The sequence below is a fragment of the Parambassis ranga genome, chromosome 7 (assembly GCF_900634625.1).
Source record: "Parambassis ranga chromosome 7, fParRan2.1, whole genome shotgun sequence".
Taxonomy (NCBI): Eukaryota; Metazoa; Chordata; class Actinopteri; family Ambassidae; genus Parambassis; species Parambassis ranga.
Genome location: NC_041028.1, coordinates 1,786,707 through 1,910,710, shown reverse-complemented (window position 1 = coordinate 1,910,710; position 124,004 = coordinate 1,786,707). Strand labels below are relative to the sequence as shown.

The 124,004-nt window shown below is 47.5% G+C and overlaps 2 protein-coding genes across 2 annotated transcripts in view; both read left to right on the top strand.

Annotated features, from left to right (window-relative positions):
• The first annotated feature begins 17,628 nt into the window (after positions 1-17,628).
• LOC114438525 (nucleolar protein 4-like) lies at positions 17,629-114,551 on the top strand. Its single transcript, XM_028409956.1, has 11 exons — positions 17,629-18,477; positions 36,816-36,968; positions 38,696-38,807; positions 42,751-42,857; positions 69,815-69,968; positions 105,551-106,032; positions 108,646-108,837; positions 109,009-109,197; positions 111,180-111,293; positions 111,399-111,630; positions 112,370-114,551. The coding sequence occupies exons 1-11, from the start codon at positions 18,043-18,045 to the stop codon at positions 112,615-112,617; spliced, it is 2,418 nt and encodes an 805-aa protein (XP_028265757.1). The 5' UTR covers positions 17,629-18,042; the 3' UTR covers positions 112,618-114,551.
• A 5,935-nt stretch (positions 114,552-120,486) lies between these two features.
• LOC114439101 (tyrosine-protein kinase SRK3-like) overlaps positions 120,487-124,004 on the top strand; it is an 18,039-nt gene continuing 14,521 nt past the window's right edge. The window contains exon 1 of the mRNA XM_028410858.1: positions 120,487-121,379. Coding sequence (XP_028266659.1) covers positions 120,994-121,379 — 386 coding nt within the window. The 5' untranslated portion in view covers positions 120,487-120,993. The remainder of the gene's footprint in view (positions 121,380-124,004) is intronic.

The window sequence follows — 124,004 nt, the reverse complement described above, 5'->3', positions numbered from 1 at the left end:
AGGAAAATTAACCAGACGTCTTCAAGGCACCATGTCAGTATTTAACAGTATTTAAATGAGCGCCAACAACCAATAGCTAATTAAAAATAATGTTTATGTGGCAGGAAGGTTGATTTCTCAGTCAGTCAACAGACGGAGCTAGCAGCTAGCTATAGCAGTGTAACAGTATTTTTTGGTCTTGTTTGTTTTTAGTTTTATTATTTGAATGTGTTCATTTGAAGACATTATTTGTATTTTTGTATTTCATTAATATATTACACTGGATTATTATTTAATTATTATTTTTTGAAGATGTTTATTTTGTGCGTGTGAACATTGGTTCCGTGTTGGTTGTTGTAGGACGGGGGAACGTTTAGGTGAAGGACGGAGAAAGTGACGGGAGCGCTAAGCGCGGGTTGTTGTTGCTGTTTATGCCTTTTACATTACGTTTTATTCAGCTACTTTGCAGCTAAATTTATCTGTATGGATCCTTTAGTATTTACTTTGTAGTGTTAGGCCGATGCCGGGATAATTTACAAAGAGCAAAGTAGCTAATATAATAGCCTGATGAATTCTACACTGTTAGCCACTTAAGCTAATTAAGCAGGGCTAATGTTGGCTCGTTCTCATTTTGAGTGATGACGTGTACGGACAAATTAGGTTACGTCATTAGGCCAGTTAGCTGTAGCTACTCTTTATTTGGTTATGTTAATCCTGCAGTGTTAAAATGAATTAATGTACAAATCAAAAGCTTGATATTTTAGCATTAATATAATGTTTCATGCTATTATTCACTTAAAACAGTGTTTAGCTAGCACGCTAGCTTTAGCTTGTGATCCAGTGGCTGTTAAAATTGGGTTTTCTATATAAACAAGTAGGTTTCAAGTGAAACTAAATAAGATTTATAGTAGATGTACACTCAGTATTTTATAAGTGAAGCGTGAAAATTAGGTTACCAAATTTAAGAGAGTTAGCTTTAGCTACTCTCTGTTGCAGGGTCCTAATCAAAGTCAGCGCAAAGGCCACGATAAGCAACGAAGAATGCAAGGTAAAGTCACATTATATAAAGTTATGTTGGCTACATTTGTACTAATATGTGGAGCCACAAGAGGGCCAGATCATCTGTTCTTCAAAGATGTTTTTATTTTTTAATTTAGGATGTGTTGGAGATGAATCCTTCCCTAATAAGCCTGCTGCAGTGCGTTAAGCAGACTCACTTCAAACACTGCAGCTTCATGACGTTCACTTTCTGTATGAAGTGGGTGGACAGAACACCAGCCGTCCCGTCAGTGTGGTGTGCCATTTGTCATAATCAGAGTCTTCCTTGTGGTGTTCCATTATCAGTGACTGTAACCCCCAGACTTATCTCCATCAGCAGCCCCCCCCCCCCCCCCCAGGAAATCTTACATCCTGCCATGTATATAAGCTGTGCAGCCCACACATCCTTCCTCCCATCGCTGGTGAGTTTTAAACGTCCAAGAAGTCTGAAAATGAACACTTTGGAACGTTTGACACTTTTGATGATGTGTGTTTGTGTGTTTGTTTTCGTCTCTGGGCCCCAGTGTGTCATTGTTTTGCCAGCTGTCCCTCTTCATCTGAGCCTCACAGTTTGCTTAGATTTGTTAAAAGTGTTTGTGCACTCTGATCTCCTCGTACATGTGTTTTGTTGTGTTGTCCGTGATGGTCACTTAAACACGTGGAACACATGGTTTACTGTTTCCTCATCCGGCTGTGAATGGACACAGGGCTCTGTCGTCTTCCTGGATCGTGCCCTGTTTATCTGTTGGTTACCTTTAAGCAGCATTTAAAGCACATGCAGGAACTCTGTTTTTGTCAGCAGGTACACACAAACGTGTCAAATTTCCCACCAGCAATTAGATCAGGTTTCCTTCTCTCCTGTTAGCCTGGAGGGCTGGAATCACTCTGACATTAATTCAGTCTTCAGTAAAACTCAAACACAGCCACCCGGTAAAATTTGGCAGGAAAGATTTTACTCTGTTGTGTAATTCTCCACTTTGCCTTCACATTCCTTTACTTTGTCCTCCTCTCCCTCCTCCTCCTCCTCCTCCTCCCCCTCTTCATCGTGTGACCTGACATGTTGCTGCATGTATCCACACGAGGAAAGTGCAAAGACGTGCCGTTCTTCTCTCAATGTGTTTTTGTTATTGTTGTTTGGAAAATACTTTTAACCCTTTGTTTCACTGCTTCTGTGTTTTTAAGGGCTTACAATGTGCCGCCATCAATGTGATGCAATCAAGTCTGGGTGAAGAGGAGGATGAAGCTGAATACAAAGTATAGGACCCCCCCCCCTTGAATCTAGACATTGAAGATAGTGATGAGGAGGAGGAGGAGGGATGATGCTGAAGATAAGGTGCGACGATATGACATGAAGGTTGTATTAATTAATACAAACTCCTTCATGTGGAGCTGTTGCCTGGAGAAGTTGTGATGGGTTGTTTACATCAATAATCATAGATTTCAAAGGGCAAACAGGGGAAGTCACATGATCCTCTGTTACTGCACAATGTATGAGCTGCAAGCCACCATGACTGAATCAGAAATATAGATGTCCTTTTCACGGTCAGAAGGTGTCAGAAAAAAAAGCATCAAGGAACAGATTATTATGTGAAGGGAAGCTGGTGGACCTGTGAACAGTCAGAACACTGACACTGACAGCTGACAGCAGGGTTTACATTCAGAGAGCTCCTGTTATCAGCTGATACAGAGTGAGCGAGCTGGGAGAGAAGGCCCGGGCAGCCACTGACATCTCCGTCCAGCTGTGAGTGTTTGGGCCAGTTCAGGGTGAGAAGGGTTCACCTTCAGCTCAGGCTTTTCTGATAACTAGCTCTGCGGTTCATGCAGGTTGCTACTGTGTAAAGGCCACATGCTGGAGAGCTGGGAAAGTTATGATGAGATAAACCCAGATATCCTGAATTTAAGAAGCTACAGCTTTACACACATGGGAGAAACAGGAAATCTGTGTCTAATTTGAAAGAAAGCTCATATTTTTACATATTTGATTCATGACGCAATTTATTTTCAGATTTAAATATGGTCTGATGTGACAGTGTTTATGTGTAGTGGTGCGTTGCTGTAAGGTTGTGTTATAGTTTGTGTTATAGTTTGTGTTGTTGGTTGTGTTATAAGTTGTGTTATAGTTTGTGTTACAGTTTGTGTTATAGGTTGTGTTATAGTTTGTGTTATAGTTTGTGTTATAGTTTGTGTTATAGGTTGTGTTATAAGTTGTGTTATAGTTTGTGTTGTAGGTTGTGTTATAGTTTGTGTTGTTGGTTGTGTTATAGTTTGTGTTGTAGGTTGTGTTATAGGTTGTGTTGTAGGTTGTGTTATAGTTTGTGTTATAGCTTGTGTTGTTGGTTGTGTTATAAGTTGTGTTATAGTTTGTGTTGTAGGTTGTGTTATAGTTTGTGTTACAGTTTGTGTTATAGGTTGTGTTATAGTTTGTGTTATAGTTTGTGTTACAGTTTGTGTTACAGTTTGTGTTACAGTTTGTGTTATAGGTTGTGTTATAGGTTGTGTTATAGTTTGTGTTATAGGTTGTGTTATAGTTTGTGTTGTAGGTTGTGTTATAGTTTGTGTTGTTGGTTGTGTTATAGTTTGTGTTGTTGGTTGTGTTATAGGTTGTGTTATAGGTTGTGTTATAGGTTGTGTTATAGGTTGTGTTATAGGTTGTGTTGTAGGTTGTGTTATAGTTTGTGTTATAGTTTGTGTTGTTGGTTGTGTTATAGTTTGTGTTGTTGGTTGTGTTATAGGTTGTGTTATAGGTTGTGTATAGTGTTATGTGTTGTGTTACACAGGCTGAAGCCGTGTTGGGATGCTCAGCTGTGAGGCTGCTTGTCTCAGACTACATTCAGTTACATGTTAGTGCCGGGTTCGTCTTCAGAGACCAGCCTGTGCTGGCGGCCTGTGGCCCGTGGTGGGCTGGAACATGTTACACATCATTACTGTGTTGATATGCACATGTCACAGTGTGTGCTTTTATGTGGTTTATAGCATGAAGTATGCTGACACCCAGGTAACTGTAACACCTTAAATCTTTAAGCTGCTCCAGGAGCCTCCTGACAGTTCTCTGTCACACTGCCAAGAAGCAGCAGAAACATACACTGTAAAAAAAAAAAAGGTTTGAGCAAGACGTCAAAGCAACTTCATTTACTTTAACTTAACAAAGTGCGACTGCAGAAATGAATACACGTTAGGTAGTCCTTAGAATTTGGATGGTGTCTCTGTGGCCTTTATAATGGGAAGACATTTGTGTCATAGTTAAATAAATAAATGTTTATTTAACTAAAGCAGCTTTCTGTATTCATGGCCTTTATAAGAAGAATATAAGAAGTGATACTATATGTTTTAAGGATATTGATTTGCACCATCAGTGAGGAGGTTTTTAGGGTGTGTGTGTGTTTGTGTTAACATCAGGACCGTCTGGGTGGGTGTGTTAACACCCCCCCACCATAGGGTTGTATGATCCTACTCTTTTTTTAGACATCGCCACAAAAAGGCTCTGTTTGAATTTCTCACATCATGAGTGATTTGAGCAACAAAAGACAAAAGCGATTTTACAGCTTTAGTGGTTCTTGGTGTGAATGCACGGTCACTGATGGTGCAGATCTTCAGTTCAGCAGCCCGTCCCCAACTGAGGACGCCACCTTCACTGATGGTGCCACTCCTCCACTCAGTTACTCAGGGGCTTAAAGGTCGGGTAGGAGATTTTGAAAACTCATTGAGTCAGCCAGATTTGGAAAGCGCAGGGTCCACCCGGAGGATTGGCTGATGTTTCTAGTGTTTTATAGCTTCAGATGATTCATATTCTTCGTTTTAATGACTAATTGGTTGCTATCGGACTGTAAAGAGAAGTTACACTAATTTAACAAAAACAGCATCAGAGTGAGACCTCCTACCTTTAACCTGAACATGTGAGATTCAAATTCCATGTTCCTTTAACATGATGAGGTTGTTTTGACTGATGTGACAGTTCAACTCAGAGGAACTCTTCAAGTTCAAGTTGGGCTTATTCACATTTTAAAGGCAGCTGTTACATTTGAACCATGTTCATGATTTTTGCAGTGTAGCTGGGAGCATCTGTCCTCCTTCAAGGAGGGTGATCTGAAAAGATTTTCAATTCAACCTGTGTGTGTTTCCTCAGCGGGGAATAACCACAGGCTTTACAAGGAAGCAAGCTGAAATAAAATATAAAGAGATGGTGTGTGTCTGCGTGCATATGTGTGTGCGTGTGTGTGTGCGTTCTACCGTTGGACCTGCAGAGGGAAGAGGAAGTATGGAAACTAACTCCAATAGCTCACAGCTGTCAGACGATACAAGTGTGTTCTTGTTTTTGTGTGTTGTCTGACAGTTCTAGTAATGTAAAAAAAAAAAAGCAGGGTCTGTATTTACTGTGCCCCCAAGCAGCGCGTGCACAGGATGCACACGCTCACATGTAGAATACAAAAAAAACAAACAAATTTACAAATTACAGCGAACAAATGCACAGATTTACAAGAAAACAACAGAAATTTCTATGAAAAATGACAAACCTTTGAGGAAAATGTTTATTTTTTTGTTTCCTGAAACCACTCGGCCATGAGTTTGCCTCCTTTGAGTAGCACTTAAAGACATTTGTGTGTGTGTTTTTACGTAAACCAGGTGCAAAGAGCTGGAACCCAGAGCTGGAGCAGAAGCAGTCATGTGCCTCCTGTCTGTAGAGTTCATCAGAGGTCATGTGTCTGTGGGTCAAAGGGTTAAAATTGGGCCTGCAGGTAAAAAGAGGATTGTGTGCGGGCATGTTTTGCAGAGGTATGAGCTGAGGTGTGAGGGGTGATGGATCACTCTGTGGTCGTAGGTGGAAGCAGATACATGCACGTGCAGCTCCAGTCGGCTTGAAGCCGATCATTTGTATTCCGTCCTCCAGCGTAATGAAGACTGCAGAGCGAGCGTGGAAGACGAGCCAGGACCCCGAAGGCCGCCTGGCACACAGCTGGGTATTTCCAACATGTCGGTACAGTTACTCCCATCAGACTCCGAATGGAGGTTTAAAAAAAACAATTACAAAGATTTGATCTGCTGTTTATGTTGATTTATGTGTAATTGATCTCCGCTGTGCCTGAACTTATCTCATCATCAGTCGGTGGTACTTAGCTGCACGATAAGTGTCATACAGTGAGTGACTGAGTGTGAGATTTATCTGGCAGCGCTGTGTCAGATCTTAGATGTTATTTTAAGTCATAACTTTTTGTTTTCTACATGCAGACTTTTCTTTAAATGATAAAGAGCAGAGGTTGAAGCGGCTCGAGCCGGGCTGCAAGTCCTGACGGAGGACTTCAAGGGTTAAATGTTTGTGGAGTGTATATGATCAGTTATGCAGCACCAGAGTCTGATCCATTATTTAAAACGTTTTATTTTCCAGTTTGTCATAAGAGCAGAGCATGTAATGTAGTGATGTGGAGCACCCCCTGTGGCGAAGCAGAGGAACTGCACCTGCCTGTACAGGGTAAGCGGTAGGAAGTGACAATAAAGTGTGTGTGTGTGTGTGTTGATAAGCAGAGCCTTGTCTGGACTCAGTCAGTTGTTCCTTGTGAATTTACTGAGGTTGCGGTTTCTCTCATTGCTGATTGTAATTAATGTCTTCCTGCCCCCAACTGTGAGAAAACAGACTCTTATGCAAGCTGACACACAGAGAGACTCAGAATGTGTGTGTGTGTTTGGAGGACCAGGAGGCCTCTCCAGCTGTGGTCCAGGCTGGACAGGGAAGTCGTTATCTGGACCCGGCACACTGCCTCAGCCCCGGAGGAAGCAGCTCCAGCCTGAGCGCTTTATCCCAGCTATCTACGGGTGAGAGGCAGTGCACGTCCTGGACAGGTCACATGTCCATCGCTGGGCAACACAGACACAGACAGACAAGCAGTCACACTCACACCTTAGAGTCATCAACAACTGATTCATGATGAGGTTAGTATTGACCACATGGCAGGTGCAGATGGATGTAACGAGGCGTCTGAAAAGGCTTTAAGACCATCTGAGTGCAGAGAGGGGGTTATCACTGATTGACTGGTTGTCATGTCAGTAGCTGGGATGGATCAGGATGTGTGTCCTCTGGCTTGATGTTAGAAGCAGGAAGGAGCTGAATGAGCAGACTCTGATGTGTAGATGACTGTCTTACATGAAGACCGGTCTTACAGACAGATAGCTCACCGCCTGCGGGTTCTGGCAGTAGAGTGTCAGAACCTGTTACCTGGGAAACCTTTAGTCCGGTCATTCATGTGAGTGTTTGTTTGACACGTCGCTGCTGCAGACTCTGTCCACCCGTTCATGAAAGCAGATTCCCTGAGAGAGCTTCCAGTGTTTGTCTACAAGAGGCTCCACCATATTGTTCTGTGGTTTTAATAACACACACACACACACACACACACACCATCACGTCTGAGGTACCTTCCTAACCCCCCCCCCCTCTCCATTTTGTTGCTGCTTTCTGTTACTTAGCTACCATGGATTCTTGGGCGGATGGAGTTACCCTGGCAACCATTCCCATCCCATTGTGTGGCGATCCAGCCATGGTGGGCCTGTCCCAAGGATACACACACACACAAACACACACACACCCAAGAACACACACAAAGGCACACAGGGATAACGGTATCCCAAGGCAGCCTCTCCTCCTCCTCCTCCTCCTCCTCCTCCACCACCACTCTCCAGTGCAACACACCTTCTCAAAACACACTTACACACACACACACACACACACTTACACATATACACACACATATATACACACACATATTTAGAGCTCCAGGTTGTTATTTTTTGACCATGAAGCCTGCAGCCCTCTCTTCACATAGAGACATAATGCTCACACACAGTGTGTGTGTGAATGTGTGTGTATGAGAGAAAATAACACCCCATTAGACATTTACCCTTAGTTTCTTTTAAAGTGTTGCATTCATGCTCTTCCATCTTCCTTTGACTGTTTTTCTGTTAAAATCGGTTAATTGTAACCCATACATAAGAAACGCCACCGTGATGTGTGTGTGTGTGTGTGTGAGAGAGAGAGTGTGTGTAGCCCTGCTAACAAAATGTGAACAACACAATGGAGCCAAACAGAGTCGGAATATAATGTGACTGAAAGCTTCGGTCAGGTGGAAGCTCTGTGATGGAATGTTTTACTCCAGATCATAAACCCCATACAGGCAAAAACACTAAAACAAACACATCACATGACACTGATCCGTTTTTCAATTCGGCCACAGCCTGCCTCCTGCCACTAGAGGGCGCTGTTGATTAAAGAGAAACCTTCAAATATAACGACAAGAGGAACAAAGACTTTCAGAGATACATAAAACAAACCTTCAAAGAGTTAAACAACAACACGAGTCGCATGTCGTGAGTTTAAAACAAACCTGAATGCACCCACTGAAATTTAATTAACAGCAGAAAGCGAAGAAAGATGATAAAACACAGATCAAACGACAGCCGCCTGCATCATTGTTTTAAATTTTACTATTCACACTCAAAATTAAACAAGGTGATGCTTCATGATCTGAACATAAACTAATATAACTCTAAGCTAACGTTCTGATTATTTCATGATAAAGTCAGTAAATGACATTTAAAGATGTAATAATGCACATTTCTTAATCTTACCACTTATGTCACCATCACTGTTTATCTTCTGTAATTAAAGACTTATTAGTAAAAATAATCAGTTTCAGTTGGATTAGTTTTCTTATCTTTTGTCTTTCTGCTGCATTCATGGCACATTTTGTGTGTCTGTGATAGAAGCAGGTGATTCAGACCCGAGGCGGAGCCGCTGGGAGCTTTGAGGTTGTACTGGGGGGCTGTGTGTGCGCCGCTCAGCTGCTCTTTATGTGTACAAATTGTACGTTATACCACCGTTCATGTGAGAATAAAAACACTCAAAGTATAACATGATTTCAGTGAGGGCTGTGCTCCTGTAACTCCTCGGAGGCCGGCTCCTCTCGGAGGATTCCGGGTTCTTTATATTTTCTAAAATGCGTGTGGGCTGTGCAGGTAATCTACACCGAGGAGCACAAAACACAGAAACATGTGCAGCACAGGGCTTATCTGAACCCAGGCAGACGGCTGTGCCCCGTCTCTGAGGAGAGCCACTCAGTTTATATATAATATAATATAATATAAATCATGTTTGTCCATTTTTATGAATGTTTTTAAGAGTTATTAAACCAAGAAAACTAACCTAGCTGCTGTTTCCTGCTTTCATTTCAGTTTGTTTTGATTTTTTTACAGGCTGATTTATTGAATCAAAGAAAAAACATAATTGGAAGATTTAATTAATCCAGTTTTAACCTTATGGAGGGGGAAATATTCAGAGTGTGTGTGTGTGTGTGTGTGTCCTCTCAGGCTGATTTAATATTAACATTTCAATATGTTTGAAATGTCATTTCCATATAAATCCATTACTTTTCTAGTCGACTGGTCAAGTCCTTTTTTACTGACTAATTAACACCTCTTGTCCACTCTCTGTTTTGATGCGTGTCATTTTAATTAAAATCCATTCATCTCTGTGTTTTGCATATTACAGTGTGACCCCGTCACCCTCCTCTTCTCTTCACAAAGCCTGAAAACAACCAATCGGAGCGAGCGCGGCAGCTACCTGCTTCAGTAAAGCGCAGCATGGTGAGTTTTGAGTTTTGTTTAACTCGGGCGGTGCTTTTTATAAATCGGTGTTCCCACACATCCCGGACATGTCTGTGAAGGTTTGAACCATTTCCTGAGCTGCATATTGATAACTCAGAGGTCAGATCCTCTGCATGCAGATGTCACAGATCAGCTGCTGTTTACTCACAATGACCTTTGACCTCAGTCCTCACACAACCAGGACTGCCCACACTACGATCCCTGTGTGTGTGTGTGTGTGTATCTAACATGAATACAAATGTGGCAGAGACAGTTGTATGTCATCATTTGTGTGCCTCCATTTCCACCTCCTGATATCAAGAAAAAAAATCATTTTATACAAATGATTTATTTGGTCTTCAAATGAATCCCTAAAAACAAAAGAACAGGCATGTGAGTGAAAACCCTGATAAAAACAACAAAATTAACACTATCACGAATTTGTCCTTTAAAATGTGAATATTTTGTGTGTGTGTCTGTGTGTGTGTGGGTCAGCAACATAGCTATATACACTCGGCCTCGGCCTCTCTCTGCTCGGATCTCCTCTCCTCCATGCTTTATCCAGGAAAAAAAGCCTCCTCACCCTGACCCAGCTATGGCCGAGTACCACCCCCATCCACACACACACACAGATGCCTCCAGACATGCATGCACACACACACACACACACACACACAGGGCTAAGCAGCCATGCCTAAATGAACATTCACCCTGCACAGGGATGCATGTGTTCACTCTTGTGCACATAAACATATGTACATGTATGCATGAGCTACAGCATGAGCAGCATAACATACATACCTGCACACATGTAAATGCTAATAGCACACACACACACACACACAACTGAGGACTATCAGTGAGACCCACCTTAACACACACAAATATGGACATGAACACACACACACACACACACACACAGGACCCTGCCTGCCTCGCCTGCTCGGCTGGCTGGATCTTTCGGTTGCCATGGTGCCAGTCAGCTGGAGGGAGTGTGAGTGGGCGTCGAGGACGAGGTCTGCTGCTGACTCCTGGCTGGGACACGCACACACACTTACACAAACACAGACAGAGTAGAAAGACACACACAGAAACCACATACATGCAGATATGCACAAAAAACTCAGAGCAGCAGCTCACATGAGCTGTGGCATATATGAACAAACATGGCTGTATCAGCCACACACACACACACACACACACACACACACACACAGGGATGTGCAAACATGTTCACTCATTAAGCCACAAGTGAATGCATTTGCACACACACAGACACACAACAGGGAGGAAAAGCTGCCTTTGTTTTTAGGACACTTCTACCTGAGACATCCTTCATGTGTTTAAATTATGAATGGGTGGCTGTGTGAACATATTTTACGCCTTTACTTGGATATTTAGTACCAACCCAAAAGCCGGAAGAAGCAAAGATCAGATGAGTGTCAGCTTTATCACATGCATCTCTCAGAATACTGATCAGAATCTCTTTGGTCTGTGCAGCTGATGCGTACAGAGAAACAGGAAAGCCACAAATATTTCTGATCGTTTGCAATCCGCACCCTTGGTGATAAATACAGGAGTTCATTTTGAATGTGACTTCATTACTCCTGAGGCAGGCTCAAACCTAAAACCAGGTCATTACATCCTGTAGAAAACACACTGGGCTGCTAGAATACAGTCACATGTTACGCTTTCATTTTCCCACTGATAGAACCAAAGAAGTCGTTCTGTCCTCAGTCCCTGCAGACCTCAACATTAATATGGAGCAGAAATGGACATGCTCACAGTGTTGACTTCGCTTCTTACTTCCACAACCGACCTGATTTAAGCGGACTCTTTGGAAGTCTTTGAAACAGACACTGTGGAGGACCCCTCCACCTAATCCTTTCTGATTTGTTGAACTGTTCCTGTGATGGTTGAGTGAGGAGGTGTAGTTGGTCCTGATGCCTCGGTGATGCTAGCATGTTTGTTCCTTTGTGAAGCCATCACTTCAGATGAAAACAAACAGCACTGTGTCGTGTTGCCTCTGAGTGGCAGACAGAAGGAAACTGTAGGTTTCGTTGCGCTCTCTCCGACCTCATCCTGGTTTGGGACAGTTCCTGCCCCGCGTCATGGCAACTGTTGGGCCTCAGCAAACCGACAGTGGAGATTTCACCACATGTAGGCTGCGTGACTGTCAAACAGCAGAAGAGAAAGAGGAACGGATAGAATAAGAGGACAGTTTCACAGAGAAGGAAATCTGAGAGGTGTGGGCACGGCCGGCGGTCCCGCCCTGATGGACTAAGACCGGACGGACCGACACAGTTCACAGGTGTAACTGTGTCTGTCTCTCTCTCTGTGGGAGAGTCATTAACGCTGAATGATTAAACTCTGTCCTTTCTTTGTTTGTATTCAGTATAATTCTAAAACTACAGTTGGTTTCCCAGCAGCTGCGTGCGATGGGGCCCAGACGCTGGCCTCCCGGACCCTGGCACGCAGAGGGGGGAAGGGGGGAGCAGGAGGAGAAACTAGAGTGTTTTGAAACACACTTTCACTTCCCATAGTGGGAGGTTATTTTCATCCTCTCGGTTGAGTTTCTCTTTTTTTTTCTCCTCCGTTGCCTTATTCCTGCGGGGAAAGCCAGGGGCCTCCAGATAAGACACAAACATAACGGCCTACTTTGGACTCGACTCAACATCACACAGCTCTGTCTGTCCTCTGTCCATCCTGCCACCTGCTTTTCAGAATGAAGTCTTTAGTATTCAAGTGACACAATTATTATTTTTTTTTTTTTTTTATGACAAAAAAGTCTAAATTATATATCGGATAACTACTTGAACATAAAGCAACTGATGTCAGGTCACACAGGTGTTCTAGGGGTTGCAGTTTGTATGCTTCTGCAGATCCATACGTTTGTACTTGTTGTGCGTCAGGTCAGTGTCCATCACTGTCCAGTCTGTGAGGGCTCTAAATGTCTACAAATGCTCATTGTATTGCTTTACCTATAGCTTGAAGCCTGGGGGATGGAGTTGTGGAAGGATTTCACACACCTCTGTGTCATGGAGTGAACTGTGCAGCTGTTCTGAAAGGAAACAAAGGTCTCAGACCACCTGGATGGTGAAGGCGGAGCGGCAGTATGGAGTCTCTCATGGGACAGTTTGAGCCTGACATCCCAGCAGAGCTGCACTCATGAAGCACTTGCAGCAAACGGCAGCAGGGTGTTCAAATAGGATGGTGATGTCTTGTTTGCTTGTTTGTTGTGTGTTTAATTATATCAGTGTTCAGGTTGTTATTTTCTCAAAATGTGTGTTTTGTCTCCATGACCGAGCTGTAGCCTGCTGCTCCCATTGTCTCCATATAGCACTCCTCTGGAGACCAACAGCCTGTTGTGTCGCCACTCCTCTCACTGTGCGTGTGTGTGTCTCAGACACCACATGTTCTCAAAGGAGCAACTGTTACAGCTCTCACACAGCGGCCCACCTTTACAAACATGAGCATAGAAAAACACACACATTAGATAAACACCTTTAAATTTTATTCAGATCAGCTCCTCTGATATTAATATGAATTATAATTTGGCCATTTTCTTTTTTTATTTTAAATATTAAACCATCAACGTTAATGCAGAAATGGTTCTGTGATGTCATCTACAGGCTCAGATGGATGGCATCATGGCTTCGCCTGAGGCCACCTAACTCCAGGTTTATCCAGATAAGGGCAAAGGCATGAAGCACAGGTAGAGCTGAGAGGGGTAGGCGGAAGGTAGCAGACTCTTTCTGGCTGCATCTGACTGGACAAACAGCTTCACAGCCGGCTGTCTGGCAGGATGACTGAGAGCCCTCATTGACAGTGAGAGACGGCACCCACCTGTCAATCAAAGCTGCCAGGCATTTATTATAACGTAAACAATCATGACTTACCAACAGAGACCAAAACAGTTCTTGTTCTTGTTCCAGGCTGTAAACGTGTTAATTTCTGCTGTAGTGTTGGACATTTGAATGTAAAGGTTTATGGGGATTGGCTCAGTTTTGCAGCCACCCTCACGTGGCCATTGAAGGAACTGCAGGCTTTGAGAACTTGGTCTAAACTCAGCAGGGTCTCACATTGGTGGTTTAAAGTAACTTAAACCTCCATTTTGTATTATTTTGTTTTCTCTTACGTTCAGAGCCCTGAGTGGACCCCAGTCTTCTGTGGTCCAGCTTATTGAACACGGACGCATCAGTGGCGATGCCGAGGGATCCATACAGAGCGACTGCAGCTGTAAGAGCAGATCCTCCCACACACGGTGCAGACAGACCTCAGTATGACTGATGACGGGGTGACGGCGGCTCAGGTGGTGGAGCGCGGGGAATGGCTCGTCCGGTAATTGTAGGTTGTCGGTGGGTCGGCATGTTTCAGAGCATGACGCTGGCTCTCTAATGTTTTATTCTCCTTCACCACATGCAGACTTAAACACACACATCAATGCTTTTTATACACAGAACTCATCTTCAGCTGACTCATCGCCATCATTTAACCGTTTGATGGAGCGCCAGATAATAGAATTTCTCAGACTATTAAACCTGGCCTTTGGTCCTTTAAATTGCCACCAAGCTCTGCACATAAAGAGCCGACAGACACAACTGCAATCCTGCAGAATCGTGTGGACAATCAGGCAGCTTAACAAAAACAAAGCTGTGTGTGATCACGGAGGCGTCAAAACTCATAAAAATGATCCATTTGTTTTTTGGTCTCCACCTTCACTGTAGGCACATTTAGTCATGTTCATATTTATACACTGAACTGTAGACCAGAACTAGAACCACACTGCAGGCTTTGTTTTTAACACAAGTCCCTGCTTTGGAGCAGCTTTAGTCGGACACACGGTGTTTCTTCAGGATGTACACACAGATACATGAACACCTGCAGGAGGAAGTGATGTGAACTGTCAGGCTGGGCGGTGATCCTCTTCTGAGCTGCTGGGGGAATGTTTCACTGTGGTGTGGTGGCAGCTTCCTTATTCTGATGTGTGTGTGTGTGTGTGTGTAAAAACTGTAAATCAACTATTGTTTGGTGATCTTCTGACTTTTAAAGTAAAAGCTGTCAACAAAACTAAAAAGAGGGAAAACAGAATCTGGTTTGTTGTGCAGTAAAATGTTTCTTTAAGTCTTTCACAGCAGCTGTTACAGAGAAACATAGAGGAGCAGGAACAGAAGCTTTCAGCCTGTGCTGCCCTCTGTGTTCAGATCGTGGCGCTGAGCAGATCCTGAGTGTGGAGCGGTTCACCACAAACGTGTGTTTTTAAAATCACTTTGACACAAACAGGAAGCCCCCTGAGAGCTGGTCTGTCTGTCTGTCCTCACCTGGTCTGTCTGTGTGTCCTCACCTGGTCTGTCTGTCTGTCCTCACCTGGTCTGTCTGTCTGTCCTCACATGGTCTGTCTGTATGTCCTCACATGGTCTGTCTGTATGTCCTCACCTGGTCTGTCTGTCTGTCCTCACCTGGTCTGTCTGTCTGTCCTCACCAGGTCTGTGTCTGTCCTCACCTTGTCTGTCTGTCTGTCCTTACCTGGTCTGTCTGTATGTCCTCACCTGGTCTGTCTGTCTGTCCTCACATGGTCTGTCTTTATGTCCTCACCTGGTAGGTCTGTCTGTCCTCACATGGTCTGTCTGTATGTCCTCACCTGGTCTGTCTGCCTGTCCTCACCTGGTCTGTCTGTATGTCCTCACCTGGTCTGTCTGTCTGTCCTCACATGGTCTGTCTGTATGTCCTCACCTGGTCTGTCTGTCTGTCCTCACCAGGTCTGTGTCTGTCCTCACCTTGTCTGTCTGTCTGTCCTCACCTGGTCTGTCTGTCTGTCCTCACCTGGTGTGTCTGTCTGTCCTCACCTGGTTTATCTGTCCTCACCTAGTCTGTCTGTGTGTCCTCACCTGGTCTGTCTGTCTGTCCTCACCTGGTCTGTCTTTATGTCCTCACCTGGTCTGTCTGTATGTCCTCACCTGGTCTGTCTGTATGTCCTCACCTGGTCTGTCTGTCTGTCCTCACCAGGTCTGTGTCTGTCCTCACCTTGTCTGTCTGTCTGTCCTTACCTGGTCTGTCTGTATGTCCTCACCTGGTCTGTCTGTCTGTCCTCACATGGTCTGTCTTTATGTCCTCACCTGGTAGGTCTGTCTGTCCTCACATGGTCTGTCTGTATGTCCTCACCTGGTCTGTCTGCCTGTCCTCACCTGGTCTGTCTGTATGTCCTCACCTGGTCTGTCTGTCTGTCCTCACATGGTCTGTCTGTATGTCCTCACCTGGTCTGTCTGTCTGTCCTCACCAGGTCTGTGTCTGTCCTCACCTTGTCTGTCTGTCTGTCCTCACCTGGTCTGTCTGTCTGTCCTCACCTGGTGTGTCTGTCTGTCCTCACCTGGTCTATCTGTCCTCACCTAGTCTGTCTGTGTGTCCTCACCTGGTCTGTCTGTCTGTCCTCACCTGGTCTGTCTTTATGTCCTCACCTGGTCTGTCTGTATGTCCTCACCTGGTCTGTCTGTATGTCCTCACCTGGTCTGTCTGTATGTCCTCACCAGGTCTGTGTCTGTCCTCACCTTGTCTGTCTTTATGTCCTCACCTGGTCTGTCTGTCCTCACCTTGTCTGTCTTTATGTCCTCACCTGGTCTGTCTGTATGTCCTCACCTGGTCTGTCTGTATGTCCTCACCTGGTCTGTCTGTATGTCCTCACCAGGTCTGTGTCTGTCCTCACCGGGTCTGTCCTCACCTTGTCTGTCTTTATGTCCTCACCTGGTCTGTCTGTCCTCACCGGGTCTGTCTTCACCTGGTCTCCACCAGGACACTGTGTGTTTTCATTAGCAGCAGCTGTGTGATTAAACACAGTAAAGAAAGTGAGTTTATTTATTAGATGGAAGCAGGAGAACAGATGTTCACAGTGCAGCTGAGATCAAGATGAATGTTTAAGAGATTTATGGAATGAGTTTGAGACACCGTAAACATTACTTCAGATTACAATAATTATTTATTACATTCTGACTAATAGAAGTGGAAAGACCTACTGCAGGCCGCTCTCTTCCAACAGTAATACTGTTTTAAATATTCTTTTTAGATGACACATTTTTTTCACTCCTCATTGAGCATCTCCTCAGACTCACACTATAAAAACCTTTAACAACAGGTCAAGAAACAATTCAGATTTGAAATGATTAAAAAAAACACTTATAGAACAGAAAACGTTTTCCACTTTTTCTATATCATGCATCCTTGTGTATTTTTGCATTATCCAGACAATCCAATAACATTTAACAAAAACTAATTCTCTGAATTTGAACCCATCATCAGATTCAGCTGAAAATCATTTTTGTGGTAAAGTGGGAAATATCATGTGACAGATAATCGATTCATCGCTGCGGGGAGGTGTGTTGTCTCCCTCTGAGGACAGATTGGTGCGTGTCTCCTGTCGACCCTGCTGACATCCACGGGACCGCTCCACACAGCCGCGCGCTGCCTCTGTGTGTTGACACTTCCTGCTTCTGGAGCTCGAGCTGCAGCGTGCGTGTCCCGTTGACTCAGCGCGGGCTGGCACGCCTGCAGGTGTGTGTGTGTGTGTGTGTGTGTGTGTGTGTGTGTGTGTGTGTGTGTGTGTGTGTGTGCACGCGCAGCAAGGAGGCACGAGGCGCTGCGCTCTCAGGATTCAAACAGGTGTCCGCGCGCCTCCCATCAGCCTGAGGAACAGACGCGGGTTCGCGCGCGTGTTTCGGGCCGTGTCAGATCCACGCCGGAGCAAATCTTTGAATATCTCGTGTTTTCCACAGACTCACGCGCGTCTCCACCAGAAGAGGAAGAGGGCGGCGGCAGCGGAGAGGAGGCGGTGACCGACATCCCCCACGGGACAGGCCGAGCGACCCACGCTGCTAACAGGTGTGTCTGAGGAGGGGACTTCGCTCCAATCTGCACCGCCCGTCCGGCCGGTGCGTCCCTCCTCCTCCTCCTCCTCCTCCTCCTCTCGTCCTCAGTCCCCAGTCCCTGTCCCCTCTCCTGGCTCATTGTCGCCGCTGATCTTTCATCCAGACCCGGGCTGCTGGAGTTGGACTCGACCGTTCGGACATCGTTCGTTTCCTCTTTTCGCCGCTGTCCGTCGGTGCGTAACGGCGGAGAGGAGGCGGCGAACAAACGGCTCGTTTAAAAGCGGATGGCACTTCGTGGCAGGGTCGGCGCCTCCTGAGCAGCGTGGACATTTTAAAGGGCTGGACGGGTCGTTCCGCGGCTTGAGGAGACATCAGAGGATTCGGTTCATTTCTTTTTTTGTCACCTGAGGGTTTGGACTCATTTCGGCCCCTGGTGAACCGGCAGGTAGACTCTGATTCTCCTGTGGACTCGGCGACGTTCGCTTCGCCCAACCGAACCCAATTTAAACAAAGTGCGTCCGTCCGAAGTGCAGCTTGTTTTATCATGACCACCAGGAAAGCCAGCAGCAGCAGCAGCAGCGTGGGGGACGCCGTGACCACGTCCACCACCAACAGCCACCACCAGCACCAGACCCAGCAGCGGAGCAGGAGTCCAGGCAGCTACAGCGGCGGGGTTCCGGCGGCGGCGGCGGGCGGAGCGGCGGAGATGTTCGGTGAATTTCAGGACTGGTGCCTGCGGACGTATGGAGACTCTGGGAAGACCAAGACCGTGACCCGGCGCAAGTACAATAAAATCCTGCAGACCCTGCTGCAGGGCGACGAGGAGAACAGCAACGGCGTGTTCCTGCACGAGAAGAGCAGCATCAACGCCAAATTCAAATTCTGGGTCAAGTCCAAAGGCTTCCAGGTGGGCACGCTGCAGGACGGCAAGAACGGCTCCGCGGACAGACCGGTGCTGTACGTCCCCATCAAGGCGACGGTTAGTGCACCTTCCTCTTTCACTCTGTGTGTGTGTGTGTGTGTGTGTGTGTGTCCTGTTTTCATGATTTGCCTAAAGAACACGCGTGTGTGTGTTTGTGTGTGTGTGTGAAGCTGCGACACAACTTTGCTTGGCTGAGAGCCACCTGTTCCATCACAGCCTGTGAGCGGCGCGTCCCGGCTGATCCGGACTCAGACAGACGGGTCAGTCCGGAGCGTGACGGCCGCCATGGCTGCGTTCAGTTCATGTATTTATTCTGCAGCTTATAATAAATGATGAAAGGGGTCAAAGACAGCTCAGGTGCCGAAGCAGAGTGTTGTATCACAGCTGACATGAAACCCAGAGGAGGAAACTCTGGATGTCTGGAAGTGACTGAAACTGCAGCTCAAAAGTCAAATGATTCAACACAACTACATGAAATACAGAACCTGCTCCATCCGTCCTGTGAGGGGACTCTACTGTAGATTGAAGTTTACATTTAAAACACCTGCATCACTCTTAAAAAAACCCAAATTTCCACAGTCCTTCCACAGCCACAGCACAGGCCTCCTGCTGTGTGGAAACTGAACATCAGCTGCTTTGGACCTGAATCATCTGGTGATGATGAGAAAGTGTACTGAGCCAAACACAGGACGTAAAAGCTGTGAGTCGAGGCATTGGATTGTGGGTAAATTTGAGTGAATGACAGACAAATATGGCTTCATTTATAAAGTGGTACGTCGCCATGGCGATAACCGGTCCGCTGTGGGTTAACCTCCACGGGGGAAACTCTCTTCCGTGTCCTAGGAACTTACTGTAGTCCACAGCACGGGATCTTCTTCCTGTATTGACATTGTTTGTTCCCATGGTAACACAGCTGGCCAATCAACAGAGCCGGGGCTCTCACCTGGTGTGAGGGTCTTTGGTTTGTTTGGATTTTTCAGTGTGAAAAAGGAAGAATCAGAAGGTCCTCTTAGCAGCAGTGTAGCACCATCTCAGTCTATAATCTGTCACGTAGTCTGCATCAATCAATCAATCAATCCAACATAATCAATAGATTATTCAGTAATGAGGATGATTGTCAGATGTGGTACTAGTTGGCGTCACGACAGATAGGAGCATGATCATGGATGATTATAATGTCCAGGTTGTCTTTCATTTTATGCATCAGTGGCTGTGTGATCAATATCATTGATTGATTGACTGACTGGTAAATTCCAGATTGACACAACTCTAAGCATTCATTCGTGTGATTGGTCAGAGTCATCTATGTCTTTCTGTAGCTGGTTAGAGAGTGTGTCTGTGTGTGTGTCTGTGTGTGTGTGTGTGTCTGTGTGTGTGTGTGTGTGTGTCTGTGTGTGTGTGTGTCTGTGTGTGTGTGTGTGCACAGCACGTGTTGACAGTGGAGTGTGTGACACAGGTATGAATGAAGGCACAGTGCAGCTCGGATGGCGGAGGCTCCGTCTGAACGACGTCAGGCTGTAATCGGGTTGTTGATGCAGGGTCTCTGGAGAGCAGGGTTTGAGGTGCTTGTTGGCATGGTTACCACTCAGCTCCCTGTCCCATATGATTTCATATTCTGATTAGTATCAGGAGTGTTATAGATGGGACTGGGAATCCTCGGTGTGTGGAGTCTGTGTCTGAGGGTTCAGCTCTTCAGACAGAGGTCCCTCCTGTGAACCTGCTCTGTGTCTGCGTGCAGGTTCTTCTTTTTTTTACGTATCTGCACCTAAAATCTCCAGAAATCAGTTTTCGCCTGGTGACAAAATGATGTTTTTTTATAGCCTGCAGGTCTGGAGCTGGGATGTGGATGGACGTGGATTTAGAAAAACCTTTGTCATGTCAGGTCTTTGACCTGGTGAAGTAGGTTTGAGCTTGACTCACAGACGTTAAAAACAACAAGCGTGTGTGGCCTGACAACAGCGGCTCCCCGTCGTAATGATGCTAAGCCTTCATGATGGATGATGATACCGTTCATCAGCCCAGCACTTGACTCCCTCTGACTGCATCACTGTGAGATGCTTGGTCAGCTCCAGCAGCAGTCTGATGGCCTTCACGTTGCAGATTTGACATAATTACTGGTGTCTCAATCACTTAGAGCAACAGGCGGGTGGCGAGTCGGATCAAGAGCCTCCTGATTACATGACTGCCTGCCCACCTCAGCTCCTCTGGATCTCCATGTCTCTTCCTGTATGTGAGAGGTTTTGAGGCAGAACATCTCCTAAAAGCCCTACTGATGGGCCGCAGTGGTGAGAAAGGAGACACCACTGTTTGGAAGTCAGTTGTGGTTGTGCTCTGGTCAGCAGTTGATCTGTGTTGGTTGTAAGTTCACTGATTTGGAGAGTACAGTAGAGATTGACAGGAAAGAGAGCAGGACCAGGACCAGGAGTCAAACCTGAAGTGTTATATTACTTCCTCCAATCAATAGGGAAGGATCAGATCTAAATCTCTAAATCCTCATAACTGAGTGTGTGTGTGTGTGTGTGTGTGTGTGTGTGTGTGTGTGTGTGTGTGCATCAACAGGTGCTGCAGCCTCCTGCCTGTCTCTGTCTCTGGATGCTGCTATAATTAGCTCGATGTTAGATATTAAAACACCCGTGTGTGTGTGTGGTGATGTTTATTTACAACCTGCAGCAGAACCAGGAATAAAATAAATACAATCTAATGGACTCCACTCGAGCACAGGAGCAGTATTACAGCGGACGTTATGTGAGTCCCTGCAGGTCCACACACTATGTCTCATGTGCTGTGTTTATCAGGAGCAGGAGAGAGCAGCAGCGTGTGGTTTATTTGTCGGGTCTGCCCGTGCAGGCCTGTGTTTGTGTCAGCGCCTACCTGTAGAGTGAGGATGTGTGGAACAAACGCCGGATCTTAACGCTGCCATTATGGCTCAAATCAGCACCCCGCCTTCATTCTGTCTGCGCCGTGCTGAGAGGGGTATGACCTGACTGCAGCAACAGCTGATCAGACAGCCAGCGTGTTAGTACACAGATACTGTGTGTGTGTGTGTCTGAGAGACAGAGATGATGAGAGAGCTGCTCAGCTGAGTCTCTGCAGTTTGTGGGTTTGATGTGGCTGGAATGAACATCAGCACCTTTAAATCCTGAAAGAATGGCATGCCCCCCCCCCCCCAGGTAAAGGAGGAGAGTCTGTGCTAGTTGGAGGAGTTTAAGCATCCTGAGGTCTTGTTCCAGAGTGATGGGAATGAGACGGGGGGATGCTGTAGGCTGGGTGTTAGGGTTAGCATCACGATGGGGAGCCACCGTTGTGAAGCCCCAAAAGTGTTTAATATTGCAGATGCATGTTTTTTTGTAATCAGATCTTTATCTAACCACTGACCCCGTTTTTAAGCCCCCGTTCAAAGCAGAGGTGTTGCTCTCCACACTCAGAGGAGCCTGCTGAGGTGGTTGAGGCAGCTGTTAATGATGCTCGGTGCTTCCCTTTAGACCAGGGATGTCAAAGTCAGATACACAGGGCCAAAAAAACAAATTGGCTATAAGCCGAGGGCCGGACTGATTCAATGTTTATCAAAACATATTGAAATAATTGCACGTAGCCTATTGAACCAAGACCTAACACAGTGTATTATTTAATGATTAAATGAATAATCGGGAAAACATTTTTCAGCAGGCACACAGACAAGAACAAACTGCCTTCAAAGAAAAATCACGTCCTGTACGTTCTTCTTCTGTAGCCTTTGTTCTGTGTCCATATTCTTGTCTTTGTGTGTTTCTTAGACGTTTCATGGTGCCTTCTTAAATTGTATTCTTTCATTACAGCCACACAGAAGACACACAGTTTGCCATTTACCTCAGTGAACATGTACTCTGCCTCCCACCGAGCTTGAAACCCCCTGTTCTCAGCATCCACCTTCCGTTCAGCCATTTTTTGGGGAGGAGGTAGCTGAAAGTTGACATCTGCTCTGACTGCTAATGAATGATGACGCCGAAGTCCGCTTGCTGCGCTGCAGTGAGTTCGCGGGTTACCGTTGCATTGTGGGAAATGTAGTATTGGTGCGTGCAAAACACCAGCGGGCGGCTACGGCCTGCGGGCCGGTTCTAATACTAATCAAATATCATCCCGGGGGCCATAGATAATTCCGGCCCGCGGGCCTTGACTTTGACATATGTGCTTTAGACCATGTTCAGACTTGTGTAATCAATCCAGCCAGAGCAGGTTTCAGGCCGTATCCTGCTCCAGCCGGATTGATTTTTGTCAATCTGGACCGATTTCAATCTACACCCACCTCTCAGTGGATTCTATCCCACTCCAGCTGGCTTGACTTTTCCCCAGTCTGAACGGGGTCTTAGAGAACCTGAGGCTGAGTCGGGTCTTGCTGGAGGGATCACATCTCCTGGCTGGCGGTGGATCCTCCAGGAGGAGCTGAGCCAGAGACTGGGAGACTCCCCTTGCTGCTGCTGTGACCCTGATGGACGAATGAATGGATGAATAAGGTTTAGTGTGTTACATGTGGGACTTTGTAGTTATAAAAGGATCAAAATATGAATTAAACTGAGTCTGAAAAAGTCAAATATGAAGGTGCGTCGACGCCTGGTAGAAATAAGTATCTTTAAATTAATTTAACTTTTTAATTAGCTTAATTAGCGGTGCAGCCTCCCGCCATGCTAATGGGTGTCTTTGGTTTGAAACTTGCCCTGAGGTGCACGTACGGGCCTTATTAAGGCTCAACACTGTGTGTGTGTGTGTGAGACAGTTAATCTGTGGAATACTGGTTTGACTTTACTGAGCTCAGACATTAAGATGGAATTTAATCCTAATGTTTGTGTCGTTTCTGCAGTCAGACACACACACAGGATAGTGACGTAAAACATGCACACACACAACACAAACACACTCAGGGCCTTTGTCTTGTTACAGCCGAGGTGCTCCGGGACCGACCCGGCTCTCCACACTGACGCTGCTGGACGTGGTAAACAAATCAGCCTGGGCCTCCTGCTGTTGTAAAGGAGTGTTCCACTGTAGGCTGTACAGTGGGTTGTGTGTATATTGACTCACTGAAGACAGTACTTTTAATGAGAGAGTGTCATGTAAACAGCACATACCCGAACCCAGAGAGGAGGTCACTGCCTGTGTAAACACCATCAGACTGATGCGTAACACAGTGGAAGCAGGCGGTCTTTACTCATCAATGTTAATAAGAATGAAGCACAGTGTCGGGGCGCCAGGCTCTCAACATGGCGTCCTCCTCCGGCTCGGCCCCCGTTTCTGAGCTGCTCGCACAGGGACGCTGCTACCTGTTGGAGTAATTACAGTAATGTCTGGAGATTAATGAGGCAATCTAAGCTCACGCAGCGCTTCACAACAGCAGACACACACACACACACACAGTCACACACGGAGTTAAAGGAGGAAACACTGAGCGGTTTGTTGGGTCTAATAATAGTGTCTATCTAGACTCTGGTGTCAAGTACATGTGATGACTACTTCCTCCCCTCGTCACTGTCTGCATACAGGGCAGCGTGTCTGTGGGAGTTCACATGGCTCCGCCTGTCCGACCCACATCTGGTCAGCACGTTTACACACACACACACTAATACGGGTCATCGTATCACTCTTTGTGCAGTTTAGTGTTGCTCGACCTGCACATCAGAGATGACTGATAATGACAGAGGAATCCCAACGTGAGCATCACCTGCCGTGGTTCACCGTGGCTTCAGCCATATATTCAAAGTGTGTGTGGACCCGTTTCCAGCTGCTGTTCCTGGTTCTTCTGCACAGTGTGCAGTGCAGCTGATGAGCCCTGTAGAAATAAAGGAGGAGGATGCACCGCAGTGCAGCTAATTAAGCATGTACACTGTTATTGTTCTCACTTTTTGTTGGAAGTCACAGTCTGCTGCTACAAAATGAACCTGAGCGATAAACGTGCCTCGGCGTGCCGACAACAGGCTGCTTTGCATGTGCACAGCATCTCTTTGTGTTTCTGTTAATTAGCCTGACTCTTCCGTTCTGTGTGTTTTTACACACTGCATGGATGTTGTGTTTCAGAGATGATTAGACCCTCCAGAACCTGTGACCTGGCCGCTCGCTGGTAGTCGAACATGTCCCTCTGCTGCCCTTTTGATTTGTTTTGCAGCGTGAGCACAAAGCCCAAATGTGAAGCGTGATATCCTGGGATGGGGGCTGCAGGGATGCTCAGATGGAGCTGGAACCCGGAGCTGTGGTAACTTGGAAATGACTGCCATAAAGCTGCTGCTCTGTGCTCTTATCAGCACTGTAGTGGGATGGGGAATGTTTAGGAAAACAGATGGATGAATGAAACCTGTGTGTGTCTGTGTGTGTCTTAGCAGCAACACAGACTATTTGTCCCGATGTAGAATTGTGAGGAGGAGCCTGCTGACACACACACACACAGTGAGTGCTGTCGGGTGCATCTGGGGTTCTGATAGTGTGCTGTGTGTCTGCTGCTGGAGAAGGGGCAGCTTTAATTGGGGGGGGTCCCCTCTATCAGGCCTCAGTGATCTCAAAGAGCCCCTTATTCAGTCATTATAAGAACTCTAAATTGACAGCTTGGTTGGACTGTGTGGTGTGTGTGTGTGTGTGTGTGTGTGTGTGTCCGTCCTACCCTCCCTTTGACCCTAACAATATCACAGCCTGTGTGTGAGTAAGCAGTCTGCCAGAGGTTACATGAGGGCCAGCTCTTGGGTGAAGCACCGGGCACGCTGCAGGAAAACAACAGACACACAAAAATCAGCTGTGTGAGGACAGTCTGAGTTCCCGCTGACAGCCGAGCGCTGGCCTGCCTAGGCAACCCTTTGTCAGGTTTCTTATGACCTGTGTTTGGGTGTCAGCGGCCTTTGAGCAAAGCACAAAAACTGCTGTGTTTCATCTACACACAACGTCTGCTAATAATCATCAGATTAGTCCAGAGGAGCTGCTCGGTTCATGGTTGGATACCAAACTTCAGTACCAGTACGGCCAGTACCATGGTACTGATCCATCCATCTGATCATGTGGATCGATGAGTCTCGGCCATCCATTACTCCGTCGCTGCTTCACCTCTTTCTTCCTCGGACCACCTCTGATCGGCTGCAGACCAGGAGGATGCAGCTTTGGAGGTGGTCCCACTGACAGGCGCCATGGCAACCAGATAATCAGTGTGATTCACCCATCAGTGGTCAGAGTGTCGAGAGTGTGTCCCCACAACATTAGTAGTAATACAGGACACACACACACACACACACACCTAGCCTTTGTTTGGTGGATCAGTGCAAGTGTCAGATGTCTTGGAGCACAATGGAAGGTAAACCCCCACAGTTTGAGAGCTGCTCAGGGACAGAAGGGGGACAGAGAGTGTGTGTCTGGACCTCTTGCTGAGCAGCTGTATGTTGTTGGTTGGTGGTGTAATTATGTTAGTGATGGGGGTTCAGAGCATGGGGGGTTGTTAGATGGGGATAGGATGAGGCTGGAGACTCCATTAAAGGGTCATACCACCAATAACTCAGACGTCTCTGTTTTGGCTCATTGGGGAGTGTTTGCAGTGTGATGGTCACTCAGTGAGGAGGTAATCAGATGTTCAGACGGTGGAGACCTGGAGCTCTTCGGCTCATGTTGATGTTCTGAGCCGCCTCCATATTTGCTGTAGTAGCCTGATTCTCTACACACTGTTGTTGTTGTTGTTGTTGTGGGTGCATGCGGGTTAAAGCAGACTGGAGGCTGTGGACTTGTTGTTTGGATCCTTACCTAATCGGTGGCAGTGGGAGGCTCAGAGTGCAGAATGAAAGCTGTAATACTCCAGAAAATGTCTCTGTGGGACAGTCGGCGTCTTAATGCAGAAGACAAATATTTCTACAACAATGGAAGATTGATCCCTTTTGATTAAATCCTGCACTAAAACAGGAGTAAAGGCACATATTTATAGCACATTCTATCTTTGACATTTACCTTCATACCTGCAGTGTGCACAGAAAGACGTGTGTGCATGTATCGTCGGATCTAAACTAATCAAAGTGAAATAAGTGTCAGGGGCGGACACTTATTAAACACACTCAAACCGTCACCACCTCCGCCTCACTGACGGGATTTGTGAGGCGCTGACATCAGTGACACCTGCACACTCTCCTCTCTGTGTCGAACTCCAGCGAAAGAACAGAAAAGTTTACACAAGACAGAAAAAACAAAGTTTCCTTTTCTTTTTTTTTAATTGGCTGGATGAGAGATAAACAGAATGTGATTACTTCTCCTACAGATCGTGCTCAACATCTTAATTGGCTCGTCTGAATTTAGATGGTTGCCATGCCTTCAGAGATTTAGCAGAAAACACAAGCTGCACTGTAAACACAGAGTCTGTTTCAAATAATGAACTCTGCACCTGATGTGTGCCCTGAACTAACAAAGGAAACGTACTCCCACAACTTCTCACTTTGTTCCTTGGACTTTTTTATTTGAAGCCTGACAGAGTTAAAACTGATAAACAACATTAAAACAGACTTTATGGAAACATCTCTTAGTGTTAAAGGACAGAAATTAGTTCCACATTTATTTTTTAGTGTGGATGCACAATATCATCACAATAATATGTTATCCTGCAGATGAAATAGCAGCTGTTGGCCGATGCTAACTGCTAACATAACTGCTGCCTGCTAGCATAGCTGCTCAGTCGTGAAATTTAAATACCAGATTGAATAATTCCACTACAGGAAAAGCTGCATGTGTGATGCATATAGACCCTGTTTACACTGAGGACATCAACGCGGCTAGAGCGGGATTCGGGCCGTATCTGGATATAGATTAAGATTAAGATTAAGAAACCTTTATTAGTCCCACAATGGGGAAATTGCATTTTTGCAACGGCATACAGACAGCAAGGGATAAGTTAAGAAAAAGATATATATCTGGATACATCTCGATCCACCTCTGCAGCCGGATTGGTTTACATCTGGCTCAGGCCTGAACGCAAATGCGGCTAGTGAATCCTGCTAGCGACACGATACTTTTGGGTTCACGGGGACAGTGTCCGGGTCGTGTACAAAAGCCGCATGTAAACAACCGGCGAACTACAACAGCTTTGCCCCGAGTTTATTTTCCACAGGGCTACAAAGGAATAAACTGCTTTTAGAACAAAAAAAACAAAAGACCCGAGCGACACGGGACAAAAAAAAAACGCATGTGCACACGCGGTCCTCCAAACCGCTAGGTTTGGTTTTAACCTGGATTGAGCGTGTGTGATAGCCAGATTTGAAAATAGGTGTGAACGTATCCAGCTTAAAGGCTATCCAGATACAATCCTGCTCTAGCTGGGTCGACCTTCTCCAGTGTGAACGGGGCCTTAGGTGGATAAAGTATGTAAATATATCAGCTAACATATATTCTAACTAACTCATACTGTACAGCAGGTTTGATTACTTCAGTGATTATGTGCCATGTTTTTGTGTAACTGCTCTTCAGACTGAGGTGGAAACAGTCCAGTGCTCACTGTGTGAATGCTTGGCCTCCTGAATGTGTTGGTAAATTGTATTTGGGTCAGAGATGCAGACAGTACAGCTCAGCTGCTCAGAGAACACCGCTGGATCCTCCGTCAGTTACCTTGAGCTGGTATCTGTGAGAGGGTTTTTTTTTTTAGACGGCCCTCGGCTCAACTCCCCCTTGGTGTTCCTCCTCCTGTTGCCATGGAGAACGGCTCCTTTGGCCACAGCGATGGTGAAAAGAAATTAACACCCGTCTTAATTAGACTGCAAGGCTTCAATTTCCACCTTGGTCCCTCCTCCTCCTCCTCCGCTGACCTTCTCCTCCCTCTCATCACTCCCCTCTCCCACCTGAAAAGCAGGCTGGCATACTAACACCAGCCACTAGGCATAATTAATGAGAGCAGCCAGTCACAGTTGGCCCTCAGTTCCAACCTGATGCTTAGAGAGTCTGACAGGATATTTTTGGCCATTTGGAGAGCAGTTGTGCATGATGATAAGCAGGTGTTACCATCATTTAAAGATACACGCCTTGCTGCCTGTTCTTCTTCAGACCTGCTTTAATATGTCAGATCAGAGCCTACTTCAGATTTGCAGGAGCATCTTCATGATGTTCGTCCTTTAATGGTGATTTTAAACAAACACAATGTCTGCCCTCCCTCCATGCAGCCTGCTCACAAAGAGCTCCCTGTTTGCACTTTGACATTTTCCAGCCTAATGTGGGACTGTGAGGGCTGATTATATGAGTACAGACGTCAGTGTGAGGAAGAGGAGGCTCTGTGCACGCACTGCCTCCCAGCGGAGCAGAGCTGCTGGTCCTGGGCAGGGACAGCTGCTGGAGTCTCTGTCTGCAGCGTCCACAGACATCTGACAGGGAAGCTTTGGTCCACACCTGGACAGAGGAGAGCTGGATCCAGACTCCATGATCCCCAGACAGACGCAGCACAGACTGGGAGCCACAGACTCTGACAGGTTTTTGTCTGAGGGTTTGTGGGTTTTGAGTTCATCCTCAGATCTTTGTGTTTGTGAAAGTGGAAAATTCAAGGTTCTTGTCACATGGTGTGATAAAGAATGAACCCTGCTCGCTATGAGACTTCAGGTGGTTTTCCTGACGTTCGCCTCATGTCGTGTGTGTGACGCTGCACCTGTGGGGGACCCCGCTGATGAAGTATGCCAAATATAATCCATGCTGTAATTCCAGAAGCTGAGTGTGTGCTTGTGACCAGGCTGGATGTGTGAGTGATGGTGGGTCATCTGCTGCGGAGTTACAGACTGAACGTTCAGTGTAAGAAAAAAACCGCCACCTGTCGATGTGTCAGAGCGTCTGATTGGCTGTGAGGGTTTTGTTTGTGTTGTCATGTTTGTGGTTCCAGCTCCTGAGTGGCAGCTGTGGTTTCAGTCTGCTCTCAGTCTGTGTTTGCTGACAGGATGCTCTGATAAAATCAGCTGCTGATAGCGGAGCAGGCCGAGTTTAAAAAGCAGCGTGGACTGAACTTCACAGGCTGCAGCTCGTCCTGATGCTCACAGCCTTCTTCTGCATTATTCTGTTCAAACAGGGATGTATCTCTCCTCGCTGTTTGAATCGTGTAGAGAACAATATGACTTACAGGTTGAACCTGACACCAGATGGACCTGATGGACACTTCTGTGCAGTGAAATGAGTTTCCTCTTGTTGTTTTTTTTGCTGTTGACACTGCCGTGAACCGAGGAGTGAAAGCATGCGGTGTTAGTGGCCTGTTGCTGCCAAAGATACTAACACTCTATCCAGCTTAGCATTGGCCTTTGTGTTAATGTTGCTCATGCTCCGTAGCTGCTACCTAGCTTCCAAACATCCCCCAGCATGTAAAACACTTTAATGTTGTGACGTTTCTCACACAGTGAAGCACCGTCAGAGAGGCCTGCTTCCTCACTAATCATGCTATACGTCCTTTATATGTCTAAATGAGACAGCTGAAGACGCCATATTGGAAATGTGGAGATTTGTTTACATAGAAGCAGCTACTGCTGATGTAATGTAAGAGATTTCTCCTCAGTTCCAAGCAGCAAGGAGCCACCTGAACACAAAAAGAGAACTGGTGCTGAGCCCTATTCAATCAAAAGGCCGCGCCCTCCTCCTGTACCACAACCAAGGTGGTGGTACAGGTGGTGGTGGTGGTGCTGCTGCTTCTGCAAAGCAATAATCCGCTGCTGGAAGTGGAAGGAATGTGATGTGTGTCTGGTTTGATGGTCGACCTGCAGAACAGTTCGCCGTCTTTGTTTCAAAAAAGGACGAGCCGCTCGTCCTGATGGTTCACACACAGGAGGAGGAGGCGGAGGAGGAGGCGGAGGAGGAGGAGGAGGAGGAAGCAGGGGGAGATGTTCTTGTGGGACAATAGGCTTCTCATTATCAAGTCTCTCCTCCTCCAGCTTGTTCCACCACCTCTGAAACACACACCCCTCCTCCCTCCAGCATCCCTCCTCTTCCCTCCTCTTCCCTCCTCGCTGTCTCCCCACAGACCCTCAGCTCCCCCTCCTCCGCCCTCATCAGTCCTGCACCCCCCCAATCCTTCCTCCTCTTCACACAGTGCCCCTCTCTCTGCCCTGCTGCCAACACTGCTGCATAATTAGATCAGTGTATGTCAGGTGTGTGTGTGTGTGTGTGTGTGTGCGCTTATGTCTACAACAATTACCATCACTCATTTCACTGTTATTATCACAACAGTAATTTATAACGATTCATCATTACACAGGATTATGTGTGAACTTCTTAACATCGTATTTGTTCATAATTGGAAAAAAAACATGCAACATGTGCCTAATGAGTAATACTTGGCTTTAAATAACAGTCTGTCTGTCTTCATGCTGCTTGTGTCTTCCGTCACTACATGTTGACGTGTCCTCTCTGTGGACGGACCGTACAGAGTACCACTGTATAAATGGGTTCCTGGTTGGGTTTCAGTGGGTTTTCAGAGATGCTGTCCGGCCGACACATTTATCTGAATCGGCTTAATAACCTGGTTCACCGTGACACAGTCAGTGTCCCCTGTTTCATCTGAAGAGCGACACTCTCTCTCACTTTAATCTGAATCAGACTTTTGTCCTGACCTGTGAGAGGAAGAGGAGGAAGAGGAGGAAGAGACGAAGAGAGATGAAAGGAAGGATGCACTGTGGGCAGTAGAAGGAGAGGAAGGCCGAGTATAGAGGTGGAGGATGTGCAGCGTCAGGACAGGAGTGTTTGAACTGCAGCAGGAAACCCGAGAGAGAGAGATGAAGAAAGAAGAGATGGAGTAAGGCAGGATGGAAGTGGATGGATGAAGGAGAGGTGGCGTTTGAGACTCCGTTATGAAGGTATTGAGGAGTGAATGTTGAAGCCTCAGACTGTCGGTTCACTCCTCACCTCAGACTGACACCAGCCCTGTGTTCATTTCCTCTGGTGCTCGTGTCTCTGGATGTGTGAGCAAACTGCGATCTTGAAGAAAGAAAACAAAAGGTTGTTGGCACCATATTCACATCAGATTGAGCCTCATCTGTTCTTCAGGGCCCTGTTTTTACTCCACATTTGATTCTGTTTCTGCAGCAGCGATGATAGTCAAAATGGTGCGTGAGGTGTCGGTCTGAGGGCGTAAAGGAGGCGAGGAGAGGAGATCTGCTCCTGCTGCTTGTAGTCGTGTAGTCGGCTCCTCAGTGAGCAGAGGCCATGGTGTCGATGTGGAGCTGGTGTTTTCAGCGTAAAAATGAAATGGAGGATATGACCGAGGGGTGGGAGGTAAATAATGAACAACACAGGACCCAGTGTCGAACCTTGAGGAACACCTGACCTGTGTGGGGACAGTGACCAGCCTATAATAATATAATATATTATGTTATTGTATGTGTCTAAAACCTGGCACATGATTTCATAGTGTTGTTTTGGCTTCAGCTTTGTTTCCTTTGTGTGTTTCCTGACTGAGAGGAACATGGCAGATGACTAGAACCATGAAAAATAAACTTCGTGCCAGCTTCACGTGGGTGTGTGTAGCAGCAGGTGATTGTCTGCAGGGTAATTAATGAGCAGACAGTGCTGGTGTTATTTGTATGTATGTTACAGAGCAGCAGGACTTTGTTCTGTTTACTTCCACACAGAAAAAGCAGAGCTCTGCTCATTTGTACTGAAGGCAGCTCACGTTCACACCCCCATCCAAATCATAACCGCAGCCACAGAGGTGGGTGGAGCATGATGGTGTCACAAATACCCGCCTGACTGTGAGACTGGAAGTTTTGCTTCATGTCTGGTCTGAATAGTCCGTCCCCAGCTGCAGCTCTGCGCCTTTATGTTTGTTGAAGCCAGAAGAACCGGGCAGAGCACAGTCACTCCTCCTCCTCTCTTCTTCCTCTCCTCTTCCTCTCCTCTTCCTCCTGCTGATGTCTGATTCCTCTGACCTGTCTGCTGATCATATGAGCAACAGTAGTTACCAGAGGACTTCACATGAAGCTGTGAAGATGATCCGGGCTGGAAGAGGAGTGTGGGCCGGTGAGAAATGAGAAAAAGTAAAAAAAGACAAAAACACTTCTTCTTATTCTTTTGGGAAATTTAAGAAAAAAGTTTCTCGTTCTGCAAAAAATGTGTAATATTCCTAGAAAACGAATGAACAAGAGCGAAGTGTGAGCAGCAGCTCTGTGGTCCGCCAGGTGAGCTGTTCTGGATCTGGCTGCTTGAATACATTTCTCATTTTTACACATTCTGATCAGAACGAATGATTGAATGATGATTTGTTAAATTCCTCTCTGACAGTAAACGCCACGGAGTCAGTGACGGTCCAGCACTGTGTTTGTTCTGCGTCTGTATCAGGTCACCGAGGAACAGCTCCTGACATCACTCTGTCGTCGTTGACGTTGTTTATCGTGTGTTATTGCTGTTCCTGATATGACACCTTCATTAAATATTAATCCTGACTTGTTGGTCTTCCTGCGCTGCCGCCTGCTGTGTGATTGTGTTGTTGAAGTGGGAACTGAAGCGTTTTTCCCCCTGCATTACATTAGGGTGCTGTTAGCAGGGTGTGTGTGTTTGCAACAGATGTGAGGCAGGTTGGCTGCTCTAACACACTTCATCCCACTAGGTGTGTGTCTGTGTGTGTGTGTTGGATGAAGAGCAGGGGTGGTTATGGTGGTGGTGATAGAGGGGATGTGGAGGGGGCATTTAGCCTTCATTGAATGGACAACGTGTGTATCCTAGCAACAGGCTGGTTTGGAAATGGGATGGAGAGAGGGAACAGAGGGAGAGAGCCCAACAAAAAGAGGGGAAATGAGAGAGAGAGAGAGAGAGAGAGCACGGCTGCTAATAGGGTGTGGATGAAGGTGGATGAAGGTGCAGCAGGTCAGCGTGCAGAGATGGAGAGTGAGATGGAAAGGTGAGGCCAATGTTGTGGAAACAGAATCAATACATATGAGGAGGAGACAGGAAGAAGGACCATTGTCACATGATGCGTTCAAGGACCATGTGTGGATTCTGTCTGTTGTTGCAGCCTCCTGCTGTGATGGGTGGTGTAACACGGTTTTTTCTCAGTGTTTGCTGTCACACTTCAGACACACTCACTTTGACACGAGCAAATTTGGATGTGAGGGAAATACCTCGCTGCGTTTAAAATGTGGCAGGAGACCTAAAAGTGGGTCATGGGTCTGCTGCTGGTGAGCAGAGAAACTGATGTGTTTTAATGAGCCTGACCCCCCCAGAGAGAGAAGCCTGGTGTCTCACTGGGTCTCTATTCAAAAAAAAGAGCCTAAAAATAGTTGTGTTTCTGTGGACGGCTCTTTGTCATGGACAGGACCGTGTGTGTGTGTGTGTGTGTGTGTGTTTACAGGCCGCAGATGCACTCTGTGTTTGTGTGTCTACTCGAGTGTGTCCAGCAGACGGGCAGCTCTGCCCTCACACCTCTCTCTCTCTCTCTCTCCTGTCTGACTTTGACCCTTCTGCTCGGCCAGTAGGAAGAGTGGGGGGTTGTTGTTTGTGTGTCCGTGCGTGCTGTGCTGTCCTGTCTACTGTGCCTTAAGGTGTCCCCTGAACACACACACACACACACACACACACACACACACACACTCCCCCCACCCCATGGCCCACATAGATGAGTGTGTGTTTGCATCCTGTCACATAGGCTACAGTCCCGGGCCAGTGATGTGCCCTGCAACCGCAGAGAGGAGCGGTGGGGGAGGTCCACTGTGTCTGTGTGTCATGTTCATTTGTATCTTCGTGCATGTGTGTAATTGAATCCATTTGTGCGCATGTTTTTTTTTCTTGCATGTGGAGGTTTGTTTGATGCATTATGTGTAAATATGTCAAATTAAGGCGACCTGCTCGGCCCTGGTTTAATGTGAAGTGGTTCAAAGTTGGACTGAGGCAGATAGGAAATATGATTGGTGTGTGTGTGTCTGTGTGTGTGTGTCTGTGTGTGTGTTGGCTTTGCGTCACATTCAGTCCTGGTATCAGGGACAACGAGCATGGCAGCAGACAGTGGAGGACAAACATGTCCTCTTGTTCAGTCTCTCGGTTCTTTGTGTGTCTGTGTGTGTGTCCTGGAGCTGTGGTGTATGGTGGCCTGGCCCTTATGTGTCGGGGAGATGGACAAGGACACTGCTGGCCTGGCACGCTGTAAACACACATCAGAGAGAAAACACATGAGCACGTTTGAGGTCCGGCCTGAGCGGGAGGACACACTGTGAGTGTGAATGATAACACAGGCGCAGATCTGAGGTCAGTCTGCAACAGATGAAAAACAGTTTGTTGATGTCGTTGTAAAATTTAGTGCGGGTCTGTGTGTGTGTGTGTGCTTTGAGCCTCTTATTAATGGCTGCATTTGTCACTGGAGCTTTTATTCACATGTCTCTCGGAGCATGTCTTCAGTTGGACGGAGTCTCTCCGAACAGCGTCTGCGTCTCTGCTGCGAGCAGAGTGCTTCACAGACGGCTCTGTTTTCTGCCTCTGACGGGTCGTCCTGCCTTCAGCGTAGCAGGACGACCGCAGGCTGTACTTCAGGCTGGGAAAAAAAAATGCCACTTCCTGTTCATGTTAGAATATTCACTTATGTTTTTATTTTTTTTTTAGGCCCCTCACACCCTCACACGTACCACCACAAACAGTTCATACTGCAGCTCGTGGGTCGGGCTCAGACACGTGCATTCACAGCGTACGGACATTTGATGAAACTTTCCTTTCTGCTTGTGCCGGTTTGGGGTTACCATGGTAACGAGGCCCACCCAATAAACAACATCTATGACATGCAGGGGATGTCCTTGCTTATGAAAACATCGTACATCCACACACTGTGAATAATATGGACCGTCCTGTCATGATGCGACAGAAACACATGATGAAAATGTGATTTTTCATTTTCATCCACGCTCCTCTGTCCCACTTCCTCCTCCTCACTGTCAGTCAATACCCAGCCTCCGATCTTTCTTTCTCCTCCTCATTCACACCCCCCCCCCTCCTCTCCTCCTCCCCGTCCTCCCCCTCCCCCTGCTCCACTCTCTGCCTGGCAGTTGTAATGGCACTGGGAATGGGTGGTGGTGGTGGTGGTGGTGGTGGGGCACAGTGGAAACATCCCCTCTGTGATAAGCTGCAGCTGGTTACCGTAGCAACGCTTATTACCTGCACCCTGAGATGGGCGGGGGTGAGAGAGAGAAAGACAGAGAGCGAGGTAATAGGTCAAGAGATAGTGTCCTGATTGTGTGTGTGTGTGTGTGTGTAATGGCTTTAGTTCATTGACTCTTCATTAGATGCTCTACCTCTGGTAAAGGCTGTGCAGGGAACACACACACACACACACACACACACACACACACACACACACACACACACACACACACACACACACACACACACACGCCTTCCCCCACGCCCATAACCACCCCCCCCTACACACACACACACACACACTGCTGCCTGCCCCCTCACACACACCTGTCACACACACACACTGTCAGGTAGACAGGTGTTCTGCTGTCTGCTGGATATTTAACACACATCAGAAACATAACAGGCTGTGACGTGTGATGGTGGAGGGAAATATTCTTTCAGGCAGCCGGACTTTCAGGCTCTTTGTGTTTTCAGCCTGTGTGTGTGTCTGTGTGTGTGTGTGGGTGTGTGTTTTGTATTGACAGTGGATCAGAGGCTTGTAAAGACATAAACCTGCAGATAACGATCTCCTTTTATCCACAAACACCAAACACGTTGTGGGATTTTCTGTGAGCATCTCTGGTTGTTTAGGAGCCTGTCAGTCAAAGTGGCCACGCCCCTAATTAATAAAACTATGAGTCAGTACAGCTGAAGTCAAAACACTGACCTGTAGAAGGCTCCGTTTTTATCTGGATGCCAAACACTGCTAACAGGGTGAGAAAACATGTGACTCTAAACACAGGCAGAGGGATGCAGCACAAACTCTTTGTTTTCCAGAGGCGAATCTCCCACTCCCACAGCCTTATGGGAAAACAGGGAGGTTCCCAAGACTTCCTGGTATTCCCAGTGTGTGTGTGTGTGTGTGTGTGAAGGGGCTGATCACTCTGTCCTGCTTGGTTAAAGTACAGCAGGTGTATAAATCTTTTGTCTCATTGGCTGCTGTTCATTTAATTACACACACCGTGAGTTTATTTCACACCATTAAACAGCAGAAGGAAATTGACATGTTGGCAGCGCTGAAACGTTTTATTAAATACCAGCAGCAGCAGCCAGGTGAGGAGAAAATGGAAACACATGGAAACGTCCACCGGCTTTCATCTCTTATTCTGTTACAGTTTTATTGTCTGTCTGTGTTATTATTTATTTCCTCTGATGTGCCACAGATGGATTCAAATATGCCATAACTGCAGCCTTGTTCATTTATAATCACAAACGCCTGTAAATGTGTCAGTAGTTGCAAAAAAGGGAGCTGCTGTCCACGGTGGAGGTCTGCAGTCATTTAACATGTCTGTCCTCTCCCCGTCCAGTGTGTGGATGGTGTGTCCGGGAACGACTCGTCCCTGAAGCGTGTGGCGGTGGTGGAGGATTTCTTCGACATCATCTACGCCATGCATGTGGAGATCAGCGCCGACCCGGGCAAAGTGCCGAAACACGCCGGCCAGAAGAAGACCTACAAAGCTGTGAGTCTGGCTGCCGTCCCCTCTGTCCCCTCTGTCCCTCCTGTCCCCTCTGTCCCCTCTGTCCCTTCCGTCTCCTCCGTCCCCTCTGTCCCCTCCGTCCCCTCTGTCCCCTCCGTCTCCGTCCCCTCCGTCTCCTCCGTCTCCTCCGTCCCCACTGTCCCCTCCGTCCTCTCTGGCCCCTCCGTCCCCTCTGTCCTCTCTGTCCCCTCCGTCCCCTCTGTCCCCTCCGTCTCCTCCGTCCCCACTTTCCCCTCCGTCCCCTCCGTCCTCTCTGTCCCCTCCGTCCTCTCTGTCCCCTCCGTCCTCTCTGTCCCCTCCGTCCCCTCCGTCCTCTCTGTCCTCTCCGTCCTCTCTGTCCCCTCCGTCCCCTCCGTCCCCTCTGTTCCCTCCGTCCTCTCTGGCCCCTCCGTCCCCTCCGTCCCCTCTGTCCCCTCTGTCCCCTCTGTCCCCTCTGTCCCCTCTGTCTCCTCCGTCCCTCCTGTCCCCTCTGTCCCCTCTGCTCCTGCAGCCTGTCTTCTCTCTTTAAGAACCGTCCTGTTGCTCAACATGCCGTCCCGTCCCCCCTCTGTCTCTCTCTTCCTCTTTAAGCGTCGGTTTCAGTTTCGGATCAGAAATGCGACCTGGCAGATACTTCCCCTCAAAAACCTACCTGCTGCTGCTGGAAGTCAAGAAAAGCTCAGTTCATCATTTGTTGAGAAAAAAATCAAAGCATTGGTCCAAACCTGCTGTTTGAACGGAATAAAGGCAGCAAATTAATTTAAAAACATGTTCTTTAGTTTTTTAAACCAAATCCAGCCTGAACTGAGTGAATACACCCGCTGTGCTGTCTCAGCTGCTGACACTGCCCCCTCCTGGTCGAATCATGGCAGTGCTGCTTCCACAGATCCCAACATGCTCTCTTTATCCTCCTCCTCCTCCTCCTCCTCCTCCTCCTCCTCCTCCTTCTTCTTCTTCTTCTTTTTGTGTTGAATCTTCTGCAGATCCTTCCACACACAGCTCACAGTGAATACAAGTGCCACCAGAGGCTGTGAGTGACATTTGCCTCGGCTTTCTCCTCCTCACACACACACACATTTATTTCTTTGACTACACAGCAGCCTGTTTCCACCCTTCCTCCTCCTGCTGCTTTCTTCTTTTGTGCTTTTGTAGCCATTTTCTAGAATAAATGTTTCATATATTTTGAAATACTCCAGAATATTACGCCTCCTCAGCAGCTCACAAGCAAAAAAATGAATCAATGAACAATGAGTCACGAGGGAAATGATTTTATTGGATTAGTAATAAACATCAGAAGTTCATGTTAAATTTCATGTGTTAAGACACAGACATTTTCTCAGGAAGAACCATCAAACCTGATGATGAATACATCTGGATTAAAGCAAACCTTAGCTTCACATCATGTGATGACTCATTTCTTGACCTACATGTCGATGGACTCACGTGAGCAGCAGTCACATGACGAATACTCAGAGAGTGTTTGGCTGATCTGCAGCTTTCTGCAGCTGCTGTGAGGGTTAAAAACTGGTTTGTAGAGCCTGTAAACACAGATAAACATCTACAGCATGTGGAGCTTTTTCCTGTTGTGGACTTTATACCACTGAGAACAGTGAGCCCACACTGACTGACTCTCTCTCACTGATACTTATCTTCAGAGATCCTCATACTACATGCTCTCCCCTTCTTGGTTGCAGTCTGAACTTCAGTGTCTCCCCCTCTCTCTCTCTCAGATAGCGGAGACGTACGCCTTCCTGCCCAGGGAGGCGGTGACTCGGTTCCTGATGAGCTGTGGAGAGTGTCAGAAGAGGATGCACATCAGCACGGCGGGTCAGGACTACAAAGGTACGAACACGGAAGCAGCGAGCGTCCACGTGGACCTCTGAGTTTACCATCACGCAGTCGGCCTGTGTGTAGAATCCCCCTCCTCATTACGCACCATGCAGCCCGCTACATTTAACCTTTGCCGCTATGTGTGAGAGTCTGAGGAGTGAAATTCATCTATACCGACGTAAAGGTGCCTGAACACAAACCCACAGAGCAATTACAACCAAAGCTAAACCCAGTGGGTGTAACGAGGAGTAGTGATGTCATACACCGCTGGTAATGAGAGCAGGGCACATCCTCACAAACAGCACGTCTGGGTGTTCTGCTGATGCCAGCTGACCACAGGACGATGGTGGTTCTGACCCAGTTCAGTTAAAACTCTTGTTCTTGTCAGTGTCAGTGTGAGCAGATATCATCCCCCCAATCAGATGCAGAAGTCAGCAGAGACGTGTCATCAGTGAGGGTATAAACTGGGACGGGGGGCACAGCCGCTCAAGTTTAATCAAATTAAACTTGAACAATGACGAAGGAAAACTTTCCCATCTACTGCTGCTCTGTGTGCTCTGAAGGGAAACATTGACCTCTCATAACGTTCTCCTGCTGGTCAGTGGTGGGACACGCAGATATGGAGTAGTACAGCGATTATACGACCAAACCCTGTGATGTCATCATTTTCATCATTGCGGCAAAGTAAAATATTTTATTTTCTACAACAATCTGGGACTGAAAATTAATTTTTTTAAATGGGCAAACATCACATCTGTCACTCATGCGACGATTCAGACCGGGTCTGTTTATCCTTTAATTTCATCTCACGCCTCGCTGAACAGATTCTCAGCTGAAGATCTCGCTTTCAAAGCCAGCCGACAGAGGACGCTTAATGAGAAGCTTTAACGCTGAAAAAAGAAGCGTTCTGATTGGACGGTTCTTCCTCCTGTGTTCAGTCATCCACAGCTGAACATCTCTCCATCTCCTGTGCGTCCCCATTAAAATACGACGGTTCAAAGGAATCCAGAGACGTCTCCTGCTTTCTCTGCTCCTCTTCGTCGTCTTCTTCTCTTCTTTCACCCCCCCCCCCACCTTTAACAAAATAATCAACACATCGCCTGAGAGGAAAAGTCACATTATCAACCATTAATTATCGATTGTATCAGGTAACTGGAATGACCAGTGTCTGGCGCCCTCCTGTGGCCACATGACCACACGCCACATGATGTTTGGGGTGTGACTGGTTACCGTGGTAGCCGTGAAAATGGAGGAGAGGGAAAGTTTTGCCTCGTAAAATGTGTTTAATGTTGTGGAAGGATCTCTTTAATCCCAAGTCCTGATCTTCACTTAACCCTTAACTTAACTTAACCCTTACCGGGCAGCAATAGAAGCCGACCGAGCTGGATTTTCATAAAAGCCGATTGAAAGATGAGAACCATGATGTATCATTCCCCGGTTCATTCCTCTGCCAATCCTACACCCACTGGCACCCAGCATGCCCCCCGCCTCCCTTTCTTCCTCATCACTACCCCCATCTTCATCTTCTTCTCCTTCCCTCCCCCCTCCAGCTTGTCCATCTCTTTTTTTATCCTTCCCACCCACCACCCTTGCCTTGCATCCCGCTTCCAGCTCTTCTCCCCCACCCTCCCATCATCACCGCTCCGAGTTTCCTGTCCCATCCCTCCTCTGCGTCGCCCCCCCCCCCCCCACTCTTCCTCATGCCCTCCGTCCATCCCTCCACCCCCCTCCACGTTTTTTCTTCCCCCTTCCCATCCCTCATTAAACAGAGGAGTCATTGGAGTGTCCTGTCTCTCTCCTCAATTAGCCTAATTAATGGCTTTTAACAAAGAAAATGGCCCAGGAAACGAGCTCATTTTCCACAGAGTCGGGGGAGAGAGGGAGAAAGAACCGGTGCTGTTGGAGTGCTGGGTGGGGGGAGGAGGCAATGATGGAGGAAGAGAAAGATGGAGGAAGAGAAAGATGTGCAAAGATGGGGGGAGGAAGGACCACGTGGCTGTTTTTTTTTTCAGCGTTCTTGAAACTTTTCTTAAAGTTGAAAACCCGGCCGGCTGAAAGGCTGCGGAGGCCTGAGCTCTGTTTGATCATTCCCTTCATTCCCTGATTCCTAAATATTTAATAACACGGCTGCCCGGGCCAGTTGGTCAGAATCTTTGATTTTAAAATGAAGACTGTAAACACGTCTCATCTTATTTAATTAGACGATGTAATAGGCTGAGAATACAATCACACATCCAGCAGCTCTGCCAGTGTTTGTTGTGCCATCACTGGATGCCACTCAAAGAGAGAGAGCAGCTAATTGCCTTCCTCCCCTGTGGGGGTTCGGCCTCTCCCCAACACACACACACACACACACACACACACACACACACACACACACACAACCTCATCCCCTTTATCGCTATGTTGAACTGACTCCCACTAAAGTTCAGCTGTGAATTATTAAATGCAATTAATCAGTGTGGACCAGGACCCTGTTTAATTGACACAGGCAGCAGGCTCACAGTGGGAGAGTGTGTGTGTGTGTGTGTGTGTGTGTGTGAGCAGACACTATTTTTTGTGTGGAGGAAAAGGAAATTAAAAAGAAAAAAGCTTTAAACTGATGTAAGGAATGAATGGAAGCGTAGAAGGGAAGGTTTCCTTCAGCATAGAGCAGCAGAACAATCCTCTGAATGAGTCCAGTCCTCTCTGAATAATGTTCAAATCCAGCTTATCAATCACAGTCTGGGTGATCAATTAAAATACTGTATTACAATATATACTATAAGCAGGCTCAAAGTACAGTTTGTACAGTTCTTCTGCTGCTCTCTCTCTCTGCGATGCTTCCACTGATAGAAATGAATGAGTCAGGCTGACAGCAGCCTACAGGACCATCCACCCTCTGACCCAGCAGCAGGTCCAGAGCCACATGTTGAAGACCCACATGTCAGCTTGGTGTGTGTCTGTCCCTCTCTGGTGGATACACACACTCTCACACACTCTGCCTCTTCCTCCTGCGCTCCAACAAGACTATCAGTCACTAATCAATGATGACTGCCCCGTGCTGTATTGATCCGGTGCCCCCTGTGTTCACCGGTTCCTGCTCCGCGGCCTTTACGGGGTCAGGACATGAAGAGCTGACACCATGTTTGTTTCTTTATAAACACACTGTGTGAATGCGTGGGCTGCTTTTGTAGGGACACTTCACAGCTCCTCACATTCTTCCCTTTGTCTGTGAGTCTCTGCCTTCTGCTCTGGAGGGTCCTCTAGTGTCCGCTTACTGACACTGCAGGATGAATAACAGAAAATACACACTGGTGTTCCTGCAGTCCTTTGGTTTAACACACAGGGAGGCTGCTTCACACCTTCCAAATACCACACCCTGACTGGACAACTATTTAGAGTGAAAAACAAAACACAATACTGTGAGTGTGTCCCACTAAGGCCCCCGCGGGACGTGATTATTAGTCTTTAATGCTGCTGCTGTGTGCATGAACTTTTCCTGATGTGTGTCTGTGTGTGTGTGTGTGTGTGTGTGTGTGTGCATACCAAGTGGAAACCTGCAGGCTGAGAAATGATGTTCCCCCGTGGCCTCTGGGGGCCTGGTCCCAGAATGAGTCGATCCCAGCTGACCTCCAGCGTAAACGTGTTTACGGCCTGGTGCAGAAGCCATTTCGACAGCTGTGCACGGGAGGAAGCTCACTAGTGTTCTTTATATTGAGGCTCACAATTTCACACAGTTATGAGCGCTTTGAGTGACAGGCAGGCGTGAGCTTCCCGCTTCCTTTACCCCTCCTCCACCTGTTTGCCTGTATTTGGAATAACCAGGAGTTTAGATGGACTCACCAACATGGCGTCCCCCATCATCCATGCTGTGTATTTAGTAACAGGTCAGGTACAGAGAGGACCGACCGCTCTTAAGTGTTCAGACAGAAACTGAGTGTGAACAATAGTTTGTCTTTCTCTCCCCCTCCAGAGAACGACAGACCCAGCTCGCTGGTGCCAGAGGTGATAGACTACAACATGCCTCTCACCACCACCTACATGAAGCAGATGAAGCTGCGGTGCATGAGCAACAACAAGGTACGTGGGGTGACGGCGGCGGAGCTGCATGTTAGTGTGTGATGCTGCGCCGTGTGTTTCCGTGCTCGCTGAGAGTCAGTCATGAAGTAAGTCCTGATCACACCTGCAACAAAGCAGCAGGTTCTTTGTGACACGCGTGTGGGAGGGAAGCAGGCGCACCACTTAATGCCTTGGCAGGAACAAAACTCCCACTCATTGTTTTTTGCACTCGCAATTAAAATACTGTAATGAGGAGAAGATGTTGTGGTCTGAGCTGCTGGAGGTCAGTCGACCAGAACGTGCAGAAGATGTTTTGCTTCTGTAGCTTCCAGCGATGTGAACAAAGCGCCTGAGAGCCAAACATGTTGTTATGTTTTAGAATCTTGAAGGTTTCTGAACTGAATGTTCAGCAAAATGAGGAATAAAAGTGTAATCTGTAGGCAGAGTTTATATTTTTATTAGGAGCCATTAATAACTGGTGCTCAGTAAAAATGTGGACGTGTGTGGACGGTAACTGGAGCATCAGACTGTGGGGCTCCGAGGATGCTGCTGCTGCTGCTTGTTGTGCCACCATGGTGGGTCAGTTTCCAGACATTTGCACTGTAGGAAAAGTTCTTTATTTTATGCACTGGTTAAACAGACAATGGAGAAAGACAAACTGTGTCTTCAGCACGTGAAGTGACCCTGACAGGGGTTAAACCAGACTGCACTGAGTTTTAACTGAGCTGCTCACCACCTCATATCTTCTTCTTGTTTTTTGGGACATCCTGCATCACATAGTTTCATCTAAATCTATAAATCAGCTTTGCTAGTTGACTTGACGGGGTAGACTGGTGTAGAGGAGCTTCTTCTGCTTCTTCTGAGGATCAGCTGTGCGGGTGGGTGGTGATTTGTGTATTCCATATATTGTTCCCATAACACCACCAGCTCCGCTCCCCCCTCCTGTACTGCTGTGACTATCAGTACCACACACTCGCTGTCAGTCATAGTTCCTCTGTGTGTGTGTGTGTGTGTGTGTGTCTCGATAAGGGGTAGGGGAACAGAGGGTTGAGCTCGTTCCAATTAAGCCAGGCCTCTGAGCGTGGAGTTAATTAGCTGAGAAGGAGAGAGAGACTGGAGACACACTGAAGTACCAATTTACACTGGAATGCCAATACATCTGCCTGTCTATCTGCAGGTATCACACACACACACACACACACACACACACACACACACACACACACACACACACACACACACACACACACACACACACACACACACACACACACACACACACACACACACACACACACCTCTGTGACTCCCGTTGTTCTCTAAGTGTGGTGGCAGCCTGTTTGGTGACATCGTGTCAGAGCTGTTCTAATTGGCTCACACTGACATATCGACATGTTCTCATTACCGTCCTTATGTGAGATGTACGAAATGAAGGTTTATTTCTTTGCATGTTTCCTCATGTATAGGGAGCTTTGTGTGCCATCAGTCATTCTGCGCAGGTATTGATAAAAGAACTTAGTTCAGTTCTGTGCTCTAATGATCGAGCAGCCAAGCGTCCATGAAAAACATGTAAATCTGCAGCCATGCTTCACCCTCAGTCACCTAAAACCATCAGGTTGCCCCTGAATGATAAATAAAATATGTTTGTAGCCTGCAGCCGTTAAGATCTGACTGATGGAGGCTGCAGATCGATGCTAAGCTTCCAACATCTGCGGCTAAGGGGCCGATATTCAGCATCACTCACCCCCGGTCTAAGGATCAGGTCTTCATTACGCCTAAAAGCACAAAGACGGTTCGTGTCAGTCATGGAGGAGATTTTAAAAACAAAATAAACACATGAAAAGGCAGAGGGAGAAATGAACAGCAGCTCTTTCTAATCAAGCAATTTCAAGGTATTAAGGTGTAGGTAGGTCTTAGGTGGTTAGGTTAGACCAGTTAGGTCTTGCAGTTGTGATAAAGGGGAGATTAGTAGCAGGGTTTGAGGTTTGAGCCAGCTCCTAGTGGACATCTGGATGTTGCTCTCTGTACATTCAGTGGTTTCCAGTCATCAACAGGTGGCAGTGACATGTGGAGGCAGGGGAGAGGACAGCAGGACGTTCACAATGATATATATATATATATATATATATATATATATAGAGGTTGTGTTGCTGTTGTGTGTTAGACGCTGCGCCTCCTTCACCTTCCCACAATTTCTGCTTCTAAACATTCACATGAGAAACATGTTGTCAGACCTGAAGAGTTAATGTGAAGTTTTTACAGCAGTACAAAATGTGTGTGTGTGTGTGTGTGTGTGTGTGTGTGTGTGTGTGTGTGTGTGTGTGTGTGTGTGTGTGTGTGTGTGTGTGTGTGTGTGTGTGTGTGTGTGTGTGTGTGTGTGTGTGTGTGTGTGTGTGTGTGTGTGTGTGTGAGAGAGAGAGACTGTGATTATAGTGTTCAACCCAGAGGAGCAGAAGTACAGACAGGAATAGAGGAGCAATGACTCACTCACCTATAGAAATAACATAGGACATGAGGGAGCATTAGGTTCACACTGTGTGTGTGTGTCTGTGTGTGTGTGTGTGTCTGTGTGTGTCTGTGTGTGTGTCTGTGTGTGTCTGTGTGTGTGTGTGTGAGGGGGAGCAGGCACGGTGCTGGGTAGCTGAATAGCATCCTGTGAAAAAGAGAAGTAGAAGGTCGGAGTCTTTTGTCTGGCTTGTTCAAATGAGGGGGGAGAGAGCGAGCGAGGATAAGGGAACATGAGTGAGAAGGAGAGAGAGAGAGAGAGAGAGGCATTTGTGCTCATACCCAAGAGACAAAACGAGGTGAAGGAAGACAGAAGACGGAGACGGAGGAGGATGCACTGCATATTTGTGATGGTGAATCCTCCACCGGCTCCATTAGCACTCATCCCAAGCCTCCGCTCATCTGCCCATCCCTTTATCTTTCCCTCCATCCGCCCCCCGTCCCAATTCAATAAGAGGAGGAAATTACCCAGGATGCGTCCTGGCAGGGGGGAGGGGGGGTGGTGGTGTTGGTGGTGCTGCAGACAATGTAGAAATGGGTGAGGAATGAGAGGAGATGGGGGAGGAGGATGGAAGGATGGAGGGGACGGCAGGGCGGAGGCTCTGAGTGAGGATGTGAAAATAAAATAAAAATGAGAAAATATGCAGGTGACAGTGGGATGTGAGTGAGGAGGAGAGGGTGGAGGGGAGGGAGGGTGCTGGAGAGCTGCTGGTGGGGGTGAGGTGGGGGTGAGTCAGAGAAGGAATTAAAAAAGGAGAATGAGGTGGTTCATTATCATTTATGGTCTCCCCTTCTCCCTCTGTCTGCCCATTATTTCAGCTACCTCCAGAGGAAAGACATTTCATTAGTTTTGGGAGGAGGGGTGTGTGTGTGTGTCTGTGTGTGTGTGTGTGTGTGTGCAGGGGGGAGATGGGTGGGGGTTGGTCTGTTATAATTACTAAAAGAAAAAAAATCATACATCTGGAGATAAAGGGCTGAGAGCTGCAGCTGCCTGAACAAGTGAGCAGAGGTCTGTTTCCTGTTTGACTGCTGGTTTGAAGTTTTATTAAATGTGTTGTAGTTTGTGTAAAACTTAAACATGGCCGCAGCCGCCCTTAGAAAGTGTGTTGGTGTGTTGCTGACCTGGTGTAAGGCGGCGTGTTCAGCATTGGTGTGTCCATACTGAACTAAACCATCCAACGTCTGCCTTAAGATGGCCGACAGAATGCTCCTGTGCGCCCTCCTCTGGCCGAATAAGCGCAGAATGAGCCCGAGACGTGTTGCCATGGTAGTCATGAATATTATTGCAGATACAAGAATGTGTGTTTGAACAACCTGTGTAAGGCTGCAGAGTGTGCAGAGTGCAGTGGGTTCAGCGCTGCTGTCGGCCTGTCAGTCTCATGGAGGTTTCCTGGGACGGGCAACACAGCAACTCACAGCCCGGCCCTGGTCTGACCCAGTCCCAGCTGCTGGCGGCAGAGCGGCCAGAGGCTGCGCTGCACTTGTGTTTCTGTGAGGTGTTGGCACAGCGAGCGGTCCAGCTGTAGTTCGGACTGTCAGCATCCAGAGGCAGCGCAGTAATCAAGCTCTCAGTTTATTCACATCCACTCACTCTGTTCATGCAGCCGTGTTTGTTTCGTTTTGCCTTCCGGGCTGGAATCCATGCAGCTGTACAGTAAGTCTCTGTTTCCTTCGTTTTCTTTGGACTTTGGATGAAAGCTGTAAACGTTCCCGGCGCTCTGCAGTACAGAGAGACTGACTGTAAACGAGCCGCCAGTCACACATGAACCAGCCGGCCGTCCAGGAGCTTTGTGTTGATTTAGAAAGTTTCTGACAGTGATAAATAATGAGCTGTTTGTTTGTGTGATGGAGCCAGAACTCACCGGCGTTATCCTGTCTGTCTGTTACTACACTAATATATGTATTTTTAGTTTGTATAAGCCACAGCTCGGTGTCCCTGCTACCAGCAGAGGCTTGGTCAGTACCAGTCTAGAATATAATACAGTGTGAATGATACTGAAACAGCCCAGATAAAGGTCACACCAAGAAACCGGCCCGTGTCTTCATCCTGGCACGAAGCCCTCACTGTAGGTTTTTGCACCAGGGGCGTGACCTTTTCACGACTTATCCTCCCACCATCTGCCCGGCTCGCTGCTGTAAGTAGAAATGCCATGGAAACAGAACTGAGAGAAAAATCCCCCGACGCCCCGTAAGTGCACCGCGCTCACTGTAGGTCGCAAAGCTCAGTGAAAGCTCAGAGAGGTGTACTATACTATGATACTATGAGGCTTTAAAGTCTCTTCAAACCGGCTCCGGTGCTGAGTGGACAGGCGCTGGATTCACTTTGAATTTAATGTAAATGAATTCTGTTCTGACGTCTCCTCTCCGGCCGCGCGGCCTCTTCAGCCATGAGCATCCCCATCATCTCTGCAGCTCCCTCAGTCCTCTGAGGACTCACAGTTACACTGCTCTGCCTATAGGGGGCAGGTTTGTCATGGGAATCTAGCAGAACACACACACACAGCAGCAGCAGCTTCATGAGTGTGTGTTTATTTGTGTGGGTGAAGGTCAGTGTGTTAAAGAAATGAAGCTTCAGCTGAATGAAGCTTGTGTCAGGTGTCTGTGAAGCGTTCTGTGTGTTTAGGAAGTATTCAGATCATTATTAACTAATATTAATATTACCCTGAGTAACAAAGAGAAGAAGATATTTACCTTTGAAATTATAACTAATTATATTATAATTATATTTGACCAGTCAATGGAAAATGTAATTTTCTACAGTGTGTCATATTCATATGTTTGAAAATTCTGAAAGTCGTGCGGCTGAATGTTTAATTTGTGACGTCCCAACAAAAAGTTCCATGTTTTATTCAGTGCTGCTAACAACCAAGAAGCTTTACACAAACTACAGCCTGAAGAAAGTGAAGAAAGATCTTTAACTTGATTATTATGCTGGGTGCGCTGTGCTGAGTGGAGTTAAATAAATCTGAAGTGGAGCTTTGTGTGATGAGGCTCATCAGTGTGTGCAGCAGTGGAACACGGCGTGGACGTGTGTGTGTGTTCACACTGACGGCGTTTGACGTTCAGAATGACTTGACTGCAGGATTTAAACTCGGAGTCTTCAGCATCCATGAAACATGAGGGAACAAAGGCTGGATGGACCCGAGCTGCTGGAGCTCCGTTGTTTTCCATGGAGTCAGTCACAGTACCACCACACTCCCTCTCTCTCTCTCTCTCCCTCTCCCTCTCTCCCTTCCTCCCTGCCTCTCTCTCTCTCTCTCTCTCTCCCTCCCTCTCTCTCTCTCTGTGACGTAAGCAGCCGTGGCCCCGCCCCCCCTCCGGTTGCCACAGAGAGTCTTGAGGGTCCCACTGTGTGCTCTCACTCCCTCCCTGTATACAGCAGGACATATTGGCCATTTCAAATAAAATAAAAAAAAATTAGACAATAAGACAAATTGGAGGCGAATGAATAAACAATTCAACCAACCGACGAACATCAGAACCCCAGGCGGCGGCTCGACATTCATGTTTGTAATCTTGCAGAAGTGAAGGTAAGAAGGCGTTTGTCTCATTTATTGATCCGTGCCTCAGCGTGTTCCTCCCGCATGCCGGTGACTGGCCGGCGGACAGCAGCCTGCTCAGCTGCGGCCACATCGCACCGAGCCGCCGGGGCGCACTCAGCGACCGAGCCCAGAAAAACGCGCAGGTTTTTACGCACTTTGCTCCGCGCCGCTGTTTCAGTGAGTTCTGCTGTGTGTGTGTGTGTGTGTGTGTGTGTGTGTGTGTGTGTGTGTGTGTGTGTGTGTGACAGAGATGCTGTAGTGTGAGGGCTCCGTGTCCACTGAACCTTGTGCGCGGTGGTCGCTGTGCGGTCATCATCATCATCATCATCATCATCCTTCAGCAGCGCACGGTGCAGCGGGCCAGCGTGATCCCGGCAGGCGCACGCTGGCCCGTGCTGCCCCTGCACGCGCGTGCTCGGAGTGATGAGCGCGTGTTTATCCCCCTCTCTCTCTCTCTCTCTCTGTGAGTGTGTGAGGGTGGGTGGCTGCTGCGGAATGACCATGCACCCGCACACCGTGTGCGGAACAATCGGTGACGTGTGCCAGGCCCTGGAACAGTGACCTCTCCTTTGAATGGAGCTTTATGGAGGTGGTCAGGGACAAGGTCTTCATCTGTCCATGTAACACACACAGGTGGACTGATGATCTGAGCTGAACCTCAGGTTCTGGGTCTGTCCCTCCTGAAGTCCAGTCAGTTTTAATTGATTTTCTTAGAAACATTCAGAGAAAAAATGTTGCAAAAATGCAATTTCCCCATTGTGGGACTAATAAAGGTTTCTTAATCTTAATCTTAATCTTAAGAATATGGGTCAGAACCTGTGAGATATTCTGCCATGTTTACTCCTTTTCTGCCCTCTCCTAAACAGAGTGTTTGCGTTGTGTTGTGTAGTTGTATGACACTCCATCTTGTGCGTCGCAGCTGACACCCTGCTGCTAAACAAATCTGCCGCTCGTCTGTGTTTGTGTTGTTAAGTGGATCTGAACTTTTTTTTGGACTCCAGCAGAGTTGAGAGCATCCAAACAGGAGTTAATTAGACTCAAGCAGCCACACAGGAGCAGCGTCTCTCATAGAGGCCTGTTTACACCAACAGACACCCCCTAACAGGCCGCTTTTGTCTTCAGTTAGAAAGGTCAGATGACTCCGCAGCAGTCACGGTGTTTATGGGTTACTGGGACAGTGCAGCTGTCTGTTTGCTGCTCTGTGCCGTGTTGCTGTTGTTAAGTTGGCTGTCGACACACTCACTTCTCTGAGTGCGTGGCGCCGCACAAGACGCCATCGCAGCCGTCCACCTCTGTTGATGAACGTGCATCAGTGTATGAGCATAAAGCCGTGGTCATACTCTCCACACACGTGTGTGGGTGTGGCCTAAAGGCACCATGGGAAGTTTCCCCTGAACGTTTACATTTGCAGTTCTGTTATTTTTGTTTTATGGTGTCCTCAGCTCTACAGCAGCCAGAACGGACGCAAAGACTGTATTGGAGGCTAGCATTCAGTGTTCGCCAAGTATGGCGGTCTGATAGACTTCAGTGCCCGCCTGCGGCTCGTATAGATGCCAGGAGACCGCAGCAACCGTCATAATCAAGACCCAAGCCATTTAACTCTATGACAAGTGGCTGACATCATCGTGGCTGTGCCTCCACCGCCCTCCACCGCCCTCCACCCACGCCTCTGCCTCGGCCTCCTGTGTGCAAAATGGGACACTGACCACATGTCCATTGTTGGCTCACATCAGGGGTGGGCCGCAAATGACCATCATTTGCTGTCGCTGCTGTCCTCTCCTCTTCCTACCCCGTGTGTGTCCATGTCTGCTTTGACTGTGTGTTGGTCGTATGTTGAAACAAAATCCTCAAATCCAAAAAGTTCGGAAAGTCAGGGAAGCCCTGTGCTTTTTTGGAGCAGGTGTCAGCTGCAGCACCGCGGTTTTCGCACGCTTTCCCGTACATTTCAGCATAGTCTGCAGTGTTTTTAAAGTGCAGCCCTCCAAGGAGTAGATGGGATGAGGCCAGCGCTGCAGCGGGGAGGAGACGAGCAGGGCTGGAAGGATGTTACTGCTAATGTCCTGCTCAACAGCTGACTTTTGCGGCCTTTGTTTATTTTTGGGTGGGTGGTGGTTTGCAGGTTAGTCCGGTCTGCGGGCCACATTTAACTCACAATGGGGCCCGGGTCCAAGCCGCGGGCTGTACTTTGCCCAGGTCCGGCTCACATGGATCCTCACACACTTGCAGAGCACGGTCCTCGTATGAAAGGGACAAATATCTTAGCATGTACCCACCAAACAGCCGTGATCTGTGGGCTTCCTGTCCAGGTATTCCAGCGTTCTCCTCTGGTCTCAGAGGTAAATGTATTCTCTCGCCGCTGCCTGTCACAGGCAGGTCAGAGGTCGGGGCTGCAGCTGATGAGGATTCAGCTTCCTCTGCTCGAGACCCCCTTTAGCACAGGTGGAGGCTTTCTAACAGAGTGGCTGGAGCTGAGGTCCTCCAGCTGAAGGACGCACTCTTTAAACACTATACACAGTATGTGTTTCCATGGTAACGTCTCCTGGAAGCCTGTTTACCCAAAGTTGAAGCTGGGTGAGATCCCACATCACTACAGTGTGTTTCAAATGATACTGTGGCGGTTTGCTGACTGCAAGGGTTAATAGAGAGAAGAGAAATGTGCTGCTCACTTCCTGAGATGACAGAGAGCCTCAGATTTAATCCACGGGGGTTAGCTGGCTGCATGATGGCCTGTGTGTGAGCCAGGTTGTGTGTTGTTGTTGTTGTTGTTGTTGTGCAGGTCAAAGGTGAAGCAGCACGATGTGAGATCAGGCTGATTCTCATAGTCAGACTGAACGTTTTTAAAATGAACATCTGTTGATTCTTTTTATCTATGAAAATAATCTGCAAATGATTTATTTTTCTGTTCCAACAGCTCTGTCGTGGTCTTATTGTTTTAAAGAAGTGTGAATCTCTGCAGCCTTATAAACACAGGCAGGCTGTTACCGCGTGGCGTGTAAGGGGTTAAGACGTTCACAGATTTTCCGCGGCGCTCCTCCCCACCCTCAGCCTTCTGCCAGCGGACAGTTGGACCAGAAGAGCCTCTCCCAGGATAAATCCTCCTCTCCACTCCGCTCTAAAATAACTCCAGTTTTCCCCTGACCTGAGCATGTGCACGGCAGGAGGGCGGGCAGAGGAGGAAGGACAGCCAGCGCTAATCCCCCTTTCCTCTTCATCCTCTTCCTCCTCTTCCTCTCCCTCCTGGTTGGGCTGGGTACCTCTATTTCTGGAGTCTGGTTTCCTGGTGGCAGCGGCGTCGTGTGAAGGCCCTGGGTTGATTTTTGTTTCTGTATGAGCTTCTTCTAGATACAGCTCACAACAGATCACATGTTTAGTTGTAATAATAATGTCATGTGACATGTGTCATGTGTTTCAGTAAGGTGATAAAAACTGCTGCTATAGGACGGGACTGTGGTGTTTTAAACCTACTACACATAGCTGATCAGAGTTATTACAGTGCTGCATATCAGACTCTGTGTGTCTCTCTGTGGGGATCATGGAGTCTGGATCCAGCTCTCCTCCGTCCATGTGTGGACCAAAGCGTCCCTGTCAAATGTTTGTGGTTGTGCTTTTCCTACAAAGTGGATCCATGCGTTGTTTTCATCCATCACCTTTCATGCTGTCTGCGTTGCACTCAAGTCGACCCCAGCTCTGAAAGCTCTGCAATCTGCTCTCGACAATAAGCCTGTCAGGGTCCTCCTGACGGAGGCGGCAGGTCTTCAGCCTTAAATGGCTGCACGGTGTAACGTTGCACTTTTAACTGCATGACATCTGTATCATCCATACATTGAATCAACATGAAGTCGTGATCGTCTCTTTTCTTCATCAGAGCATGCTGACGCACATCATATAGGAATAAACAAGCGGCTCAGTCAGTGTATCAGTGTTACTGAAAATATACATCCACTGAGGAAAGTGCTTCTGCTAATTCTGACAGTCCAAAGACACCCCCCCCCCCCCCCAGATGAGTCACCAGCAGGATGACTGAGTCCACCTGAGCTCTTTCTAAGTGGTTATTATGCAGGCACAGGAAGCAGTCACACCTTTTTTATTGCTTTCAAACAGAGAAATATTGAGAGCAGTCATAAACGGTAAATAAAGCTGGACAAACCCCTGCAGAGCAGCGCTGAGTGTGATGGAGGCTCAGACTAGAGACCAGATAAACTCTTAATGCTGCTCATAAATGGACAAATCAGCAGTAGACAATACACATGTTTATTGCTGCTATGAAGTTAGATACTGTATCAGAGGGGTCAGAGGGGAGAATTGGAGGCCCCCAGAGGCCGTGATGGGAACGGCAGTTTTTGACGCGTCTCTCTGGCTCTGGAGGCTCCTTCTTGTGGGGATCCAGTCCCCTGGCCCTGATGCTGATGTGTCTGTGGGTGAGTCGAAGTTGTGTGAAGGTGTGTACCTTGAGTAAATTCTTCTTTTCGGCAGAGTCAGCCAGCAGACCCTGCAGCAGGTGCCTCTGCTGTGTGTTTGTGGATTGTTCGAAGCTAATATCTTCTGAACCTGCCGGTTGTGTCGGTTGTGTTGGAGTTTCAGACAGAGTGCATATTAAGCGACATGAGTGAAACCTTCAGCTGCATACATTTGAAAATGAAGGTCCAGTGCTACAGCCAGTGTGCTAGTGGTTGTTAGCCTGTGTTTGGTGCTGGTGATGCTAATGAGGAGGTTTCTGCTGCCCCTCGGTGTCGCCTCGGCTTGGCGGGTGGTTCTCTCTCTCCGGTGCTGCACTGATGAGCTCAGCCCGTTGGTTTGCAGTCTCAGTGTGTGATTAGCGGTGCCCGCGGCATTGTATCTGTGCAGCCTTTATCGTGGCATCATAGGAGGAGGAAGTCAAACGGAACCTACCTGAATGTAAACACATGCAGCCGGGCTGATCAGGTTTGACAGCGTGGACGGCGGCACAGTCAGGTCTGTCTTCGCACAGGGACATTGGTGTATCAGCCTTATTCAGATCACTGCTGGTTCTTTTCAAACACACACAGTTTGTAAGTAAGCTGTGAGGATGGACACATTCGATTCGATTTGATTTCTGAGCTATATGTGCAGCACTTTTCCATACTCTCCTCGGTTAAACTGGCTTTCAGCGTCTTCTGTATTGCACCATCTCTACATTCTTATTTGTTTAAGAGGAGCTCAACAAAACGTGAACCTTCAGGCAGGCGTGGGCGGCGAGGATGTAAGGTGGAGTTTCGTTAAGTGTTTGCAGGGTTAAAGTCTTTTCAGCATTCAGCGGCTCTCAGAAGATAAAACCACCGAGTACCTTTGTTAGATCACATTCATGTTTTTCCCATGGTAACTGTCAGAATCAATCTGCACTCTGTGGCTGTGCTGTATATAACTAATGTCACAGCTCCCAGATCCCAACGTGTTTATCATTTTATGTTCTCTTTCTTCAAGCTTTGTTTGAAATGACCAAACGCCTGTGATACGTTTGTTTAAGCCAGATTGTGTGTGAGATTATGTGTGTAGATATAATTTCTGTTTTGTCCGGATTCATCATCAATTACTCTTGTTTAACATCTTTTAGTTTTCATCACATCCATCTCTTAGAGACAGAAGCTAGCTGCTTTGCTATATAATATATATATATAATATAAATAAGAACAGTGTAATTAGAAAACAGGTTTTCGGGGCTTTTAAAGTGCTGTAAACGTCCTGAACATGAGCTCGTCCTCTGATGTCACTCACTAACCATCATGCATGTCATAGTGGGTTACCTGGGAAGCGTCTCTGTGTAATTACCTCAGCCGTCTGTGACAGGCCGGCGCTGCCCGGCGGCCATGATGCTAAGTGTGCTCAGTGCTCAACCACTGGAACTGGAGAGTCCCTGCAGAGAGCAGCTATAGGTATATATATATATATATATATATATATATATATATATATATATATATATATATATAATACTGCTGCAGCTGAACTCTGCTCCCCCACTGCTCCCTGAAGCTCTCACCCCCCCCCCCCCCCCCTCCAGCTTTCCTCCTCTTCCCTCAGGCAAGACTCATCTCTGACTTCTTGTAGTATTAACTCCTACGTGGTCCGGGCCACGTGGGAGCCGGGCTGCTGTTGAGGTAGACAACTCAATCTGGTGAACCTGACTGCTGATTATTGTCGGCCCAGGACGGTTAGCTGCCTGAAGTATAGATGCTGCACAGGGAGGCTGTTCCAAGAGCAGTGAGCAAGACTTTTAAAGAGGAGCTGCCAGGTGAGTCTACCTAAACTCCCAGTTAATCCAAATTCAGGCAAAGAGGTTGAACTCGAGTGGAGCTCAGGAGGTGGTTAGGTATAAGGAATCAGGGCGCACAAAGTGATCGTGACCTTATATACGCTGGATTTTATTCATAGAAATAATAAAAACCCAGATTAGGGAATGGTGAGGAGTGGCTCACATTTGGAACTAGCCCCTAATGGACACCTGAGGAACTGCAGTTTTTGTGTAAAGTCCTGTGACGGACAGTTGAAGATTTCCAAAGAAAGTCATTTTCCACAAAACATTGATATTGATCGTGGGTCAGACGTCGGTGTCTGGTAATCAGAACAGCATCCGTTGCAACGATCAGTTCTACAACAACAACGAAGCTGTGTTTTTCATAGGTGACAAACTGAACAGTAACTGTGCCTGAAACCCAGAACAGCTGTGCTGAGGAGGTGACTGTGGGTCGTCTCGGCCGCGTCGGCCCGGTCCAGCAGTGACCTCTGCCTGGACTAATCCAGGCTGTGTTTCCCTGGGATTGCTTCCTGCAGGCGAAAGGGGTTAATCGTCATGCTCAGGGCAGATTTGTGACTGACTGGATTAAGTGGGGCTCAGAGTGTTGGACACACTAATCTGCGGTATCCATGCCCCTGCTGGCCGTTAGGGAAGGAGCCACCAGCCGGCTGATGAGTCGTCTTACTGACTTACCCAAGCGGATGACTGGCTCATCCAGTGATGATGGAGCGGTGGAGGTGATGGACAGCTGACCCACTCAGACTCAGATGATGTTTCTCTGGGTTTGTGTAGTTCTTTTTTTTTGGGAGTCTCAGTGTTGATTTAAGACTTTACTGCAGTTCCCACTCCCTCGTCCGTCAATGATTGATCTGGACTGCTCAGTATTTCAGTACTGAAGTACTGTTAAGACTCATCCTGTCCAATGCAGGAATTGTGACTGAGCAATAAAACAGGAAGTCAGGTGACTTCAAAGGGCCACAAAGGGAGGAGGTCGGGGTTGATGGACGAGTCATAAAAATGCTGTGTTGTTATATTTGATCTCCTGGTGTTTCTATATAAGCTGTATTTGACAGTAGGCACACTGTGACTGAAGCAGACCCGAACCTCACCTGCTACCTCACCAGCTCTGTCAGTCCACGTGGTAGCATTGTATTTCCTCTTTAACCCTTTAGCTGCAGCTCTGAGTGGATCATGTTGAATGTGGATCTAACAATCAGTGCAGTGCGCAGTGCAGCTACGACACCGTTTCCTCGTTCATCCAGGTCACGTGATGTACACGAGGTTTAATTCACGGCAGATGGACTCATAGCAAAATGTTTTCTGATAATGATCTGTGAGCAGCAGAGCAAAGTAAGAATAGTTAAGAAAGGAAAAGGAGAAATCAGTAAAGATTATCCCGCAGCTCAATAAATTCATTTATTGATAATCAGCTGGTACGCCCGGTGGACCCCGTGCTGGAGCACTCCACCCCGTCACATGGTCAGGGTCCGTTTTGTCACCATGACAGTTTCCCCGTGTTTTAAAAGCAGCTGGGGTTGTAACCATGGTAACTGTGACCCAAACCACAATGACTAAAACCAACCACGTAGTTCAAACAAATTAAATAAATGTGCAGCAAGAAGTGAAAATAAGTGATGACAAAACAGTCTGACAGCAGCGGGCGACACTCGAATGCAGCAAGTCTGTTACACACAAAGAGTGTCGCCTCAGGGTTAAATCTGAGGGGATGACCATCCATCCAGCATGGGATTAGATTGATGGGAGGGTGTGTAGCAGTCCTGTAAATGATTGCAGCACCTCAGGAGTTCCACACACAGTGAACACACACAGTGAACACACACAGTGAACACACACAGTGAACACACACAGTGAACACACACAGTGAAAGTTCCTAACTTTTAAACAAAACCATCAGATTTCATTTACAGTACTGAACAGTCACACTGTGTAAACGTTCAGTTTCCATGGTGATTTTTCTGAATATGTTGTCATTCAAAGTAGACAGCCACACACACACACACACACACACACATACACCAACCTCCACTGGCCTGGAGCTTGCACAAACTCAGGACCAGCTTGCTTGTGGATTTAACAGATGGGTGATAAAGGTCAATGAAGGCCTGACCTCTTTTCTCTTTTACACACACACACACACACTCTTCAGGGGACATTACACTGACATACTTTCATTTTGTAAGTCCCTGCTCTGTAAATGTGTGATCAGAGTTCTGTCCCCACAGCATGAGAAATACAGTGTGTGTGTGTGAGAGACTTTGCTGCTTTGTTTCCTTCGCCTCACTTCATTTTATATTTTTGTAGTTGTGTGTGTGTGTGTGTGTGTGTGTGTCATCAGACTGTATAAACTCCAGCTCTGTTCTAATTGTCGCTCACTCTGCGTAGAGCTGTTTTTTAATGAATCTTAACACTCGAGCATGTGTCATCCCATCCAGCAGATGGATAAACAGGCAGAGAGTCGGACGACTCGCTACTCAGCTCAACACCAGCGCCGCTCCTGAAATTCTGCTTTAATCATTTAATCAATACCATACCGGTAAAATCGCAAAAAAAAATCATCACAACCAAAAGATAATTAATTTACAAACTGGAAGATTAGCCAGTTATCACATTTGACATGTTACATATGTTCATGTTGATTATGTTGAACATTCTCAGGCTGGTTGGGCCTCAGTGCAGCTTCAGACTGTGACAGTCCCTCTCCTCTCACATCACTGTGAGGTTAATTACACACCAAATATTAACTGATATGAGACACACACGATGAGACGAGGAGCTTTCTGTGCACCGGCATGTTGTAATGATGGGACCTCAGCAGTGTTAGTAATGTCTTCATCCATGTTCATACGGTTGAATTCAAGTGTTGCCTCATGATCCACAGGGCTGATGGCAGCTTAAAGAATAACCACAGAAGGTTGGTGGTTTCCTTCAACATGGGGGAACGGAATCGGCTTTTTATGCAGAGGTAGCTTTTTCCTGGATAATATCTAACATGTGCTGTGATGGTACGGCTGGATTGCAGAGGCTGTCATGGAACAGCAGGCGCAGGATGTGTCTGTGTGTGTAGGACCGTAAAGTACAGAGACTGATATCATCCCGAAAACCGTTCAGTGTGCTTCATTAACAAACAAACACTGTCTGTCCTGTTTAACTGTTGCAGTGATAAATATAGCCTAGCATCACTTTAACAGCCAGAGATGAATGAAACACACACACACACACACACACACACACCATTTCCTCAGCAGTGACAGTTTGGTTGTTCCAGCATGGTCTTGGCTGTGTCTGCTGTCGGCTCCACTCCAGATTCAGTCGGCTTTAACACATTATCATAAGAAGATGTGAACAAAAGAAGTGCGATCACGACAGTGACCATGAGCTCATGAGACGCCAAACCCCGGCGCCGCGCTGCCAGGAAGTGAACAGCAGCACCTACAGATTGTGTTTCTGTATTCTGCTGTGATGCCGTGAAACAAAGCAGTTCCTGTGTCTGTGTGTGTCTGTGTGTGTGTAAGCATGCTAAACCTGGAAAACGTTCCAGAGCAGCAAGGAGCTGACCAAATGAACTCTGTGGAGAGGATGCCACACACAGCCTGCAGCCACACACACACAGACACACACACAGACACCAGGAAGCTTGTATGTCCATGTGTGTTAAGGACACTTCCTCTGTGCACCCACAGGCTATGAGATGAACAAGTGAGCTGCCTGACGTTGATCTGTCTGATCGAGTTTCCTCTGATCCCGGATTTACACCGGCCACAAAACAACTGCGGAACGTAAACAGTGTGTTTTTGTTGCATCGCTACCATCAGCATCAGTCCCCACCTGACTGTTTGTGAAGCGTAGTGTAGCCGTGCATATGTTACAAGCTCCTGCGAGATTGGTTGATGCATATTGACGCGTCTTGGGCGCGACATACCTCCAAAATACCTGTGGCAGCTGTCGCTACGCTTACAGTACGCATCCGGTGTAAGTCCGGCTTTAGCTGTTAGCATGTGATGTTAATGTTTTAGCAGCACGAAGGCCACGGTGACATTAGAACAGTGTAGGTGGTGGAATACATGTGGAGCCATAAAGAGCTCCTCTTCAGTCATCTCTGACGTCCAGATGCACTCTTTGACCTGTAAAATTAGATTTTGGTTGCTTCCAGTGGATATTTGGTTTCACACTAATAAGCAGAAAGAGGAAGAGGAGGACAGAGAGACGCAGTATATTTATACCTCTGAGGCCCTTCGTCTGGGGCTTTTATAGGTGATCCTGTGCTTCTCCATTCATCATAACATCCTTCACTTTGTAAACCTTCTGCCACACGTACTCACATTTCTCTGCATTTTCTTGTTTGGACGAGGATTTTTTCCCCTCTCTTCCTCCTCAGTCTGATTATTTTTTTCCCATAAATGTAAAGCGACAGAAACCACAGAAAGAAGTGCTCATGTTGAGCCTTCATCCAAAGTATTGTACTACTGAGCGGTATTATATTTGACAAGGACAGTCATGGTTTCATAGTTCTTTTTTAAAATGTATTGGAACTACATCAGGGGTTTACAGTGCAGGTCCGTCTCCACCTGCCATAAGCCCTGATGTGTCCAGGAGTCCAGATGCTGTCCATGCAGCTCTGCTCCCCTCTCCTCACAGGCTGACTCCTCTTCCTCCTCCTGATGTCTGATTCCTGTCTGCACCACCTTAAACTGTGAAGTCTACAATGAGCATGTAACAGGATTTGTAGTTTGAGACAGGACACGTTGACACTTTATGAAAAGCTAATGGTCGTCTGAAAGACTCACACAGGAGACCCCAACAGATCTGATTCATAGTTCTGATCACTGCAGCTGTGTCATCTGTGACACACACACACACACACACACACACTGTGCTTATCTGATGTCAGGACAAGGTCAGGATCTGTGTGTGTAGAGATGAGCAGGACAGTGATCCTCCTCCCTCCCTCTCCCTCTCCATGACATTTATGGATCTGTTTCCTCCTGGTCATTTTGTTGCTAGTTGCTCTGCACACACACACACACACACTCGCAGTGGGTTGAATGTTTTCTAATTATTCTGAACCACGAGAGGAGGTGGACGATTCATGCTGTGTGTGTGTGTGCCCGGTGCCCGGCTGTCTGTGGTTGTGTTTCTGCCTGTACTTCCTTGTAGTCGGGACAGATGAGATGTTCTCTGGGTTTAGAGTTTAGATTTTATTTACATTCATTATTTATTGCACTAAAATCATAGGTCTTTCCGGCACCTTCTCCTCCTGCTGCTGCTGTTTTGGGTCATTTGCAGATTCCACTGTTGATTGTGTAAAATATGTTTCTACTGTGCTTGGATGAGCTGCTGCTGCCACACACGTTGTTAATCGATTGAGTTTTGGTCATGGTCCGGATCATGGTTTTTAAATTAATTAATAAACATTTTATTCTGACATGTGAGGCTCACGCTGGCTTCCCACTCATATAACCTGTACTCATGACATCACGCTGACAGCAGGATGACCGGGCTCTCTGTTCCTATAGTGTCCACAGTGTGATTTTACCGTGCAGGCCTGAAGTGAAACAGAACATATTACACTATTGGTATAAAGTGCTACATACTTCCTGTTTACTTTTCCCTGGCTGCCTCTGATTGGCTGAAGTCTTTGATCGTGGCCTGTCTGCTTCTGGGATTTGACCTGGACACTGGAAACTGTCTCTTCTCTTTCTTTTGTTTTTGGACTGATCTGCAGTTGGGTGGAGTCAGACACAGCTGAGATGGAGGCATCAGGCCCTCTCAGTCCTCGTGTCTCTGACGGGGGTGGATGGTGCACACAGACATTATGGTTATTTAGTGCACAACCACACCGCCATCAGAAGCAGAGGAGCCGGCCCCGCTGAAGTGATAGAACTCTGTGTCGGGAGATTAACACCAGAGATCCAGACAAATCGAAGGAGAACTGGAGATTTTATGGATCTCCACGTCTCGAGCTGAGCTGAACCCAGAGGCTCGACTACAGAAGCACTTCTAAACTCAGAGGCGAGCGGGCAGCCTTTGTTTGTTTGGTGAGGAGCTCAGAAACACACACCAGCAGCAGCATCTCACTGCTGTGAAGACATGTGAACAGCTGCAGCTGGTCAAACAGGAAGTGCAGACAGACACCATCACCGTCCTCCTGAATGCCCCCCCCCTCTCTGTTCAATGAAGGTCAGTGGCAGCTTATTGATTATCGGGGGCCATCTCCGCTGCACTGCACGCTGCACGAGGCTCTTCATAGGCTGACAGACAGACAGGACCTCAGTCTGCTGATGCGTCAGATCCAGACATGTTTCTGTCGTTGTCCTCGTTTCCGTCCTCCCTAACTGTCTGCATGGTTCTGCATCAGCTGCTGTGTGTGTGTGTGTGTGTGTGTGTTTCAGTGGCGATGCCCTCCACCCTTTGTACAGACACACATCCACAAACACACGCATGCACCTCCTCCTCATGGCTGCTTTTCTCAGCAATCAATATTCTGCAGTGGAGCTCCTCGGCCTGCGCCCTGTTAATCCTCGCTGTGTGTGTGTGTGTGTGTGCTTGCACACTTGTCCCCCAGCCAGCTTGCTTCTTATCAATATCTTCACCTCTCTCTCGGTTCAGAAATGATCCTCTCCTCTTGCCTCCAGCCTTCATCGATCTCTGTGAGAGATGGATGCAATCAGAAATAAGATGTTTGTGCTGGGCTGCATACTGAGCAGCAGTCATGCGGACGGACTGACACTTAATTCTTGGCATATTTCCAGCAGTTTTAACAAGTGGTGGTCAGACTGATGAGTAAGTGGGTGTTTGAACCTGTCATCTTCTGGATGTTGCAGCCCATTGAAGCTCATTGATATGCATATCCATCGCTCCCTCACAGCAGGACGTCGCTGTTAGGATTTTAGTGATGCCCATGTCCGAAGCAGTCGTCACGCTGATGGGGGGGGGGGCTGTGGGTTTCTTTTTTTGTTTCATTTCTTCTTCTTTACTTGTCGGTTTTAAAGAGCTCTCCCTCTTGAAACATTCATCGTCATAAGGAACATGTAAAGAAGAATTAAACTGAGGTTTAGAGGCCGTGCTCGTTCTTTGTGTAGCGATTTAATTTAAGAAACAGTGCAGCTGATGACGATTCATTTATCAGCGGTTGCTGTGTGATCAATTAGTGCTGAAAAGCCTCATCTATTCATAAATCAGCGTATAAAACTTGGATAAACACAGCGATGTTGCCTTCTATATGTACATATCCTCACATCTGATCATTTAAGGGCTGCGTGCAGAGGCATTTTAAACTTTATTATCTATAGCACATGGACTCATCCACTGCAGCAGACATAACACAACATATCACCCAATCCTACTGCTGTCCGATTGGACCAACCAGTGTTGGTATTTACATCAAACAGGCATTTTATTTTAAGCTAATGAAAGAGCCCAACGATACTATGAACCCAGAAAAACTCAAGAATCTTTGCACATGAAGACAACTGACTCACAAACAGGTGTGGTTCAACAGCACCTCCTTACAAGTTTTAACAGAGCATCCTGTATATTTAGTAACCATATCTAACAACCCAAAACACTGTGAGGACATTTCCCACTTTAAACTGAAACTGATCTGTATTTCTGTTTAAAACCATGTTTAATGACGAGCATGTAAGTGCCTGAAATAACCTGCTCTCATAAATATAAATAAAACAGTCGGACACGTGCATCACGGATGTATGAGGTACGTTGGTGCGATACCGCCGCGCCGCCAGTTTGTCCAGGAGGCCGAGCGCAGAGCGAGTCAGAGCTGCTCTGAGCAGATGCTCCGTTTTATTTTTCATTCAGAATTCCATCAAATCAACATCATTATAACTGACATGCACCCTGAAGCAGTTTCTATGGAAACCAACAAACATGATGGGAGAGTGAGGAAGGAGCAGAGAGAGGAAGTGGTTAAAAACATCTAAGAGAGAGGGAGGGAGGGAGGGAGGGAGGGGGGAGAGAGAGAGGGAGGGAGGGCTGGGAGGGTGGAGTTGGAAAGTGGTAGCTGTGGTGGGGGGTGGGGTGGTGGAGAAGATGGGTTGGGTGGCAGGCTGATGGTGGAGTGAGGACAGGGCAGCAGGAGATGAGGATGGAGTTGGCCTGGTAAAGCGATGGGGGGGAGGAAGAGAAGGGGGGAGGGGAGGCAGAAATAAAGGGAGATAAATGAGGAGTTGGGTGGTGGTGGTAGTGGAGAGTGATAGGTGGGGGGAGGTAGGTGGGTGGAAGATGCCAATTTGACAGCTACAGAGGCTTCAGGCTCCAGCTCTGCCTGTAAGACAAAGAGAACAAAGAGCAGAACGAGAAGCACCCCCTCACCCCCTCACCCACCCACCCACCAGAGGAAAAATGTCCACCTTAATTGATTTTCTTAATGAAATTCATGTTGTGCTGCTCCGCCAGGGACGGGCTGTGGGCTGGGATGAAATGAGGTCTGAAGAAAAGATTTGGTTGTATTCCATTGATCGGGCTGATGCAGATCGGCTGGATACATCTCATCCGATCACTTCTCTGCTTCAGCTGGACGAGTCGGTTGTAGCTTCCAGTTAACCGGTTCAGCAGTGGGTGAGCATGAGGGTTAGTGTGACCATGAGGAACACTGTAAATAAACCAAACATATACGCTACGTCTTTCAAAGGTTTCTAGAGAGCTGTTTAAAATCTGTCGGAGGCTGCGACTCGAGCCCTGGTTAATCCACATGCAGGCAAAGAAGAGGTGGAGCTGGGTTTGACAGGCTACAATCATCTGTAAAGACCAGACTGTAAACATGTAGGTTTGGGTGTAGTATGTAGGTAAGATGGTGTCTGTGGGGATTGACAGGTTAGTTCCTGTATCCTCTGGTTGATGGTGATTAATCAATGGTTTCATGCCTGTTTCTGACTCAGTCCTGAGTTTACAGTAGCATCATATCATCAGTGGATCCACACAGTGACCGGATAACGTGTGCTGGCACAAAGCCTTCCTGGCCCTCCACTGGCTCTGTCTGTGGGAGTGGGAGGTGTGGGTGGAACGAGTCGGAGACTTCTTTGACTTCTTTTGTTTTTACTGAACCACAAACTTTGAAGCGGAACATTTTGACGTAACGTCTGCTCTGACTGCAGAGGTTTCTGTGAAGGGTTCGGGTTTTGAGTCGCTGGGTTCGGTTTGTGGAAGATGAAGCTGTGAATGGAGGAGAGGAGATGATTGTGTTTCCTTCCGTCTGTCCGGTGGCTAACCTGATTAGCTTAGCAAAAGCCATAGGACCAGATCCGGCCGTTCTGCTCTGGAAACACACAAAACAGCAATCGATACGCTGCTCTCCACACACACACACACACACACACACACACACACACACACACACACACACACCACGTAATGTGCAGATTTGTTATACTCCACTTTCTGCTCTCTCTCTCTCTCTCTCTCTCTCTCTCACACACAGCGGTTGCTACAAACACAGTGTAACACACAGCTCTGTGAGTAGAACCACGTACATTTCTGCAGCTGCCAGGTTTAGTTGTTCAGCTAATTGGATCAACAGCACAACAGTTGTTTGTTTTCAGGCGGTATCACAAACTAAAGATGCCGTCCTACCAAAACAAAGTGTGATTATGATAACAGTGGTTGAGGAGGTCAGGGTGGATGGACGGGTCACTGAAGCAGATTTTCTTCTCACTTGTTTCCAAACGTACCAACATCAATGTTTCACCTCCACACTTGTGTTATTGTGCTTAAAACTTTGACACTTTGTTAGAATCCACAGACAGCAAACAGAGCTGCTGACGTCCACAGGTGCTTTGGATTTGTAAATATCTTTAAATCTTGATGGATGATGTCACTGCTGCAGAGCAGTGATGGTAGCTGAGCAGCACACAGTGCCTCAGAGGGAGGAAGCCCTGTGCTGTCACAGGCTGGCTGACTCTGCTGCTGTTTGTTTCTGTATTCTCTGAATATATTTCGTTGTGATGCAGGATTCCTGCTCCACCCAGCAGGGAGGATTGTGGGTAGTGACCGTCTTCTGCTTCAGCTCCCTTCTTAATTCCTCCTCCCCGGCCGGCGCTGTTCTCTCTCCTCTGGCACTTTCGTCCTTCTGTTGTTCTACATCTGCTCTGTCATTTTCCAAAGCTCACACCTCCTGCTCTCACTGATTGTCCATGCATTCAGCTTCTCCTCTTCCTCCTCCTCCTCCTCTTCCTCCTCCTCATCCCCCCGCCCTCCTTACAGCTCCTCCACCACCATCTGGCCTCCTCACCAAATAATAACACTCTACATTGGGGTTTGTCCTATAACGATGAGTCCTCCTCCTCCTCCTCCTCCTCTTCCTCACTGTTCTCCTCTGATGTTCTACAAGCCGCCTCCTTTGTTCTCTGATGAAAGTTTAAACATTTGCCGCTCCTCTCACCTCCTCCTCTGGTAAAAATAGACAATAGTGGAAGGAGGCTGTTAATTATTCATCTTTTCTGCTTTACACCTTTCATACTCACCATCGTCATCTTCATCACTTTGGCTTCTTCTGAATGCAACAAATATATTTAGAAGAAGAAAACTCCGGCAACAGGTTTCCTTCTCTGTTTATATGAGAGGTTTGTGGTCACCTCAGTAAAACCTTGGACTAAACTTTGGATAAAAATGATTAGAATTCCTCTCAAACCCGGTCTGAAGCAAAGACAAGTGTCCCGTGTGGAGACAGGGAGTGGAGGAGGCGATGAAGAGGAGAGAAAAGATTAAAGTGTGTTATTGAGTTGGTGCGATGGCTCTGAACCCTGTTTACGTGTTAATCTGTCAGGCAGGAACGCTGCTGCTGTTCATCTGTATGCAGATGAGGACAGCTCATTACTGAGACCATTAATAACCAGTGCGCTCACACACACACACACACACATATAAATTGGAACAGAGAACAGAGGATGCTGAGCAGCAGCAGAGGAAGGTCCCTCTGAGAGCTCGGAGCTTTACTGACTGGAGCTGCACTGAGGATTGAATTCAGCGTCTGTTGGTATTAATTAACGGTCCAATTAATACATATTCTGGATACATGTTAGCATCAACAGAATTAATAAAACACCCAAACAAACAGTGTTAGTGCAGCGTCTGCCCTCCCTGATGCACGCTAATCCTCCTCAAACAGCTCTGATGAAGTCAGAACATATTTCCAGCAGCAGGCGTCGGCCTCCGAGGGCGTGGAAGCACAGATGAGGAAGATGTTCTCAGATGTTGGAGGAGATTTGACACCTTCCATTAGCTCCAAATGATGTGCTTGGTTCAGAGGAAACATCGTGTTTCAAGGTGAACCCGTCCTGATCACATCAAATGATCTGAGAGGAGCTGTGCTGCTCGGTTTATCCATCAGGAGAGGAGAAGATCCTCCTCCTTCACCAGGCTCTATGAAAAGTCAAGACAGAGTCACCATTCGACAGCTTCCCTGGCTCTAATAGGAGTCCTCTGTTCTTCAGTCCTCCAGCACAAAGACACGTATGCTAACCAGTGATTATAGCATGAGATTCTGTGGTAATTGAAAATGGGGTAATGTGGGCTGGCGATGATAACAATTGAAAAGGAATTAAGTGCAGATTAGAAAAGGTCTCATTTGATCATTTGTCAGCGCTGGTTCTTGTGCACGGCCGCGGCGCGCTAACCTATCCTCAGACTCCGAGCCGATTAGCACGAGTTCACGGGATCAATCACAAGTTTCATGTATCCGAAACAGGTTTGAAATTCAGCCGGCTGATGTCATGAGAGTTTCTTTTTTTTACGTCCAGGTGTGAGGCCGCCAGTTTTATTCCTTAGCTTTAAATAAGGTCTCACAGATGAAGGAACTCACGCTGCAGGAATTAACAACAGAGTAACGTCTGTGCGTACACAGCTGTGCGGTTAAGTGACTGATCCAAGTGTGCAAACACAGGAAAAGACGTGAAATCAGTGTGATGATGAAACAGGTTTCTGACTCTATTAGACAGTCAGTAATCCAGCATCAGCTGTGGGCCACATCCTGAAGCCGGAGTGTGAATGTAGTCCTGTGAAAGACGCACACACAGCAGTAAAGCATGAATTTTTAAAGTGGAATCGTAAGATTCCTCTGAGGATTTCTGTCTGTCGCCTGGAAACTAATCTTCTCCGGTGCAGCGACAGCAGCAGAAATAGCTCTGTTTCATTAACACCTGCTCCTCTTTCTTAGAATGCTCCACGAATGCTCAGCACGTGTGGAGTAATGCGCCGCGGTGACGGAGTGACTTTTTACTCTGCAGCGGAGCTGGTGTAATGACGCAGCTCCCTGGATGCGCTGATGCTTCCAGTGGTTGTCAGTGTGTGTGCGGCCCCCCCCACCAGCTGCAGCGACGAGGCTAATCCAGCACGGCGAGCGCAGGGAAACTCCTCCTCCTCTGAGAGCCTGGTTAATGGACAGATGTGGGTCAGTGCTGCCACATGGACTCAGTGCACAGAGAGTGTGTACACAACTGTCCTGGAAGCTGCAGATTCCCGCTCAGTGTGTTTGTATCTTCTCTCTGTGGTTTACCAGCTTTGATTTCTGGTGCTGGAAACAAGGCAAGCGTTACATGTGCTTTAAAAACAGGTGAACAGTGCTCCTCCTGGGGTTTGAATGTGTTGTTGTGTCTCTCAAATTCTCGCACTCTGACCAAACTAAGCTTCTACCACAGTGTTTGTGTTGAATAACAGACATCCCTGTTTCCTCTCTGCATGCCTAACCCTTCTTATGTTGAAGCTGGGTGTGTCCAGGAGAAAGATTAGGCGTTATCTTCCCCCACCCCACACCTCGCCATGAACTCCGTCACCTCACAGGCTTCCTCCACTGCACACCTCTGCTGTAAACTTTGCTCCCAGACTCTGCTGGTGCCTCCTCCGTGAGGATCAGAGAGTCGCAGACGGTGTGACTAAAGAAGGTTTGAAGTTTTTCATTTTCTTCCCTGTCACTCCTCGCCTGTTGCAGAGCAGCAGTATTAGCTGTCAAACAGAATACGTGTACTGTTGAATTAAACATGGCGCTGCTCAGTGACTGATGTCGTACGTGGCAACTCTCTGTTGGTGATTTGTGTGTTTTGTGTTGCGCTGCCTGTTAAATCATCCTCAACAGCAGTTGAGCTTTTCGTTCTTTGGTTAATCAGTTTGTGTTCGTCTGCTGATGTGTGTCATATTCAGGGTGCAGACTGCAGCCATCCTAGATGCTGGTAATAGCTTCAGAGATGGATGTGTGTGAGATTGAAATGCTGAAGTGGAAAACACAATAATGATGCATCCTGACAGCCATGGGTCCTTTGGAATTACATCCATATTGAACAATTCTGTAGCTCACAATTTACGTCAAGAACCAATTCAAGAAGTGATGACCTTGTTTGTTTGTTTGTTTGTTTGTTTGTTGGGAGCCAGGTGGACAGTAAAGGTGGGGTGGACAGAGTGGCGGAGGCATGATGGAACTCAGGATACAATTTAAGTTGCATGCTCACATCCTCGCCAAGCAGAAACCTCCTGACACTAATTCATTCAAATGTGAAGTTCCAGAAACTGCAGCTCCTCTAGTTTCCACTAGAGGCTGCAGCTCCTCCAGCATCCACGAGAGGCTGCAGCTCCTCCGGCGTCCACTAGAGGCTGCAGCTCTGCCAGGGTCCACTAGAGGCTGCAGCTCCTCCAGCGTCCACTAGAGGCTGCCTCCAAAAGTGAATCAGTCCCCACAGACCTCCATGGTAAAACTGTTTTAACGATCTGGTACAAGAACTGTTTTAGTCTCTTGATAATGTCTTATTGATGACAGCTGTCATGTAGTGTTTGTATGGGACTGACTCACCTTTGGAGCCAGCCTCTAGTGGATGCTGGAGGAGCTGCAGCCTCTAGTGGATGCTGGAGGAGCTGCAGCCTCTAGTGGATGCTGGAGGAAGTGCTGTTTTGGGCTTCTTCTTGCTGCCCTGCAGGTTTCTGCTCACAGATACATAAACACTCGTGGTTTTATGCCTAACCACTCCTCACAGTGTGGTTGTGACTTGAGGCAGGTTTTGCGTTGCTGTTGTGTTTTTGTGTGTTTTGTGTGCAGGTTTCCTGCTCTCACACAGAGAGATTCTCTTTCATTTCCTGATGTATACACTTTCTGTTGCTGCCCTGCCAGACATAATCTGATCCCCACTGGGAGAGCTGCATTTTTCCTTTGCAGTGTTTTTGGATTGAACAGAGGAAGAGGCTGTGAGGAAAACATCTCAGTGTGATGTTCCTGCTGCCAGCCAGGCCTGCAGGTGCTGCAAAACGAGCAGTTTGTTGGCGTGTTGTGTTTGATTTTCCTGCCTGCCGCCTTCCCGCCTCAAGTTTCACATTGGCTCTGATGTTTGGGTTAAACTGGCGGAGCAACTGTCATGCCCGCTCCCGTGGATGCTGACAAAGACAAAGCGGTAAATAACGAGGGAAGAACTCTGTTAAAACAGCGGGGGACGACAGTTTCATTCATGAGAATAAACCGGATTCACTTCCTGTTAAAAGAGTCCTTCCTTGCCGCTGTCTGCCTGCTCGGGCTCAGGCTGAGGGTTTCTGTAAAGCACCTAGAGACATGTTCATTGTAAAGGTGCTGCATTGAATATATTGATGATTCTTTGATTGTGCTTACATTCCTACATTACCCTGATGAAGAAGGTATAAAGACGCTTCCTGTCTGTTTCTCTGGTGTTCAGGATGACAGTTCACTGAGCAGCGAGGAGGAGGCCGAGATGAGCGAGCCCACATGGCTAGCAGCTGATCTGGGAGCAGTGTCAGACCTGAGCCCAGCGAGCCGCGGAGAGAGGATGCGCCACAGTCCCCAGACCACACACAGCAAGGACGAGGACGGTAAGAAACCCGAGACAAACGCACAGTGCAGACTCAGAGAAGCTTAACTTAACTCGGGGGGAGTCGCTTCCTGTCTGCAGCTGGTGTTATGAAGCAGATTTATTCCACAGTCTTTGTACTCTTTGTGTCGTCGTCAGTCTTTGTCGCTGTCTTTTTTTTTTGCTTCTTACCTGTCTGTCACTGTCCACACACACACACACACTGTAATTCTCTTTTCCTCCTGCTTCTTGCTGCCTGTCACACCACTCTGCTGAAAGCCTCCCCGTCGTGAGGAGCGCTCACTTTGAAGACAGTCGTATTGTTTCTTAATGCTGCAAGGATACGGCAATTACCTGCCACTGTAACAAGTGGGCTGCTGTGTGCCATTGTGTGTGTGTGTGAGTGTGTGTGTACACAACCATCCTTACATATTTGAATAGCACTGTAATGTACTGTACCCAACACTGAGTCACTGAGAGAAGTTGTGTTTCTCTGCTGCTGCTTTAAGCAGAGGTGTCATCATGAAAAGAAAACTGTGTGTGTGTGTGTGTGTGTGTGTGTGTGTGTGTGTGTGTGCGTGTGTGTGTGTCGGTGTGTGCGTGTGTGCTTGTGTGTGCGTGTGTGTGTGTGTGCGTGTCGGTGTGTGTTGATCTGAGTGGAGCTGGCAGTTCAGTGCCAGGATACAGTAAGTGCTCCAGCCTCAGGAATAATACAGCAGGAATGAAAGGAGGAGTAAAGAACAGAGTTGAAGGAGGAGAGGAAGAAGGAGAGGAGGGAGGAGAGGAGGGAAGAGAGGAGGGAGGAGAGGAGAGGAAGGAGGAGAGGAAGGAGGAGAGGAGGGAGGAGAGGAGAGGAAGGAGGAGAGGAGGGAGGTCCCCTTCAGATGGAATCCTTCTTCTTGTCCCCATTGTTTCGGGATCATTTTGTTTGGGCTGCTTGTGTTTGTCGGTCAGACACTGTTAGATTAACACTAGGGGCAGACCCCCTCATATTTGGATGGAGCTCAGCCGGACTGATGCTGATCCATGCTGTGTTTACAGTCTGTGTGCAGTGAATCATTTCTCTGAGGTTTTCTTGTGCAGACACACAAAGTGATCATCTAAACCCTCATGATCTGCTCTGAAGCTGCAGCAATGATCACTGAATGGAAGTTTGAACTGTTACAGGAACACTTTCACTGGTTTATCCATCAAAAACACACTGATTGATTAATCATGGACATCAGTCAATAATATATATATATATACATTCCTCAACTGCAGACCTGGCAGACGGCAGCATTAACATTTACACCTTTACAACTTTAAAACAGAGCAGCTGCACAGTGTGTGTGTTGAAACACCCTCACAGACCAGTGTCTGTCTGAAGCAGACTGAAGAGGGTAGCAGAAGGAAAACCATTTCCACAAGGTTGTTCCGCTCATTGAACAGTGTGTGTGTGTGTGTGTGTCAGAGGTTGCACTGCAGGTCAGGCAGTATATAATATGTATAATATATATAAGGTATAAAAATGTCATGTTTAAATATGAAGATGCATCGTCCTGGTCAGGGATGTCTCGTAGAGGCAAAGACGACAAGAGCACACTGAGATAAGTGACTGAGGATTTATGGACGGAGCAGGTGACGGAGAGAAGCTGTCATGGGATGTAACGGTTGGAGAGGATGGGGGCATGGGAAGGTGGAGGGCCAGCGGGTGTGTGTGTGTGAGGCTACTGTAGGTAGCAGTGTATAAGGCCTCATCATTAAAAGGTCACCCTGTTCCTACACCTCATATAGAAGCCAGAGGAGGGTGGTAGGCGTCCAAATGCCACGCGGCTCAGAGGAGCTGCGAGGCAGAGCTGAAGTGGCTTTCCTGCTCAATTAAATTCCAATCCAAGGAAACACAGAGGCAGAAAAGCCTCTTCTCCTGCTTCTAATGCACAGGAGTGTAATCTGTGACACACTCGGTTCATGACCCGGAGCTGCTCAGGCAGATGGGAGGGGAAGCGTCCCTGTTCCTGGAAGTTGTAGCTGAACCGTTTGTTTGTGGATTGAAATGAAGTCGCACCTTGGAGACAGTTTGAATTGGTTTTTAAATACGAGCCTCCTGCGATGTCTGGCTTTCCATCTGGAAAAAAAAAATCAAATTGCGAGCCATGAAATGGAACGTTTTTTTTTCTGCTGAAAAGACCCCTCGTGTTCCCAGATGGTCTAGTTTCAGCAGAGCTCTGCAATTATCACAGCCGCTCTCCCCTTCTCCTGCGGCTCTGAAAAGGTGCCTGAGAGCAGCGCCGGTCAGGGCTTCACTGTTGCTATGAGACTTTTATGAAACCTGTTTGAACGGCAGCGCTCTCCAAAGCAGAAGCTGAATATTTTTAACTTTTATTGCTGTGTCCTCGCGGCGCTGAAAGCCCACTGAACTGTCAGCGCCGCGGGGAACTCGCAGCAGCGGCGGCGGCTCCTTCCTCTGACAGCGAGCTGCTCCGGTTTGAAGACGCAGCCAAAGAGCTTGTGGTTGATCTGACTCCCGGAGTTAATATCAGGTGGGTGTTTTCCTAACCAGCAAGCTGTCAGGGCATTTAACTGGAGTAGGCAGCTCATTTCTGCACAGCAGATGGTCCACACACACACACACACCAATGTCCAGCTAACAGGCAGCCAGTAAATCACTTTTAAGAGCTTCTGACCGCCACCTCGCTTTTCTTCTCCTCCACTCAACTTAACAGTGACAGCTGAGGTGAAAAGCTCTTATGATTTGTGCGGATTGACGTTTTGACGAGGGAAAATGGACGCTGAAAGTTGCATCGAGCGGCCGGTGACTCCACAGTCCAGGCATCAGAAGACGGTGCAGGAATCTGAATCTTCAGCTCATGCAGTCAGAACCCCCGATCAGTTAATATGTTCTTTTTATTCCCACTCCTCACAGTTGTAGTGTTTGATCAGTGTTCACTGCAGCATGAATGCTCCTGACCTCTGACCTGGTTAGAGCTAATGTTTAGGTGAGACGTGTTGAATGTAGGGTTTGTTTGTGTAGCGTCAGGGTCTCTGTTGTGGTATCAGGGTGTCTCCTGGTTATTTGTTGGGCAGTGTGTTGTAATATTCTGGTGCCTTTGTCATGTGTGTACAGCCCTGATTCCAAGCTTGCATCCAGATGTGGAGTCTGCTCTGTGACTCCTTCAGTTCGATCTCAACATCTATTATTGAAGCGTCTCTCAGAGCGCAGTGCTGGGAGCAGACCAGTGCACTGCAGCACGGTTAACCTTGACTCCAGCTGTCACTGGAAATTTATTCAGCTGATGCTACAGGATCCAACCTTGGACAGAACTCACCCTGGTCTGCAGGCGAGCTGGCTCACCAGATCTGCTTGCACTTGCAGTAGACTCAGAGCATGACACTTTCATTGTGAGGTGTGTGTGTGTGTGTGTGCGTGTCGATGCCTCTCCACATCACTCCTGCTTCGAGGGGCTGCACTCTATTCAGAAGTGCGGTCTTCACTGCCTCTCATCCTCCCTGAAGCTCCAAAGGGACCTCTGCACCAGGCCACCTCTGCTCTGCTGCCCACGCCTCAGAGCCTCCCCTCAGCCGGACCTCCGTTCCTGGAGCCAGAAGATGGAGCTGACATTACAGGTCTTCACCAAGGGGGGGATAAGCTGAGGAGAGAGAGTAAGAAGGAGAGGGGAAGAGGACGCGAGGATGACGTCATGTAGGAAGGAGGCAGCAGCAAGAGGAGGAGGAGAGGAGAGCAAAATGGCGGGTGGGGGCAGCCAGGCCTATATATTGATCTGTCGACACACTGAGCCTGATCGTGTCTGCAGCTGCTGGAATCTTCAGTGCTCCAGCAGAACTTGGGGAGGGGATAGAAGAAAAAAGTGTGTGTGTGTGTGTGTGCATCAGCATCCCAGCATGCCCCTCTTCCCCTCCCCTCCTCTGTATTCAGGATCTGATCAGCTGACCACAGAAATAGACACACATGATATCAACACTTCATCATTTGGCAGGTATTATTTGTTCCATATTCAATAAGCCTGATCGCCTTTGTTGTGAGAAAAGCTGAGGAGATGCGTGGGCTGCGCCGCCGCTACCTGACACATGAATACAGCTAATCTGAAAGAAGACGAACTGGAAATGTTGAGATGTGCGCGCTGTGTGAATGAATGTGTGACGCAGTTTATGTTACATCAGACCTCAGCTTCTGACCGGTGCATCGCTCAGACTTTAACCCTTGTGTGTGTGTGTGTGTTGTAATGTTCACACCCAGTACAGAGCAGGTGTAAAAGCTAGAAGCTCTGACCAGTATCCATGGTGACAATAATTGGGAATTAATGAATCACACACACAAAAAAAGAAAAACGACGGCAACACATCTTCACAGAATAAATACAAAGAGAGCATTAGGGGAGACAGAGTGGTAGGTGGTGGGACATGGGTTCAGACTGTGAAAGGTTTCACTAATGGAAGCCCCCCCCCCCACACACACACACACACACAGAGCTTTTCATAAGACTTTTGTAAATATGATCAGTGCGCGCTAGACAGCAGCTCATCTTCATCTGCTCTGCATACAACGCTAACATTTTATCAGGAATGGGACTCGCGTCCTCACACAGGCTTTAACAGGCAGCGCTGCAGACCCACATGAGGCAGGAGATGGTGTCAGGTGAGCGAGCGGGATGCAGTCAGAGAGGGAATCCACTGTCCCCTCAGGGACCAAGCCACAGCCACACACACACTTCCATGTCCACACTGGTAAGTCTAGAAATCCCTCTCTCTCTCTCTCTCTCACACACACACAGGCTATGCATGCATGGTAAACACACATCGGTGCTGTGGGCCAGTGGCCCGCTCGATCTAATGCAGTGCAGCAGAGGAAAGTAGGGCAGTGGGAAACAGGAGGACTTTGATCCCCTCTTCCTCCCTTCCTCATCCTCCCCCACCCCACTCACCCCTGCTAGTCAGAGCTGAGTGAGGAAAGGGATGGGATGAAGAGGAAGGGGGCAGTGAGCAGGGCAAAGGCGTCTGAAGCGCAGGATGGAGGTCAGGCGTTCAGCTGAATTAGAAAGAGAGGAGAGGCAGGGGGCATTAAATCCAGCCCGTGCCACTAAGATGTATGATGGGCTCAGCTTTGCATGGTGAGCGTTACATGTGGATCTCATCCAGGAGGACAGAGCTGGTTGTTGTTGTATTTACAGAGCTGCTGTTATCCAACACAACCTGAACACCTCACTGGAAGCCTGAGCAGTGTCACACATGATGCTGAAGGTAGAAATGACAGGAGAGGTGTCTGAAAACACCCCCACCCACTTACTATATACGGCCCTATACAGGGAAAGTGTTAAAATTATAACAGCACGGATTATAATTGCTAACGCTGCAGCTTGTTTGAGGAGCAGGGAGTGAGGGGGTGAGTCTGGACCCGGCCCTGGGCTCCGGTCCTGTCAGATGTGGTTAAAGTTTTCGCCCCGCTGGTTGTGTTAATCAGCCGAATGCATTTCAGTTGTCTCTTTTTTTTTTTCAAACCTTTTCATGTCTGCATGCATGACTCACTGTTCACACCACATCTGCAGCACGGTGACAGCAGCCGCACAACGAGAGCACGTGTACTGTTTATGAGGACCAATGAGATGCAGTAACACAAACATGTGACAACAGACCAACATCCTGTGTTGATTGTGAGGTTTTTACAAACTGCGACGCTCCTGCTGCATGTTTGCATGAAAGCCTCCATCACACACTCACACACACTCACACACACTCACACACACTCACACACACTCACACACACTCTCACACACACTCTCACACACTCTCACACACTCTCACACACTCACACACTCACACACACTCTCACACACACTCACACACTCACACACACTCTCACACACTCTCACACACTCACACACACTCTCACGCACTCTCACGCACTCTCACACACTCTCACACACTCACACACACTCTCACACACACTCACACACACTCTCACACACTCTCACACACTCACACACACTCTCACGCACTCTCACGCACTCTCACACACTCACACACACTCTCACACACTCACACACACTCTCACGCACTCTCACGCACTCTCACACACTCACACACACTCTCACGCACTCACACACACTCTCACGCACTCTCACGCACTCTCACACACTCTCACACACTCACACACACTCTCACGCACTCTCACGCACTCTCACACACTCTCACACACTCACACACACTCTCACACACACTCACACACACTCTCACACACTCACACACACTCTCACACACTCACACACACTCTCACGCACTCTCACGCACTCTCACACACTCACACACACTCTCACACACTCACACGCACTCTCACGCACTCTCACGCACTCTCACACACTCACACACACTCTCACGCACTCTCTCACAGTGTTTGGTTCTTGTGGTGCTAACCATCTGCAGGACCACTGGCCAACTTAATGGAGACAATATTAAAAATGCACAGAGGCATTAACAGCTGACATTTGCACCGCGCACACACACTTTGAATCTCACAGTTTTTGTAGTGTGTGAGTGTGTTGTGGGTTGTTAATGTGCGTTCAGGCTCTTTGCAAGTTGTTTATTTTTTTGCACATTAATAATTTTCTATCTTTGCATTTGTACATGAAGCATCGCTGCATAAACAAGTACATTGTATGTTTATAAGTTGTTGACACAGTGTGTGTGTGTGTGTGTGTGTGTGTGTGTGTGTCTGTTGTTGAAGGATGCTCTCCACTGTGCAGTGTGCAGCCGCTGCTTAATTATTAACACCCACCACCCCAAGACTCAAACTCAAATATGAAGCAATGCAATTAATATTACAAACCCTCTATACTGCTGCTCAACACCTACACACACAGACACACACACACACAGGGAGTCAGTCTAATAACTAGCCTAACAATTTGTTTTGCTGACCGGAGTGAGCACCAGCTGTGATTGAGCATAACCTGTTGACATATTTATACTGTGTGTGTGTGTGTGTGTGTGTGTGTGTGTGTGTGTGTGTGTGTGTGTGTGTGTGTGTGTGTGTGTGCGCTTGTGCTGTTATATCCTGGTGCTTTTGTGCAGTGTGTGAGTGCATGAGGATCAATTTGTTCACTTGGGCATTTTATTGTCTGCACTGTAAAGTGTAGTTGTGTTGTGCATGTTTCTCCTCCCACACACACACACACACATGCTCCCTGTGTGTGTGTGTGTGTGTGTGTGGTAAGAGCAATTAGCTGGTTGACTTGTAGCAGAGTGCAGTAGCCTCCGCCCGGCTGTAATGAGGTCTGGAGCTGCAAGTGTGTGACTAAACTGGCTAAGCTCTCCAGTCAGAACGGACGCCGCCGCTTCCCTCCTGCATAAGACATGCTGCTCATGAACGTATGGAGAAAACCTGCGTCTGTATGCAGCGCTGAGTTCATTCTGTCATGTAGAGCATTTTGTGAAAATGGTCTAATGGAGTTTGCAGCAATTTTCCCCGGCCATTATGATCACTCCTGCTCCCTCAGTCTGAAAGTTCAGGTCACTTATCGGTGGATTCTGGGAAATGTAGACATTACTGATAATCACAGACTGATGATTGATGGAAAATTAGTTCAATATTACAGCCTGAAATCATCATGAACGGTGCAGAGCAGCTGTCTCGGGCACAGCAGTTTGAAATCTTTGCAGAGGACTTGTGGACCCGCCCTGGTTTTATGTGGAGATGGATTCATTGGTTTTTGAGCTGCTGCTTTCTTTTGCTTTCAGTCGCCGCTCGTTTCGGTTTCAGGGCGTGGCGCTGTGCGTTGAGAAGTACCCAGAGAGCTGTGGAGGCTGAATGGCTGCCTGGGTTATATAGAAGCCTGTGTGTGTGTGGGCTGGCTGCAGGTCTGTGTGCGGCTCTCTCAGTGTGTGATGTTTGGTTGATGACAGCTAACAAACAGCTAGCTCACTGTTGTACAGTTGTAACCGCGTCACCCTCCTTCAGCATCAGACATTTCCTTCCACATCACATGACTGTTCGCCACACTGATGACATCACACACTGCCATGCTGCTGTCCTGTCCGCCTCACACCGCCATCATGGCTCCCTGTGGAGCCGGATTTATTCTTCTGTGTGGAGCGTCTGCTGCAGTCTCCACAAGCCACATATGGCAGTCTGGACGTTTACGGTAGGCTAGTCAGCACCTTAGTGCTGCTGTGCAGAGACACAGAGGAGGAAATATATCTCAGAGGTAAATATGATGATTTGTCGTCTCATTACCTCCAAATATGTGCGAAGGACTCTACTCTGAGCACCAGTCGCAGTTGGTGCGATCTGTGATGCTGTAACTTGTAGTCACAGCTCAGTGGAGTTAAAGTGCACGTCTCTGATGTACATGTGACACTGAAGCATACATCAGGGTCTTCATGTTGCCTGGTCCTCTGAACACACAGATCAGCCCAACAGGCGATCATCTGTCCCCTGAAAGTTTGAGACGGTGTTAGAGTAAAAGAACTCAAAGACGTGTGGATGTGGATCAGGCTTTGTGTTCCTGTGGATCCTCACATGGTGCTGTCGTGCGACTGAATTTAACTTTCCGACATGGAAGTGCAGAGTGAGACCTGAAGGATGTGGCCTTGTCTTCACTCCTTGTTTTTCCTCTGCAGAGTGTCAGACTGTCACACATCCTTCACCCTCCACCCTTTCCTGCCAAACACTCCCTCCACATGCCCCTCACCCAGTTCAACAACCCTGCAAGGTTCAAGGTGCCTGTTTGTTCTCCGCAGCCTCTGTGTGTGTGTGTGTCTGTGTGTGTGATGTCGGGGGTGTTTTTAAGACCTTGGGAGTGTCACTGTGTTCTTATTGTTTTATGGTTTGGAGGGGTGAGGATGTCCAAAGGTTGCGTCCATAAAATGTCCCAATCTGAAATTTGTACCCGTGGTTATCAGCGGGGGCCCCATGCTAGGTAACACACACACGTCCAGATCCACACACACACACACACTCACAGACACACATTTGGAGTGTCTTTTAAGTCAGAGGGCCATAAACTAAAGAGACAGGCACACACCTGAGGGACCAGCTCCGTCTGCAGCAGCAGGCCGGCTGTAGTGGAGCTAACTAGCTTAGAGCAGATAACATGAGGGGTCAGTGTCTCTGTTGTCATGGAGGAAAATAACTCAATATGATAGGAAACATGCACACACACACACACACACACACACACACACAGCTCCCAGCAGACAGAATCTTTCATTATTACATGCGCTAAAGAAATAAAATAAAATAAAGCAGCACAGTCGGTCTTTAATTAATCCAGTCTTCCCATTTTAATTGAAAAGTCGGACTGTTTTATTTTAACTGCTGGATTAATTGATCTCTTTTCTGATGAGCTGCATTCATCATGTTTTATCTCTGTGGTTCTTAAATTCAAGCTCAGATGTTTTCATATTTCCTAAATCTCACCCATGATGCATTCAAGTACCAGCCTGACTTTATTGTAATGTTCGTACTGACCGCAGTCCGAGGACACTTAATGCTCTTTCTGTGATGATCAGCAGTAAATCAGTCGGAGCTGTGAGGAGATGTGTTTCTGACAGTGTGTGGCAGGACGGAGCGTCCAGAAACAGTTAGAAGAGACGAGCAGCGAACCTCAGAAAAAAAGACAGAGACACTGTGCTTAAAGGGGAAGGTTCGCCCCGGAGGTGGGTGAGATGAGACAGATGTTAGCGAGGGGGGTGGGGGCGGGGGTGCGTCCTAACGCTCCAATCCAAACCACCCAGATGTTTGGACTGGCTGTGGCCCACTGAGCATCCATCCATCGGCCTCCTCCTCCTCCTCGCCTTTCTTTGCTCCTGTTCTTCCTTCCTCACACATAACACACTGAGCCTCATCCTCATCTCCATCACCTTCCTCCTCCTCCTCCTCCTCCTCCTCGCCTCTCACAAGAGATAGATTTGTGCTTCATGCTTTGCACAAACTTTTACACACACATGCAGATTTGTGAGTGATTACCATCCACAGTGCTGCAAACATCTCTGAGCTGCAGTGTAGACACACACACACACACACGCACACGCACACACACAGATGTGATATTCTGTGGGCAGCGGAAACGTCTCCTGTCCCTGATCAGATCGGAGCCATACCTTTCCTCCTTTTTTCCTGGTTACAAATCTTTGGCCTTGGGCACAGGAGTCAGTTTCCACAGGACACAGAGTGTCTTCTGTCGGCCCGAGTGAAAACATCCGTGCAGTACGAGGCTTATGAAGGACAGCAGGCAGGATCAGCTCCAAGTCAGGCTGCACCTACACAGAAGGAAGTGCAGGCGGACTTTACATGATGTTACACATGTTACATCATAAAAACACCTTACATTTATTGTGTAGAATAAAATAAACGTGAGCAAGGAAAATCAAATTAATAGTTTTTTTTTATAGACAAACATCAGGCTCACAGATCGTCGTTTCTCAGTCTGGAGCATCTTAACCTTTAGAATGTTTACATTCATTAACAGATGATTAATTCTTTTATGAGTCTCCAGTTGTGGCCTGATTAGCTTACAGCTGCAGACAGCAGCTCAGTCAGTGAATATGTTTCTGTTTAGGAATTATAAATATAAAGGTATTTTTCCTTCCAGAAGATATAATAATACATTGATTAATGTATCGCCTTTTAATTGGTTGATCAATAAATAATCATTGTTAATGATATATATGCTAAATAATGTAATAATAATGTATTAGATCCAAACCTAATAATTACTAAACATTTAAAAATGGAAAGTGAGCAAAAGATCTGCCTCTGCTACACACACACACACACACACACACACACACACACACACACACACACACACACACACACGGTGCGGGCTGTGTGTTTTATGGACAGCAGTCCTTGGTCTTGTCGATGGAGACAGATAGGAGGGACGTACCAGCCCCCTGTAACCTTGGCCTCTCTCTCTCTTTGTGTGTGTGTGTGTGTGTGTGTGTGTGTACTGTAACCCCGTGATATACACAAGCAGCAAAGGTCAAACAAGTCTATCTATCTATCTATCTATCTATCTATCTATCTATCTGTCTGTCTGTCTGTCTGTCTGTCTATCTGTCTGTCTGTCTGTCTATCTATCTGTCTATCTATCACTGCTGCTGAACTGATGAGTTCCAACATGAGTGTGATGTTCAGGGTATTTCGAGTCACTGGGCCTCTGCAGGTAGAAATGATCTAATCAGAATGCTGCATTCATTAACTGTTGTCATGTCAGAAGGTGTTTTCATGTGAATTCCATGAATGCTAAATAGCTTCTTTTCAGACTTTGGGGAGTTTGAGAGGAGCACAGACAAACTTTATGGCTTTAAACCCATCAGGACTGTTTTTTGAATATTTCATGTGTTTGTCTCACGGCTATAAAAAAAGAGAGAGAGAGGCAGGACTTTAACTGGTTAATAAAGACCCGAGGTGATAGCCAGTCAAGTTTTACAGCGAGGTCATGAAGTTTCACAAAATATGGCTCTAGACAGCAGATGGAGAAGTAAAGTGTCTGTGTGTGTGTGGGTGGATGTAAATGGAGCCGTCTCCAAATCCTGCCGAGCTCTCAGACTGTGGAGCTCACAGTGTCTGCAGCGAGGAGCCGAGCTGCTCCCAGCTCTGCATCTTCTCTGGGCAGTTTGTGGTGAACTTCAGGGATTTAACCCTAACTGATTTAACCCTAACTGTTCACTTAAAAGAGTCTAAAGTTATACACACATGGAGCATGTATGCGCTGATGAAAGGCTCCCTGCAGTGAGACATCTCCAGTCTTGAACATGCAGTATATAATGTCTTGTGTTCTCTGTGTAATGTACTCTGTAACCTCTGCATGGTTGTCAAGGAAACGTCTCCTCCACTCTCCTCTCCATTAGGAGGGAACGGCCTGCTGGTGTGTAGTTATTCAGACTCAGGTGATGTGTGTGGGGTATTTGGTAATAAGTTTTTACAAAGACTAGAACATGTTTTTATTATAGTGTTTTATAAATCGCCTCCCGTCACTGCTGTGTATCACTTTATTCCTGCATCATAATCATCATAATCATCCCGATCCATATCCACACCGTGGTACTGGGGCACATTATTGAACCATTACCAATATAAATACATTGTTCAGCAGGAGAATGGAGCCGAACTAGCGGTGCGTCATGTTGGGATTTTAAATTTGCCATTTGTCCAAATTGGCTGCATTCATCCTGTTTAATAGGATTTAAAGGTTATTCAATCTAAATGAATGTAAATGTAAAAGCCCTCTTTAAGAAAAGTACAGTAATAGAAGTGTGCAGCAGCAGCGATGATTTTTTATCTCGTGTCTTTCTACACAAACGGCAAATTAAATCTTACCTGATAAAAAATTATAAAAGTTATTGGTCCTCACAGGTGTAGTTCAGCAGGATCATCCTCACTAATGAACTCCACTTTATGATGTCTGAAGCCTGGATATGATCACCAGAAGCTAATGCTAAGCTAACTACAGCAGGGTCACATGACTACACCATCAGCTCCACCAGGGTCACCGCTCTGACCTCTGCTACAGCACAAACACCTGGATGACCTTTGATGACATCGTCTGTAGTCCCATGTAGCCACTTGTTAGCATGTAGCCTTTGTTCAGACAGTGAACAGTCATCAGTGGGGAAACAGGAAGTGCTAAAATGCTAAAGTATCATTATAGTTTTATGATTCATTCCTGAGTCGGGTTTTAGGATCAGTTAACCGCTTCAGAGCTGAACACACAGTTGATGCTGCCAATCAAATGTGATTCACCGCGGCCGTCCAGCAGTGGAAGCAGCAGAGCTTAGCGGGGGGTGTGTGTGTTTGGAGTTCATTTTAGCTCTGCAGGAAGTTTCAGGGAGTCGATACAGAACTAAAAGAAGTGGATGCTGTGGATGTGCAGCGGTGTCAGTGAGGTGAGATGGAGGACCTTTGGGTGAGGTGTGGGTGATACTCAGCCCTCCGGTGGAGTCTGGGATCGATACAGAAAAATGGAGGTCCTGTCTTAGAGTCTGGGAGTCAGAGCTTCGAAAGGTTGTAGTTTAGGGAGAAAACTGAACATCTGAGTGATGGAGGTAGAATTAGGGACAGGTGGAGTCCTCATGGGTGGAGTAAGGAGCTCTATGGAGGAAAGGGACAACTGCTGCTGTGTCGATCAGGCAGAGCGAACATGAAGTGTGTGTGTGTTTCTGCAGCTGATGTGGGAACGTGTGTGTGTGTGTGTGTGTGTGTGTGTGTGTGTGTAGGAGTGGTGCATGGAGCGAGGTCGAGGAGGAGCAGCTCCATAGTCTGGGTCTTTGTATTCCTCAAGTAGTCTGTGTACATGTGTGTGTGGGAGGCAGGCAGAGAGGGAAGGTAGGGAGGGGCTCCCAGCATTGTCTTTCACCTCTCAAGGCCACACACACACACACACACACACACACACACACACACACACACACACACACCCACACACACACACACACACACACACACACACACACACACACACACACAGGAGATAAGAGAGATGTAGGGGTGGATAGAGTGGATGGAGGGAGGCAAAGTGATGAGGCGAACAGTGGGAGAAAGGAGGAAGGAGGTGAGAGGATGGAGAAAAAGGAAGAATACACGACGAGCATGAATGAGGCGCAGCCGATCACACACACACTGTGTGTAAACAGTAAAGATGGACGCAGCGGTCTCACTCGGTGTGTGTGTGTGTGTGTGTGTGTGCCGTCACTCCTTCTCAGGTGGTACATCCACCTAAACAATGATCATTTTCCAAACCTACCCACGTAGTTACTGTGCTTAGACCTCAGCCCTGAAAGTGATCTAAAACTGTGTGAGAGTAATTGGACCTGAACTGGTGGACAGTAGTTCAGTGTGATCCTCTCTCCTCCTTCATAGCGCAGACTTTGTGGCCATCTTTGTCTCTGCCCCGCTCATCGAACCTGACAGAAGGAGCTTGAAGGTGTGTTGTAGCAGCACCGCGTGTGAAATGTGTCTAAACCTGAACAGTGAGAAGGTCTCTGTGCTGCCGGTCTGGATGACCATGACCATGTGTTTTTTCCTTCTATTATTTATGTGAAGTCTAAGAAAACAAGTCTAAGAAAACAAGGAATTATTGGTTTGTCCATTAAAGTGGGTTCAAAGAATCCAGACCGAGGAAACATGAGGAGGATAAAGAATTTATAGATGAACAGACAGACCTGAAGCACACAGCTGGGAGAGGTGTGTGTGTCTGTGTGTGTGTGTGTGTGTGTGTGTGTGTGTGTTTGTGTGTGTGTGTGTGTGTGTGTGTGCGCGCAGTGTGAGATCCAGCTCCAGCGTACATGGTGTGTTACGTTGTGAGGGAAGCGGGAGCAGAAAGCCCTCGTCAGGATGACGGAGGGAGGGAGACGGCAGCGAGGTGGAGAACAGAAACACAAACAGAATGATGATGAGAGAGTCTGAGAGAAAGGAGGAGAGATGTCAGAGGAATACACCGACCGCTGACTGATAAAGCTTTGATTTACATACTGATGTGGAATAGGAAGTAGCACTATGGGCTGTCTCCATGATCTGATGTGCCTCTGAGCGGGTGATGCAGAGGAAGACAAACTGCGGTGGATAAGTCCCTCAGACGTGCATCACACAGGACGGAGTTTGTTGTATTTCGAGGCGTCGTTACTTCAGCTCCTGACATGTTGAGGTTTTTTTTTGTTTACGTGCTGCACAGTGATGTGAGGACTGTCTGGAAACATGAAGCCTCTCTGGTTTAAGCACAGCAGAGTCTGTAAATACACAAACATCTTTCGTTTGCTTTGTTAGCTTTAACCTCCAGAACAAAGATCTTTGAACACTAAGACGTTTTTCATCTATAACAACCTTCACTGCCATTTTACTGTAGTTGTCTCTTAGACCCCGTTCACACTGGGAAATCGATCCAGCTAGAGCGGGATTCGGGCCGTATCTGGATATATCCGGATAGTTTTTTTCTGAGTGTGAACACCGCAAATCCGGATATATCCAGCTTGATTTCAATCCACCTCTCGGAGGTGGATCTAGCCGCGGATTGTCTCAAATGTGGCTCAGGTCTGAACGCAAATGCAGCTAGCGAATCCGCCTAGCGACGTGATACTTCCAGTTCACAGGGACAGTGTCCGGGTCGTGTACAAAAGCCGTATGTAAACAACCGTCGAACTACAACAGCTTTGCCCCGAGTTTATTTTCCACCGGGCTACAAAGGAATAAACTGCTTTTAGAACTGGAAAAAAACGAAAGAACAAGCACAAAAAAAACACACGACACATGCACACACCTGGCCCTACCGCAGCGGACTCTGTATATTATGAGGAGAACCGCAAACAAGCCGAATTAAGTCGGATTAAGTGTGGACATGTGTGTGTGCTAGCCAGATTTAAAATAGGTCTGAAGGTATCCAGTTTAAAGACTATCCAGATACAATCCTACTCTAGCTGGATTAACTTTCTCCAGTGTGAACGGGGCCTTATTAAAGCAGTAAGGCCTCATTTTTTTGGCATGATCAGACACTTAAGCGGAGGACTAACAGCCTGATGTTAATGCTGAAAACACTTTAAGTTGCACACGTGTCACAGGAAGTCCAGAACACACAGGAAGTGGCTTGTTCATCTAGGACATGTTTTCCTTTAAACTGGGCCTTTTGTTTGGGTTGAATTCATACACTCATGCTTAATTATACATGTGTATATGGTACAGTTGGGCCTGCTGTTCATGCGTACAGTAAGTGTGTGTATCGTTGTGCATGTCAGCGCCTTCACGTGTCTCTGCACGTGTGTGGTGAGGCAGGACGAGGATGATGAGGATATGACTAATGTGGGCCTTTGAAGGGACGTTAACGCTTCTTTCTGTGGGTTAATTTAATTACGTAAAGTGCAGCAAAGCAATGTCAGGACGGCTGACAGCGCCGCCGTGTTTTTATCTTCAGGTCAGGGCTCGGCTCGGCAGCTCGTTTTTAAAGCTTTCAACACACAAATGCTCCAAACTGCTAGACTGCGGCCTTGATGATAAAGCAGTGATCTCCAGGTCAGGACTGGCTCAGGGTGTTTTGATGTGCTGGAGGTGCAGCAGACTGCGTCACATGCATATGCTCAGCGTTCGGAGCTGGTGGTAGCACGTTAGCATCATGAGCAGGCTGCTCCTTGTCAGGAGAATAATGGGTGTGATATTTTTTTTTGTGAATGTAACCCTCTCACTCTGCAGGCCCAATTGTGACTTAAACCTTGAGCAGAGATGGAAATCACACCCTTCATAATTTAAAGCCTGTCCTCAGCAGTGGTGGAAAGTAACTAAGTATTTGTACTTCGTTACTGTACTTAAGTAAAAATAACAGCTCATCCTTTCTCCTCTGACTCCATGCTGCAGCTGTCCCCTGTCCTTTCTCCTCCACTACATGTCTCCAGTGTCTGTAGTTCCTTGTTCCATGTGATGAACACAGTGCTGGACTGATGTGAGGTCAGACTCTGCATGGAGGTGGTGTCACGCTGCAGCTGTGTTTCTATAATGAGCCTCAGTCATGATGCCGGTGCTCTGGCTCAGTGAGCTAACTAGTTAGCTGCTGTCTGCTAACACAGGTCCATCCATGAATGTCTGATGAACATGAATCATCACATGAATCTACAGCAGGAACACTGACACAGTAAACATGCTGAATGCCTGTTTGTTATCAGCAGCCTCTCTGTTCACTTGATGCCCACAGCCTGCCTTATGACACACAGACCTGTCCACAGCTGCTTCTGGACTCAACATGGACATTAACTACACATGCTCCATTTTACTTTGATTATTTTAACCTGTTCAGATCCTTTGCAATGGAAATCAATCATATATATTCAGTGTGTGAGTACTTTTACTTTGAATACTTTAAGTACATTTAAAAGTACTTAAGACTTGTACTTAAGTAGGATTGTTGATGCAGCACTTCTACTTTTACTTGAGTATATATCTTGCTGGGTATTTGTACTTTTACTTAAGTACCAGGCTTCAGTCCGTCCTCCCCCTCTGGTCCTCGGTGTGAGACTTTATTGTTGTGGAACCTTTAATGGAAGCAGCTCATCAGGCAGACGGTATCATTTCTCCAAGTGTATGTTAGATCCATGCTGCTTTGTGGACATACACTTCCATTTAGAAAACATTAAAAGACGTTCAGCCACTGAAGAGCATCATTGTGGATTCAAGACCATATCTGGCCAGTAGGGAAGTAATTATCCTGCATTACAGAAGTTTCAAACAGCACTGATATAAACGGACTTTATGCCGCCTGATGGATGGAATATCAAGGGAGCAGGCAGATGAATGCTGGGAGGGGCGAAGAGAAAAACAAAGCGGAGTGAAGCCTGAGGGGAAACATGAACGCAAAAAAGGTTTTAATTGGAACAGAGAGGATCTGCTTCCCTCCTAAGAAAAAACACGTGAATCATTGTGCTGCAAGACGGCCAATTAGAGCAGGAGGGGAGAGAACCCGGCCCACGTCGCGGTGCCGTCCCCCGGCCCACAGAGCACAGCACATTAAAGCACATTAACGCTGCACTGGCCTACATAGACTTCACCTCCCCATCAATCTTTCATGGCCCACCACCCAAAAATATGGAGCAAACCTAATTTAGTGTAAGTCAACACAAGGCTCGGGGGCTGCAGGAGAGGACCCTGGTGTACCTCCATCCAGGTTTCTGCACAACAGAGTCAGGTAATCTGAGTCACTCAGACCTGATCTACATGCAAACCTGGTCCCATCTGCCACACTGCAGCAGCCACTGCAGGCCATGCCAGTCAGACCTGTCAAAGAACGTTTCATCCGACTACATGAGGAGATTATTTAAGATACAGAAGCCTAAATATTCTGCAGTCTGTCCAAATGTGGCTTCTTTTTAATGACATTTGTGAGTTTACCATCTTCAAGACTCCTTAAAACACTAGAAAGTTATCTCCTAAATACTTAGAAACGTCCTGCCATCCCAGTCAAAGCACTGGAGATATGTTTACCTGCTAAATGTTGATCATTTACTCTCTCTCACACACACACACAGTGCTCCGATCAAGTCGGTGATTAGCTTAAATGAATGATGAAGAAAACAGCATTCATGCCATGTGCTGTAACCTGAGGCAGGAAGCATGGGAATATTTACTTTGCACACAGACACATGTAGAGTTCATTAAAGTGTGTGTCTATCACCAGGGGAACAACACTGTTCTCTGAATTGTGCCATATCTGTCATGCTGTGTGTGTGTGTGTGTGTGCAGGCTGTGGATGTTCTTAACCCCCGGTTTACCCCGGCTGCATAGAACACGTGTGTGTAAGCGTTGTGTTTTTGTTGCGTCTTCATACGAGAAGCGTTTCAGTGTTTCTGATTGTGTGTTTGGAGCCGTCCTCTCTACATGTATCAGGCTGGGAGCTCAGGTTGTGTGTTTTTTTTGATCACCATGTGTGGCCGTGTTTATTGGTGCAGCGCCGCAGTCATATCTGTTAGTTGTGGCCTCATTAGAATCAACGTGTTCTGTTATTTGTGTGTTATATTATTATGGAATCCACGTGAATTAAATCACCCAGCAGCCTTCAGTAAGTCTTAAGTGACAGTGAGATGTGCAGATGCAGATGGTACTTTATCTGGATGTCTCTCTAACACACACACACACACACACACACACACACACACACACACACACACACCATGTCCTCTGGTGTATAGGGTGCTGTAGTGTGTGTGTATGTGTGTGTGTATTAAGTAGGTCATGAGGGCAGTGTTGACCATTACAGCCTCTGACTGTAGCGAGCAGCTTACCTCACTTACTATTAATAGACACACACACACACACACACACACACACACACACACACACACACACACACACACGTGAGGCAGGCAGAAGATCATGGAGAATTGAATTCATAACTCAACATAACATTAGTGCTGACGAACCTTCACAAAGTGGATTGCAGTGCTGTTTTGTCAAAGTTCCAGAGAATGTCTGCGCATGTTTTAGAACTGACTTATCTGCAGCTTTTAGAAAAAGATGAGGTCAGAAAAAAAAGAGAAGGACGGCAGAAAGAAGCAGGAAGGTTTGGTTCGCTCATCGGGAAAGAGCGTTTCAACACAAAAGCTTCATTCTCTTCTTCTCTCGCTCCCTCCCACCTTCCCTCCCTCTCCATCTATAATCCATTTTCTTCAAGGTTGCACAGGAGCTGGGGAAGAGGAGGAGAGGGCAGAGTGAGAGCAGAAAACAGAGAGGAGGAGGAGGAGGAGGAAGAGGAGGAGAGGGCAGAGTGAGAGCAGAAAACAGAGAGGAGGAGGAGGAGGAGGAGGAGGAGGAGGAGGAGGAGGAGGAGGAGGAGGAGGAGGAGGAGGAGGAGGAGGGCAGGCAGGAGAGGAAATTGGGAGAGAAAAGAGCAAGGCTGAAGGGAAGCCAAAAAAATGATTAGAGAGATGGAGCGGGAAGAGGAGAGGTGGGAAATGGGGGAGAGACAGATGGAGGGCAGAAAATAAAGAGCGGGACTGAGAGAGGCAGGAGGAAGAGGAACACGACGAAGGGCGAGGCAGAGCGAAGAAGTAAATGAGAAGGGAGAGAATTGAAGAGCAGAGCCAGAAGGCAGAAGACGGCGAGAGCAGGGGAAGCAGGAAAACATGGGAAGGCTGCAGGATGAAGGGTTTTTCACGCTCTTGTGAGGAATCATGTGTTCCTTCCTGAATATGTCAGGAAAACCCCTGTATTCACTCTGAATCCTGAACCGGATCCTTTCCCGGCTCTTTATTTGTCTCATGTAGCATGACGTGATCTTTGGTTTCTTCATTCATGGCGGCCATGTTGCCACAAAGACTAAAAACATGATAGTCAATTAAAGGGTTAATTTGCAAACAGTCAACACACTACACGCTACAGACTGTCAGCTGACCCCCATGTGCTGTCACGTTCTGGGGATGAAATGATACAAACTGCATTTCCTGAAGTGGCCACTTGGAGGCTGGATGGAAAACCGAGTCCCTGCCCATAGATCCTCAAACTTATCAACAAAACTGTTTTCGTACCAGGCTGTAATCATATTGTACAGTCAGACATTTTAACATGGGGATCTTCCGGAGCTCAAGCCTCAAGTGGGCGCTGGAGGAACTGCAGTTTTTCCACACATAAACTCTGCCTTCGTTTCTCAACCCCGGAGGCTGCTGCTTGCTTTAAAACATTAAAAAAATACATTTTAATTACATTTAAAGGTTGTTAGAGGATGCTGCTGGTTCTCTGTGGAGCGTCTCTGTCCAGCAGACAGTCCAGTTGAAGGTGGACACACTCGTCACAGCAGGTCTTTAATGAGCTCCTCTCCTCCTCTCCTCTCCTGCTTGTAATTCATATTTTCACATTTGTTCCAACAAACTTCGAGTTACAGTTGCTGTGTTTGGTGTTGATTCCCTCCTCTGTTTTCTCCTCTCTGTTGCCCACATGATGCAATATTAATTGACTGCGATCAGAGGCGGGAAAGTGTGTGTGTGTGTGTCTGTGTGTGTCTGTGTGTGAGAACAGAGACTTCTCATATCCGATCCATCTTTTCCATCTGTTCCTCCTCCTTTTGTCTTCCCTCTCCTGAGACATGAAGCGTCCATACAGCACAGCGACACTGAGGATATACACAAAACACCATTTATATTTCATCTTTACGCATGAAGTCTATTTATTCGGGCTTCTTCTCGTTCTTAGCAGCCTCAGTGTCACATATGTATGCTCTGAACTCTATAACACAACATCCACAGGATCCACAAGGACACCAGCCTTCACAGTTTCCAAGCAGCTGGTGGTTTTTCCTGTCAGTGTGTGCTCTTTGTTCGCTGCAGTATGAAGTCCTGCACTCCTCCACACTGGAGGCGACCAGAAGAGAGAGCTCAGACATGTCTGTGTGCAGAATAACACAACAGAAAGACAAATCATTGTGTCGAGGAGTTCTTCGATTATTATTCCCTTTTTTCAAACATGTAAATAAACCAGCTGCAGATCAGACACACTCTCTGATCGTTGGTCATGTGACTGCGGCTCACGCGGCTTCCTGCTTGTTGCTGAGGATTTTTAATCTTTTACAGAACCTGGTGTGAGACTTTACATCACTGTGAAATGTTCCATAAAGAACCTGTGCAGTTGCATATTTTGTGTCATTAGTGGCAGTGTGTGTGTGTGACTGTGTGTGTGTGTGTGTGTGTGTGTGTGTGTGTGTGTGTGTGTGTGTGTGTGTGTGCTGCTCTCTGTGACTGTGTGTGTGTGACTGTGTGTGTGTGTGTGTGTGTGTGTGTGTGTGTGTGTGTGTGTTTGCTGCTGTGTGTGTGTGTATGTGTGTTTGCTGCTGTGTGTGTGTGTGTGTGTTTGCAGCTGTGTGTGTGTGTGTGTGTGTTTGCTGCTGTGTGTGTGTGTGTGTGTGCTGCTCTGTGTGTGTGTTTGCTGCTCTGTGTGTGTGTGTGTGTGTGTTTGCTGCTGTGTGTGTGTGTGTGTGTGTGTTTGCTGCTCTGTGTGTGTGTGTGTGTGTGTGTGTTTGCTGCTCTGTGTGTGTGTGTTTGCTGCTCTGTGTGTGTGTGTTTGCTGCTCTGTGTGTGTGTGTTTGCTGCTCTGTGTGTGTGTGTGTGTGTGTTTGCTGCTCTGTGTGTGTGTGTGTGTGTGTGTGTGTGGTTTCAGTTTCTATGAGTGACAGGAGGGAATTGGCGGAGAGGATTACATCTCATTAAACAGTGAGATTGATCTGTTCAGCTTGAGATTGCGATCAGCAGGATTAACTCTGCCGCTGATAATAAGTGACACAAATGAATCCGTCCACGTTCATAGAAAGATGCGCCTGTGGAACTGTCCTCTCCCTCCAGTGAGTTAGAGACGTCTTTAAAAGAGACATAAAAATAAAACACAGGGAACAGTTGAGCCTGACAGCAGCGTCCATATATTTCCTCCATTAGACGCTGCTGTTGGTTCAGAGCAGTCAGTGATCAGGAGGAAACAGGACGGCACAGTTAGGATCCGTAGGACTGGGGGGGGGGGGGGGGGTGTTTATGCTAATCATTATTATAATTGATGCTGTTAATGCAGATAATTACGGTCTTTGCACTTTCCACATTTGCATATGTGTTTTCCTGATGAGTGTGAAATCAATGGAGTGATTTTACAGCAAATGGGAGTAAACAGGCGGTTAGAGCGCCCTCTCCTCCGCTCCCTCCCATCATTTCTTCATCTAGTTTACCGAGGCTCTCCTCTTCCTGCTATCTGTTGTTCCTCTCACCATTAAATTGGCTTTTTGTTTCTGGCGGTTAAACTTTCTAATGTTCATTCATTACGAGGTTTGACTCTTGTTTTATTCATTCTTGGGAAATTGAAATGATTTTACTCACTAATCCTCGTCACAAACATCCTGAAGCTGCAGATTTCTGTCACCACAGCAGAGCACAGAGCCATGGCTGATGAAGAGCTGCATGTTAATTCTGTGCTTTGCATTTTAGATTTTCAGACCAAAACGTTAAAGTTAAAATTCTACTTGAAAGAAACTGTATGGCTCTCGTTTGGTGTATGTACACTGTGTAGGATCTGTTTGTAATCTGTGGCTCCACACTGAATCCATACCCTAATGGGACAGAAAGCCCTCCAACATCTGTGTGAAAGGAACGATCTGTTCCCAGGTCAACGGGCTCTGCAGGCCTGAAACTAAACATATATTAATTATGACACGATGACATGTTTAGTCCACTGCTGTGCGTCAATAGAGGCTTCTTTTTCTCTTGCCCGTGGCTACAAAGGCCACTAAAAGTTCAGAGTTGATGGTGGATGGAGTTTTGCCCCAGACTCATCCATGAGGCAGACCTGTCTGTAAAAAGCCTTTGTGCTTGTTGCACTGTTTGGATGGAAACACTGAGCATCTTTAACTCTTCCCTCTAAATTGATCGATATAAGTCAAAGGCAGCTCTGTCAGCATTCCAGCAGCATGTGGCTGCAGATAGGTGAAGTCCATGGAGACAAACTGAACAGTGTCCCCTCTGTGCTGGGAGAGAGGCGGCCTTCGCTCCAGGCCTGCTCTCCATCCGACCCACGAGCTGCCGCGTCGTCCATCAGCCGCTGGAGCCCACATCAGTCCGCTCGCCGTGGGCTACCAGGCCGTGATGGACAGCAGGGAATTAGAGGAAGAAGTGGGTGAAAGGGCACAGAGGGGTGGAGAGAGAGAGAGAGAGAGAGATGAGAGCTGGAGATACACACACACACACACACACACAGAGTGATGTAGAGTGCAGTGTGCGCTGAGAGATGACAGGAAAAAACAAGCAGTGAGTGCTCTGTGTGTGTGTGTGTGTGTCTGTGTGTGTCTCTGTGTGTGTCTGTGTGTGTGTGTGTGCTGTGTGTGTGTCTCTGTGTGTGTGTCTGTGTGTCTCTCTGTGTCTGTGTGTGTCTGTGTGTGTGTGAGTGCTCTGTGTGTGTGTCTGTGTGTGTGTGAGTGCTCTGTGTGTGTGTCTCTGTGTGTGTGTCCTGCGGGCAGCCTCTGTGCGCGCTGCATTGTGTCATGTTGGCATCGCTGCTCGCTGGCGTTTTGCTCGTCCCATCCTATTAGCTCGTTGACTGACTGCCCGGATCCTGCATCACTCTGCTGACTCTGGATTACAGCGTGACACCTATTATCTCACCTCATTATCCTCCTCGCTCGCTGATGATGAATTTGATCATTGCTTTAAAAAAATAAAAGTGACGCGGGGCTTCCCCCTGCCTGCTGCGCCGCTCTGTTTGTGGAAGTAAATATTTCATTTACATGTTTTTAACGTGGCTTCGGAGCGCGGCCACCATTAAAACTACAGAATCACTAAATACTAGATACACCACCATCATATTGTGTGTGATGGGAGTCCCCACTGCAGCTACAACAAATACAGATCCAGATGATGATGATGATGAGGATGATGATGATGATGATGATGATGCTGCTCTAAAACGCTTATCACCTGCTTCAGTTAGTTTAAGCTACACTGATGATTTGTGTATTTCCTGCCGTTGAACAGAGTCGTCTCTGTTCATTATAAAAAGCTGTAAAAATATTTACACAAGATAAATATCTCCTTATGCTCAGAAGGCTTCGGATGCTCCTCAGCCCTGAAGGGATTCATGTCTCCTGGCAGGATCTCAGCTTCTGTGCTGCACAGTGCTGTGTTTGTTTTCCACATTATTTGGCATTTATGAAAGGAAATAAAGATCCTCCAAAGGTCCTGAAAAGTGCTTACAGTCCTCAGCGTGGAGCCGCCATCTTGGCGTAGGTTTACTTTGACCTCTTATAGTAAAGGCTGAGGTTCTGTTGGTTCTGCGGAGGATCGATCGGGACATGTACCGCTACAATAGACTCTTCTGGAGGATTGCGGGCTGATGGAGTGGAGGCTCTGGTCTGGTGTGTTTACATGATTATTTTGTGAATTCCATGGCTGTGAAGGCTGCAAACATGGTTATTTATGTAGTAGAGTGGTGGATTTTAACATGGAGGTTTGTGGGGATTGACTCAGTTTTGGAGCCAGCCTCCCAGTGGACAGTGGAGGAACTGCAGCGGCTTCTTTTCTCGTTTCTGAGCGATGCTGCTTGATGCTGTTGTGGCTGTTGTGTGTTTTCTGACCCCCGTGACTGGTCTGAATGTTTGTCCCTTGCAAAGAAAGCTCGTACATATTACTGTGTGTGTGTGTGTGTGGAAGCAGCTTACCGACATTATAGTGCTGTCTACATGAACAAAGGAAGACAGAGATGAGGGTTATGGTGGAGTTGAAGTGTGTGTGTGTTACAGGCTGTGTAAGCAGTGCCAGGCTGTGACAGCAGTGTCTTTGTTGCTCCTCTGCAGACTGTACCATCCTCCTATTCTGCTCCGTTGACCTTCAACACCCCCCTTTATACTGAAGAGCCGGTCTCCCTCCCACACTCACAGTCACACAGGCGATGTTTAGTGCTCCCACAATTTATTACAGTGTAGAGTCATGTCTGCAGTGCATTAGCTGCAGTCTTTGAATAATAACAACGTTAAATTAATTCTGAAATAAAAGGAAAAATGGGGTGAATTCTCCCGTCAGTCTGAACGGCTACAGTCACATGTCCGTCGAACAGGAGTGTTCAGATGTTCTGCCAGTCTCTGTCTCCATTTTCCCTTAAAGGCTTTATTTAAAGGCAGCAGGGCAACAAGGCTTCAAGACTTTAATGGTCGAGGAGGCTTCGGCAGCCCGGCCTGCCCCAGTTCAACGGCTGCTTTATAATACAGCCAGCAGGTGTGGTAGTGAAGGATGCAGCAAGCGGATCCTACAGAAGACTCCACACACAGAACCCTGATAGGCAGCGAGTAACCATTTGAACATGTTTGTATGAACTGCAGGTTGCTGGGTGACAAGGAGACAGGAAGTCCTCCACACGTCGTCCTTACATAACATCTGTCGGTGGAGGTTGATGATGAAAATGTATCGTTCGCTGTTAGCATGTGTTGATGCCTCAGTCTCAGTTGTTTGAGGGAAACGCAGCTTGGTTCGCGTGTGAGGAGGACGACGGTCCCATCTGTGTGTAGCTGTGTTTGGGTCTGAAGGAACAGCATGTAGCGTCTGGACAAACTGCCAGAGGGACAGTGGGTGTCCTGGAGGTTTACTGCTGATGGTTTAGCTTCAGGAGGTTGTAAGCTGCAGGTTTATACCTGGAGGTTCATGCAGGTCCTGTGCCCATGCACAGTGCCTCGGGCGTCTGTGGACACCATGAATTATCCTTAATGCTGATGGCCGATAACAACCCGGTTGTCCATCCATCCATCTTGTCTCAGCCTTCCTGCTGTCGCAGTCTCATGATTGACAGGTGGGACCCCCTCTGCATGTTGTTCCTCCTCCTGCTCAGCAGCTATAACAGTCACACACTACCAGGCAGAAGAAGAAACAATCAGCTGTAGTGCTCCTCTTCTGCTCCTCCTCCTCTCTCTGATCCACTGTCATCACTTTGCTCTTGCCCTTCTCCTCCGCCTGCACTTCTCCTTACATGTAAGGGGAGGAGACATCACTAATGGAGCTTCAGTCAGGAGCAAGAGAAGCAGAGAGGTGGACAGAGTGGAGGGAGGACAAAGAGCTAGGAGACGGATCAAACGAGGGTTTATTAAAGCTGAAGAAACAGAAACTAGTCCACAGTGACAGGGAGGCTGAACAGACCAGGAGCTCTGCAGTGAGCTGCACAACAGACAGCGGGCTTCAGCCATCCATCCCCTGCTCCTGAAGAAAGAGCAGCTCTGTGTGTCTGTGTTTCATCTTTATAGGTCAAGAAGAAACAATTACATGTCACATTTGCTGATGTGTGTCCATTGAAACATGTGGGTCATGCAGTTAGATGAAACCATGTGAACACATGCATAATGTGTGTGTGTGTGTGTGTGTGTGTGTGTGTGTGTGTGTTTCCAGATGGCCCCACTGCAGGCTCAGTGCAGGTGGACTGTCCAAGTGTCAACACTTATTGCAGATGGGAAGACATCTCAAAGGCATTAGAGGACACAGACGTCCCTCCCCTGCCTTCATTCTTCTTCTCTTTTTGTGTCTATTCCGAGGAGTCTGTGCATCACTTGGCTGCTTTAAGTGACTCATTTTCTTCTCTGCTCTCTGCTGTAAATAAAGATGGACGAACCATCTGTGATGTCACCTGTGGGTTTACTAAAGAATAGCGTAGGAGTCTCTGGTTCTTCCCATCTTCCCTTTTCTCTTCTGTTCCAAAAATGGGCAAAAGGCCGAGTGGAGCTGGGGCTGCCTCATCAGCAGAAAGCGTGGGCCTCCGCCTGCCACTCATGTAAATATTTCTGCTGTGAAGGAGGTCTGTGGGGAATGGCTCACTGTTGGAGCCACCCTCAAGTGGCCACTGGAGGAACTGCGGTTTCTGTGCTGCTTGGTCCTCACCAGAAAAGACTGCAGTTTGAAGCCAACTGGAACAGCCAGTGTCACTAGCGCCCTCTTGTGGTGAGCATGTTGTTGCAGCTATGAAGTTTACACACGGCTAAAGATGAAGGCCGAACTAAAGTTTAGGAGGAGTTTGCTCTTTATTAATATGCTGGTCTGAGGTTTTTTTTGGATTCCTCTTCAAAAAATGACTCATGTGATTAATAGGAAGTTGTAAAAAGTGTCACACCAAAACATGAATGGTTTAAACTCACTTAAGGAAAATCCTAATCCATCAAATTTAGTGTGTGAATAGTTTGATCTGGGTTTTGTGCAGACAATGAAGCCGGCTTCATGTGTGTGCCAGCTGGTGCTGTCAGTGAGGAGGTCGCACTCTCCGCCATGAGGAGGAGGAGGGATAAAAGAACAATTTCGGAGGAAGCAGCAGAGTGTGTGTGTGTGTGTGTGTGTGTGTGTGTGTGTGTGAGTGTGTGTGTGTGTGTGTGTGGGAGGGGTGGACTTTGAGGGTCGTTGCTATGACGATGCCAGGCAGGGCAGGGCCATACGGTGCGATGTGGGGTGCGGCAGGCAGGCGCTGAGAGCTAGCAAGCAGCTCGTGGTGCGTTTTAGCGGGATAATCCATTGTAATCCCACGCGGGGGAGTCGTCGGCTCATCCCCACGCACCGCACGCCACCACCGCCTCTCCTCCGCGCTCCCCTTTTCTCTCCCACAACCTCCCCTTGGCTCTCCATCCCTTGGGATAGGAGGCAGTGGAGGAGGAGGGAGTGAAGGAATTAGCATCTGTTACCACTCTCGCTCAGGTTAGCTCCACAAAGGGAGAAGGAGGGGGGAGAAAAGCCTCTAGCTGTCACTGCGTAGTGAAGCCTCAAATGAAAAACGACAGGGGACAACCCATTAGAGCCTCCACCCTCCCTCTCCATCCCTCCATCCATCCCCCTGCCTCCTCTCTAACTTTCTGGCTGCTCCTCTACTCTTCACCTCCTGTCTTATCTCAGTTCATCCTCTCCTCCTCCTCCTCCTCCTCCTCACCCTCTCTCTTTGCTCTGTACCTTCCTCTCTCTGTGCCTCTTCACTTCCATTTCTTCTTCTTTACCTCTTTCTCCTCTTTCTCTCCCCTCCCTTGCTCTCTGTCCTCCTCCCCCTCTCCCCCTTTTCCCTCCTCCGCAGTCCACTCAACAATGCAGAGCCTGCTAATGACACTAAAATCAATTCAGTGCTCTTAATAGCTGACAGATAATTGTAGAAATGTAAAAAGCACCACAGAGCCCCCTTCAGTCAGTATCAGGCACAACCATTGGGAGTGTGTGTGTGTGTGTGTGTGTGTCTCCATCCTGCTCGATATTGTGTTAAACTCATTGTGAAATCACTCCTTAAAAACTGGAATGAGAACAACTCCCTGGTGGGGTGAGTGCAGCTGAGAGTCTTTCCCACTCACAGATAATGTGGTGCCACAGACCTGCGTGCCAGGATGTATTATCTCATTTGAGTCAGTGACAGGATATATTTGGCAGATTTTGATTTAATGCCTGCTCTTATCACATCATAAGCAGCTTTTATGTCTTCTAATCTTTTATTTAAGACTGCATGTTGAAATGCTGTGATCTTTTTTGGCTGTGAAGCAACATGTAATATCTGCGAGTTAGTTACAGCCGCGCCTCATTTGAATTTGTTAGCCTTTTTTGTGAATGAGAATTTCAGACTTTTTTTGTTATTTTTTTTCTTTTTTTATTCTTTTTTTCTTTTTTTTATTTTTTTGTTATTTTTTTTACTTGTTATTTTTTTTTCTTTTTTTTTTCTTTTTTTAATTTTATTTTTTTTAAATTTTTTTGTTTATTTTTTTGTTTTTTTCTTTCAGACTTTAAGACCGACACGTTCTCCTGTGCTGGATTTGTTGTAATGTCTCTTTTGTGTTTGGTGGTGGTTTGGGTTTTACACACATCCCGTCCTGTCTGCATGATTCACCGCCTGAAAAGTCGTCTGTGTCATCACTCGCTGCTCCCCGCTCAGTTTGTTGCTGTAGTGAACTCATCGACAAAATGAAAACACACCTTCAGACGCGCCGTGCATCATTTTCTTAGAGCTGGTTTTGTGTCACTGCACAATAAAAACATACTGCATTGCCACCAGCTACATAAATATTGAGCACAAGGCTTTGACGGTACATGTTACTAATGCAGTGTCATGGTGCATGGTGGGATACGTAGTATGTCGTGGACCGTAGTGATGTGGACAAAGCAACAGTTTGATGCAGACTCATTCAGTCTGCCGCTCATTGATCGCTGAAGTCTCATCATAAAGCGTCACCTCTTGACACGTGTGGATCCTGACTGAGCAGCATTTCTCTTTGATGCACCAGCTCATCATTAATGCAGGTACTCACTGTAATTGGTCTGATGATCAGCCTTCAGCGGCTCCTGCTCGCTCACTTCTGTTTCAGTTCGAGCTGATGTTGAAGGAATGTATAAACTCAGGAATGCAGAGACTCTGGTCTGACCTTACCGGTTTAAAAAACATCTAAAGACGTGTCACTGGAGCCACTGTGAAAACCGTAAAACCTTAACTAGATTATTTCGAGTGCAGAAATGTTCTCGGAGGAAAATCATAATTGATTTAAAGACACATTCCACACACACACACACAGACACACACACACTGAGACACGCAGTCCACTGCAGAGACTGAAGATTCGTCCAGGACACGGGTTCTATACGTGGGAGCGCTGCTGAGGCTGCACGGCGAAGGTCAGCGTGATCTGTTCCCAGGGGTCATCTCTCTGTGTCCTACACCATGTGACCATGTGACTCTGTGACGCACAGATCACATACATACACCCACACCAACACACATACAGCAAAGAGCAAGGTCAGATGATGCAGCCTGCGTGACAGAATCACACAGATCTGTCTGTTCACACACACACACGTCTCTTTGTGTGTTGTAGCAACACAAGCGGTGACATTTGCAATAAGAAACCATGATGTAACGAAACGTAAAGCGGCTGTAGGGACGCTGCTGTTGAGTCAAACAGAGCCTCTGTGTTATTTAAGACAATATGAAAACATGTGTGTGTGATTCCTGTGTGCGGCTGCACGGGGCGAACGAAGGCGCCTCGGAGCGGCTGCAGGCACGAGGAGGAACAAACGGAGGCTGAGTTTATTTCCACCTCAGCGGGGAGCGTTTGCCAGTGTGTGCAGGGGTACGCCCCCACCCACACCCACACCCCCCCAGGCTGCTGTTTACATGGCCTTTATTTCTGCACCGCATTAAAGAAACAATCTGCTTAATTAATGCCGGCGTTTTTAATCTGCCCACCCTATTTAAATCAATGCACAAGTGCCCCCATCAGTACAATGGAGACATTGATTTGTTGGGTTCTCTCTCCAGCGCGCAACTGGAATGTGGTGAATATCTGGTGATGATTATTAAATCATATTGATTGAAGTGTGCTCCTGCATTCAGGTGAAATGTGCCTCGCTCTTTAATTAAAGGGCTCTCAGGTTCACAGTGCCGTATATATCTTTGCTGTAATTAGAAAAGAGCGCGTGTTGACTTAACATGTGGCAGATGGTGGACACATCGCTCTGACGGGGTCACGCAGGATCACACAAACACACCAGATATTTAACAAATGATCTCCCACCACTGCTCAGGCGGCTGTGTGAAGGCTGGAAACAGACTCTTTAAAGAAGACTTTGTCTCTTTCTGCCGTTTGTGGCTGTGACAGCACAGTTGATTTAGATCAAGAGAGGGCGCCAAAAACATGCACACGGCTCCTTTCACAGGCCAGGAACCTCTGACCTCTTTGTGTTGTCCTAGTGGGGACAGGTTGGACATTGTGTGTCTTCAGTACAGCATGTTAAATCTCTGATTTAGACATTGAATCAAGAAGGGAGGCGGTTGACTCTGATCCAGATGATGGACTCTTTGATGGTCTTTGAACGCAGCCTGGTCATTATGTTGATTAGGAGGTGAGAGAGATCACTGTGTGACTCTTTAAAGGTTTGACCTGAGTGAAGCACACGGCGTGACCTTCAACAAACTTTCGTGTCTCATCAGCTTGGACCTCTCAGTGAGGCACAGAAGCTGAGGTGCTGCCCCGTCTTGCAGCGTTCAGTGTTGTTGTTGTTGTGTTTGTTTTTGAATGAACTGATGAAGATTTACGAGGTGTGAGACGTCCCACATGTTTGTCGTCCCCCCGTGAACCATGCATGCTAACAACCTGACTATGTAAACACACAGACACACCTGCACCCGGACACACTCATGCTCATGCACACACTGATGAAGATGTGTGCTGCCAGGTCAGCTGATGCAGCATCTTTCTCCTGCTCTGCCTGCTCCCAGTGGATTGTGGGTTGAGCAGTGATGGACTGACAAAGTCTTGTCCTGCTTCTCTCTGGGGGCACACCAGCCTGCAGGAGTGTGTGTGAGTGTGTGTGCCCTTGATGCAAGAAGGCACTTGCCCTCTTAAACACACCGGGTGCCTCCTGTGCCCCGCTGCCCCCTCGGGCTGCAGCTGAACACTAAACACTGCCATGCATCACAGTCAGTGCTCCGCTGCCCGCAGACTGCAGGAGGGAGAGGTGTGAGGGTGAGGTAGTGGAATGCAGGGAAGAGGAACATCTGTACTACGAACCCTGCTACACTGTGAGGTGCTGATTCAAGGATAGGAGGAGATGAAGGTTTGCGTGACACAGACCTGTCTTCAGGAGTGTGTCTCTGACATTGTGAGGGAGCCGGACTCTCACACAGGCTTTGTGTTTGTGGGTTGGATGAATCAGTTTCCTGTGAGGAAGCTTTTATTTCACTCCTCGTTTAGCTTGTGAGCTGGATTCTCATAAGTTCAGGTGACACCCTGCCAGGCTTGGCTTCAAACCAGACTCCTGTGGCTGATCCACAGTCATTGTGACCAATCAGAGACCTCCAGGGATGTCCTGATGGTTACTGGAGCTGCTTCATCCGCTCACAGTGAGCCGGCTCCTTCCTGGGAGAAGCTGAAATATTCCTCTCAGCGCTGCAGCATCTCTGAGTACAGAGTCTTGTGCACGAAGACGAGCATTGCTCCACTTGAGAGGCTTAATGAATCTTTTATTTGCATCACAACTCTTGAACCAGGTGTCAGGACTCTCGTGTGAAGAAAGAGATTTAAGTGAAAGACGGTGTTTTATGTCCTGACGGAGCTGAGCTACTATAATACAATACAAATGTTAATGAGTGCTGTCATGTCTGCTGCTTTTAGAAAGGTCATGCACAGACAACAAGCTCATTGACATGACTGTACACAACACACAGTACAGGAGAGAGCAGAGGGAGCAGGAGGAGGTAAAGGATTCATTTAGAATTCAAAGTTAAACTTCCAGTGAGAGAAGCTCTAAAGAAAACAGAGCAATATAATATGAGGCGGATATTTTCATCTGAAACGAGCACTGTGGACACTTCTGACGGCTGCGGGTCTGTTGGGGTGTTGTTGGGGAGTGGATGAAGGCAGCAGAGGGGTTTGTTTTTTACTTTTAATACAAACCTTAATCTGTTTTTAATGGTTTACAACAAGACCTCAGACTGATGGGTGAAGGTCTGCTGCAGGGGAAGTGCCCCCACCCGTCCAGCCTCCTTACACAGGCCTGTGCAGCTATATCTGTCCCCTGATCAGATGACATCAGGCCATGCACCCACACATGCTGCTCTGGCCCTCCAGTGTAGCTGTGCGTCGTATCCGGGGATGTAACTATTGACAAAATGTGTTGTTTGTATGTGAGGATGTGCACAAAGACAAGCACTAATCTATGGTAGATTGTCCTGAAGGGTTCCAGGGTCTTTAAGGGTTCCTCCTGCTGGTAGTAAGCTGCTGCAGGCCGAGCAGCCACACACTGCAAAGATCAGGATACATCAGCAGCTGGTATCTGTTATCACATGAAATCCAGGCTGTTTAATTAAGACGCAGAAACAAACACCGCGCCTGCATTTTAAGAAAGGAGGAGGAAGAGGAGGAGGAAGAGGAGGGCAACGCATGGGTTACAAAGAGTTAAAAACAGAGAGGGCCACTCCCTGTTTGTCAGGACAGAAAGAAAAACAAAGAACAGCCGTGATGGAGGAGAGCAGGGATCCGCTCGGAGGGATGGAGGGAGGCGGCGGCGGCGGCGGCCTCGCTGCTGAGGGGGGATTTGTGTTGAGGCGGCAGGAATTAGGTTGGCCTTCGCCTCCACGCATGAATACTCCTCACACACTCATAAATACACTCTGCCATGCTTCTCCTGCTCCCAGTCCCAGGGCTTCCCTTCCTCTCACTCACTCACGTCTCCCTCCCCGTTGTACAACTCATCGCCAGAGCATGTGTAATAACAGTAGTAATAACAGCAGTAATAACACTGCACAATAAGATGATGCACATTTCAAACGAATGTGACACTTTACAAAAGAAATACAATCAAATCTCCACCCTTCCCCCTCCAGTCCCCATCTCAGTCCTCCCTCATCCTCTCTCCTCTCTTCTGCTGCCCCCCCCCCTTCCTCCTCCTCCTCCTCCTCCTCATCCTCCCAACCCCCCCTACTACACCCCTCCTGACCTCTTTCCTTCTGCCTGGCTTATACCTCCCCTCACAGTGCTCTGCCCTCTCTCTCTCTCTCTCTCTCTCTCTCTCTCTCTGTACCTCCATGTCTCTCCACCCATCTCTCCATGCAGAGGTTCGGTCTCTCCACCACCCCTCCCCCCCTCACTCCCCCACCCAGCGAATGACACAGTGGTTACAGCCCCTCCACCTCACTTTCTTTTCCTTTTGCAGTCGCCTCATTGGATCGGCCTCCTGCTCCTTCCTGCTCTCTCTCCATCATCCTTTCATCACCACCTTCCTGTTCTTTTTACATGATTTTAGTGCCAGAAAAATGTAACTCTAATGTGGAAGATGTGCTCTTCCTCCTTTCTTTTCTCTGTCTTTGTGTGTGTCAGTAGTCTGTTCAGAACGATAAAAGCCAGTCAGTGGGACGGGCATCCGTCCTGCCTGCTTGGCACAAACCATTTATTCCATGATCACTTATTTAGTAGCCTGTCTGCCTGAAAAGAGATACAGACAGAGAGGAAGAAGGGGGCTGTCAAAGCAGCCACAGTAATAAAAGCCGAAGCGTTTAACACCAGGTTCTTTAGTCTTTCATGGGAGGATATCAATAAAGTAGAGGCAGGGGGTGTCATTTCCACAGGGGAGCAGATACTGGAGATTACTGTAAGGAGACGAGGCGCTTAGTGGTGGAGGTATCTCAGAGAGTGCGATGTTTGCTGCAGACCCAGATGATGAGATGAGGAAGAGCAACAACAACATTGGAGCAAACAATAAAAGAAGCCCGTGCAGCACATGTCCGACTGCTGCAGCCCGAAACAATCAGCTAACAAGCAGCGTGCAGATGCTCTCACTGTTTGCCTGCACCTGTCTCCCTGTCTGACCCATCAAGGTCTGATGAAGGGTGATAAGGTCGGAGGTCAGTTCTTCTACATCAAGCTGTGACGATCATTTCTTTGAGGTTTTCTTGTGCAGACAGAAACAAAGTTTAATCTGAAGCTGCAGCGAGGATCAATAAATGGAGGTTCCAACTGTTTTAAAGACATTTTTCACTGGTTTGTCCATCAAGTGTCTGGATACACTGATTGATTAATCATGGACAACCAATCAATCATCAGCTGCAGATCTAGCGGGCTGCAGCATCTCGGTGTACAGAGGCTGCTTTGTCGGGACTTTTCTACACAAGTAAACTTGTAAAAGTTGATCTAAGATGAGTGAATGTACAGCAGCAGCCAGAAGCTCTTTATAAGGACGCTCATCCTCGGCGGTTGTGTAGTCAGTTCTAAAGATGTTCATCATTCATGGGCCGAAAAGGAAATATCAGTGAGGAATTTACTTCTGAAGGTTTTCAGCGTTTGGAAACCAGCGAAGCAGCTGCTTCAGTGAAGGAATGAGATTTATCAGAGACAGGTCCTGTCTGGAGTGTCCAGGGTGACACAGATGATGCTGTTTCGGTGATTCACAGGAAGTGGGAGGATGAAGAGCCTCATGATCATTATGGCGATGATGATGATGATGAGGAGGGTGGTGTGTTGGTGGGGAGGGGGTCTCTGTCATAATACAGGGTGTTGACTGTGATATTATCTGCCCTGGCTGCACACTGGATGGGTTTAATCACATAAACAGACTCTCGTTGTACCGCCACGTGCCACGCCACTCCTAACAATACCCTCGTCTGTGCAGCACGCCGCGGCGGCAGGGAGGGGGGGGCCGTCCTCACTGTAACGCATGGAAACCAAGAAAGTTGGAGCTGTATGTTCTGGTTCCTGGTGTCAGTCACAGGAAGACTCTGCCTGTTCTGTAAACTCTGTTCCTGCAGAGTTATTCACACCTCCTCACATTGTGAACAGCAGTGTGTGTGTGCGTGTGTGTGTGTGTGTGCGTGTGTGTGTGTGTTTGTACCTAACGTGTGATTCTCCTGCAACAAGTGCAGTCATTGTCAGGCTGGAACAGTTCAGGTTGTTTTAGGACAGAGCTGCTGACTGTCAGTTGTCAGACAGGAGGAGCCCAGCAGAAGCAGCAGCTCATGTGGGACACACGCCATCTGCTGGGCGTTCAAAGCAGCCGCGACATGTTTACATGTGTGTGTATGAATGTGATAGTAAAAACTGAAGTGATGATGTAATCATGTTTGCATGTATGATGATCATCATGCGGTCAGTCTGTGAAGTTAACCCTCTCTCTCTCTCTCTCTCTCTCTCTCTCTTCTTTCAGATGATTCATCATCCGAGAGCGGCAGTGGAAACGGCCTGCCCGCCCTGACGCCTCCCTCCTCTGCTGTGACGGATGGCGCCATCATCAGGGAAGCAGAGGTCGTCAATGGCAACGGAGGCCCCGCCCCGCTCGACTTCAGCAGGCCTACCTCCTCCTCTTCATCGTCCGAGGACCAGCAGCCGATGAACCTGAGCGACCCGCCCCCGCAACGCCTGCCCCTGTCCGCCTCACACCTGCCCGTCACCGTGTCAGCGGCGGCCGCGGCGCTGCTCGGCGCCCTGCACCCCAGCGCGCCCGAGGAGCTCCGCAGGAAGTACCCGCTGGCTGCCAAACCTCCCCTGGCTCCCCATCCGGCCCTGCCTCTGCCTCTGGCCCACACACACACCCCTCACACACACAGTTCACACACTCCCAACACACACGCCCAGTCGCACGCCGCCGAGCTGAGACTGGACCGAGACGGCAGGGACTACGGGGGCAAGGTGAGACAACGCAGCACACACACACACACACACATCTCCCCCCCTCCTGTCTTGACTGTGGATGCATCTATTTTTATTATTTTTACTCCTCAGCTCAGCAAAGATTATAAGTTATAAAAAAAAACTGGTCAGAGCTAAATGAAACGCAGAGCTAACGCTAAATCAGATGCTAACAAAGCAAGACATTTTAATAAGATTACTTCCTGTTTTTTAGGCCTGAAGAGTTTGTATTCGATGAAACATAAGGCTGCATGTCATGACCTCACTCCCAGCATGAACACATTCAGCAACACAAACTCCTCCAGTCTGATCGGACACATTGTCTCACTGTGGGCTGTCTGTCGCTGGCTTTCCATCCAAAACCAACATGGCGGCTTATTTATTATCACTTAAAAAATGATTCAGTGAAATGTTTTACTAAAAATCATTTGAGGAAGAAATCATACTCAACTTCTGATCTCACTCGTAATCAGTGGAATGTTGAGCTGCTGCCCCCTGCTGCTTTAATTCTTTATGCTAAGCTAACCTCAACGAGAGGTTTCAAATGTGACATTTAGAGCTATTAACTGAAGAACTGTATCACTATATAAGAAGTTTTGATGCTGAATGTGATACACACACACACACTCTGCTTTGTCAGAGACACACAAGAAGCCTTCACATTCAGCAGGCTCAGAAAAAAACCACATCATTGTCCGAGTAAACACGGATTCTTCTTTCTGTTAATCCATGTTATTATAAAAAGGAGCAGGCAGACATTTGTAAAGAGGAGTCGCCAAGTGGAATCAGGAAAATAAAAAGAGAGATGAAGAGAGGAGGCTCAGGGTGACCAGAGATCGGTCTCCCTCCTTCCTCCTCTCGCCGTCTTTGTGCTGAGCTGAATAGCAGAATCCAACAAACAATACACAGCGGCCTTGGAGGGAACATGCGACCGACAGACAGTCTTACCTCCAGGACACAAACACAGCTCCGTACAATACCCCCCCACACACACACAGCCATTCAGCATCACACTGAGGCTGCTTCTTATTCATAAAGTGTGTGTGGAGGTGTGCATATCCTTCAGCTCTGTACAACCTCATAAGACACTTCACTCTGAATTAAATATTCATACGTTCCCTGCTGCCCTGCAGTGATTCTCATCCAAATACAGCAGCTTGTTTTGGAGCTCTTCTGCCCCCTCAGCTTAAAGGGCAAGAAAACAAACAAACAAGAAACAAACAAACAAACAAGAAGTACAAGTAACAGAACGGCGGTCTCATTCCCCGTTACCGTGGCAACGTTAATGTCATTATGCGTAAAGAGAATATTCGAAAAAAATGTGTGTGGATGTTACGAGTTCTGGAAAAGTTCTGTGAATGTGACAAGAGAGCTGAAAGAAATGATGCTCAGAGTGGACTGACATATGGCAGACAGAAAATAATGCACATAATTTTAAATAAAATGAATATTAGATATACAATAAATAAAAAAGAGACAATCCTCAGTTTCCAGTCAGCTGTGAAAACCTTAAGTATGTTCAGTTTCCAGTATGAAGTAGAAACAAAGGCAGGAAGTCGTCACAGAGGCGTGACTCTCACGCTGGAGAAAATAGAAAGATAGTTGGTCCTCCACATTTTACACATTTCATTTCATTTGTTTGCTGTTTTTGTCCAGAAACAGATTCAAGATATAGATAAATGTAATTTTATTTATTCTATTCCATTGAATTCCTCGGGTCAACATTGTCTGGGGACATGTCTTCATTTGTCTCTGTGTGTTGTTTACATCACATTTTAAGCCACTTTCTGTATCATTCTTTTTTATTTTTCGGGCTTGGGTCGGGTGCAGTAAAGGGTTTTAAAAATGAAGTGATTGGGACATTATTTCAGCTCGGTACCTGGCAGATTCTGAAAACAGACACTTTAAGGGTTAAAAAAAGGTGGCATTGAAAAAAGCTGGGATAGATTCATCTGTGGAGCAATTTGCACGTTAAAAACATGAGTCAGCTTTAAGATGAACTGAGATAAACCGATAAATGAGTTGGGCGTTGGATCAGAACATGATTATTAAAACGGATACACAGGTGAGCTGCTGCACCTGTTGCCGTGGCAACAGACCTATATTGTGATAGACTTATGTTTCATGTCTTTTAATTGAAATGATTCAAACGTAGGAGAAGCTGGTGGAACATGTGTGGATGTGTTCAGGTGGGGTGATGGAGGGGTAATGGTGGGATGATGGGGGGGTGATGGGGGGGGGGTGATGGGGGGTGATGGGGGGGGGGGTGATGGGGGGTGATGGGGGGGGGGGTGATGGGGGGTGATGGAGGGGTGATGGGGGGGTGATGTGTTGGATGATGGTGGACCTCGCCGCGCTGCGAGCTGATAATTACCCCTCAGGATGTCGGCTGAGTGTTTCCACCCGCGACCTAAATCTTTGTGTTTAAGGACCTTTTCATTGGCAGGCTGTCACATCCTAATGAGACTCTTAATTAGTGTTTTATTTAGGACAAGTGCAGCGAAACAAAGAAGCACTCCAGCCCTGAAATGTGGAAAACACCCAGTGTGTGTCCTTCAGATCCTGGAAGTTACAGTGTGTCTTATGTGTGTGTGTCTGTGTGTGTGTGTTCAGTCCCCACAGTACAGCTCAGGTGGCAGCTACGACAGTGTGAAGATGGACCTGAGCGCCGAGGACCTGACCATGGGTCGTCACGGCAGCCAGGTGGCCCCGGATGATGACGACGACGACCATGACGACCATGACGACAACGACAAGATTAACGACACGGAGGGAGTCGATCCTGAGAGATTAAAGGCCTTCAATGTAAGTCCACAGCGGCAGCCGGGTCGGACCTTCCCCTGAATGATGACCCCGCTGGAATCAATAAATGTGTCTCCTTTCATTGATAACGAAACATCGGCCCTTCTTCGAAGGCTGTGATTGATCAGCAGCTGTGATGTCACAGACAGCGATGTCACGGTGTTTGTGTTGCAGATGTTTGTGCGTCTGTTTGTGGACGAGAACTTGGATCGGATGGTGCCCATCTCCAAGCAGCCCAAGGAGAAGATCCAGGCCATCATCGAGTCCTGCAGCAGACAGTTCCCAGAGTTCCAGGAACGCGCTCGCAAGCGCATCCGCACCTACCTCAAATCCTGCCGACGCATGAAGAAGAACGGCATGGAGGTACACTTCCTGTTTGTTTGTTTGTCCATCAGCAGGGAGCCTCAGGCCTCGTCCACACGTGCACACACTGTTTGAAGTCAAGGACAAGACTCAGCAGTTCACCTCTACCTCAAAGACAGTGGTCATTGAGGATAATAATGTCCAGATCCTAGACAGGGAGGACAGATGGTCTGAAAGAGGAGTCAAAGAAGCATCTATGGGAATTTGGAAAAACCCTCTCTGAACAGAGGAGGAGGGCTGACTAGCAGACTTCACACCCACTCAAACTAACGATGGGCCGTCCACTAGTCCTGCACATGGCCCAGACACAGGTTCTGGTCCTTAACTGGCCATTAACCAACTATAGGGATCTTAGTCATGTGAGTTCCTGCAAGATCCACCCACAGAGGTCCTGAACACATAAAACTCAGATTCCCAACCAGAACAGTAGCAGAACTGAAGAAGCCACTTGGGGGAGTGGCGAAATGTCTTCAAGAAACATCCTTGAGTCCAGCTGCCTCGATTTAAACTCTTTAAACTGTTTTAAGTCGCTGAAACCGCACTTCTGATTGGCCCGCATGGCTTAGGGGTTCATGGTCTGTTATTGATTTTTTGGCGCTGAGATCTCACTGTCTAAACCTCCTGTTCCATAGGGGGCACTCTCAAGGTAATTACCAAGCGTGAAGCCTCACAGATTTAAACAAATAATTCTGACAGTTTTCATCATGTTTTAGATATAAAGGGTTAAAAAAATGCTAACTGTTGGTGATGGGCCGCCACGCTGCATCCTCCATTTCCATTTAACACAGGCTGAGCCCATATAGCGATATATATATATCACACACATATATATACACACATATATATATATATATATATATATATATATATATATATATGTGTGTGTGTGTGTATATATGTGTGAGAGCTGTGTGTTCGGATGTGCACGGATGTTTTTTCTGAACATTTTCTGCTGCTGAATCGATACATCGATGCTTCTTCTATAAACGTGACAACAGTTGTTGAGTATTCACTGATATTAAATATCCAGCTGCTCCTCTGTGCTGCGGTGACGTGATGTTTTCCTGGTGAGGAGAATTTGGGGGTCTTTGTTCTGAGCCGTGTGTGTGACACAGACCTGATACCTGCTCTCTGAAGGCTTTCAGGCTGACAGCCTCATAATTCCCCCTTTCAGCCTGCAGCCACTTGAGCGTCACCAGCATCTTAAGTGCAGATGTTCCCCAGCAGCAAAGTCTCCTCGCGGTCCTGCCGTCGATTCGTCCGCCGCTTGCAGTGTGTGTCGCTGCACGAATGTTGCCACACGGTGCTGTTTTGGAACATGCGAGACAATAAGAAGCTTCACGTGATTCCTCCTCAGCCTTCCTTCACTGACTGTCTGCACGTTGTAGAATTGACTTTAACTTTATTAATTTTAATTTTACTGACCACTTTTAAAGCACAGCTGGAGGGTGTAGACCTGCTGACCCTGTACGAAGCAGTCCACAGTCTTAGATCCTCACTGGGGCCTTTCTGCTTGTTCCAAAGTCAAGGATGAGGACTGAAGGTGACCCCCATCGAGTCCTATATATTTTTGTCCGCACTGCAGGCGACACGCTCTGTTGTCATCGCTGTCACCTGTGGAATGGGCTGTAACTATAGAAACGACACGAAGCTGGTTCAGTGTAATGTTACAGCAGCATGACTTATTATAAGAACTGATGAAGAAGGCAGAGCTGCAGCTCTTCGTGTGGATCTTCTCACGCAAACATCAACTGACAGCAGAATTCTGGGGATAAAAACACTGGAAAGATAAATGTGTGGTCTCTGACACCAACAGCAGTCAGGGGAATGTCTCTGCTGCCCCCAAGTGGTGAAGTGGGATATTACACTATGTAAAAAAACACGAATGCAGAGCACACTGAGCTCCAGGCAAAACTGGACACTTTCTGTTTGTGTGGATAGATCAGAATGATTTATTTATTCATTTTGTTTTGTGTCTTCAGACCCGTCCGACTCCACCTCACCTCACCTCAGCCATGGCTGAGAACATCCTGGCTGCTGCCTGCGAGAGCGAATCCCGCAACGCTGCAAAGAGGATGCGCCTTGAAACCTATCACGTTAGTGTGTTTGTGTGTGTCTGTCACATAGAGTAAAGTCATCTGTGTCAGGCTCCTCCTCCCTGTGTCCTGTGCGGTGTGTTGACTTCCTGTTTCCTCCACCAGGATGAGCAGATCTCTCTGGACAAGCCGTCCAGCGGCGGGGGCGGTCTGAGGGAGCCGGCGTCCCTCGCCCACTCTGCCTACTCCCTGGCCGCCTCAGCCTTCTCCTCCCAGGACACCCAGCTCTACATCAACGGAGCCGGCCTCAGCTACGGTTACCGTGGATACCCGGGCCTGGGCGCTGCCATGCAACACCCCGTTTCCTTGACGACCGGCGCTCCCACTCACAGCAATGGTGAGGATGGAGAGTAATGGAGACGGACAGGACAGAGTAGTTTAAAAAGAAACGAGGGAGCATGAGTGGATAAAGTGAGGAGACAGAGCTCCGTGAAGGGATGTCAGACATCTTACTTTCCTTGTTGATAAAACAAAGCAACAGACTTAATTACAGGATCAATCGAACTAAAATAAATCCAGATTCGAACATGGATTTGTGCAGAACTCCTGCATCTGTTTCTTTATGTTCTCTGGGGATGAACTGAATCCTCGTCTGTAGATCTTCACCATGGTCATTTATCAGCACATGTAACACTAGCAACAGCACCATGACTTCCTGAGTGCTTCAGAGATACTGCAGGTGAGACAGCAAACCACTAGAGGTCAGTAAAGAACTGGTCAGGATTTTTCTGAAGCTGTTAAGTGACTCTTTAAGTGTGAAGGTCAGTGCAGTGTGCGCCCATCCTAGTTCAATTTCCTGTTCATCCTGTCACCTAGCAACCTGCAGCTGATTTGTCAGCGTTATTCTGTCACTGTCACACAATGAATTCTGGGACATGTTGGTCCACAGGAAAACGTCCTGCGTTAACGTTTAGATTTATGAGCTTTTGTTTTCATACCTGAAGTGTAAATTTATTTCTTAATGATTTTTTTAAACTTGCTTTTGTGAAACTTATGGAAGATTTCTCCCCCTTTCTCTCCCCCCATCCTTCTCTCTCTGTCTCCCTTTCCTCACCCGCTGCTCTCCCTCCCTTCAGGTCCCACAGACCTCAGCATGAAATCTCTCTCCTCTGCCAACATCAGTAACTCCTCCTCCTCCTCCGCCACTACCAACAGTCTGGGTGCGCGGGGCAGCGGGGGCGGCGGAGGGGGCGGGGCTTCGACCCAGCTCAGCCAGCCGGAGATCACGGCCGTGCGCCAGCTGATCGCCGGCTACCGGGAGTCAGCCGCCTTCCTGCTTCGCTCAGCAGATGAGCTGGAGAACCTCATCCTGCAGCAGAACTGATCTTACACACACACACATACACACACATACACACACATGCACACACACACTTCCTATTGTGTTTGTATGTTAGTGCAATTCCCCCCCACCTCACCCCCCCACCCAGCCACCACAGCTCCTTCCTCCTGAAATCAAGAAAAATTGGGAAATCTGAGAAGAGCGAGGACGACAGACCCCGAAAGAACCTCAATCCACTGATTCTGCCTGAGGAGGGACGAGAAAAAGCCGGACTCTGGAGGAGCCTCTTCTTCTCCTCTCTGGAAGCACCTCACAATCAGCACTGCACTCAGAGAGGCGGAGTGTAGAGGGGAGGAAGAGAGGAGGAGGAGGAGCGAAGCCTGCTCCTCTGAAGACTTGGTCTGAACCTGGTGAAGCTCCAGGAGCTTTGATTGACGGGTGCTCCGGCCACTTTCGTTATAACAAATTAAAAGATGATGAACAGTGACTCCCTGATTCGCAGACAGACGCTTTGGTTTGTCGCAGATTTTCTTTTGTGGAGTCCAGTGAGCGTTTTTGTGTTTGTTTTGTTTTTTTGACTTTTCCCCGAATGACTGAAAGAAAAGAGAAGACTGACGCTGAGGGGCGAAGTATAAGAAAATGTTTTGTTAAAAAAAAATCAAAGGAGCGTTTTTTGCTTTTTGTGTGCTTGCTTGTATAAAGGCTCTGTGTCCTATAGCACCCCCCCTACACACACACACCCCCAGTCCCCACCCCTTCGACCCAGGGAGCAACTTGCTACTTATGCATCCAAGACGCCATTTTGACCACCAGGAAATACCTCAGATCAGACCTGCCAATTCCACCGTTCTGTCTCTGACACACACACACACACACACACACACACACACACACTCTACAGGTGAATAGTAACATCACCACCAGAAGCCAGTTTACTTCACACCTGATGTCCTCGAGGTTTCTGTTGGGAGACTTTATTCCTGAGGATGGACTGAAGCGTCGGGCGTGTTCGTGTGCTGCTGTATATAAACCACCGTGAAAACACTTGAGAAGAATCAGAGCTGACAGGAGTGTGTTCCTCCTTCAGAGGAGGGGAAGGTGTGTGTGTGCTGACAGGGTGGGGGGGGGTTGTATATGTTGACTAACGTGGCAGTTTGACCTCCCACCTCTACTTTTTACAAACGCCAACGAAACCTCAGCTTTGTTTTGTTTACCCCCACCACCCTCCTCCTCCTCCTCCTCCTCCTTCCATTGGACCTACTGTACACTTCTTCTTCATGGACCTAAACACCCTCCTCTTCCTCCCGTCCTCTCGGGTTTCAGAGGATGAGGAGGGCAGCTCCGTCTGTGTTTGTCTGTTAAACTCTGAGATTGCCATTACTATTGTTCTTATTGTTCTTATTATTATTATTATTATTATTATTACTACTATGATTATAATGATGAACTTTCATGTTGCTGCTGCTATTCAAAAAAACCGGACCTTCTGCCATAGACCTGAAACCTCAACAACGCCGGGCGTCAGCTAGCCGCTGAGGCCCGTGGAAGAACCTGACCGACCGCCTGCAGCCTCAGAGTGAAAACACAGAGAGCGCAGGAGAACCTGGTGAACACACCCTGCTGTCGCACACCGGCCGGTCGGCTGGGTTTGTTTGTTTCTGCTTCATAGGGCTCGATTCCTGTTGTGTTTGTGACTTTCTTACTGTGAAGCTTTGTTTTCACCTGGTTTCTTTACGTACTGTTAATCCTCTGGAGGGATGTGTTCGCAAACACACCACACTTTAACCTCACTCACAGTCCGGTGTGGAACACTGACTGAAGCTCTTTGTTTTGGCTGAAACATTTGTGAACGACTCGCTGTAGAAGGAAATGGGAAGTTGGAGATTTAGAAGTAGATGTCAGGTTGTGTTGTTTCAGTTGTTGGCTCGGCGAGCTGCACGGCCTCTGGTGTGCATGTCCCCCCGCACAGAGACAAACCAGAGAGGCTCTGCTGAAGGAGCAGCACGACATTTTGGGAAATACTGTGGTGGTTATTTTGTTTTCTTGATTTAAAAAAAAAAAGCAGTCACTTGGCTTAGCAATTAGCCTAGCTTAGCATAAAGACTCAAAAGCTGTATACTTGAAGGATGAGGTCTAAAGAGGCCACGCAGACATGCAGCCTGAGGTCTCGCTGAGACCTGTGTCACCACCTGTTGCCTAGCAACCCTGACAGCTACAGGTGTACTCGTTTCTGGAGCTCCTATTCTGTGTTCAACATGAAAGTGCCAAAAACTGCAGTTCCTTCAGTGTCCACATGGCTTCAAATGTGAGTTAATCCCCACAGACACAAACAGCATAGTCTGGGATATACCCACAGAAGTCTCTTGTTTCTAAGCTAAGCTAAGCTAAGCTAAGCTACCTGTCTCCTAGCTGTAGCTCCGTTGTTAGCACTCAGACACGACAAAGAAGAGACAGGAGATGTTTCCCAAAGTGTGTGTGTGTGTGTGACTCCTCCTTTGTTTGTGGAGTTGTGTTGTTGATTTTTGTTGCCACCTCTTGAGTTTTATCTTTTGTGTGGTTTATTTACCGCCACAACAGAAACAACAGAAAGAGAAAATGTGACTGTGGTCCTCCGGAGGCGCTGCTCCGTGTGCTGTGCTTCTACTGTGGGTCCTTCTCAGTCTGTCACTGTAATTTGCTCACTGAGCGAAGCAGCGGTCATCTGTGATTGAAGGGAGAGGCTCTGAGTGTGTGTGAGGAGGTACCCCCCCACCCCCATGAGTGGAGGAAGAGGCAGGCGTGTGTGTGTGTGTGTGTGTGTGTTTTGTAATGCAGTTGATAATCATTCACTGGTCTTTAGCTGGTTTGTTATTGTGTGACAGTAAAATCTGGCAGAGGACGAAGACGAAACCTTCCACAGTTTCCTTCATGTGCAGCGTCCAGGTGGAGTTTCAAGCTGTTTCACTATAAATCACATCAAAAATGGAAGTATCTTTGTTTCTAATCACAACGTGGGAAGCTCTGATTGACGTGTCGTCGGATGACAAACACCAGAAAAATATGCAAAACAAAACAAAGACGTGAAGAGAAGGAGGGGTGATGAGGTCACAGGGTGGGAAAGTAGTTCCGGGCCTCAGAAATCAGACATCCTGCTGAGGTACAATCAGGTTGTAGCGTCTTTGTTGTGAACGTGTTGTGTTTGTGACGGCAGCGGCCCGTCCTGCTCTTCTCCTGTTTGATCCTCACTGTGCTCTCAGATACCAACACCTGTGAGACGCCTGGACACCTGGACGCCTCAGTCAGACCTCAGCCTGAGTCACACACAGCAGCACAGGGAAGCCGGCCTCTGATTGGCCGATGTTTGATTTCTGGTCAGTTTTAATCTTTACACAGTCATGTGATCTGATTGACATCTTAAATGTTTCATACAGACATGAGAAGGCCAAAACTGAGAGGTAGGAATGAAACGTTTACTTCCTGGTTGGTGTCTGGTTGTGAAAGTGAAATTCTGCAAATTATCTTTCTATAACCATCAGTGACGTCACGAGGAGCCACTTCCCAGCATCCTCCGTTCTGATTGGACACAGCAGCAGAGCCCCTATAGAGAGATATATGTGAGGACTCCGGCTGCCATGGAGGGAGGAGCTCCTGTCCCCATCGGTCCTAATCTGAACGGACCAATCAGCAGCCGTTAGCAGCATGCTAGTGTTTTATAGGCTAAATCAGCTTCAGCTGTCAGAAAGACCAGAGGACATCAGTCTGTTTACATTCAGCTCTGATACATGATCAATATAAGTAATTACACAGATGAGGACTGTGTCACAGCGCCCTCTAGGTGAATAGCTATTCAAGGAAAATGTTTTTGTGTTGTGTAAAGAACCAGAAAAAACAAACACCAGGACATGGCTCCTCCTCCAGTTTTGGTCCTCTCATGGATGCAGTGTGTCTCGGAGTGTTTCGGTCTGATCCGAGCTGACCCGGTGCAGCGTCTGTTCCTCCTCCACCTCCTTCAGAAATCACACACTGACACACTGCTGCCGTTCTGAGACCATCAAAGCTCCAAAACATGCAAAGAAATGACAGAACTCCTGCCTCCACACCAACGGCTGGCGAGTTTAAAAACAGTTTCACCTCCAGTCCTTCCATTTTCTCTGGACTGTGAGTCCTAAACTAAAATATGAAAAAGGTGGCGAGGTTCCCGTTGCGGATTTTCCTCCTCTTCCTCCCCCTCCTCCTCCGTTTGGCTGACGGCTGCGGGCCTCACCGATGGACAGGCTGGCAGGTTGAAGCCAGAACAGCACCAGGAAAGAAAAAAAGCAAATGACAATCTGTAGAAAGGTGTAATTTGCTCACTGTTTGATTTCCGTCCCTCCTGTCCACACAGACCAGGAGAATAATCCCAGTGGTTTAGCCATAATCAATCCAGAACCCCTCCTCTTCCTCTTCCTCCTCCTCCTCCTCCAGCCAACATCTCCACCGGCCGACACATTTCTATCTGATTTATATTTTTTAGTAGTACATGATTATTATGATCAATGGTCTTACTCTCATTATTTTATAGATATATTTTGTAGTGCAGTAAAGTCTTTTTTTACAGATATTTTGTACAATACTCGGACAGCTTCACTCTGTATGCCTGCAGTATACTGCACATTCCAAACATGGATGTCTCCAGGCAGCGGACCTGAGCGCCATCACTTCCTGTCATCAGACTCACAGAGGCTCCTCTGAGTACAGGTCTGCTGCTGATCTAAACCTGGCCGCCGCGTCCCTCCCTGACCTTTGGGTTACCTCAGGTGACAGGCAGCAGGGTCTCTGGTATGTGGGGCCTCCGGTCAGCCACACAAAGGGGGGACACCTGCAGTGACTCATGGTGTCTGTAAACCTCTTGTCCTGCTGCAGGACTTTAAAGACCAGGAGTCTCGGCTCATCTTCGTCCTCGTCACAGAAACCAGAAAGGTGTGAGTGTGTGACACAGAGGCCTGTTAGCTTAGCTTAGCTTAGCTTAGCTTAGCTTAGCTCAAAACAACCTCTGGGGGAAAAACAACTCTCCGCTGAAGTTAAAACATGTTAACAGACTTGTTGTGTCGGGTTTTTGTGGCCAAATTTGTGTGGTTTTATTCTCATACTGATTTTGTCTGTGCAGTAACCAATCATATGCGCTGGTCTGGTTACCACGGTAACCAATAAAACGGAGGAGAAGCTTGTCGTAGGCGGTAGAAGCAGCTCTAAATGCTGCCGGTGAGAGCTGGTTGGTTTATTGATGTTGTTGCCATGGAAACAAAAGCCAGACAGTGTGGGGACGATGAGTTCCTCAGAGCCTTCGTGACAAAAGCCAGGCAGCCCCCACTCTTTCCATTCTTTATGCTAAGCTAAGCTAATCACAGGCAGTGTGAAGCGGAGGAGGTCTTGATGTCTTGATGTTGGCTGTGATGCCGGTCAGGTCCCTGCAAGTCTTTAATCAGTCCGGTCAGGATCACATAAACACACAATTTTTTTTTAACCACGATGTACAGCGACGAAACAAAAATGGCCTCCTGAGCCGTTTTATCAGATTATTTTTCTGTGGTTCTTAGAATCCTTTGTTTGATCTCCTCTCTCTCTCTCTCTCTCTCTCTCTCTCTCTCTCTCTCTCTCTCTCCGCCTCCCTCTGTCCGGACTCTTGATTGTCTCTCTCTGCTGCCGGGCCTTTGTTCCTACAGTAAAAGCCTGTGAACCTGTATTTTCCTCATGATTTGACTCAGTGGAAGTGTGATGTTTACATGTACAGATTTTTGCGATTCTTTCTGCTCTTGTTTTCGTTCCCTCTTTCTCTCTCTCTCTCTCTCTCTTTTTGCCCTCCATCCTCCTGTTTTGAGTTTTTCTGACTCCGTCCTCACACTCTGAAGGGAAACGGGACTGAACACAGGTATCACTGTTTCACACACGAGCCTGAGGGGGGCGACATCTACAGAGGATTAGGACCACTGTATGATGGGTTTTTTTTGGGGGGGGGGGATTACGACTTTTTCACAGATTTTTTTTTTCCTCTGTCAGATTTTGTGAAGAGATGGTCTGAATCACTTTGTTAGCGCTGAGTTAGCATCTGTGTGTGTTGGATGCCCGGTGAAGAATCCCGCGCTGACATGAAGGACGGTGCGGCGCCCCCTGTAGGAAAGGGGAGGGGAGGGGAGGGGGGAGTGTAGTTGTGTGTTTGTTTCGGGCTGACCTTTGACCTCTCAGCACACAGAATCACAGCGATCCGGTGGAGATGACTCCTCAGTGAATGATAAGCCATTAACAGACCCGGTGTGTCGGGTCTTTTAGTCTATTAGTATATTTAGCAAAACTAAAACTGCAGATGACAAAAACTTCAACCTCAGGAAAAAAAAAAAACAAAAAACAAGGACATTGCTTTTGTAAAAACTCGTCTGACTGAAGGCCCACCCCCTCTCTCTCTTTGATACCATATAAATTCTATCAGAAGTTCTTTTTATATTTATTGTGTTTATGATTCTATATAACCGTGGATACCTTTTTTCCAGTACCTGTGGCTGAATATTTTGATTCTTTAGAAAAGTGTTGATAATATATGTGAAACAAAAAGATTGAGGAAAAAAAAAAAGAGAAAAGAAATCGAGGCTTATTTTTATTTTATTTGTTTGTTGGGGTACGGATGCGTTTCTTTATCCTAACAATGAGAACATATCACTCTGGTCCATGACAAGGAAACCAATGATTGAAAACTGAGCTTTCTTTTGTGTGCTGTCACTGCTGACATGTTTCTGGACAGAAAAATGTGACCATTCAGTTTATTTTGTTCTTTGTTTGTTTGTTTCCTCCTGAGCTGTACGTCACAAAGCTAAATATACTAATAAAAGGTGTGCTATCTATCAAACAGGCCTCTGCTCCTCCCTGGATGTTCAATGGAGTAGCTGTGCTCATTTACAAAAGTGGCGTCTCCAGAAACTGTTCCACAGCTCTGGCGGTGCCATCTAACCTGCCCCCACCCTCAGGCTGGCTCCTGACCTCCTCCTCCATGTTAGAGAAGATGCTGCCGTCCAAAGCTGTAAATCAGGCTCACAGTGCGGCTGGTGGACCACGGTGGACCCCTCTTGTTGCTGGACTGACAGCTACAGGAGGACAGGTTCAAAGGTTCTCCTGCTGTCCCATCAGTTGCCTCAGCGGCCTTCTTTTATCTTGTGACCCATTAGAGGGCCTCAGTCCCTAGTTTGGGAACCGCTGGACTACATTTAAAATATACAGTGTATAGAAGCAGAACCTTCAGCCAACCAGGCACAGGTTGAGGTTGTTGATAAAACTTTTATATACTTCAACCTGTGTGTGTGTCTGTGTGTGTGTGTGTGTGTCTGTGTGTCTGTGTGTGTGTGTGTGTCTGTGTGTCTGTGTGTGTGTGTGTGTTATTAAAACATGGAGTGTAAACCTTCAGTACTGTTATCTGTTCATCAATAATTAATCACTTCCTCTAAGTATTTAGAAGCTTTATTTATTGATCATGTGATCGTGTTTGAGGAGACGTGCTGAAGCGTCCAGTTAATTTTTTCATGATTTGTTTATGGATTAATTGATTATTTCAAATCCATAACAGATAAAACCACAAACTACTTTATGTAGAAAATGAAACCAAAATAATCATGACGGTTTGGGTGGAGCTCTCTCTCTCTCTCCCTCCCTCTCTCTCTCTCTCCCTCTCTCCTCCCCTCTCTCCCTCTCTCTCTCTCTCCCTCTCTCTTTGCCTCCCTCTCTCTCTCCCCCCCCTCTCTCTCCCTCTCTCTCTGCCTCCCTCTCTCTCCCTCTCTCTCTCTCTCCCCCTCTCTCTCTCCCTTCCCCCCCCTCTCTCTCTCTCTCTCCCTCCCTCTCCCCCCCTCTCTCTCTCGCACACACCCCTCGGTTCCGCCCCCTCGTCAGTACGCAGGTGTGCGCGCAGCAGGAGGTGTGACGAGCGCCAAACCCAAACTTTCTCCGCTGGTTCCGCGCTGCTGCTGCTGCAGCTTCACCTTCAGCTCTGCGGCTTCTCGGCGGACGGTCCGCGGCTGAACGCGCTCTCCTCCACCTCACCATGGATTAACGCTTCCTCCGCAGCCATGCTCACCGTTCACACCTTGGTTCCAGACGCCGAGTCCTCGCAGGGAACCGATCCCGCTCGGATGGCCTCCGTCCCCGTTTCCGCATTCCCGCAGCCGCCGTGCGCACTGCAGGCGCGGAGCTCAGATCCATGATCTCAACAGAAAAAACCGGTTCCTCCGGCTAATCTACCAGCGCCGCTGCTGGTGCAGTATGTGTGCAGGCAGAGGAGGGAAGGCGACCCGGAGGACTGAACGGCTGCTGACCGGAGGCTGGAAGAGGCCGCTGTCTGTGGACTGACCCGCTCCGCAGCCCCCCCATCGATCGGTGGAAAGGACAATACCGAGCCGCCGCCGAGCCCCTTCATGACCCGGGATGGAGAGCTGCTGTCGCTCCTGTATGCCGTGTCTGAACCGGCTCTGGAACTGGGTATGGCCCGACTTCCGCTACCCAAACGTCCCCAACAACAACAACCATGTCATCGCCAACCCGGCGGTGGTGCACTCGGCAGAGATCCGCACCGTGTCCGGCGACATCCGCGTCCCGTCGCCCAAGAAGCGGCCGGTGCAGCTGTACGCGGCGCTCTTCGACTTCCAGGCCCGAAGCGACGACGAGCTGACGGTGAAGGAGGGGGACAAGCTGTCGGTGATCGAGAAGCGGGGGGAGTACGTGCTGGCCAAGAAGCTGACCGGGTCTCTGGAGTCCGGACTGATCCCGGCGAACTACGTGGCGCTGCTGCAGGACGAGTTCGCCAAACATAAGTGAGTGTTTCTTCTTCTGCTGCTTCATTATGACCCGCAGAGCTCCGAGTGGACTTTAATCTGCTGATCCAGACCGGGCTGAGGGCCAAACCCGGAGCCTGAGTAAATATTTGGAACATTTCGGTGACATCCTGGAAGTTAGAGCTGTGACCTGATCCATCAGTGACAGGGTGACTGGGCAGATGTCTGATCAATGGTCGTTTTTAGTCATTGATTTGTACAGTTTTTAACATTTTTTAGATTTGTTCCATGTTGAGTTTTTAGGTTGTGACTCAGTGACGTCAGCAGGAGACTATCAGACACACATATGACCTGAAGATCCTCTAAAATATGATTAGATTAGGATGACTTATTCTGACTTTTAAAGGCCCTCTAATAATGTTTAGTTTTAATATTAAGTTCATCAATATTGATTTATTTCAGTTTAAATTCCCTTCATCATCATAAGCTCTGCACAGTTTAATGAGTAACAGTTTGGACAGTGTGGACAGCTTCAAATGTTTGACGGTCGGTCCGTTCTCTCCAGAGGTGACAGCAGAGGTGGATGTTAGCCAGGGATCATCTTCTGTCCTCCTCTGGTCCACCATCGTCCCCATCCTGCCTCGTCTTTGGCCAATATGGCACCAAATGCTCTGTTCTGACCAGAATCCATGTGACTATGACAGAAGAGTTAAAATGTGGCTTGATATAAGACAGAGAGGTTCAAATGAAGAGAATGTCATGTGTTTAACGCCTGGTCATGATCCTGAAGGATCCTGAAGGACCCGAGTCTGTCAGAGACCAGCGGCCCGTCTCATCCTCTGTATTTCCATGTTTGTGGATGTTTGTCTGCCTAGATTTTACTTGACGTGTTGGGCTCATCATTAACTTCTGTAAGAAACTGATGGAAGGTTTAGAGAGCTGAGAGTTGATCAAAGCTTCACGCTGTCAGTCTGTTGATCAATCGGCCCTGTCGGCTCACACTGACACCGCTCAGCCGTCAGGAGCTCTGCACAGAGACGAGCAGCATCCTGCTGCCGCTCAGCCCGGTGTCTCTGTGCTGGATGTGCAGCTGCAGCTCCTCCATTATTCATTCAGCTGCCTCAGGTTTCAGCAGTCTGTCCGTCTCTCTGTCTGTCTGCGATGATGCTGACCCAACACTGACTCCATGTGTCCTCAAACACACCACACACACACTGTGTTGGTCTCAGGACATCATGATGTTTCAGTCTGTTTTTTTTAGAGCAACAAAAGATAAAACATTCAGCGTTCTTATAAATAACCGCCGCTGCTCTGATCTGAGATATTTAGGACACGTTTAGAGATGTAAACGGATGTTTTAACTCGTTTACTGTCAGTCTGTGTTTCTGCAGCAGATCAGACAGCAGCTCACATCAGAGACATTAAAGGAGAAGCATCACTTGATTTAAAAACACCAGACAGATCATCAGAGCTTCACTTTTACTTCCTTAAATTCAAACGCAGCTCATTCTGTTATCAGGAATCAGCAGAGTTATTGTGATCATGCAGAGACAAACATCAGTCTACAGTTTCAGTGGTGCGTTCAAGGACAGTGGGACATTTTTTATGCCTCTGCAGAAAGAAGGAGCAGGAGTTCCACTCAAAGTAATTTGACCTTTGACCCCCAGAGGTCCATCAGTCTGTGTTTCCTCCTCCTCACGGAGGCCGAGTGGTCCCAGCAGCATGGAGTCCTGCTCCTCTATAGAAACCATCATGGCTACAGGCAGAGAGCAGTCAGACACGTCTGTTTCCATACAGCCGAGCAGGACATGCTGCATATTCAACTGTTTACATTTGTGCAGCCTTTACAAACAGATCTTACTCTCAGCAGCTGCAGGAAGCTGCAGATCGGCCAGATGCTCTCTGAATGTTGGTCATGTGACCGCTGCTGAGCCCATCATGGCTTCCTGCTGGGTGCTGAGAGCAGAACGCTTAGAATCCATGATGCATTCAAGGACCTTTGGATAGTCTGGTGTAACGTTGAGGGGGGTAAACACAAACGTCTGTCTTGCTGTGACACTTCATGGGGCTCATGTGCTGTTGTACAGTGAAAAAATGAAAAGTGTTATTGTTTATAGTAACAGTGTGTTAGCAGCTTCTTGTTGAGGGTATAGTCATGTAAACAGTGTGTGTGTGTGTGTGTGTGTGTGTGTGTGTGTGAGAGAGAGCCGGTTTTGTCTTCAGACTGTGTGTGAAGGTGCAGTTTGTGAGTTTCTGTGAAACCTGAGCGCGGCTCCGCCCTCACAGGAGGACTAAAGTAAATACAGGCCGGTTTCTGACGGGCGCGCTCAGCAGCTGAGCGGCATTTAACCCTCAGGCGTCATTGTGGACTTTTTTGTCCACTTGGTAATTTTTGCCTCTTCACCTGGCCGCCATTTTATCTGTGTTGGTGCATATGGCACATTTTTTTGTAACAAAGACTCTCTCTAGACACATTTCAGAATTCCAATGTAAATGTTTCTAATACATCACCAGAACGTGGTGAAACAAATGTACTTACTGCCCTTTTGTGTCATTCGGGGACAAAAACGTCCACTTCCAAAAAACTGCTATAAAAACTGAACAGATTCATGTTTTTTTTCTGCTTTTTTCTGCATAAATCTGTTAAACAACTTCAGCCCTGCT

Bases quoted from the DNA above. Each gene is read 5' to 3' on its own strand.
- LOC114438525 (XM_028409956.1), top strand. From the start codon at position 18,043: ATGACCACCAGGAAAGCCAGCAGCAGCAGCAGCAGCGTGGGGGACGCC. The intron at 36,969-38,695 runs GTGAGTCTGGCT...TCTCTCTCTCAG, and splicing joins AGAAGAAGACCTACAAAGCT to ATAGCGGAGACGTACGCCTT. The intron at 111,631-112,369 runs GTGAGGATGGAG...CCCTCCCTTCAG, and splicing joins CGCTCCCACTCACAGCAATG to GTCCCACAGACCTCAGCATG.